This window comes from Stegastes partitus, unplaced genomic scaffold, assembly GCF_000690725.1.
Source record: "Stegastes partitus isolate 25-593 unplaced genomic scaffold, Stegastes_partitus-1.0.2 Scaffold1391, whole genome shotgun sequence".
Classification (NCBI taxonomy): domain Eukaryota; kingdom Metazoa; phylum Chordata; class Actinopteri; family Pomacentridae; genus Stegastes; species Stegastes partitus.
The window spans coordinates 68,262-193,850 of NW_007579122.1; the positions used below are offsets into that span (position 1 = coordinate 68,262).

The 125,589-nt window shown below is 43.3% G+C and overlaps 1 protein-coding gene across 1 annotated transcript; it reads right to left on the reverse strand.

The window, feature by feature from the left end:
• Positions 1-4,538: 4,538 nt before the first annotated feature.
• Positions 4,539-106,537, reverse strand: ncam2 (neural cell adhesion molecule 2). The gene is made up of 15 exons (XM_008299200.1): positions 106,399-106,537; positions 98,196-98,339; positions 95,262-95,399; positions 78,535-78,652; positions 69,742-69,911; positions 59,923-60,068; positions 51,193-51,343; positions 49,365-49,552; positions 44,907-45,003; positions 42,258-42,431; positions 37,800-37,919; positions 36,867-36,988; positions 33,027-33,201; positions 17,218-17,425; positions 4,539-5,272 (listed from the first exon to the last, which is right to left on the reverse strand). The coding sequence occupies exons 1-15, from the start codon at positions 106,535-106,537 to the stop codon at positions 5,158-5,160; spliced, it is 2,205 nt and encodes a 734-aa protein (XP_008297422.1). The 3' UTR covers positions 4,539-5,157.
• Between the last annotated feature and the right edge of the window lie 19,052 nt (positions 106,538-125,589).

Below are 125,589 nucleotides of genomic sequence, written 5' to 3' on the forward strand. Positions count from 1 at the left end.
CATTCCATCAATTGGGACATTATCTCCGATACCACTGGCAGAGCTCTCAAAGTGTTTCACACTTCTTGTACTTTGCTCCAACTGTTCTTCTCGATAATAGGACCTGAACATTTCAAACTTTGACTCATTGCTGGAAAAATGTCTTCCCTCTCTGAAAAAAAAAGTGTTTCCTCGTCTGCTACCCTTCCACAGAGGCCTGATCAAACTCCTCCGAAAAGTCAACCAGGTATCCACATGACATTCTTCGCTAGACTTCTCTCAGTCTCTCAAAGGAGAAACTTTGACAGTTGACAGTTTCCTTGGCCTTCAACTCCTTTTTAAATTTTTTTTATTTTTTTTATTTTTTAAGTCTTTCAAGTCTCCGGATTCTTCAGATTTCTTCATAACGGCTTGAATGCCATCCAGCGATGCCAACTTGTGGAATCTCTGGTATTTTGAAAGCAGTGATAGAGACTTGGACTTATACAATAATGAGCTTCCAATTAGTTAAATATGTAATGCTCACCACCAAAAAAATGTGATGGGACACACAAAAAAGAAGCTGCAAACATCATTAGGATAGTTTTAACGTGTTGATGCAAGCTGATGGAGTAGACCAGAAGATTACCCCAGACATGTTGTCCTCCCCAAAGAATCCAAGACAGTAAACATTTACCTCTTTAGTCTGTAGAAGGTGTTTGTCCTGATTATTTTTCCTGTATATTCCAGTTGTATCTTAATCTAGACGGAGAAATTGAAGCATATGGTAACTTTGATGATGCCAAAACAACGAACCAAATGACGACTGAAGACTTAAATATAAATAAAAGATCATTTCACACACAACACAGCTCCTTACTGACCTGAAACACCCTGTTCCGAGTCCAGCCTCGTCTTCCGTCACTTATCGATGTCACCATGTAACGCACTTGCATCACCCTGAAAACAAACTACGAGCAGATGCCGCCATTATTTCACTCAAGTCGCCATGGTTCCGGTGCATCATTACCTCGCTGTCGTCAGGCCAGCTGACCAATCAGAGCGGGCTTTTCTGGAAGGAGCTAAAACAACAATTTCAGACAAAGGATGAGCAGCAAACCACAAGAATGTGTTTTAAACATTGTACATATCTTCTAGTGGTCTCCAAAAATACTTGCATATTGTCAATATGTAATATCCATAAATGGCATAAATTGTTTTCCCCTCATTGAAATTGCTTACAAACATAAACATAAAATCATGTGGATAGTTAAAAATCAACATGTGGTCAGTCAGATGGTCGCTGCTGCTTTTGTTTTGTGCTAAGAAGTTGCAAAGCATAATTTCTACTCATATTAAAGTTTTCATTGGATATGTGATGCACAAGTGTCTGTGGTGATTCTCCATCTGATGCATTTCCATTTAAAATGCTCCCATGCTGCCCTACAGTGAGCATTCTAGGGGGTTGAAATTAAAACACATTAACTGGCTAATGTTGGCCCTTACAGACGTGTTGGTTTCCACATATACTTTTTTTTAAAGAAAAGGATAATCGAGGTCATTTATTCAGCATCTCCGACTCCATAGTTAACTCTCAGCACTACCTGCAACACATGTAGCAGAGTATTCATCACAGCTGAGCAGACGGTGGTGCGGAGTGAAGCGGTGTCTTTAATATGTATATATATATATATACGAAGACCATCTCTCAATATCAGCATTTTTTGCACAAAAGTTGGTTTGTGCAACAGCATCCAGCATCTAGTTGACATATAAGTAAATACATTCATAAACCTGTAAATGTGCACAATATGAGCTCATTAGTTCTTTCTTCAGAAAAATCATAGATTGTAAATAAAAGACGGGTTTAGAGAAGTGGCTTGTGGACACATTTTGAAAGCCTGAGTTCACCATCTTGGTCCTTTGAATTTAACAAGTAATGGCTGGATTTGGCTGAGAACTTGAGGACAATCAAGGTAAAACATCACTTCCTTTGTTGTCTATTTTCATCTAAATGGGACCATAATTTACAAAATCAACATCATGCTGTATTGAAGGAGGTGTAAAACTACCAATTGAGACCATAAACTCGCTTGGAAGATGTTTACCGAGGCAACAAATTAAGTAAGAAGTATTGCCATTTCCTTATGGACCATCTTCTTTACAACCAGAGGAGTCGCCCCCTGCTGGATGTAAGAAAGAATGCAGGTTAATGTCAAAACCACTTTTCACATCCATCTTTTACATTACTAAACTTTCAGTACACACCAGCCAGCGAAGACACAAGGACGAAATCAGGAATGACAACGCCTCACTCTCTTCTACCAGGACATGTTTATTTACAGCGGCAAATGATAGGAGTCACAAGTGTTCCACAGGTACGTACAGAGAGACATCAATAGTTCCCACCTCCTGCACAAAGCACACTCAGCGGGGGGACAGTCCAGGGGGGACACGGGGCGCATGGGGACAAAGAGGACATATACTGTACACTGAGCTCAAACACACCTGTTATACCCCCCGACGGAAAGAAAAGGGACCGAGGCACGGTGGAGGAAACGGCGGGAGACGAGAGTGGATGGGAGAGGAAGAGGGGGAAGGGGGGGGAGGGTTTAGACTCATATTCAAATACAAAAGAACATGTACAAATCGTATAGCCTCCAGGCACTGTGCTCCCGTATTTACAGTGATCGTAACAGGCAGCGGCACCAACTCCATGGCAGGACCATCCATTTGAGATATGCAGGTACAAGGGAGCCTTGCTGTGAGGAAACAAAGCCAGCCGCTACGAGGTCTGAGATAAAAACCAGTGGAGTCTGAGAGGCAGGGAACGGTGGCGGGCAGGCGGGCGGGTGGGAGCGCTGCAGCCTGGGGGAATTAATCACTGTCGAGAAGTACATAATCAGGTTTTACCTATCGGAGCGCTACCCCCGGAAAACTCGGCGTGAGAGCTCCCGCCGAGTCGCGCCGCTCTCAGAGAAACACTTGTGCACTCGCAGCACTTGGACATTCATACTTGGCATGTGGTCATCATCACTTATTTGCGAGAGCCGTCATGGAGATTCAATATAAATACAAATAAATTATAACAAAATAAATCCCAGGAGGGCAACGTGTCGAGTTCTTTTTAATTTATATGATTTGTAAGCGGGAGACTGAAAAATAATAAATGGGCGCACACGCTCAGATCGACTTACAGTACGTGCAGATACATTCAACAGACATACATGCAACCTGATTCATGTAGACAAGTGTATTCACCCACCCATGCATGTATGCACACACACACACACACGCTCACACACACACTGGTGATGATGCATTACATGCCATTAAAACCCGATTTCTGCAGCCCGTCACGCCGCTCTCTACTCAGCCTGACATCTAGGTAGCAATACACATCTGTTTCTGTCCAGTGGCGTCGACTACAACCCACCATCCTAAGACTACGTTTCCCAGAATTCACAGCACCACGATAAAATTCTTGACACATTCTGTGGCGGGGAAAAAAAAAAACAAAAAACCAGAAGCAGCGATCAAAAATCCATTTGACGGTCGACACTGCTGCGGCTGCGTCGAGCCACGAGAGGGGAAAGAAGGAAAAAAAAAAAAAAACAGAGAAAGAGAGAGAGAAGGCACATTAATGCCGTAATTACTGCCTCCATTGAAATGCCGTGAAATAGCCTTTGGGCATGGGTTTTCTTAAGGGAAAGCAAATGACTGGGAAAAGCAATATTACACCATCACTGAACTTTGGACCAAAACACAACGGAAGGAGAAGAAAGAAAAAAAAAAGAAAAGAAAAAAATTCATCTGAGGAGAGTTCACACAAGAAAAATAAAGGAAGAAAAAAAGCCAAGCTTTTTGCATTTTCGAAAAAAGACACATCCTTTAGGGTATATTTACATAAAAGCTTTGTAAAATACTCTTTTTTTCACCTATGTACAACACATGACAACATCAGAGAGAGGAGCGATCAGACCAGGAAACGCAATAGAAAAAAAAAAAAAAAAAAAAATGCATCTGAGGCAGATCTGAGATCAGAATGAAGAACAGTGTTTAAAAAAACCAAACAGACATGAACACACGTGTTGATTTGTTTCTCTTGAGCGTACCTCTACTCCTTTGTTCCCATGCCTTGAGTGGTTTCCACTCCCCGCGTTCACACCAAGCAAAGATCACCATTCAGGGCATTTGTGGGAACGCCTTTCAGCACATAATCATCGCTTTTTTTCATTACTCATTGTACACAAGAGCATAAATTGGCTTCCAGTGCACTTAACCTCTGGCTGCGGTTTGCTGTATATTGTACGCAGACTGGAAAGTAATGAATAAAACATCCTTTCCCCCCCACACACACGTCGTTAGACGATGATAACGAGTGTCAATAATATAAAAGGCTTCGCTAACAATGACATCAATGCACATGTATGGTATTACACTGTATAGACTGCAACACATTCTTTTTTTTTTTTCTTCCTCGAGACTTTTTTTTTTTTATCCCTCCCTGCAACATAAATTATGATTCACAAAAACAAATTCTTCACCCTTGAATTTTTTTATTTATTTTTTTTCCTGAAGAGATAAAGCCTGTTTTGTTTTGTTTTGTTTTTTTTTCTTTTAAAAGTTGTTTGCCTTTGTTTTTGGTGCTGAAGCCAGAACTAGCTCGAAACGCCTCTGATTAGCTAGACACCTACCTTGGCTGTGAAAGGCATTTAAAAAATAAAAAGAAGGTTGGTGTAACGCTCGGGGTTCGGCCCATGCATTCGCTGTGATGAAGGGGAACAAACAAAAGCAGCACCAGCGGGGTGAGCGGTTGCAACCCTCCACTTGTGATTGTTTGGGGGCTCGAGACGCCGTTTAACTGCATGTGGGGTGAACCGAAAAAAAACAAAAACCTGCATAATCAGAGACAACAGAAAGTGACAGAAACAATAATATACAATCATTGATCAACAGGAGCTTTCCACTGACGCCATGTTTTGAACATTAACCACTCAGGGTGTCGAAAAGGTTGACCCTCCCTTCCTGTCTATTTTTCTCTCTATTATTTGTATGTACACATGCCGTTCGCCGGGGCATCGTTATAAACAGATATGGTATTCGTCTCCACTATCTTCCAGTGTTGTAGTTTGTCTGGGTTTTGGTCTCGTGATCCGAATGTTTCTTTTGGTGGCGATGGAGGGGGACCGGCCCTTTTTACGCTTTGCTGTCGTCGGGCTTTGTGTGGAGGCTGTTGTCACTGTGCACTTTGATTTCAATCGTGTCCGGCTTGAGAGACTCTTTTCCATTTTCTTCCTTCAGCGGTAGCTTCCTGCAGCAGGAGGGGGAAGAGAAGAAGAGAAAAAAAAAACAAAGCAGAAAGTTCACAGAATCTGACGTGAGGTTTGCGGTGTGTATACATTTCACAGCCGGGTAATTACAGCAACTTCTATACAATTAACACGAACAGGAAGTGATGTGTTTTTATGAAGGGCAATTGCCAGGTAAAGTAGAACTGAGCACCATAAGCGAGTGTGGGCTTAATGGTTTTCTCTACAAAATGTGTACTTTCCTGCTTTAAAGCCCACCAGTAATCACCTCCTCAGACCTTTCGGTGCCTGAATGAGTTGCCTCCATCGAGACTAATAAAGCCGAATTAATTGAAGAGAAAAGGCAGCAGGGATATTAAATATAACAGCCACTACAGGGCTGCACAAAGGGTTATAAAAAGGAAAATTACTCATATTGTTTCCTCCCTTTGGTTTGGAGGGCTGATCAGTACTGGGGACTAAAAGTCGGAGTAAGATTTCGCAAATCCCGGCGATGCATTTAGCAATGTAGGCCCGTAAATAAGATACAAGATCTTATTCGAGGTATATTAATGAACTAATTAAACCAAAACATATAACAGCAAATCAAGATGGGAAGCTTTTCTGTTGTTGCTCTTTCCGTCGCCGTGCGGTGCTCTCATTTTTCTGACCCGAAAACATCACCTCAGAGGTGCCTCGTCTCCCGCTCGCTTTTGATTTGATTTATTTCGAGAAGAGGAAGAAAAAAAAAAAAACAGCGCACGTGTTGTTAAGCGCGGGCCGTTGGATTGGTCGCCTCAGACGCCGCTTTGTTCATCTCCGTCCTCTGCCGGGCTTGTTTTGACTAATTCAGCAGAAGGACATCACGGCTTTATCTTTATGTTAATGTGGCCACAAGATGAAAATCTAACCAGCCTGCGTTTCAAAGTAATATGATGTATGAGCGCTTTCGTTTGGCTGATGTGTGGTTGATGCGAGTGCAGTTAATGCAGGGACTGGGTTGGAGAAGAAAAAAACACAGTGCAGCGGCATAATGAGAGTTAAATAGTGGCAATTTCTAATTTCTTTTGTTGTAATGACCCACATTTATATTCTAATTTTGCAAACACTCATGCTGCATTTGGACGTTGGAAATGGCCCATAATTAGAGAGTCGCTATTAAAATAAAAAAAGGAACATAAATCTTCCTTTGGAGCCATTACAGGTGACTCATTGTTTGGTTTTTTTGGGCACTCGGTCTCTAGAATTTTATTCCTTTGATGCATTTGTATGCTGGCAAGGCAGCGATTTTAAAAATAATTTATCGACAGTGTCAAATTTATGTGCTGCAGTCGCTAAAAAAAAAAAAAGCAAAAGCCGCCTCGTGACAAACCAACAAGGACACATTCATGGTAAATATGACCCATGCGAGGACTCGTGTGGAATAAACAGCTCTCCGTCTTTTGTTGTGTCACTTTGTGAGTAAAGCCCTGAAATCTCAGCAAGAATCGCGCCTTTATGCACCAAACAACAAAAGTGGAAAGAGGACAAACATTGACTTGTCGCCCTTCTTGCACATCAAAGCTACAAAGCCCTTCCTTTTTACACTGCAGCTTTTGAAATTGATATAGATTTAATAAGTGAAATCAATAAAGAACTGCGGCTTTCACCAGGATTCTCATCATCAGTCACATTTTCTTCATTCACGTCTTTACGACTCCGTCAGGACAGAAACCTGATTCTGCTCATCGTTGCTTCAGATGATCCGTCTCAAACCCAGCAGCAGGTCAGCATTAACTCACTCCAGCTCCTCATCTCCTGAGTTCACGGCGTTGTTCTGGAGCTGCTTCCTATTTCAACTCCCGTTAATCATTCCAGACGCGTCCGTCACCTTGCCTCAGAAACATAAAGCATCCATGCATTGATGCTTTCCGCTGAAAGCCCCGCTCTGTCCTCGCTATAAAACTCAATAATTTGCATTTTCAAGGTTTCATGTGCTCTGGCTGGGACTTTAAATGTGAAAGCTAAATGTGTGAGATAAAAAGTTGGATTGCACAAGCAGAGGTTCCACATTTTGGCGCCTTTTAAGGGTCTAAACCATCCTTCTTTTACTGCACTTTATGTCCATTAAAATTTTCTTTCTGAGCGATAATTTAACAGGAAGGATATTTCCAGCCTAACTGTTGTTTTAACTCATCGGTGTGGTGGGTTTTCCAGACAAAGGTGCACTCATACAACCAGTATCATGAACAGCAGCTTGGAAATGGCTCTGAGGTAACTGCTGGTTAACACGTTGCATTAAATATCTGCGTTTCAGTCATTATTTCACACCAGTTCTGTCAACCGAAGCAGAAGAAATCCTAAAGAGCGCAAGAGAGAAGTAAACAGATGGAGTTCAAGTTGCACTGAAGCACAACGGGGAACAAGAAAACCCACCCAGTCTTGGTTGAAGGCTTTCAGATCAGTCTTTAAGGTTCCACCATCTTTGAATGTCCCTTAGTTGTTGTTTTGGGTACATTGGCATCAACAGTTGGGCAGAAATGTTCCTAATGCCAAAGTTCACTTTTACGCCGATGATGTAGTCATCTACCACCGTGGCTCCACCCTTGCTGGCAAGTCACAGTTCGCATTTAATCTCGTGGAACATCAACCCATTGAGCTAAAACTTGTTTTAAATGCTGCCAAATTGATAATATTCTCCAATGGCAGGATAGCACTCGAGTCCCCTCCCAGTATTTTAACACTACAAGCGTGCGAACTCGTGACCTGCTACAAGTGTCTCGACATCTGAATTGATGATCGGCTTTCTTTCAAATCTCACATAGAAAACCTGGTAGTAAGGTTAGAGTTGGGATTCTGTTATCGTTACAGGTCTTGTTTTTCGTTTGCTGCCAGGAAAAAGTTGGTTGCTGCCACCTTTGTCCCTGTGTTTGACTACGGCGACCTTTTATACACGAATGCCCTAAGAATCATCTGCGAAGTCTGGATTCTGCGTATCACGGTGCTCAACTTGAGTGGTCCTCTTTGGTGACACGCCGCTGGTATACTTTTATTTACGTCCTAGGTCTACTCACCCACTATCTATGTGATTTAATTTCTAAAACTCGCAGCAATTGCTGTTTATGTTCCAATGATTTGTATTATTAAATGTGCCAAAGGTTCGTTTTGAATTCGGGAAGCACTGCTTTAAGAACAAGTTGAGTCTAGAGGCTCTCATCACCCTTGGATATTTTAAAAACCAGATCACTTACATATCGCACTTGTTGTTATTTCAATGTAAATTCTTCATCTTGTTGCTTATATCTAGCATGTATTTTACTTTTGTTGTCCTGGCAAGGCTTCCCTTGGAAAAGACACCGTTGTATCTCGACCTGGTTAAATAACGGCTACATAAAAAATAATAAAAGCAATCCACTGGGTGTTTAGTTCCTCAGATGCTGGGGGTGCACGAGGACTCTTGCGTCCACTCTTACAGTCAACAGCATGTGAATTAGCAGAAGCAGAAAGTAAACAAAGACGCTACAGCTGGCTCAAACACTTCTGTTTTGCTGACGTGTAACGAAACCTTACAAATGAATCAGCCGTCGACTTAATCCCGTCCTCGTATCTGAATTAGTTCCTTATTTAAAGACCTCGGCAAAACTTTTCCACATTACCGGACGTTTTTATTACACAAACAGTCAATTTCTTCGAAGCGAATTGTCAATTTAAAAAGGCGCCTCTATATCAGCACAAAAAATCACCCGCAAATAGCCGCGTCGGACGTTATGGGAGGCTTCCAGTGAGCCACATCATAAATGTAAAACAGCTGCCCTGCGTGGTACTGTACCTAATAAGCCCAGATATTGCAATTGGCCAGAGGGGGGTTCCCTCTTTGGTTGATTGGTGGATGTTAAAGTTCCCGCACAGTGGAGCCAATTTCACGGCTCATTAGCTTCATGAAAACCCAGATTGGACTTTTCTCAACTTATGGGAAGGTGTCGCAGCTTGTGCTTTTTCTCTTTCCTTGAGTGACAATCTCAGAGAGCAGCTGAAGCAACGTATCTGCAGAATTTGTCATTAAAAAGTGGATGCAATGGAAGTCAGCGTTCAGGTATCGATATGTGATGCTCTGTTTGTTCTTTGGAATTTTTATCTCAGCTATTAATTGATGGAGCGACTTGCGTGTTCGCTGCAAGCACATCTGATGATTCCGAAACTATAAATTACATCCAGAGACATCTGAGAGTGCGGATAAAAAGGCAGGCAGACGCAGAAAACAACAATCAGCTGAAAGAAAAAGAAAAATAACAGCTCGAATCAAAGAAAACACGCTAAGCAGGCAAAAGTTGCATCTTTTGTGATAAAATTAGTCGAAGCAGAAGGTGGCTGACGGCACCGAGTGGCAACGACGTGAAGATCGTTCGTTTAGTGCTTTGATTAGCTCCAAGTGAGCAGCATGTGTCAGCTGCAGCTCTGGGACCCCATTTCTAGGACCCTTTTTATAAATCGCCAGAAAACGTGGCGACCGCTTGTTGACTCCAGAGGGGAGCTAGGTTTTCTGCGCTGATGAGAAACAAAAGGAAACAAAAAAAGAGAGAATTATGACCTTTAACGCTTAAAAGGGCGCTCATTGAAATACTTGGAAATTTAAAATTTCAACCCTGGAGGATATAAGAGGACATATTTATATTTTTTAAACGTCAAAACAGTCATCATATATGACTCGCCCACCTAGGGTATAAAAATAAATTTAAAAAAATTAAACTATATTCACATTATTTCCCCCATGTTCTTCTGATAAAGCCTATTGTTACATTTTTTTGTGCTTTTTTCTATTCATTATATGCGCCATATTTTCCCCACATGCTTCTCATAAAGCTTATTTTATTTGTTTATTTTTTAAAGCTATTTTTATATTATATACAACATATTTTCCCTTTAGGCGTCTCATAAAATCCATTTTAAAAATATTTTTTGCAAGATTTTATTTATTTTATACACAATACTTTTCCCACATGCTTCTCATAAAACCTATTTATTTGATTTTTTACTACTTTTTTTATTTATTATATACACAGTATTTTCCCTATAGGCTCCTCATAAAAAATATTTTTAAAATATTTTTTGCAAGATTTTATTTATTTTATATACAATACTTTCCCTTTGTGCTTCCCATAAAGGCTTTTAAAACATTTTTTGTAAGATTTGATTTATTATATACGCAATATTTTCTCCATATGCTTCTCATAAAACCTATTTCTTTTATTTTTTACTACTTTTTCTATTTATTATATACACAGTATTTTCCCTATAGGCTTCCCATAAAGGCTATGTATTTATTAATATTTTATTTATTACAGACACTATATTTTCCCTATAGGCTTCCCATAAAGCCTATGTATTATTTTTTTATTAATATTTTATTTATTATAGACACTATATTTTCCCTATAGGCTTCTAAGAAAGTTTTGTTCACTTAAATTCAAATTTTTTATCTGTCGTTCTCTTCAGCTGTGGCTCCAACAAACTCCTCAGGTAGCAAATAACCAAAAGCAGCAGATCAGTGGATGAAACTCCCTGACGATGAATTCACCGGACGGCCTCTCCCTGTACCACGAGAACCCTCCGACTCCTCACTTGTTCTGCTTTTGAACGTCTGACGGAGGAGACGGGGACGAAACAAAGCGACAAACTCATTCTAGTTCTATTTAAAACGACGCAAACAGAAATGCTTCGGAGTCTCGGCGAGCCTCTGATTACGCCGCGAGAGCTGCCGGGCTGATATGCAGATGTGTGTTTGTGATCACGACACCAAAGCTCAGCGGGGCCACTCGCTCTCTCCTCGGCTGACGTTAATTAAGCGGCCTGCACACTACAATGCTTGTGATAAATTAGGCGGCCCGGAGCTGCACCAACATCCCGTTTGTTTATCTAAACCTTTACATCCATATTTTTTTTTTATCAGAGCCGACGTCCAGGATCTCACAGAGGTGGAAGCATTCGTCTCGCCTGACTAGAAATCAAGCAGAAACTTTGCTCCAAAAACATTTTTTTATTTCCCCTCCACACACACGAGTCAGGTGAGCTCACTCCAAAGCCTTTTAGCTCCTCCAGACAAGCAGCGTTTTGTTTGCTTTGGCGTTAAGAGGGAATGCTGCAAACTCGCACTTAATTAAATGTCAGACATCTCAGTCTGCCGCTGCGGAATTTGAAATTCAAGTGCTCTCTACATGTCAATAACGCAAACTGTCTGCTCTCGGTAAAAAAAAAAAAGAGAAAAAGTTTGCATAATCGAGGGTGTCTGCATCCCCGTAATGATGTGTGTTTTGATTTTCCACCGGCGTGACAAAAACAAGAAAGATGCTCAAGGGTGCGTGTAATTCAAAAAACAATGCCACGGCGCTAATTAAAGCGGGGGCATCTACTGCGATCGCTGGAAAAAGTCGCAACCCATCAGTGGCTTTTTGTTCTCACATCGCTGTGCACGAGCTTTTTCCCATTTTCACAATCCGTCAGCTTTAATGAATTTACCTTTAACTTCATTTTCTGCAACATAACGCCTCCAAACTAAACTAAACGTACGTCCCGTCCCGGCGGCGGCGGCGGGATCCTCGTTTTGCTGCGATAACACAGTTCCGCTAGTTTTACTGTAACACGCCGCATGAGGGGAATTAAAAACAGGGACTCTCTGGAGGCGGCATTTAACAAACCAATGAGTGAATAATGATCGAAAGGAAAACACCAGCAAAGCAATAATACATGCAAATCATGATGATGTCGATGACTTCCTCATTTCTAAGCTGAATTATTTAATTAATGCCAATACTAGATGTGTTTCCATGGCAGCAGCTGATTGGCAGAGGGCCGGCGTTGCTAGGATACAGCTACAACTACGAAATCTTTCCTCCTTTTTTCCCCCAAAGAAGCTAATCGCGGTGGTTTAAAGTTCCTCTCTTGTTCAGGAACTCATCTCAAAGTTCCATTTTTTTGACATTTTCCTTATTAAAAATCACCTTTTCCTGCCTTTACGTGGCTTAGATTCAACTCTACGTGGTTGTTTCCTCAATAACGTGCAGGTCTGTGAAGTTACCACCTTTCTCTCTCCAAACCTCTACGACTCCCTGCAGCTCGAGCACACCAGCTCTCCTATAACTCAAGCACCTGTAAAGCTACTGTACGCTACACAAGTCGGAGTAAATCAGTTGTATCCAATGTTTGAACCATAAATTGCTTCTCAGAAAGAAAAAACAATACAGAAGTCAACAGGGTCGGCTGCTTGGATTTGGTCTGAAAACATAATTATCAGCCGATTATCGGACTCAGTGTTCCACGTTTCTAATTATTGGCATCATCACTACTATTACTCTTTCTTATATATATATATATATATACACATACCAATTTCCAATAATCTAAATCAATTTAGTTTCAATGTGCTTCTTTTGCTGATGCCACCAGTTCAACATCACAAGTAATAAAACTACTAATACTCGAGGTAAGTCTTGAAAAGTTCTGTTTTAATTGAAGATACGTGAAACACAAGCAGGGTTTTGTGTTGGAAAGTGTGCCAAGATTTGCATTTTTATTGCAACTGTAGATCGGTTCGAATTCCATTATTGATTTGGGGGATTTTTCAAAGGAAAAAAGCTTAAAATTTCTACTTAAATGTGAATATTTAGTGGCTGCTTTTCCTCCTCTGTGACAGTAAACTGAATATCTTTGAATTGTGAACAAAGCAGGACACACGAGGACGTCATGTTGGGTCTTTTTAAGCAAACAAGTCGTCAATTAACTAAGAAGATAATCAGGAGATCAGATGAAAATGGAAGTCAGGACCCCTTTGTGTAAAATATAAACACTGGGTACCATTTAGCGCCATTTTCCAACACAAAAGGTCGTCCGATAGATCTAGAAAATCCCTTAAATGTCAAAAACAGACACCTTGAGTCCTTTGCGGGTGTCGTCACCGTTGATCCTACCGTTGGTTCATGTTTAAACCATGATCAGGTGGTTTAGCTGCCTAAACTCAAAACTAGACTGAAGCCACCAAGCAGAGCAAAGTAAAGCTGATAAAACCACCTCTTCTGTCCCTGAAAACTCTTCACGAGGGACTTTTAAAGGGGACAAAGTCCTCCGTGTCCATGGGCGTCGGATATTGACGGCGATGCCAAAGGACACCTTGTGAGCATCTCTGAGCTGAAGCGGCTCCAGCAGCGTCCGACACCGTGGCAACGAGAGCGGCCGGCGTGGCTGTTGCACCCGAGGTGATACAACAAATTATTTTTAGTGCCTGCCTTCGAGGACATTGCACCAATCAATCTGGCACCGGCGCCGCAGAAAAAGCAAATAAAACTGACAAGTCGAGTCAAAACAAACACAAAGTACAGCAACATGCAAAAATGGATCTGGGTTCAGCTTGAAGTTCGGGTTTTCATCTATATTTCAAGGATCCACTTTAAGACCGGGACACTAATGGGGATGAAGGGTGTTCAGACGAAAGGCTGCAGCTTGTTGTTTTTTTATTGACTCCAGACAGTTCTGGTCAATCTTTCACGCTATTTGTCTCCTCACTGTTAGCGGGCGGAAAAAAAAGCTCCGAAAACTGACAAAAACTCAAATAAAATGATCTATGGCAACTCAAGGGATGGATTTTCCTTCTTCTCTTGACATTGCTGAAGGGTTGTTTTCTTCCTACGGCTGCAGGACGCCAGAGCTTTAACTGGAGTCGAGCTTTCTGTTTTGGATTTCCTGCCCGGAGCCATTAGACATGTATGAAGACGTCCAAAAGTCAGACTTACTGACGTCAACGCAAAGCAGCCGAACATTTGCGTCACGGTATCGGCCTCATCCAGCATGTGGGAAGAGGAATGAATACGGTTCTGTCATGAGGTTGTGACTGACCAGACAGGAGCAGAAATCTAATCCAGGATCTGTGGTTCGACAGGAAGTTAGTGGATCACGAACCAACGCTGAAGTAACGACGGGGTCATTCCAACTCCAATCATCCAATATTTTAGAACAATTTTGGTTCAATCATCGTTTATTTTAGCAGAAAATGTTGATATTTATGAAGATATTTGTACAATGGTAGCTTCATACATCAAATATTTTCCACAGCTAAAGAAAACAGAATTAGTTTTGGTGGTCCAACTTGTCAGATCTGCTCAATCGGTTCTAAAATCCAAAAATCAACAACTTTTGTCATCAAATATGTGACACGTGGTTCAGAAAATGTCCCTAATTGACTCAACTTTTTGCTAATTTGAGCTCAAAGTGGAACTTTTCGAGACAACTTCAAGTTTTTTTTTCGTATTTCAACCACAATCAGAGTTTATTTGATCTGCTCGTCCAATATTACAGATTCTGAATCGATGTCACGATGAGAAAACAACATCTCAGGCTTGTATCTTGAAGAGATGTTGGCGTTCGAAAAAGGCCTCAAATTTCTATCTGCAAACTCCCTCCTCCACAAGAAGCTTTTCTTTACATATCAAGCTAGAATTTCACAAATGAAACTTTAACTATCCGTAGTTTATGATAAAGTTTCCGGAAAACCAGAGACGGTCGAGCAGACGATGATTTGAGACGGTGATTCATTTCTATGTTCTTAAGGAGTCAAACAGCAGAGAGTCAGACGTGACTTCAGGCTTCCGATATTCTCCCATCTGTCGAGAACATCGAGGAACCGAACGCGAGGACAAACAATCTGGGAGGCCACTCGTTAAGCCTCCAGGAACCACACCGAGGTGAGAAAAGGACCGCCTTCCTCCTTAAAAACCCACCAGGAGTGGAACAACCGTCTGGAGTTTCCTCTTCCTCTCACAACGCCGTCTGCTTTAAAGTTCACCCTTCCTATTCATCACTGATGCGCTCTTATTGACGTCGTTATCGATAATGCTACTCCGGGTTTGCAACTTATTACCCTTCAGCACCTTCGGACTCGCGCTATTGACGTGTTGAAGACTCGGCGGGCGCTCTGGAGCCTCCGATTGTTTTGTGGAGCTGCTTTACTTCATTCTGTCCACAGCAGAAGCTCGTTTTTTTTTTTTTTACAGGTGTGGTCTTCGTTCCTGTCAGATCTGAAACCAACCCGTCTGCACTGACGGCACAACGATAATCTAAAGTGTTGACGCAACCGGAAGTCACTAGACTGACCAAATATTATGGTCTCACCTCCAAGGAAGATAAAGAGAGTCTTGACTTCATGGTAAGCTGCTATCAATGAATGTCCTGATAACAGAACGGGAAGCTGTGGTTTATCTTCAGTCGGCCTTGTTCACTGATTTTGCGACCAAATATAAACACGTTTTCTCCCTAACCTTTATCTTAATTAGATTTTATTAACTGCAGCGCACGACGAAATATTAAGAAACAAAAAATGAATGGACGACAATTTAAGTTTTGGTTTGAAATTGGGGAAAAAATAGTTTTTTTTTTGGAAGAATTACCAAAAACCAACAAACCGACTGCATTTAAATGTGTTTTCTGGAGATGCACGATATATCGGCGACCAGATCGGTATCAGTCGGATGAACAAATTTAGCCAATGGTTGTCTAACGTTAGCGCCTTCGTCTCTACGGTTGATGTTGCTGCTATTTCACTGATGTTTCTACTTAAACTGACTTAAATATGTTAAAATATGTCGCAACAAAGACGACTATGTGGTCTAATTTGGGCTTCTGTTGAGTAGTTTTGTCACGGTGCTTGAACTTATTTTTCACTGTGAACAAATATTGAATATCGACATCGATTATCGGCAATATCAGAAATCCTAACATCGGATATCGGTATCGGCCAGAAATTCTAATATCGTGCATCACTCGTTTTTACACTTTTTGACTTCGACACCTAAAACATATTTATGTTTTTGTATATTATAAATTCATTCCTGATTATCTGACTGTGAAAAAAAATCTTTAAAAGTTTTGTTTCTTCTTCTTCTTCTTCTTCGGTGTAGTTTTGCGTCTGACTTCTTCTCCTCCATTTATCACAGCGCCACCTTCTGACGACTCCACACTGTCTAGATTATTCTCTTCTATTTCATTTCTTTCCTTAACATTTCAAAAAGTTCACTTTGGGAGCCACAGCTCGTTGGATTCGTCTCTTTCACAACTTTATATATTCTATAGAAGTGCAGCATTAAACTGCTGGAGCGTCACTTTAAAACAACGTCCTGCTTCCTCCTCCTCCTCCTCTGGATGCTCCTCTGCACCTGCATGAAACCGTGATCATAAACAAAAAAAAAACCTGCAACAGAAACATCGAGCCGTGCTGCTGCTGCTGTAAATCTGTTTTGTATATTTGATGTGCAAAACGAAGCGAGCCGTGACGTGAGAGCGGCGGCGGCGCTGTTTAACGGACGAGTCGCTGCTGCTGCAGCTTAGTGACTCAGCAAACCCTGCTTCCTCCTGCGTGCCCTCGCTCTTGCATCCCAGACACTGAACTTGGCACGCTGACAGCTTTAACGCTAAATAAAAAGCAGGCCGGTGAATCAGCCTCTGTTGGTGCTACGTCCCTCCAGAACCGGCGTTAAAACCAGCGGCACTAAATCTGGAAAATCGCTGCTGCTCGCTGCTAAAGCGTCTGATGAGAGGAAAATGAAAAGCATGCGAGTGAGATGGGCTGCGAGGAGGTCAGGTGGACACCAGATCCAAATCACAAACACGGCGACGGGCGACGCATGCAGATGAGACCCCACAAAAGGCACTGATGGTGGCGAATAAGACGTAATCAGAGACATACTGTGGCTGAAAGGGGAGCTGGGCGGCTGGTGTAGGTGTACCTACAGCAAAGAGAAGTCTCCTTTTCTTATTCATAGCAATGCAAGGCGGGAGTTTCATTGTGCTGCTCGCTGAAACTTGAAATGATTTGGAATACGTTGGCCTAAAGTTTGTGTAATTGAGTTAAAAATTGAGCAGCACAGCGGCCTGAGCGTTCAGATACACCCACAGCAGATGTTGGAGCGTGAATGACTCGGCGACTGAAGGAAACGGAGGCTGTACTCACAGGTATGCGGCCTTGCCCTCCTCGATCTCTTTGCCCTTGCCGCTGGTGGCCGTCTTCTTGCTGCACAGCGAGCGCGTGATGCACATCAGCAGGCCGCAGTGACGCAGGAAGAAGCAGCTGACGTCCACCAGCACCAGCAGCAGCAGCAGCGCTCCCAGGCCCAGGCCCACCACCGCCCCCAGCCCCAGGCCGCTGAACAGGGATTCTGCTAAGGCAGTGAAGCGCGCACGCACACACACACACACACACACACACACACGCACACACACAGACACACACACACACACACACACAGAGACAAGGACAAAACACTGTTAGCAATTTGGGGTTGGTTCGACTCTTGAGGTGCAGACAGAAGGAAGGACGGCGGAAACTCTCCAAGAGCACCCAAAAAGAACTTTCCGAACCCCCCTCCAAGGTCGGCGATTTCCTCCGGAGCCAGTTGGAAACTCTCCAGCGCGGGAGATAAGTCCTAATCCACATCACCTCGCCTCCGTCCTCAGAGGAGGATCTCGACTATTAGCTCCTCCAAAACAAACCGTTTCTCTGCATAAAGTCGACGGGAAAGAGATGCAGCAATATGAGGCGGTTTGTAGCTTCTTATCCGTTTAACAACCTAAAAATACAAACTAAACACAACAGCCGGCGTTTCTTAGGCGGCAACAAAACACTTTCTGCTGTTTTCGCCCTCAGGCTTCTCGTGTACCTTCTGTACCGTGAGCTTTACCGTCTACCGATGCCTCCCTGTCCGCCTCTTATTCGTGTAGCTCGCAGCGCTAAAGCGGAGCCACGCAAATTAAGAATTTTCCAGGTAGAAGTTCTCCGGAACCCGTCGAGCTCTGGGCTCGGTCGGGGGAACAAGCGGCGGGGCCTGCTTTCAATTGCAAGTAATGAGAAAATGAAGGCGGCGCGGGTACAGAGAGGCTCCCGGCGGGCTCGGCTGAATGGAGTCGCGCCCTGAAGTGATCCTGCGGGTTGAGCAAACTGAACATCCACCGCGAGATCGGTGCTGACAGCTGGAGGTCAGACCTTGCCACGAATAATCAGCGGCAGAAGAGTGAGGGTGAATGAACTTTTCTACTTAGGGATGCCTCATATGCGTGTTCAGTAGTCTGTGAGTTAAAACGAAAAAAAAAAAAAGGAGATCCGACATTAATATGAAGGTGTGAGCACTCAGAGTGCCGGAGTCTGGCACCTCGGAGTTTTTAGAAGGAAATGGAGTGAGTGCATCTTTTTCTGCTTTCTCTGGACTCTCTGCCTCCTGCTGAAAACATAAATGTGACCTGAATGCAGCGGCGCCTTTAGGAGGATTTCCACGTGTATGAGAGAGAGCGGACCTGTCAGCAAACGAGTAGGTGGATCGCTATCTCACCGTCCAACTGAACCCTCGCTAAGCTGTGAGAAACGGCGTACTGTTCTACAGCACAAAGCCTCAGGGCAATCCGTGTGACCCGGTTCAAGGTCCAAACGTCACCTCCACAACAGGTTCTTATTATTAGAATGAAAAAGGTAAGAATTGGTTGCAGGAAAGGCCGAAGAATGAACGCAGCTCAATCCTGCCTTTCATTTCACCTCCAGTTTACTAATAAAACATCTCCACAAAGTCTGAAATACAACGTCTGGGCTCAACAGAACAGCTCAGCGCAACAGTTTGCATCAAACGCTTTGAGTTGTGACAACTTCTAATGAAATCAAGTTCAACCAACAAGCTATATTAAGTTAAGAGAATTCACTTTTCCTCTTAAAATCAAAATGATTTTTAATTAATAGTGTCAAGGCTGGTTAAGACAGAGGCAGGGACGTCATTCAGCCAACTTGGTTTAATTATCTCAACTTAAATGTAGCTTTAAATCAATGAGCAGACATTTGAGTTGAAATTACACCTGATATTAAGTTGAGGCAACTACAAGCACTGTTAGGTCAGTAAAACTCACTGAAATAACGTCTGAGCTCAATGAAATGGCAAACGTTTTGAGTTGTGACAACTTCTAATGAAATGAAGTTCAACCAACAAGCTACATTAAGTGAAGAGAATTCGTTTTTCTTCTAAAAAGCTACATTTTTTTGTTTATTTTTCTCAAATAAGCACCTAAAGTTGTACAGGTATGTTCAGATAGAGGCAGAGAGTAGAAATCTAGAATACAAGGTGAAGAAAAGTAAAGTTTGTAAGTCAGTTTGACTTAGCTATCTCAAATTTAGAGTTAAATAAATGAACATGGAAATTTAAGTTGAAATTACACACATTATTAAGTTGAGGCAACTACCAGCTAACGTTATGTCAATAGAACTCATTAAAATAATGTTTGGGCTCAACAAAACGATTCAGTGCAACAGTTTTTAATCAAACTTTCTGAGTTATGTCAACTTCAAATGAAACCAAGTTCAACCAACAAACTATATTAAGTTCAGAGAATTAGCTTTTACTTCTAAAGTGTAGAATGTCTTTTCTCTTTTTTAAAAAATTTAGCACGTAAAGTTGTCCAGGTATGTTCAGATAGAGGCAGAGAATTGAAATCCAGAACTCATGGTTGAGGATAATGAAGTTTGTAAGCTAATTTCATTTATCTATCTCAACTTAAATCTAGTTGTACATCATTGAAGGCAGAAATTTGAGTTGAAATTACACATTATATTAAGTTGAGGCAACTACCAACGAATGTTATGTCAATAAAACACATTAAAATGATGTTTGGGCTCAACAAAGCAGCTCAGTGCAACAGTTTGCATCAGGCTTTTGTTCTGTCAACAAAACTCATCAACATGATGTTTGCAACTCCAAAAGTTTCTCTAAATCTGCAAATGAGATTTCCCTTCTCGCCTTGCAGGCACACATTTAATGAAGTGAATTTACTTTCAGAGAGCAGGAGACATGTAATGAGCGTCTTCATGGGCCGACTGTCATGTGTAACATCAACACGGAGCCCCAGAGGCTCCAGTTTAGACGCTCTGATCCTGAAACAGCGATGACGAGGCTTCGGTGTGTGTTTTTGTAGGTGCAGGAGTCTTAACGCCTCCTTCCTGGCGCCGCGACAGAGGACAGCGACGAGCGCCGGCTTTAAACAGCCTCCAATTAGAGGCGACAGCCGACACTTAGACCTGGCTGGCGGCGGCTGTTTAGTTTCACATCCAGAGTGCTGGAGCCAAAAAGAAACACAAAAGAAAGACGAGCGAATTCCCAAACACTCCTGCACCACAGTGGAAGTCGTCACAGTGTGTCACAACCCAAACGCCTCTCCACTTTGTTCTCGACTTAGCGCTGAGACTCGCAGGCTGGCAGCGAGTCAGGAGGAAGGAGCTCATGGCAAAACCCCCCCCCAAAAAACACTCTAATTAAATCGCTTTCCCGCGAAACCGGGGGGACGTGCAGATTTGAAAACCGGGATCAATATTTTCCTCTGTGTTTTGTATCTCACCTCTTTTTGGAAAGTCTACCCGAGCTAATTTGGATTCATCTAAACAATGCCGACGAACCAGCCACACCTCGTCATGCTTTTTAGAAAACGAGCAACGACGCCGCTTTCGATGCACCAAAAATCAAAAACTATCCGACGCGTTCTTTGTTTGACGGACTGCCCAAAGTGTCGGGATAAAGATTTCATTAAAGTGTCACTTTTCGGGACGCCAGCGACAAACTCTTGAGCCTGAAAGAGTGAAATCCATAAACATCAGGCTTTCATCCGATAAGCAGTGTTACTCTAAAGTGCTTAGCAGCGGCTTGACAGTTTGAGGTTGGATTGATATGTTACACACTTGTTTACTCGCAGCCATTTTGCCGGCATTTTATTAGATTTATTCCCAGGTTTTGAAAAGGGCTTCAGATAAAAAAGAAGAGGAGGAGAGTCTGAAGTACACTGGATGAACAGAGTGCTTTGCTGGCACAAAGGAAGACTTTCAGCGATGACGTTTCAGCTGTTGTTGTTGTTGTTGTTGTTGTTGTTGGCGGTAATGAAAAGTCGAGGTACGGTGGCCTAGAGGTGCCAGATGCTACGAAGAGGAACATGCGACTGTTTCAGTGTTGTTTCTGCAGAAATATATGTTTGTTTTGGGGTTTTTTTCTGTGAAATGCTGCTTTTCCCCTAAAAAACTGCATTTTCTCACTTCTTGAACCTTAAATTTACAGTTTCCTTTATCTGTCTTTAAGTCGTTAAACTCGAAGCTGCTTTTGGACATTTTTTTCCTCCTTTTTTCCTCACTGTGGGCGATTTTTAAAATTTTTTTTAACCACAATATAAAGTCCTGCATATGTATGGAAACAGCACAATCATGACTAGAAGAGAGCTCAAAAATAGATGTTTGTGCTGTATGCTTAAGTCATAACTAGTTTTAAAAAAAAAGAAAAAAAAAAGAAGAAAAGTGCTCACCTGTGGTACCAAAACTAGAAAAAAAAAAATAAATAAAACTAAATAAAAATAAAATGAAAAAAATAAATACATTTAAATTTTAAAAAACCCCCAAAAAAACTGTGACAATATGCTCTAAAAAAAAAAATTGAATTACTATTTTATAGATTTTTCTTTTTTTTAGGGGGTTAAACTACAGATAATAACTTGTAAAACTGTAGGGAAAAAAGTATTAATTTACATTTTAACCCTAAAAAAACCCAAAACAAAACAGGCCACAGGCGTAAAAGACGTCCACCTCAAAGGAAATAAATCTTGAGTTTACTATGTATGGCCATAAAATTACATTTTTACTGGATTTAATCGGCTAAAAGCACAATTATTTTACAGTTTTTACACGTCACAGCGTTACATCTTCTGAAACATCTTTTCTTCCATTTATTCAAATATTTTACTTTCAAAATATTTCTTTTGTTTCCGTACTTTCTATCCACACTGTATAAAAACAGCCTGTAGGTCATGCCAGTTATTTATTTATTTTTAATCTCTTCAGAACATTTTTGTCAAACTTCTAAACGAGCTTTGCAAACTCATGCGATTTTGATGAAAGGTCCCAATTTTAAAGCTCAGATTGTTGAAACATTCCCGATCAAACAGCACGTCGCCGACGAGCAGTTCAAGGACTGCTGGAAAGAATTTTATTTAATTTGTGTTAAAGAAAAAAAGGGAATAAAGAGCGATTGTGTCTCTCTCACGGCAGCGCTGACGTCTTACGACCATCACGCAGCAGTCGTCAAGGATTCAGCAGCCGCTCTCTGATAATCGATTTCTGTGCAGAGAATTCTTTACAATCAGACAAAAGCAGGCAGCCTTTAACTAAAAGCCAACCTGTGTTTCTGACGCATAAGAACCCAAGGTCGCCTGGTGGCCGCCCTGCTGCCTTTGTGGCTGTGAACGGAGGTAAAAGCAGCACGAGCTGAAATATTTCTTTTTTTTTTTTCCAAGACAGATTAAGTCATGACAAACGGGTTAACTTTCAAACCGGTGTGTGGCCTTGAGTCGAACGGTTTCAAGTTGGATACAAGACAGCGTCCAACACCTGAACAAAAATGGATAATGATGCACGTGGTGTTGAAGCTACTGATGCCGGTGTTTACAGATGTCGTCTCCATCTAAGAGTAAAGAGAAGTAATGAGGGTATTTCTGGAGGATGGTCTTTGAGAGAAACAGGACGTGGATGATCACAAACGGATGGCGGCGGAAACCCTCCCTGTAATAAACCACGGGTCAAAGTGATCGACTGCCTGCAGGGCTTTGAGGGCGACGCATGCAAATACGTATTTATTTAAAGGATTAAATCAGCAAATCTACCAAAAGGCTCACAGGCTGGTGGTCACAGATCGTCTCCTGCGCCGACAACAGGTGTCCTCATTGTGATATGTTTTGACTTTCCACAGCAGCGGCGGCATCATTTCATGCTCCCCCGGCTGGAGGTCAGCGCGGCGGAAACATCCGCTGGCAGTCTGAACGCTCGGGCGCCTGGCGAGCATTTCGCCGCGTCTGTATTTTTGGACTGAGGACAGCAATAAATTGACTTTGTGCTGAAAATTACAATCTGGCGATGGGGCGGGGAGATACGACGGCGACGCTGCAGCTGGCTTCGGGATGTTTGTTGGTGGGGGGAGAAAAAAAAAACGACTGGCAAATTGTTGTCAGATTGTATTTGGCTGACGGTGTCGGCTCATGAGCTCTGGTAACGGCCACTTCATTTCACTTTAGTCATCCGTGATGTCCTCGTGAACTCATGTCAGAGTTTTGATAACACTGTGAGATACGGCGGAATGAGGCCATTCACATCCACGTACACCTGATAAATACAGTATCCTGCTCGGTTTGGGCGACATTCTTGGTCATTTATAAATCAATCTGACTGTGTGGCTGTTAAAATGAAACCACTTTGGCTTGAAGTGCAACTAAATGCCAACATCACAACTGGAACATCAGAGCAACAACAAAACAAGAAACGTACCGATTTTCATGAACCCATATCATCTATTTTCCAGGACGGAGGAGATTTTTCAGTTACAGATATCAGTCATTCACATCTGCAACTGAATTATGACGAGTTTTAGTTAAAGCTTTAGATATCCACTTCAAAGTATTGGCATTGTCGTTTTTAGATATCTCCCATTCTATTAGTCAGAATTAAGTGGTAAGTATCTCAAATATCTTTCAGTCTAGTCGAAATCTAACTACAGAGACCTTGGCTTCAGTTCTGATGAGGTGAACCAGCCTTACAAAACGTGACGTTACATCAGAAGCGATGATTTGCTTTTTAAACACGACACTGCAGCTGTAACTGTGTATGTTCTACCACCATATTCGAAAAAGACGAAGCTCAAAGTGCATTTCGACCTCAAGTCTCTAATTAACGAAGCCCTCGTTCGCCACAAACTCCTCGCTGATTTCATCCAACACAGCAGCTGCTGCTAACACTGTTTAAATGCTTTACTGGACCAAAACCCAATGAGAAGCCTCAAAGGAGAAGCATCGAGCACAACAACATCTGTAATTATTATTTCGATTGGTCCAACCTGAGGCCGACTAGTCACAGCGAAACTACGACCCGGCAGGATTCAAAATTTGAATTCCAGACAGTCAGACTATTGAATGTCAGCTGTGAGGTGGATTCCTGCTGAGGTTCTTTGACCTCAAGTGTAGAGAAGCTTTCCGTATGAACACAGCTTCCTTTTTGGGTAAAACTGAAACAACAGTACGAGCACCGGCTCTGCTACAGATGAGAGAGGACAAACTAAGGACTTGTGGCCAGTATCGCTTGGTTTGGGGCTGACAGAAGTTTGTTGGTATCTTCCCAAACCAGAGGCCCTCAGTTTATATCAATTGCCAGAAATAGTAGTCGGCAGCGGTTTTAGACACCAGATGTATACAAACCAACAACATTCTGGTTACTTTCTCCAAACCCCTCATCTGGTCTTGTATCCAGGTTTATGGTATCAGGGTGTGATGTCTACATGTGCAAACCAGGATCCTCAAGTCCTTGTATTCGCAGCCAATCTCTTAATTTCCCTCCATTATCGGTAATCATTATTTGTTTTGTACGATGTCTTCTACTATCCATCTACGTCGCATCCCTTTATCTCGTCTCCCATCAGAATTGCAGCCTGTTCCGTTATCTGGTTTATTTGAACATATTTAGTCTGATAGTTCATATTTCATCGTTGTGTTCTTAGTCAAACAGGGTTGGGGTAACGTTGAGGTTGGATTTCCATCCCTTTGTACTTCTGGTTAGCTCCTGACACGTGTAGACTCTATCGTGTTAAAGGGAGCGAAAGTTTTTATCTACCCGACAACGCCTCCCAACAACTAATTTGTTGTGCAAGACTTGAATTTCCCCCAAACTTTCTAATTCTGGACTCATTAATTCTGATTTCCCTGCTCTATTAACCCTTTTACTGACTTCTTCTGATTACTCGTTGATATATAGGCCCATTAGCGGCATTATTCAAGATCCACCTGAAGCATCTCTGACAATACCAAGTCATTAGGCGTGGCCGGTGATTGACTGTCTCCAGATCGGATCGGCGACGAAGGGACTCAATTGATGATGACCACACGGGCGTTCATTGATTGCGGAGGTAGGGGGATAAACATGATCATTTGTGACGAGGAGCGTCGAAGGGGAAAGCTGGTCTGAGGAAACTCAACATAATCACTGAACCCTCCCCGGATTGAAGCAAGAGGACGAGTTCCTTTCTTTCCGTCCATTTCCGAGGAGGAAGCCATTCAAGTGCACTCACTCTGGGAAATTGCTCTTAGCTTAAAAGAATATGGCTTCCTTAATATTCAGCCTCCAAGACTTCAAAGAAATCTGGTCCACTTTTCTCTAATTGCTGCTGTTCGGGGTTGGAACTCACTTATGGAGCAATTCAGGTGCTCGGCAGTTGAAATTCGAGTTTAAAAGAAAGGCAAAAGTTCCTATTCATGTAGAGCAACTTTACAACTAAAAGGGTCACGGCGCCACGTGACCAAAGATCGTTCAGGAAATCGAAGGAATAATTGAAGTGGGTATTCGAAGAACAATCAGATCTGAAGCTGAATCTCAGAGATGTAATACCAACCTGACAGAAACTGGATTATTCCTGCAAATACTTTTTTCTCCTCCAAAGACTTTTACCATCCTGAATCTTGCTATTGTCGTTTGTTTTTCCTCTGACTTTCCTGAGAAGGTGTTCTTTCAGGAGATGAGACACCTTCATACATCTTCAGGTTAGAAGTGACAGCACTTATCCTTGAGATTTTTTAGACTAAAAAATGATCTCGGGTGTGTTGCCAAGATGCTAATTTTTGCCTGGAAGCAGTGACGCTGACAATGTGGGCTGATGTAGAGTCCCATTTTGAGCGTAATATTTCCATAACTGGCTGAGAGACGGCTTGTTTTTGTTGCATTTTAAACATTTGTGAAAACCAAAATATTCCAAGATGCATGACAAACAGATTCACAGCTAGCATTAATCAAGTAAATCCAATTAACCAGGTATTATTATGGGTTCTCATTATCTTGACTTGGCCTGAAATTTAACCCAACCTTGCGACCACCTGTGGTTTTTGTCAGGTTTGCTCGAGTCGGGCATCAGAATACTGACTTGTGTTTACTTGCCTGAAATCCAACCACAATGGAGGCATTTCTACCCTTTTCCAGATATGTTGTCATTACGAAGATTGCATGAAAACACCACAGACTTGAACGATGACGCAAGTTTAATATACCAAAGGTGTCTATTTGTAATCACTAAAACAGCAACACCAAGCTGGTATCAACCCAGTGTATTGAATCTAGCTATAAGTGTGTTCCAACATAAGTGACATGATTGGTTCCAGATAGCCAGATACCATCACAGAAACTTCTAGAGATGCATTCTTGTAGATTAATCGTAGCAACTGGAGTGCTTGCTTGACTTCCTTCTTCATCCAGGAAGATCCTAAAGACCCTAACGAACCCCACTGTGGCAGGGAGAGCACTAACGACCAACATAACGATGGGGGGGGGAGCAACAAACCCCCGACTGAAACCGAAACTGAGGTGTTAATGGATCCTTAAGGATAGAAATATCTGGAACCCCCAACTAGTCAGTCAGAACTTGGATGAGGGGTTCTTTAAGGAACTCAAGCAGTTGCTACGATTAAGCTACAAGAACAACTATGACCTGGATGACTGCATATTTCTCACAGGAAGTAGTAGATCTGACAATAATCAGTTGGGTTCTTCGATGGATTTGCTGCTTTGATGCAGCCTTGGTGGTGTCAAACAGTCATGGAAGCAAGTAAAGCGCAAAGCAGGCCTGAAAAGGTCGACAATTACAAGGCTTTGAAGCTTTATCGGTCTGTTTTTGGATTATGTTGCTCCACCTACAGGATAATGAAACGGCTTTGAAGACTTCAGTTCCCTCCACTAAGATTCTGCGTCGTTCATATTTATGCATGAAAGGGTTTAGATGGTCTCAGACACCGTCTCATTAGAGGGGCACCGAACTCGACACAATCTTCTCTGAATGTCGGCGCGACTTTCCAAGAGAACTGACGATGGGGAGGTAGTTTCTTTACCCGTGTTGATCGGTTTCCTTGAACCTGCTCTGGAGCCGGCGTGCATCATAACAGTGACGTAAGAAGTGAGCCTGAAGCCCCAGTTAAACCCGACGCTACCTCGCTAAGCCTAAATCCTGCTGGCTAGCAAAGGCCTTTAGGTGTAAACGGGCCTCTTTTGTTGATTTATGCCGGATATATTCTGCTTCAGCGTGGCCAGGAGAGTACATCGAATGCGGCACAAGCTTTGTGTTTGTGCTTTCTTTCCCTCTCAGCTCTTGACATTGATTGTCTGGATGCGCTCCCTCCGAAAAAACACTATCTTTTGATCGCGGCGGGATTATCTTTGTTCGATGAAATGAAATGAGTGAGCAAACATGTAAACATCAGCACTGATCTTCCATCGCGTCGTTAAGCACGACTGCGTCGACGCTTCTTTTCACGAAGACAAACAAATGTAGGTCTCGGATTAAAGCCATGTTTACAGCTAAATCCTCGGCGCTTCTCGTATCTCTCCAGACGTCTGACAGCTCTGCCATCTTCAGTCCACGTTCTCGGCTTTAATCTGAGAATATTTCCAGTTGCGTCCTCTCACAGCGGGCGGATGCATTTTTGATTCCGGCGTGCCAGTTTCACAGCAGCCGGCGGTACTTCAGTTGATTACGCTGAACAAAGCAATCCCTTTGTCGTCGGGGATAAGAACCGATTCTTAAAAAGCAAACACTTCAGAGACTGTTTACTGGACTCAATAAATATAATTCCTTTGTTGCTTCATTGTGAGGCTCCTTCAAATCCCATGGCGTCTTCTTTTTTACCCCCCAACACCAACCTTACTGTCGTCTGAGGTTCCAGGTCATCAGAAAACTTCTCAGATTTATCCAGCGTCGTAAAAATAAAAGCAAAAAGTGTTGGCCTCAGGTAGCCTTAACTCCGAATGACTCACATTTTTATAAAGCCTACTGCTTTAAAAATAATGACTTTCATTTTGAAAATTGATGAGGGACTTGATTAATGTAATGGGCAGCTATAAAAGTATTCGTTTCCTATTATGATTTGCTGGCATCACTTCCAGGAAAAAGAAAAAAAAAAGTTTCTCTCGAGCTCACAGGAGAGGAGTCTAGATTACTTTTTCAAGTGCTTTGACGAGATTATTACAAACATCTATGTTTCCATCAAAGCTTGTTTTAATTTGAATTTTTTATGGCGCATAGTGGAAGCAAAGAGCCAAGAAAGAATCTCAACAAACTGCAACTTAGGCCTCATCACGTCTGATTGTCAGGATTTTTAGTTGGTGTTGAGAGATCGAATTGTTTACGAAAGCCGACGTTAACATGATCCGTTAAGGGTGATTCTAATGGTTCAGTCAGCGAGTACGCATCGGTTTTTATTTGTTGGTCGGACACATCTGAGGTCTTGAGAAGAACAGCTTCAAAGCTCTTTAGCATCGATCGTCTCTGAGCTCTTCTGAAGGGATAAAACTCCTCTGAAGGAGTTTTGATGATGCTAATGGAGAGCTGTCTAAGGCTCAAGGTTTGTACAGGTAATTTGTTTTCCGTTTAGATATTTGCTCGTTAAATCTGAGTCAGAAGCAATGAGATACATGCCAAAAAACTGACGAAATTTACAGAAAAGTTGATTCCAATCAGACATATTCAAGCAAGTTACTGGAGGCGAGCTCATTTATTATAAACAAGCATGAATGAACTTTGAAGCTCCACCAGAGGTATGGAGGAGGCTGGTTGTCATGCGGGCGGGTATTTAGCTTCTTGTGCTAAAGAAGCTAATTTGTTCACTCAGTTGAGGTGGCTGCACTGTTTTTACTTTAATTCGATGCTGCTTCAGAGTCGTCTTGCAAGGTAGCTGGATTCTCTTTAGACTGACAAGACCAACCAACGACCTATCAGATATTCTGGTAGATTAATCGTAGCAACTGCTTGAGTTCCCTGAAGATGTTCCATCTCTCATCCGAAACTCAGGTGTTAACGGTTCCTTAAGGATTTCAATACCTGGAACTCCCAACTAGTCAGTCAGAACTGATGAAGCCTCTTGGATGAGAGGTGGAACGTCTTCAAGGAACTCAGGTAGCTGCTACGATTAATCTACGAGAACAACCTGGATGACTGAGAATCTTCAGACAACCTATCAGATGCCTTCACCAAAAAAACTGGAAAAAGAAAACGGAACAAATTTACTGAAAAGTCAGTCCAAGCAACGCCGTCTGCCTCAAACAAGCAAAACACACGAGTGAATGAAGTTTGTAGCTCCACCAGTGGTACCTAGGAGGTTGGTGGTTGTCATGGCGGCAGGTGTTTAGCTTGGTTTTTCTCTTGCTAAATTCATTCGAGGTGTTAAGCCAGCTCAGGTGGCTGCGCTTTATCTTACCTTAATTTGACGCTACTTTCTAGTTACCGGCTTAATTCTGGTCAGATTTACTAACTCATGAACCATCTCATCAAGCTTCAAGCTCATAGACCGCATTCAAAGATGGAGGAAGCCTTCAAGAAGCTCAGTGTGGTCCTTTTAGTGCTTAACAAAGCTAATGAATGGTCCGTTGATAGCGTCCACAAGCCACACCAAGCAGCCACATTCTTAATCAAGCACAACTTTAAGCCTTAAAATAATTAAAACAGTTAAGTCGTATAAAATTCCAACCCCGGTACAGCTGACATGGACGTGGACATCAACTCCAGAGACCAAACCCATCAACAGCATCAGGCTGTAAACATGTTTAATTCTGCTGTAAAGTTGCTCATTTTAACATGGGAGTCTATGGGGATCGACTCAGCCCCGAGTGGCCAGTCGAGGAACTGCAGTTTCTGGCGTTTTGTTCCCCAGAAGTTTGTTGCTGGAGCAGAACTTTACAGGATATATAATATGACTGGAAACTGATGGTAAATAAATAAAGCTCGGCAACTCCAGGAAGCTGTCTGCATCGCTTGATGGTTAAATTCACTCCTAATATCACGACGGCAGAAAATCAATCAAGATGAAAAAAAAGAAAAAAAGAAAAAAATCTTTTCAACAACAAAGTGGCGAAGCAGAGAGATGCAAAATGGTTGACAAGGCAGGAAAAAAAGAAAACAGCGAGTGTGAGAGATGTTGTAATTGGGAAGGGCAGCGGAGAGACGGTGCAGTGATTTAGGAGGTGAAAAGAAATCTTTGATTTAAAAGAAGAAGAAAAAAAAAGAGAGAAGACTCGAAGGAAGAAGAGTAAATTGAAAAGGAACCAGGGGCAGTGTTGCAATCAATGGCGTTTTTCTTAAAGTCTTCTCTGTGAGCAGGAGGGGAGGAAGGTTATGCAGCCTGTTACAAACTAAAATAGGATGGAGGAGGAGGGAGAACAGTGGCAATTCAATACACTGCAAATGCATAATACATAGAGAGAGAATTGAAGAGAGGAATTGGCTGGTGAGAGATAGAAGGCTCATATACAGTCTGAACAGATTTTCTGTGTCGGAGGAAAGAAAAAGAAAAACAAGCGGATGTTTCTTTCATCAGGTGGTGTTTATATGAGAGTCCACCATCGGGAGTGGCAGATATTTCACATCTAACGCCGTCGATCCACTCGGACTGCGCTGGAGCAGAAAATGCGAGTTGTGTTCTCTTCTTTGGAGATTACTTAAATGAATTACGTTTGGAAATGCTGAGATTGATGCGTCTGCTTAATGAAAGTGGACCCCAGGTTTGAGTTATTACGCCGTAAACCGGTGCGACTGTACTTTAATGCCTCCTTAGCCCCTTTTTCAAACAAACACATTAAGAGCAGAAGCGTGTTTCGCCTCCTCTCTCCGTTTCCCACGATGCACCGCTAACGAGAGACGACAGACAATCGAAGCGACCCGCCGGAAGCTTCCCCCAATCTTGTTTTTCGGCAACGACGGAGGCAAACGCCGGCCCCTCGAAACGCCGCCTCGGCTGAATTTATTACCTTTTTTTTTTTTTCCACCGGATCACGTGTGAGGTCGGCACGCCGGCGCTGGCGTTTCCATTTCATGTGTCTCCTCTCGCGTTCATCAAAGTCGAACGCACTTCAAAGCCACACGTGTGAGCATTTGCATGAGCGGCGGCCCGGAGGACGTGCAGAAGCTTCCCGCAACATTCCCTCCTCGTTTTCTTTTCCGGAACATTAAGACCGAACAAAGACACACAGAGGAGGAGATAAACAGGAGGACCGGCGTCGTAACGCGTTTGTGCAGCGACTCGCGTGACCGAGTCGCTTCTTTCAGGTGAGGGAACGAGTCGACGGTGGGAGACGGGAGAAGAATGATGTTTAAGGAAGAAGGAAACGACGGCCGCGGGGTGTTTGCGCTCAGGTTTGCTTTGAAGTGAACCCCGGCGTGATCGCAACGTTTGTGCTGTTTGTGAGGAGACGAGTGATGAAGAGGCTCCGTCCACACGGAGGGGAAATAAACGTTCACGTGTCAACAGGCTGCCGGCAGTTTATGGATTTTTTTTCCCTGTTTAGATAAAAAAAAATAGTGAAACAACCGAAATAAGAATTGATTTACAAACTAAAAGAAATGTGGTCAAACTGAACAATGTTGCTCATCTGAATCTGTATTTTCACAAAAAATAATTATTTCTTTCTGTAAAATGACACTTTTTTTTCTTTTAATGTATTTAAATATTCAACAAAATCATGAATATATATATATTTCGTGTTATTTGACAGAAAAATTAGACATATGAATGATTGATCATGGTATACCATTTTTAACTCTTATTTCACACATTTTCTGTTTAAAAAAAAAATTACAGGTGATGTCTATTTTTTTTTCTTTTAAATGTATTAAGTGAAAAAAAAGAAAAAAAAAAAGAAAAAATAACAAAAACAGGTAAAAACAGAGTAATGTCACCATTAGAAATCTGTATTTTAAAAAAAATTTGATCTTAAAATTACTTTTATTTTTAGTTTAAAAAAAAGAAGAAGCTCCGTTTAAAACAGTGACACATTTTCACATGTTAAGCTAAATAATATTTGAATTATTGCTTTAGTAAATATATGTACAGACTCTTGAGACTTTGCTGCACTTTGAATAAACGCTCTGAAACCAGTGAAAGTAAATTAAATCATCGTTTTAGGCGTTTTATTGAGTTGGTGGATCTGAAATCTGGATCAGAAAGATTAAAGAAACTGATATTTATCACGTATTTCTGCAAATCAGAGACAATTTTAAAGAAGAAAACGTCATTTTCAGACCAGTACAGCAACATAATGCTGATTAAAGTGGCAGCACTGTAGAAATACGGCATGTTATTGGAAATAAAAAGATAAATCTGAGGTAATATAAAGTGATAATTAACCTACAGAGCCTCCTGTATTTATTTATTTACAGGAAAGTGTTGGATCTTTTGTCCTTGAGGCTGCAAAACAAACTCAAAACTCACAAATAAAAGCATCAAAATCAGAGAATCTAGCAATAAATTATGTCTGTGTGACCACATCAGAGCACGTTTAGATCCTATTTGAGCTGCAAATCTGATTAATCCAGCTAAAAGCAGGTTTAAACTAACCGGATAACGTCCTCCGTGTCTCCCGCAGAAGCTTTCAAAAGTTTGTCCGAACGTTAAAACCACTAAAAGCTTCTGGCTGAAGCCCGTCAGCGCCTGATATCAGTGATCCAGGTCCTGCTGCTCTGTTTGCTCGCTGCTTCCTCCCGATAAGTGGCCAAACGCAGTCGCTGTCAAATTGAGGTTTCGAGTTCGGCCACAAAGAAGTGGCAGAAAAATGAGCCGCTAAAAACTGTACTTCTGAGCAAAGTGCTTCTCGGCGGGACCCGAAACCCCACGAAGGCCCGCTGAGCTTCATCTGGACCGGAACAAAAGTAGAAGTGAGGACATGAGGAGGAGGAAGTTTCATGCCTTTACCTGTGATGTCGGGCTTCTGCGGCATGAAGAACTGGTAGAAGGTGGGCTCCGACAGGCCCTTGACGTTGCGCGCCGTGATCTCCACCTCGTACCTGGTGTTCCACTGCAGCGGCTGCAGCATGGCGAAGTCGTTGGCTCCCGGAACCAGCTTGGTCATCCACTGCTCCTCTTTATCCTGACAAGAAGAAGAAGGAGAAGAAGAAGAAGAAGCAGAAGAAGAAGAAGAAGAGGCTTTAATCAACACTACGTTTGACAAACAACACCTCAGACTTTGTGTTTTCTCTACAATCAGTCGCTCAGACTCTAATCCGGCGTCTTTCATCATCGTCCCACCACCTCTCCTTCCCGTCCTCTCTTTTCTTTCTTTCTTCTTCTTCCCTCCTTATTCGGCTTTACAAACAAAGGCTTGGAACAGCTGCACACTGAAAGCGAGCCAAACGGACCGAGTGCTCACTCTCCTGCCTCCTCGGCACCTCTTCCCTCCCAGAGTTAGTGAAAGGGACGGGTTTGATCTGGAAAGTCAACGTCCAGGCAGGAAGTGTGTTTAGTCTGAACCGCTGGACAAAAACAGCCCCATAGCTTAGTGACGTTTTACCATTTTGTCTGATAGAATTTGTTCTGTACATTTGAAACGCAGGAAGATGTCATTAAGAATATTTAAATGGTGTCCAAAAAATATTGAATTTTTAACTAGCATGTATATTTAACAGATGAAACTGTTCAACTGGAGTTTAAAAGTGTAAATATGTTAGTGACAGGAAGCCTGTAAAGACCTGAGCTCTTGTTTGATATGCGTTTTTATTAGTAAAAAAAATAATTAAAAAAATAAAAATATATTAAAACATAATATTAAGAAAAGAAAAATGTGTTTAAAAAAATACAAAGAAAATAAAAAATATATTAAAAATAAAAAATATAAAGAAAATAAAAATATATTAAAAATATACTAAAAAATAAAAATATATTAAAAAATAAAAAATATAAAGAAATTAAAATCTATTAAAAATAAAAAAACGTAAAGAAAATAAAATCTATTAAAAAAGTCCTCTCACACGACCTCTCAAAGGTGAATCCATGAATTCTAAAAGTGGAATTACAGTTTTCCGACGAAAGATTTAGCAGATTTCTACGTAAACCTGCACATAAAGTCAAATTATGCAAAATTAATCGTAGATTCTTGCAATTTCAAACCAAATTATCAGTTTTGCAGCAACATTTTGAAGATTTTTTCCTTAAATTATAATATCAAACTCAACAAAAATGCAATTTTTCTGCAGGATTACACCTGTTTTTTTGCATAATCATCTCTTTTAAGCACCTCTACAGCTCATTCCATTGTTTCTACACATGCATAGATCCTTTATCAGCATTTAAACGGACAAAAATAACTAATTCATGAAATCTCTACCACGACTTGCACATCCAACCCCGGGCGACTAAACAGCTGTTTATTGCTGACGTCAGCACAAGACGACGTTTTTCCTCCCAGCGCCTCTCAGACCCTCTTCTTCTTCTTCTTCCTCCAACAGCCGGCTCTCGTTTGCAGCAGCATTATTTCAAATCAACTTCTCCCAACGAGACGGACAAAACGCCTGCTCGGACACATTAGCGGCGGCGGCGAGATGGGAGGTTCAGAGCAGCTCACATCCACTTAGTCCTGTGGAGGGTGTGTTATTTTCTGCATCAGTTTAAGCTGCCACACACACAAAACAACACTTTCAATGGAATTCAGAGAGCTGCTGAGATTCCACCAACGTTCTTCTAACGGGCGGCGTTTCAGTGAAAAGCATGCGTCCTGCTGTGCGGCGATTGTGTCCAACACAAAGAGAAATCCATGATTCCGACGCTTGGCGGGAAATCGCGCCATCGCTGAGCTGCCGATGTTTTCTTAATTCCACACAAACGCTCACTTTTTAAAGGTAAATTATCATCATCAGCACAACTTGATGACAAAAAGAGACTCCTCAGAGACGCAATAAACAAATAAACCCTTTGGTGTTTTGGTTTTGATGATTTTATAGAAGTTTAGTTTTGAACTCGCCAAAAAGTGATGCTTGTGTCGACGTTTCATGGAGAAATATTGATGATCAACGATTTCATCTCGTTACTCAATCAGTTGGAACCACTTTAAATGTTAAGACTTCAGTTTCCTCTGTTCCTCCTCAAGAGTTCTTCTTCTTATTTTTTTTCTTTTTAACTTCATGTTTTAATTGATATTATTTCCCATTTTTTAAAACACATTTTTCTGACCTTCTTTAACCTTTAAATATGAGTCACGCATGTAGAGCTTCATCTTTAACGCCACAGAAACCAGTTTAAAAAAAATCTTTTGAAAAATTGCCGAAACTACACAATTACAAAAGTCACGAACTGTAAAAACGGAATGAATCGTCGGATTTCCAACGCTCCGGCAGTCCTTGAACTGCTCATCTGCTCCATCTGAAAACAACCGAATCAAAGCTTTAAACTGTCAGATTTAACAGGCTCAGTGCTCTTTGTTTTTTTTTTTTTTCTTTTCTAAAACCGTCACGACACCATTCATCAGAGCCAGAACCTGTAAAAACAGAAAAAACTCCTCGTGTTCGACTTTCGGTTTCATCTGGAAAATGAACCAAATCTAAGCTTAAGCTCATATTTTTAAAGAAATCACTTTATTTTCATTTAAAAACTTGCCAAAAACAAACTTTAACTAGGTTCTGTTAAAAATAAAAAAATTCTGCGCTCCTCTGCTCAGCCATGAAGCCATGAGCGACCCGGCTGGGACCAACAGTGACGAAGCTAAAATTCAGAGACTTTTCGTCTGAACTGAAACAAATTCATGCTTCAGATTAGACTCGATTTATGTTTATTCACGTTTTCACTCGCTGTTCGTTTTTCACTCCAACATAAAGTCGTGCACTAGAAACAGAACAATCAGGACCAGAAGTAGACAGAACTCAGGATTGTCTTCTGTGCTGTGTGACAAAGTTAGAACGGCACAAATCATTAAAAAAGAAAAAGTGGAATTCCTTTGATTCTGCATTTCACAAAAAAGAAAAAGAATCAGAAGGAATTGACACTTTCACATTTCTTCAAGCACAGACGTTCGTGACAAACACCAGAAAAACACAAACAACAACAAAAAAAACATTAACTTAACATGCTGCAGATATTTTACTATTTAAATTTTAATACGTTTCTATACTCGTCTCTTATCTTCTGAGTTTTGTCATGTGACTGTTGGTTGCCCAATTAGAGCAGAATCTTTTTTTAAAAATTATTTTTAATTTATTTATTTATTTTTTTACATAATGTTTTTCATGCACACGGTTTATTCTGATGAAATGTCACAATTTCAAGCTTAGATTTGATTAATTTTGAACCAAATCGAACGTCACACACGAGCAGTTCAAGGACCAACATGAAGTAGAAAATCTGATAATCCTTCCTGCTTGCTTGTTTCTGATAAATGGTGCAATTTTAGAAGTTTAAAAAAAGAAAAAAAACAGCATTTAATCTTTAAAAAGTCACGATTTTAAGCTTTGATTTGTTTTTCTGATGGAACGATGCGTCACAGGTGAGCAGTTCAGGGACCAACGGGACGTAGAAAATCTGATAATCCTTCCTGCTTGCTTGTTTCTGATAAATGGTGCAATTTGAGCAGTTTAAAAAACAATAACAACAAAAAATCCTGCATAAAATCTGTAGAAAGTCACGATTTTAAGCTTTGATTTGGTTTTCTGATGCGTCACAGGTGAGCAGTTCAGGGACCGTAGGAAAGCTGAAAATCCACATCAGGCTTTGATGAATGCACACCTTTCAAACACACGGCCAGGTTACAGAGCCCTGCGTTATACTCACAGTCTTGTACTTGACGATGTACTCCACGATGGGCATCCCGCCGTCGTCCTGCTTCACCAGCCCCAGCCGGTAGGCCTTGCCCATCCCTCTCTGCCCGTGGACCGCCGGCGGACTCGGCTCTCCTGAGGGGAGGAGGAGGAGGAGGAGGGAGGCTTCAGCACAGATGCAAAACAATATGCGCTGCTGTGTGTTTTTCTGCATTGCCGGGGAGGGGAGCAGGTGGCAACGTGAGATATGAGATAAGGATGCGGTACAAGGAGAGAGAGACGGTTTTAAGCTGAATTAAATTCATATTACAAGGTAACTCCCACCGCCTGGCTATAATTAATGTTGACTGGAGGTTTTTATTATTCGCTGTATTTTGCTAATTGGCTCTTCTTTCTAACATTCATCCTCAGTAGCTGCGTATAATATTAAAGACAGAAACACTTTTTTTTTTTTTTCTCTGTGGCCTTGCCCGGATTTACTGCAATCCTGCTGTGCCAGAGTGCTCGAATAAATAACATGCTTATCATAAAATCCTGCAGTACATAATTTTTAATGCGGCAGTTTTTACGTCAAGCCGCAAATTTGACAGCATCTACTCCGAGCTCCCATCGTTTGAATTACTGGAATGGGAGGAGGCCGATGTAAACACGCCGGGGTTGCGTAAGACGGCAAATGGGCCTCAATTTACTAAAAGATGCTGAAGCTGGAGGCACGTTTGCATTTCTATCACACATCTTTAGGAAATTTAAGGGAAAGGAAAACATCTTTACATCAATCCGAATACATTTCCGAGGCTGTTTAATCTCTATGCCATCCTATCATATTTGCACTTTAGGGTTTCAACATCATCAGTCGCTGCAGTAATTGATGGATTTGATTGGGTTTCCCATCGTATGTAAATGGAAGTTTAGATCCTCGGTGCAGGAATCGGCGAGGCCGACTTACGGATGGGTAAAGTCTGGAAGGTCTCCGTGTGGCTGAACTCGCCCTGACCCTTTCCGTTGACAGCTGCCACTCGGACTTCGTACGTCGTGTTGGGCTCCAGTCCCGTCAGCACCACCGTGGCTGCAGAGAGACACAGAAAATCATTTAAAAAGGAGTTTAAAGGCGACATAATCTGCACTTTTTGCATCTCAATGGATCAGTCTGACAGAGTTATTAAGCTAAACAACGCATTTTCTACTCATAAATCCGGGTTGCAGTCGCTTGTGGTGCGGCTCTGCTGTTATTGCCTTGTTGCCCGAGACGCTGAATTTTTCATTAGGAAGTCTTTAGCGGCGTGAAACGGGAACAAATCCCCGCAGACGGGATCCAAATTCATGAGGATGCAAAACAGCGGCGGAGCATGGTAGTCGTTGACGCCGACTTGTCGGTTGGGTGAAGAGACTCCCACCGTGGAGGTAGAAGCTGGTTAGATGGGGGCGTGTTTTCTCGAAGATGTTTGGAAGAAGAATCCGTCAAGTCTTCAAACCACAACTCAAGGCTGAAGGAAACTTTTTCCACTCAAACTTCTCCAACATTTCCTCCAGGATACTACCCGCTATTCTCTCCTCCATGTTGCTTCCCCAGTTAGTCCCTTTGCCCGACTCCCGTCCCACCGTCTTGGATCACAGCTCACGTTGCTTATCAGCTAAAGACCAATTCATGGGTCCGCTTGACTGCTGCAGACACATGCAGTTCTATTCATACTGAAGTAAGAATGCGCCGGTGTGCAGACGGTTGCATTGGCTCGCGGATCGAATACGGCAATAAATGGAGGCCTCCTGTGGGCGTTTCTGAAAGGCTGCCGCTTTGCACTTCTTGCAGGACATAGCAGGTGGTTTCCGGTTGGGCTGCGGCACTGTGTCAGTGCGATTATTGTAATTGCAACTCCTACGGAGTGCCGAGCAGTGGGACGGACATGGCAGTGGAGAACTTCAATGCTGTTGATGGAATACATGTAGAGACTAAAGGTCCTCCATGAATCATAAAGGTCTGGAAGTACTTGTTCTGAGCACCATTTGCAGTTAGTTTGGACAGCCACCCTCACAGACTCGGGTGGATGACGAGATTTACATCACGTGTTCCCTTATGGATCCTTGTGGACCTGTGGAATCGTCCTTATCTTGTCCCAGGAGGACTTGTTCTGCCGCCATAAGAACCGGTTCTCCACCTGCTGTGGGTTCGGAAAGTAGAACAAGAACCAGCAGCTGCAATCCAAGATGGTGGCGCAGGAGTCCAACTCCCTGGAGAGGCAGTTCTAGACCAGCACTACAGCGACCCAACCAGCCTGAAGGCGGGAAACTAAAAATGGGACTGACCTTTCAAAATAAAATACCCTTGCACCCTTGAAGGTCCAATAAGGTGAAAACCCAGTTTAATTGCGTCTTGTAGGTATCAAATACAACCTGTTAAGATGTGTCTTCCCCCACATCTAGTTAGCCTTCCAGCTTTATTAATGCGTAAGAATTCGACCCAGATGCTACCTGATCCATTTCTGTGAGATCATTTTGCAATCAGAGGAAAACTAAAATCTACAAACTGGAACAGAAGCTCAGTAACAGTTCAATAAATCAGCAGGGTATCATGATCAGGTTTACCTTTAGTCATGAGTTTAAGGAAACATACTTGTGATACGACATAGCAAAGTGTAAAGGAGCATTAGGGTTAAATTATAAGTCAGAATTTTGATTACAATGAGGTGAATTCCATCCAAAAAACACAATACAGTCAGAATCAAATCACTCGATTCTCGTTCGGAGCTAAAAAAAAAAAAAAAATACAGTGAACTGGTTCAAGTATCTCATTTAATAACACCAGAAAAGTTGAAAACGTTGTAAGAAGTGATTTTATCAATTTGGACATCAAAGAAGTTTCCATAGATATGAAATAAGTTGTGTAGAAGAGAAAAATCCACAGTGAAACACAGACGTGGGGAGTTTTCTTCCTGAAGGAGGCGGGGCCAGCAGCTGGTTTTCAAAGTAAAACAACCAATTAGAAGCAGCCCTATTACCAGGAGTTACACCGTCATGGTGGAAATGAATCTTTACAGAATTTTGAGCTGGAAAAACTGAAAGACACAGTTTGAGTATTTTTTAAGAAGGATGAAGTCCAAATGATCTGATTCTAGCTTCATAAATACAATTATTTGTTTGTTTATTGACTCCTCTATGACAGTAAAGTGAATTTCTTTGGGTTGGAGTAAAAACAACAATCACACTTGAGTCATTTCTAATGGGTGTCCACATACTTGTGACCATTTCTGGAGCACATACTCATGAGGTGAAAACAAATGAGGATACATGTCTGTAATGAAGGCAGTTTGACAGAGTAAAAGCTTGAGCTGTGCTCCTGAAATATAACTCAAACAGAGCAGCTGCAACAGCGCTGTAAAAAAAACAAACAACAACAACTCACTAATAATAAACAGTATAAGAAGATTTCCAAATTTATCTACAACAAACCCAGAGCAAACACCCAAAGACACACTTATTATGAAGGTTATTAATACCATCGGGACGGTGGAACCTGTGCGTGCGCTGCGCTCATATTGCAAAATTACATCGATTATTGGGGAAAACAAGGAAAGCTCATTATCAGAACACATTTCGGATCCCTATTTAAATTCCACAGTCACTCGAGCCCATTTGCATAACCTTCAGCATTCAGGGAAGCCAGCAGAGAGTCGCTGGTGTAATGAGCTTGAGTGAGAGTTGTTGTTTTTGTCAGTCTGCACAAATTAAATACTTGAATGGTAATAGGTGCTTTTGCAGTTCTTTAGTCCTGGAACTGAAAACAAATTCTGCAATTTGCAGCCGTGCTAGGTTCATTCCAAGCTATAAGCAGACATTTCAATTTGGGCAGAAGCATTCGAATGAAACCGGTCCAGGCGTCTCATTATATTGAAGAGTTTATTGTGGAGGGATCTTGTGCTGAGGATGTCTGAGCGGCTCCTATGATTACGGTGGCCTGTAATTAGTCCGGCTCACATTTATAATATTTTAGCCCTAATTTTCCATAAAGAGGCGCATTTATCTGGATTAAATTAACCTATTTACTCAGCTCCCGAGCTCCTTTGTTCTTCCCCCCTCTGCGTGTTGCTGTATATTTCCCTCCTGTTTAGCATTCACCTCAGCGGCATCTCCATACTGTAATTGACTCTGAAATGAGGGGATATTAGCGATAAGCCCTTCAGGTTTCGTCGGAACCTGCTTATCGCTCGACCATTCGTCCTCTGGCTTCCATTTTCCAGCCATCCATCCTTCACCTCCGCGGCGTGCTTTCCACCAACAGGCTCAGGAATCAATTTGGAGTCGTAAAGCATAAGAAGAGGAGGGCCGGCTTCTTTCAGCTCAGACAGGTTCCTGGCACTCTACCCCCCCACCACCACCCCTACGAGGTGTTTGAGTCCCGTCATGACCCAACAACATCTCAGGGCCAAGGCTTTGAAGGATCGCATGGCAGATCATGCGGCGAGGCCCGATCGGTGGACGGAAATGTTGGTGGAAGTCAGATAGGATGTTAATCCGCCGTGTTCAGGCACAATCTCCCTGCTCTAATAACCAGAGGATAGAAGCATGAAACCGGGCGGCAGGAGCGTAAATATTCCTATTTCTTAAAAGTGAAGTGGTCGTATCTTGCACTGATAACCACGTGCACACGCCGATGCGCTGGTTCTGACCACTGGAGGGCCGTGAGGTGTGGAACTTATCACGGAAGGAAGAAAGTAGGATGACATTTCATGCAGACGGAGTTAATTTAAGGACATTCAATGAGGAAAAACATTTAAGCGCCCAAACTACCGACGATTGTGACCATTTCCAAAGCTCTGGCACACGACTCGGTTTCCACTCCACCCCACACAACAGTCTCCAAATCAATTAGCAGAACCCATTACGGAAAAGCGCTAAAATAATTTCACGGGGGCCGTTTCCGCACAAGCGAGCAGCTTCCGAGGAAATCTATCGACGGCGAAGGATCGTTCCGAGTACGTTTCAGGTCCCATTAATGCTAAATGACAGCAGAGACCGGTTCGAGCAAGGGTCGGGATGTTGTTGTTTTTTTTTTTGCCCCACACAAAAGCAGCAGAAAACTCAGCAGCTCCCTCCCCGTGTCTTTGCAACGATAGCGAGCGACATTTTGTTCCACGGGTCATAAAGTGTGCAATCTGTCTTTGGATCGGTGGTAATGATCGCCCACATATGCTAACAAACCCTGTCCACGTGAACAGGTGAAAGCTTTTCTATCGATTCGAGATAGAAAAGCGTTCAAGTGGGCTTTTATCAGGACTTCACAATAAAAGCACGAGGATCCATTTCAGCGGCGAGCTAATGTTCCTCACATTCAGCACAATGGGATCGCGCCATAGTGGCTTTTAATGGAGGTAAATGGAGTGACAAATGCAGGAACACGCTGGACACTCACTCTGGACGCTGTGCGACTTGACGTCCCTCCAGTCCTGCGAGCCCACCTCCTTGTACTGGACCAGGTAGTAGCTGATGGGGACGCCGCCGTGAGAGTCCGGCTTCATGAACGTGACGGTCGCCAGGCGCTGGGAGACGGCCGAGAGGCGGACCGAGTAGGGATTCGATGGTACGTCTGGAAACACAAGTTAAACATACGTGTGGTGGTTTAAGTCCTGCATGAATCACTGATTGCACAGAACGCATGACCTTTAAACACATCGTTAGCCGCCGTGCAGCTTTGAAAGGCTATTTTCAGAAAATTGCACCATTTGTCGGAGGAAGTTGCAGGAAAAACACCAAGAATTGTTGGAATTTCACATGTATTTCTCAAATGTTTACTTCATAATTTCCTTCTTTGTATTTTGCAGCTGGGAACCATCACATCAGGTTTATCGTAGCTCCTGGAACTGTGACGTTCTGGGTTCTGATCTTTGTTCTGGCTTTGAGTTCATCCGTGGATGGAGGGATTGATGGACAGAGAAACCACCCCACAGGAAAAAGTCCTCATTACTGCAGTTACTAAAATCAAACAGTCGACTTCATTTATCTTGTAGTTCAGTGTTTTTATGCTTCATGCACCTCTTACTTTATATTCAACAACCAATTAAACCTAAACAATTATAACAACCTGTTGACCTGTTGGCGGGTTGTTTTCTTTCAGAATAATTCCCTAAATTACACCATTTAAATCAATTTTATCTGCCAAAAAAAACATCAGGGACCTTTAGCTGAACTGCAGGTTGTGTTTATGCAAATAAAATAAAAACGTAAGCAGTACGACATTCATTGTATGTAGAGTCAACACTGGTTTTCCTTTGGTGAAAGCACCTGTGGAGAAATGTTGTCAATTCCAGGTTTTATATTTTATTTTTTTAATATGATTTATAACATTATGGAGTAGTGAGAGTGCAAATTACAAAATTAAAATAGAAGAATAAAAAAAAACTTCAAAAACTTCCACTTTTTTCTGCACAGCTTTCCTTTGCTTTTAAATGTTGCTTTAAAGGCAAAAAAAAAAAAAAAAACGTAAAAAATAATTTAAAAAGTAAATAAATTTTAAAAATTAATGAAATAATAAATACATATTTTTTAAAATTATTAAATTAATTATTATTATATTCATTCTTTTTATTTCCACTTTTATTTTATTTTTTAAAAATTCTTTTATTGATTTATTTTTGTATTTTGGCCTCTCACTACTCCATAATTATGATTTGTTATCCTGTGTATAAGACATGTCTGAGTTCTCTCTCCTTCTGGTCGTGGTTGCTCTGCTTCCAAAGAGCTGCTGGACTTTATAATGCGCTGGGACTAAAGAAATGTCCAGAAACTGCTTTATGGCATCTAACAGAACTACTGCGACCGGGTTTGTCGTGAGAGTCCGACTAAATCTGGCTGGAGTAGCTCTAAAGTGGGTCATAAACCTAATTTTTATAACACAATTATCCTTGGACGATGTCATTTTCGATAGAATTCTCACAACATCTCAAATCATTTCACTCACATCAATATTTATTGTATGTTTTGTCTCGTTCTCAGCAGCTGAAATAAACTCAAAACAGAGTCCAAGAAATAAATGAACGGGTTGACAAGTTCATTTAACAGTAACACTTCCTGGTAATGTATCCCACATTTGTTGGGATATTTCAGTCTGGACCGAACTTAAGTGACAAGAAAGCGACTCCTCTCTTGTTCCAAAAGCAGACATATGCACAATAATAACCATAATCCCACTGAATGCAAGCTAACCGAAGCTGAACGCGCTTTAATGCTGCAGACAGAACCCCTGAGCCTTCCACCCGTTACATCACCTCCATAATCAAACTAAAGACAGACATTATTCCTGTAACAACTCCAGGCCGTGAAAACACTTCCCCGTACAGTAATTCGCTTCATTTTGAGGGAAGGCGGCGCATCTTTCACTCGCCCTTGGCCTTGTTGAAGTTGTGCAGATCAAAGTATTTGCTCTTTTAGTACATCTCACTCTGGTGCAACATTTACATACTCGCTGCCAAATCAAAACACTTTGATTTCGCTGCAAACTCGCGTGTTTCCGCTTGTTTTCGGTCAAGGTTGAGCTTTGAAGACGACATCGCCTCCCCCTTCTGAAGCCTCCGATGGTGAAACTAAACTTTTGTGTCTCTGTGCGCAGAATTCAAAGTGTCAGAGCAACTTCCCAAAAACACATTGTTTTCTGCAAGATTACATATTGGGTCAGCTTTTTGCTCACTACTTTTCTCCTTAGCCAGAGCAATTCAATCTGCACTAAAGATAATTGGACTGCACTATTGTGTATTAGCCCGCGCTACCGTAAATTAGGGGGTACTTCAGTAAATAGCGAGGGCTATGGTAAATCAGCCAGCACTATTTGAGATTAGGCTAGGCTGAATAGGGGCCGGGAGTTGTAGTGGAATTTATCTTCCTGAGAATTGCAAATAAGGCCATTACCATTAGTCGAGAGGTAGAGAGTAGTCGAGCGGTTTGGAGTTACTGCGAGGGCAGCGATTCAAAAGGTGTGAGGTCCCCGACTCCGCGGATATTGGAGCTGAAATTAAGTCGCCGGTCTCATTAGCTCAGGTAGGAGGTGGTGGCAGCTCTGCACACTCACCTGCCTGGGCCAGAATGAACTCCTGGTATCGAACGCCGATGTTGTTCCTCGCCGTGCAGTTGTAGCGGCCGAAGTCTCTGTCGGACATCGGAGTGACCTGGAGACGAAAACAATGAAGGGTTTCTTTTAGTTACAGACGTACATTTAGACTTTTGCAGTAAGTGTCGGTTTTCTATTTCTGCTCCAATGCAGAGGTGATTGATGGAACTCAACTCATTAAAAATACATTTAAAGCTTCACCAATCAATGAGCATTAACAATGGATCAAATAACCGTGTGTAACGCGAGCATCTAGTGGTTGCTTACAGAGAATCATCAGGTTTTAAATACCCACGACTCACTCTTACTGCTTTGTTTTCAACCATAGGTGGATGATTTTAGCAAAAGAAGCTATAAGGAATCCCTGCAGAGCATCAAACGGCACAAAAACTGACCAGATGTGGAACATAATGGAGCATTTAGCGGCTTTAAACGCAGATATGTTAATGCGGAGTTGGTGGAGACCAAACATGGAGCTAAAAGAGAAATAAGAAGTGAAATATTTTACTTTTATTCATAAATTTGGTTGAAAAAAATGAGGAGTAATGTTGATCTGTGGATGCTCTATGGGGAAATAAGCACGTTTTGCCACAACAACAAACTGACCAAATGCAGCTTTAAACACTTAAAAAGCAACATTACTGTCAAGAAGAGTATTTGCACTACTTATTTTTACATAGAGTTTTTGATTTAAAAGCTGCACTGATTCACACTGACTTCACTGTAGATGATATCGAGGATATCAGGTCAGGAGAATGACACTGTTTCCTCCAGCAGATATGTCAAAAAGAAAAAAAGTCAGTCCCTGAATAAGCTGATGGCATTAACACATCAACGTACAGCCGTGAAAAGCATATTTGAGCTGAAGTGCTGTTTCAAATTATTCTTTATCTTCCTGCTTTCATGAAGGTCATTTACGTTTCCTTCAGCATTCTGGATCCACACCATTTACTTCAAGTAGGATTACAGAAGAAAGAAAAGGAAAGCACGGTAATTCTAAAGACAAAATCATGCTTTACATTTCACATCCAGGTAAAACAAATATTTAAGTTTGAAAATTAGAAACTTCAAATTGGCTTTTCTTTAAATTAAATTAAATTGCTGCAATGCTTAATTCAAGGAAATCAAATGATTTAAGCACCAGCGCCGTTAATACGACTCGCTAATTGGACAAACTGAATTCAATCAGGCGTCGGCAACTGAAGCAAATTATGAAGTTTGTGCAAAATCGCCTTCGCAGTTTGACCGAAGTGACGTCTTATTTTGAAAAGTCTGCAGCTCATTTATATCAGTAACCCAGCTGGATTTGTTTTGTTCAAAAAAACGTTCTGAGAGAGTTCGACAAAGTTCTGGAAATGTTGTCGGTTCCCAGAATAATGTTCTTCTTCAAGGGAGAAAAACTAAAAACATGTTCTCAATAAAGAACGCTACACTTCTTTGATCATGTGACCTCGGCCCGGGCTCTGATTGGCAGACTTTCTCACCCGGACCCGCCCACTTTTGCTGTAAGCCAATTAACTTAGTCTTTACTTGCTTTTGTCTTCTGTGGTTGGATATCAGGACTGTCCTTGGATGTTCTTACGTGACCCGTCACGCGGCCTTTCCCCTCCTCTGCTACCGGATCACAGCTACTGACTGACGGCTAAACGCATCGGCCTGCTGCCAGTGGAGGCATAACCCTCAGGTTTGTCTGTTATTTAAAGCTGAACATAAAAAAAGTTTAAGTATCTCCACAGCAGTAAGCTGCTGCTTTACTGTCGGCTCATTCCACATGAAGTCAACACATTTCTGAGAATCTTCCGAGGTCGCTGAAAAACAATCACAGTTGCTGCTAGGCCACAACTATGGAGAAAGACTTTTGGCAAACGAGCCTCTCAGACCACCTTCACACATTAATACTCATACAGTACAGCATATGGAGCTTTGAAAGTGTTCATCCTGGGCTAACTTTTCCTGCCTGTAGAACCCAGAAATGTCATCAGATCTGGTGTTTTGTCTTAATTTGTCTTCCTACAAGACTCTAAAAATGGCCGAAAAAATTCAGTTTTATACAAAGACATCCTCTGTTACAGTCCCTCATTTGAAAAGTCTGACAGATGAAGCACTCAGAAGTGTTTTCTGATCATTTATGAGGTGCTGGATAACGTGAACATCAGCACGACGGCAGTTTAAGAACACCTTTTTGAAATGTGCTCGATTTTCAAATTTCATAAACTTTGCCCACTTCGTGCCCCTCATGTGGGCAGTTCATCATCATTTTCATATTTTTTACCACGTATTCTTATAAATATGAAGATGATCCGACCCAAATATGGTTCTGTTTATTCACGTGTATATCTAGTGTACACTGAAGACGGTAACAGCTTCAGATACAGTCGGACAAACTGCTGCAAGATACAGAAGGTTCATAATAAACTAGAAACACTGATTCTGTAGTTTGAATATTAGAATCAGGGGCGAGTCGTCTGCCCTTCAAATAGTGGTGAGCAGGCCAATAGTTCTTCATATTGAAACTGTATTTGTGAACATGTGGGCCGCTGTGCCAGTTTTACTGAACCTTATAGCTCCTGATACCGGCTCTGAGCTGGAACAGTTAAAGTGGGTGTCAGAATGACGCGGTCGCTGTCCGTGGTGCTGAACTGCTTTGAGTTTGTGTTGTTTTATGATCAGTGACCATGTAGCCCAGGGGTGTCCAATCCTGGTCCTCGAGAGCCCCTATCCAGCATGTTGTAGATGTTTCCCTCTTCCAACACATCTGAGTCACATGATCAGGATCGTTATCAGGCTTCTGTAGAGCTTGATGATGAGCTGACTAAGGAGCTTCTTCTTCTTCTCGCAAGTTTTGCAACTCTGTCTGCCTTCGTTTGGTTCTAATTGGTTCTTTTATTTATTTAGCAACACCCACCGACTTGTTGTCTTTGTCATATAATCACCTCTTCTTTTGTTAATTATGTCACTAAGCGATAAATCTCTTGAGTAAACCAAGAACACCTGGTTGTTGTCGCCCTAGACAGCTGGGTTCTAACACCGCGGAACGTTGGGGGAATGTTTTACAAATTCAACAGCATCCCCTAAACATCACGTCATAGATGTAATTAAAAAAACGTGTGGTGTCCGAGGCCTCGATCGCACCTTGAAACGTTCTCCAAATGTTGCACTGAGAACATCCTTCCTGAGAAGAACGTTCTATAATGTGTTCTCTCAACAAAAAGGCAAAACCTATTTATCACAGGAACGATATAAAACACATCATCTGAGGCCTCGATAACATCTGGAAAACATGTTTTTTATTATTGTTTGAGAACGTTTTTCCTTTGCTATCATGGAACGCTGTGAGAATGATTAATGGCTGAACGTTGTGCAACATGTTCCCTCAACATTATCTAAAAAAAACACCCACAGAACACTGCAGGCAGAATGTTCCACCTTTGGTAACATGTCACAGCACAAGAACATATTATTAAAACACTGTGAGGTCTCGATAACATCTGGAAAACATTTCTCGGAGGTTGCATTGAGAACCTCTTTTGTTATCGTGGAACATCATCTGTTTTTCAGACAACATCCTCTGAACGTTGGTTCACTTTAACCTCATAGGAACATTGTTGGAAATGATAAATATCCCTAAAATAGTCTTTGAACATGAGAATAAAACTTTACATGTATAACCCCTCATCCCCACTCTCACCCCAACCGGTTGAGGCAGATGGCCGTCTTCCCTGGTCCTGGTTCTGTCTGAGGCTTTTGGTTCCGTCCTACCTTTGCTAAACGTTTGCTCAGATGGAGTCCAAAGGCAACTTTGGATTGTTGGGTTCTCTGTTCGTACCATGTTAAGCGCTATGAGATGAGATATGCTGTGAATCATCCGATATAAATAAAGTTGGATTGGACTGAATATCATTAGAACTTGTAGGTAACGTTCACCAATGTTTCTGGAAAGTCTGTTTGGAACCAAAAATAATATTCAACCAATTCTCACCCTTGAAACATAGGAACCAGTGACTTTTTTGGTTGTTTTTGTTACATCCATCCATTATCTACACACCACTTAATCCTCACCAGGGTCATGGGGGGCTGGAGTCTATCCCAGCTGACTCAGGGTCAAGGCAGATTCATCTGGACAGGTCACCAGTCTATCACAGGGCTACACTTAGAGACAGACAACCAAGCACACTCACATTCACACCTACGGACAATTTAGAATCACCAATTAACCTCAACATGTTTCTGGACTGTGGGAGGAAGCCGGAGAACCCGGAGAGAACCCACGCTGCACGCAGAAAGATCCCGGGTGTCCTCACTGGGACGTGAACCAGCGACCTTCTAGCTGTGAGGCAACGATGCTAACCACCGAGCCACCTTGCAGCCCTGTTTTTGTTACACGATAATGATAAATTTCTTGCATTTTCTTGAACTCACCTCCAGCACAGACTTGCCCTCCAGGCTGTGAACCCGAGTGTTGGCGGTTCCCTCCGCCGAGATGGTGAAGCGCTCTCTCCTCCACAGCATGGTGGCGGGCGGGTTGGACATCACGTCGCAGCTGATGTTCACCGGATTGCCCTCCCACGAGTAATAAATGGTGTGGTTGGTCAGGAACTTTGGTATATCTGTCCAGAAAAACACAGCAACACCTTCCGTCACACCGGCCTCGTTTGTAACGAGACCAGAAAACGAGTGCGAGGAAATCTGTGGCGGCCAATTAAGCGCAAAAAAAAAAATCAGAGGTGGAGCCGCGCCCGATGATCAAAGACATAAAAGTGACTTGCTTAACCCACAGATTCCTTAAAGGGGAGAAGAAAAAGCATTGCGCTGCCTTCTCCTGCTCCCTGTGCAACGTTAAAAAGAAAAACTCACATTTAATTGAAGCCACTTCACGCTGGTTAGGAGGGTTGATCTGCGGGCCTCCGTTACAATCATCTCCCCCAAGAACGAGAATAAAGGATGCAAACAGAAGCTCATTTTGCCCCAGCAAATAGAAAGGGCAGTAATGGACGATCACAGCGGCGAGCTGTTGTGCGGATTTCTCCTGGCCCAGTCGGCCCAGCTCAGTCGGAGGGGCATTATGGTTGTTTTATGCTCGCTTGCAGGATTCCATTAAAGAGATTGATGCCTGGCTCTCTGTCACAGCCGAGGACGTGTTATCCCCCTGCAGCCTGAAGTGACTTAGTAAATGAGTTCATTAGTTCGGTGGCAGCAGCAGCAGCCTCGGCCCCGCCACACTCTCATGCCTGTGTCTGTTCTGCAGAGTGGGAGTCTAGTCGGAGAGCAAGTTGTCAGCTGAGGCGCCGGCAAAAAAATAAAAAGTTTACAGTAAAATGAAATCTTTGCTTCATGGCTCGAGAGCGGCTGCATGCATGTGAGATTTGTTGCTTTATTTTCCCCCTACATGAGGGTGCCATCAAACTTTTTTTTTTCTTCATGTCAACTTCTCCAGAAGTATGCAAAAACAAGTTTTGAAGGGAATCCATGAACCCGAAAGTCACCTCAGCCGGAAGAGGAGGAAATTGGGTTTCCACATGACAACAGAGATACAGTATTCATTTCTCCCTCGCCTGTCTCTCTGAATATATTTGTTTGTCTGAGCTTTGTTGTTCCTCTGGGCTTCAAGGTGGAATTGCTGCTACTAAAATTTAAAAAAGAAAAAAAAAAAACACTTTCCACTGGTCTAGCTTAGCCAACAGAGCCGCTCACATAATGAACCTAATCATTCTGAGGCCAAAATGGAGATCTTTGCTTCAGAGCTCATTAGGCAGGGTGGAGCCCGCCCCAAATAACCCCAAACAACAACCAGCGCTGAGGAATGTCGGCGCTCGTCGGGGGGGAAGCAAGGGGAGCTGTCAGCGGGGGAAGGCAATGCATGATATCCTCTGGCTAATTAACCCTTCTGGCGGCAGCGTGTGCGGCGGAGTGGGTGCTTCCGAGGGGTGGGCGAGTTGTTTGTAATAAAATAATGTTCTTCGGAAAGAAAAACAACCCGAGTATGAAAGCAGTTATTAGAACTAAGCGCGAGTGAACTTGTGAACCCTCTACAAGACTGCGAAGAAATTCCTCTGGCTGTGGAAACGTTTGTTCTGTTCGAGGGGTTGCGGCAGGTGACAACACGAGCAACACTCCTCTGCGTGTTGACGCCGTTGCACAACTTGTTGCTTGAGGAGCTCCAATTATCCTCAAGTCGCCTGGTTCGACCCCTTGTTGTTCCTGGTTAGCGGTCACACCAAACCGCTCGTCTGACGGTGTACATACTTACACTCGATATCCAGAAACATGCTCTTCTGGTGACCTCCGATCCTGCTGAGCGCCTCGCAGTCGAATCGGCCCAAGTCGGTGAGTCTCACGCCGCTGATGGTCAACACGGACTTGCCGTGACGACCGCGAACTTCGAACCTCCCATATTGGCCCTGCAGGCACAAACACCACCGATGGTTAGACGAAACAATCACCTCGAGACAAGTCACAGTTATTTAGACACACCATAATGGTCACATTAGCCACGCAGTGTACCAACACTTAGAATTTTCCAACTGCTGCGTTGATATTGCAATCAAAAAATAATAAAAGTGTTCCATTGGATCTTCAGTTTCTCAGATGCTGGGAGTGCATGAAGACTGTTGCGTTCACTCTTGCAGCCAACATTTGTTGAGCTGTAGAAAGCCATAGAAAATAAAAAAAACTGTATGAATGTGAGGCAACTGCTCATTCTGGAAGCAACGACTCAACGACCATCGGTTCCTCAGTTTCTACTTAGAAAATGAATAAAATCCTGACTGTCTCGTAAAGCTGAGCAGCCACATGGCTGACGGGGGAGTGGAATGGCAGCAGGAAGCATCTTTATATCGTCACAGCTTTTAATCATGTAACCCCTAATTACTAATTCCACATTGAGAACCAAGTAAATCCAAAGGTTCCCCAAGAACAAACACACTGGCAGCCGCGTTCCTGCAACAAAACCAGCTGTTTGTTGTTCTGTCATGGTGTCAGAACTTCTAGCTGTTGGGTTTCGTTTGTGACACAGACTTTAATTGTTATTTACATTCCAATAATTTCCACACGATTATCGCACAAAGCGGCTTCGCGTCGCAATGACCGGCGAGAGTTCAGAGCTGGAAACTAACAGAAGAGACCTGCAGATGAGTTATGGTGAGGATATAATGCGCTTGACAGTTTTATTTACGAGCCGGCGTTGAATGAAAGTCACATTCAGGAAGCTGCGGACACGACAGAGCGGAATCACTGAGGTATCCAGAGAGGCTCCGGCCAGCTCCCGTCGCCAAGTAATTTACAGAAAGTTGTTGGTCCAACTTTGTTCTGGCGACTGAGTGGCAGCCCCTTGATCCGTTCTGACCCCCCTCGCAGGCAAGCGTCACTTGTCACGCCGAGTCAGGGTTAATGCAATAAACTGTCGATTTATTACAAGGTCATTACATCTGTATGAAGACAGATGGTATCAATTTGAAGCAACGGGTCAATTACAGCAGACGAGGCTATCATTTCAGTAATCGACATTCCCTCGTAATGAGAAAAAACAGCCCAGGAGCATCCTTGTTGCCGACATGATACGGCTGTAGCCTTCACATTGTTAGCAGCAGATAACCTCCACGACCCCCAAGAAAGTACTTTTCGGGAGGATGATGCGACTGAGACGAACGTGACTGCAGCGGTAGATGTGAAGGTCACAGACGAAAGGCGAAACAACCCCAACCGGTGACACCTTATTATTTCACTTTCAAGGCAATTTGTTTCCTTTTCATGCCAGGAGTTGACGTAATTGCGTTATTTCAGATGATTTACGAACCCCGTGTTTGCTTCATTGTCTCATACGAATATGTCACAGGTTGACGTTCTTCACCCGCAGACGGAACGCCGCCATGAATAAGAAACACAGTTTTAGTTGAGTTCTTATTATTCATTGAGGCTGAGAGTGCTGTAGGCTGTTATTAACATAAGTACCCACCAAAAGGCACATGGCACATTATGGCAGCAATCTGTCCTGGGCTCTCGAAGCCTTCGCGAACACAAAGATGCGGCGGCGGCGGCAGCAGAAGCAGCATATCATGATGGCACTCTGGCTGGTAAGTAATGCTGAAATGGAGCGGATTACACAATGCTTGTGTGCATCAAGGAAATGAAGTCCCATTACGAGGAGATGCGTTTCTTGGACATGATCAGGGAGTTATTAGAGTGGCAAGGCCCCGTGCAAGCAAAGAGGCTCGGTGACAGTTAAAAAAATAGACCCTACGAAGCCACATAGGCAACTGTGATCTCGACTCTCGGAGCTGAAACATCCGAATCACACGTTGGCTTTCCCCACATTGCTGCTTTCTAATTAGTCAGTGAAGTCAACTTAAATAAACTGCTTTATTAGAGCAAAAACAGAAGTTATTTAGCTCAAGGCCTGAAAGTTAATGTGGGACTTCATTTAAATTAGTGTTCCTAATAAAGGAATGTAAAAGAAAAAAAAAAAGCTGAGGCTGAGAGTCAAATCCTATAAGCGTGTTTATTTAAGGGAGATCCAACAGCGCTGGAGGTTTCCTCTTTGTGGTTTGTGTTGCAATCTTTTGGAAAGAAAACAAACACAGATTTGTGTGTTGGCTCTGCGCTGAGATTACTTGACAATTACTGCTGAGCTCCAAAACCTATCAGCTGGTGTGAACTGAGACTGAAACTGTTCAAAGGAATTATCAGATTTTTGACTTTTCCAGTGGCCCTTAAAGGAATCGTGGGTGAAAACTTAATGAAATCAGAGCTCAGAATTGGTGAGATTTCATCAGTTTATTCTACACGTCTTATTAGAAAATGTCTCCAAAAACAAACCATTTGCACCAAACGCTGTAAAACATAAGATGTTGGTAACAACTGGGGAGCACCTGGACATATGTTAGACACACTAAGTCCAGATTTTTCCAAATTTCGTTCAACATTTCTGAGTTCTTGCTACATCTAATCATGGTTGTTCTGTTTCCATAGAGGTCCACGAGGCCACAGTGAGTACAAACACTAAGAAGCTGGTTGGAGGTTACAGGGTTGGACCATCTCGAGTGCAGTGATGTCAGTTTTTAACAAACTGTTAAAAAAAATAGCTGATTTGGGCTCCATTAACCGCCTCGAAGTTAATAAACCAGGTCATTAGAAGGTGGTGGTTTGGGTTAAGTCATGCATGAAGGAGAAATTTTTCACCATCTATGCAAATAATGGAAAGAAATCTTTGGGAATATTATGCTGTAATCATTCTTTGGTGGTGTTTCATGCTGAAAGGAAGCCAGTTTTAGTTTCAGTTTCTATAGCTATGGTGGCTATCGCTGCTCATGCTAACGTAGACGCGGTGTGAGTCAACAACCAAGCATCACTATAAATTTTACTTGTTGTGCAAAGGAAGGCATTTGAGAGGACTGATTCCACTCTAATGTTGGTTAGCTTAGCATAGCATAAAGCCTGGAACCAGCACCCTTCAACCACGTTGTTTATTGACTCCTGTTGTCATCACACGGTCGCTAGGCAACCAGCAGCGACTGTAAGAATCCTCGACTCCTGGCCAAGAAACGGTCCCTCACATAAGCCCTCGTAAAACTGCAGCTTGTTAACTTCTGAAGTGTTGGTTTCCCTCATTTCCAGTCTTTACGCTAAGCCTCCCTAACAGCCTCCCGTCTGCGGCTTCTCCTCTTTTTAACAAGTCTGCCAAAGTACAGAATTCCTTAACAACTTTGCCGTCGTTTAAGGTGAAGACTCCTTCCTGTCCGTCCCGTCTGATGGGCGCGCTGATTTATCTAACCAGTTACTGTGTGTTACAAATAGAGACTAATAGAGAGCCGCCACATCAATCAAACGATTCGTAAAACTGCTAACAAGCTCCACTCCTGCTTAATGACAACCTCTAGAAGTTTTGAGGTTTTAGCGCAGATTCTCGATGGGATTTCTGTTTCTTGACGACTCTTTCGGGTAATTATCCTGCAGGAAGATCTGGTTTTTCCAAGTTTTTCAGCCCGACGTTTTCCTCCACAGTCATCTTCTCTAATGATGCCGTTAACTTTGGACAAGGTCGACCGGGAGTCTCCGTCCAGGTAAGTCCTCTTTGGTCCTCTTCAACTGCACAACACGGATGTTTATTTATATGGTAATTCTCGTTCTCCGGAGCCCTTCTTCTGCTTCTTGACCTCGGGAGAATTCCGTCTACGCTGCCGATTTCCTGCAAGACGTCTGCATATTTACACGTTGCCCGCATGTGGCTTTCCACTCGTGTATTTGCATCTGTACGTCTGTGTTTTCGTGCACACCTCCTCTATAGATTTCCCCAGTAAATCAATGCACATCCAGCCCCTTCTAATGCCCTCCTGTCACCCCCCCCACCCCGCCTCTGCTAATGCTCATTATGTGTCTAAGCCTCATAAGCCTCGGCTGTGAAGCCCCCTCTTCTGAATCACAGTCTCTTTATGTTGTCGCTCGTACACCGCGCCGGCATTATCCTGTTTAGAATGGCTTATCTTTGCTCTTATCGGCGCACTACTATCAACCAATGAGGTGGAGCGGCGTTTTAAAAGGCTCCGTCCTGCTCTCTTTGTGCTGCCACTGCAGACTTTGCTTGTTTGCCTCGCCAGCTGAGGTCAATGGGATTGGGAGAGTGTGTGTTGAATAGGAATGCTGAGGATGGGGGAGGAGGAGGGAGGGAGGAGGAGGCGAATGAGAGGAAATCTTCCAGGAGAGAGCTTCTGAGTCAGGAAATTACTCGCTAACCCCCTCCGCCTCCCCCAACCTCTGCCAGGGTCTGCGTCTGGAGACGAACTCAGAACCCGAAAGTAGTTTGATATGCAGCTCAGCCCGCCGCCGACGACGACGAGGAGGCGTGAGCGCTGCTGCAGGTTTGCTGTAGATACTGTACGCAGCGGTAATCAACATGACGGAGATGAAAGGAGAATAAATAAGGCGAGGTGAAGAACATGGGGGAAGAAATATAGGAAATCTCATCTCTATCTGGTTCAGAAAATCCCCAAAACGAGTGTTCGACTCCAGCATCCCAAACCAGATCCTGCTGATGGGTTCCAGCGTCATTTCAGACACTTACAGATACTGTACGAGCAGCAATCAACATGAAGGAGATGAAAAGAGAATAAATAAGGCGAGGTGAAAAACATGGGGGAAGAAATATACAAAATCTCATCCCTGTCTGATTCTCTATGAGAGTCTGCGTCCCCGTCGAACGAGCTAAATCTCGACATCTCAAACCGGATCCTGCTAATGGTTCCAGCGCTGTTTCCGCCCAGCTGATGTAGAATTGTCTGATGTCTAAACACGTCAGCTGTAAATGTCAGCGAGCCTGGAAACAGCAGCTCGGCTAATTTCTGAAGTGTTCATACTTGCATCGCTGGAACGACCGCTGCGCCAATTTAAACCTCACGACGAGCACAAAACTCCACTTAATAACGGCTTCAGGTTTTAGGGGAATGGAAGCCAACAAGCGGCTTCGCAGCAAGTCCTTGGCTAAACAATGCTTTTATCTATTTTCGACGGCGTTTCACCATAAACCAGGTATCAAATGGTGAGCGAAACAATCATCTCAACGGGTGGCGGCGTGCTCTTTTCAAGGCTTGTTTGTGAAATGGACTCCCAAGACTTCCGCAGAAGGTTTGGGCGACAGTTTAAGTCTCACTGAGTCAGTCTCAGGAAAAGTACAGACTTTTAATGTCACCGGCTCTTTAGGGTGTTTTGCATGAATACAAGAGCAGGCGGCTAACCTTGCTCAGAAGCGAAACAATACCGGAGGAGCGGAAACAATCCCCCCCCGCCTCCCGACTCGAATCCTAGCTCGGTTCAAAATTAAATTCCAGGAACTGCATCCCATTATGTTCCCGCACCGAGGGTCACAGTGTTAGTTGACAAAGAACGAGAAGAACGGAAGCAACATTATGTAGCGAGCGAAACTCAGCCTTTTGAAGCTTAACAACGGGAGATGAGTGTGTGCCGACTGGATATGCAGATTGGAGAGCAAATTGAGAGAGGAACATCCTGCCTTAAACCCAAATGACTGCCGCCATCCATCACGCCTCGTGCCGCACAAGTCGTGTTTGTCTTTGCGTATGTTTAGGTGTGTTGGTTCGCGCTACACATTTCCATAATTGCATTTGCTGTGGGAAGAGAAGCACTTACTCTCATTTTCGGCTGTGATTTATCAACCCGAGCGATTCGAGCCAACGCACACATTCATTTATCTCTGCGGTGACCTTTTTTCCCCGGCAAAAAAAAAAAAGAAGAACGGCTGCCATCTTTTGGGGGGTTTTTTCCTCCCTCTTTTTCTGCTTCTGATGTTTTTGACACTGATGGCGTGTCGTTCAAGAATAATTACTTTTCCAAGAAAACGCCTGCACCTCATTCGATTCCTGATTTTAGAGGCTGTTATTTTGGACAAAGTGAATAATGGATGTGGAGAGAGAATATAAAAATAGCTGCTTTGTGTCTGTTAAGCCGGATTACGTAAAAAAATGTTAGTCAAAGGCAGGCGAGAAAAAAAAAAACAGAGTAAACTAAAAGTATTAGCCCTGAAAAGTTCAAGGTTCTTGCCGCTTTCTGTGTGCCGAGAGCGAATCGAACTAAAAGCGTGTGCTGATTTCCCCGGAGATAATAATCTCGGCGAAGTGCGAGCGCAAGGTGAACGCGCATATATTGTTTGAGGGCAGCCGTCTTTGAGGCTTCACGCATCGGCGCCGAGAAACACAGCGTTGTCAGAGCCAAAGACTGGAATCAATCACTCCTGAATGTAAATATTATTAGGCCCCCCCATGAACAGCTCTGTTAGCGCTAACCGAGTGTAATTGCAGCGTTTCATGTGTGGCAGATGGGAATGATTACCTCTGCTTTTATTTCTACCAGGACGTATACAAGTAATTACCTGCTAATGCTGCTTTTAGTAGTCGACCGGAATAAGCAGAACCTCTATATGAATATAAAAAAAGTGGCATTTTAATGGTGAGAACTTATATTGTTGCTGCTTAAAAAGCCACTTTTTTTTTCCAGCCGTAATTCCAGCTTGTGAGTTCAAGTAATTTGAGGACACCTTTGATTCATAAAAACCTTTCAAAAACTCATTAGCGAAACTCGGCGACGACGGCACGAAAACCGCATTACCGGGTTGGCATTTGGCGAATGCAGGGGGTTTTCGCTGGAGAGTAATTGCACTCGCGTCACATTCAAAGGCATATTTCAAACTCCGCGGAAAGAAAAACCCCCGCCGCAAATATAGATTTGTGTATGTAAATGGCAGCTCTTTCTTATTTCCTTGATCAATTGTGGGAGAACTCGTCGAGGCATTTTTTTTTTTTTGATTCGACGCCTCTGACTGGCTTTTTCTCCCATAGCAACCGAGGTGCCCGAGGCTCCCGGGCGCCCGAGCCATCTGCTGTGCCAAAACGACAGACAAAATGCGATTTCTCGGAAACAAAGCCGGAATAATTGGTGTTCATGACACGCAATAAAAATGAGAGGGGGAGAAAAAAAGAAGCAGATATAATACTTGTGAACCGGCAGCTCTTCACACCTCTGCACGGCACAATTAATCCACCCATTGTTCCTCTTCGTCTTTGACCTCTCGCACTTTGACGCTCGGTGTTGCTCCGGGACTCGCGATGAATGTCGCCGCTTTAAAGAGGCGTTTAATTCAAATCAACTCCAAAACCAGATGCATCTCGATGACATGTGCATCTTCTGTACACAAGAAGCAGTTTTCTGTCTAAAATGTTGATTTATAGTGAATTTTCATTGGATGAGTCGGTTTATTTTGGCTGGAAATGACACAAACAAGACAATAAGACATTGTGTTGGAGATGCTAATGATGAATTAGCTCTTTGCTAAACATGCCAAAACACTGAGTCATTCTCAGTCAATCAGCGGCAAAGCCTTTAGTCGAAGGCTTCTTTGCCAACACTCTGGTCTTCAGTTCCTTCTGATTCTGGATAAAATTCCAGTCTGGACTCCAAAATGTTAATATATATTGTCTCTTAACTATTCCTCGAGCAGTTCGGTTGTACGTCCCAAATCCTTGTCTTGTCGCCCAAACACTGCCTGATGTTTTCCTCCTGAATCTTGACGTAATCCTCTTTTCTCATGACGCTGTGAACTTTGGACGAGGCTGCCGGATCCACTTGGTTAAAAAACATCCCCACGAGCAACATCACCAAAACGCTTGACAGTGAGGACGGTGTTCTTTGGGTTGATGCTTCTCCGTTCGTTCTCCAAAAGAAAGCCACCAAACAGCTCCAGTCATGATCCAACACTTCCTTTTCCAGGTGAGTTTTTGTGTCTCCTTGTTTGGCGTCCATGAAAACCAAAGTGTTTCTTGAAGATGTTGGTAGAAGATTCATGAGGATAGTCTTGGTGGTAACCATTCCTACAAGCACAGGGGTCATATTCAGCTTCCTTCCAGCCCCTTTAGGTTTTTTTTCCAGAGTGTGGAACTCCTCTTTGCACTGTGGCACATTAAAAAAGAACACTTGGATATGACTTTATAGACTTTGGAGTGATGTGGAGGAGCCACAGTGTGCAGCTGTCTCTCAGCGACGGACCAGAACAGCAAGCTCAGGGAGTTCTTTGTTTTTTTTCGCCATGACTTGCAATTGACCTGCAACTAACCAGAGAACTCCTGCATCAGCTGTTCTCCGCTCACAGTGTGTTACGACGCTCTGGAACACAGTGGGCATTATTACCAGGAACATTCGGATTGAAACAGAAGCTGAAAAATTCAAGACAATTTCGAGGAATCATTTTGTCCTTTGTCGCTTGTTTGTGCCACTTCCTGCCAGAAGAAACCGTCAAACAAAAATCCAGAATTTAACCAAACTTTGGGTGCATCCTTCCTAAGTTGTGCCCTATTTGTCCAACACTCATACTGTAGGTGTTGCCCATGCTCTGCGATGATGATGATGATGATGATGATGATGATGCACACAAGCACACAAACACACACACCGGCCAGATGGACTTTCTGGCAGCTTCTACCTTGTCTCCGTCCACGAAGGTCTGGCCGTCGCTGGCTCTCCTCCAGGAAATGTCAGGCAGAGGCTCGCCCTCGGCCACGCAGGAGATCATGGCGGCGCTGCCCTCCACGGCTGTCACGTTTTTCAGCTGGGTGATGTGGGGCTGGACTGGAGGCCGAGAGGAGGTAAACACAAAGAACAAAATTAGATAAGTGAGCGAAGAAGATGTGAGGAGGGGAGAAGCTGTCAACCCATGAGGGAGGAGGAGATGAAGGCCAGACCATGGGGTTTAAACACAGGGCTGATGCATGACTTTGGCGCTGACAGTATAGGCCAAGATCATTTATACACCGCAGCCTACAGGTTTGATGTAGTGGAACAGCATGGCCTCCGGCTTAGTTCGACTAGATTCCTTGGCACAGGTGGCAACGCAAAAGTGACTTTGCTAAAGTTTTAAAGCACAAAAAAAGAAGAAAAAAAAAAAGCCCTCTTCCACCTATTTTGTTTTAAATAAATATAGATTTTTGTCTGGAAGGATGCCTCTCCAGCACCGTGTGAATTGCTCTGGGCGCGGAGCATCGCCGCGATAAGTGCCGGGAAGCCTTTGGGGGTTGGTCCCCGCTCGCCTCCTATCCCGATAAGATGCTCCGAGCAAGCCCTGAAACCTGATGCATGTCAAGGGCACTGAGCATGTCACATGAATCATGGATTACTGCTGTTCTTTCCCCCCACCACACACACACACACACACACACACACACACACACACACACACACACACACACACACTCTGCACTTAAGTCCTTAACAGCGCGCTTGCGAAGTAGCGCGGCATAAAATCCGAGAAGGAAAACGGGGAAGTGAATGGAAAGTGGCGACGACTGTACTGAAGGCTTTTAACAACGCCCGGGGGGAATCTCGCAAATGTTTGGCAATTTCACATGGCTGCAGCCTCGGGGTGAAGGACCGATCACGGGAGACTTTGGGAGTTTGTCAAAACACACACACACACATGCTACAAAACCTGCTCTCAGAAAAACAGATCAATGCTCCAAGAATAGGGCCAGACGAACCACAGGCCGTGCTGGTTAGGCTAAACTAAACCCAACCTCCACTCCGATCCAAAAGGAACATTTGGGCTTATTGAAACATGGTCTTATGATGGCATTGAAACCTGCTTTAAATGGGGAGTTGCTCTGCCTCAGCAATGATTACTGAGCACCTTGAATATTTGCTCATGTAAAACTGAAAAACAAACAGTTTCAATGCACTATAATAAAAATGCAGGCCGCAAAGTAGGAACTCGGTGCAACAATGAGTGACTCCACCTTTCATTAACATGCCCACCTTTTTGTTCTGATGACTTAATCCTCTCAAACACGGAGGAACCCGTGTGCTGCCAGCTCCTCTTTGCTGGAAGTGGTGTCGCTCTACTTTTCTCTTCCTAATGTCTCAAAAAGTCTGACATTGGATTCAACATTCAGGTGAAACACTTGGTCTGGTTTTCTTCCAGTGTGCTTTTGATCATATAGTCGTCTTCTGTCAAGCTTCTGCAGACCATCAATCATCTCGTCAGCCGGTGTTTCGATCAACCCCTTCACCACTAAGTAATGATCAGATGTGGCTCTGATTAATAAGCTCTTAAGTGGACTTCACCTCATTACACATCTGGTATCAATCAAGAGTCGACAAGTTGACGGTTAAATATATGTGGAAGAAAAGAAAAGGTAAACTTCATAATTACCAGGGATACATGCAATTAATTATCAGTTGTTATCCACCAAAGTCTTGTAATTAGTTAGTTAGCTTTGATTGCTTGGAAACATTTTGGAAACGAGGTGATTTTTAGGGTCAAACGACGTCATTTTACTTTGTTTGCATCATTTATTTCATGACCGAATCTCTTGTTCACACACCCACTGATAGCCAATCAAAATGAACGTAACAGAAAGTCGCCATGTATCAGAGCCTCTACACCGGTCTGGAGTGTTGGACGGGAGTCCTAATGCCAGCCCGGTATGGCGGGCTCCAGTAGCAGAAGGGTTAATCAACATGCATTCATGGTGCATCTTTTAGTTTCATACCCACATCACCTTGTTGCACTCATGCAGCCTCTTATCATGATGCTTCCACCTCCATGCTTCACTGTCAGGACCAGGTTCACACCAAACATCTGGACTCCACCTGAGCCCAACAACTTTATCTTCCGACCAAAGAACTTTTCTCCCAATATCCATCAGACTCGATAGCAAAGTTTGATCTTCCAGCTTTGAAGAGAAAGAACGCTGCCTATGTTACGGTCGGTTCAATACCTCCTGATTACTGCTGCCGCTCCATCTTTTCGGACCCTTTGTGAAGCTGCACAATCACGGCGATTGTTTTCCACATGGAGCCACGAAGCGGACATGCATATAGATCCGGTCCATAGGTACAGAACTGATACGGTTCTGATGCTCACAGCTTATTTTATGATCACGCTCATGGAGTCGGGCTGATTGGAAACCACAGCTGCGCTCAATTTACTTTAAGTCGTCGCAGGTGTTTTGAGTTCCTACATATTTTTAATGCAGTCTTCATGAGATATCAGCTTCTGGCGAAGAAGAGGAAATATTCTACTTGTCAACTTAAAAAAATAATGCAGTTATTGAGAAGTTATGCAAAATTAAATCATCTGATTTTAATGATATTACCCCGATGTCTCTTGGATGCTGGAAGTATTTAACCTAACAGATTATTATGTCGCAACAAAACAACAGTTTAATGTCAGATTTTCCTCATTTTACGCAGAAAAATAGAAAAAGCTGCAACCTGCAATTCAAGATTAATGTAGTAATAAGTCAAACTACGAAGCTGCGTTTGAATATTTGATGTAAAAACAAAAGAATCTCGTGTCAAATATCGACAAGCTTTAAGACTGCAGAGCCACTTCAGCGTTATTGAATGTGATTCCATGTTATTAGTGCAGCCGAGCAGCTGCAGATAAACCCTGAATTAAACACCTGACGCCAATCAGCTAATGCTAGCGCGACTTCGGGGCTCCGCATGAGGCGCCACGACGCTCCATTAGTCCCTCAGTGTACAGAAAAGCTGTGTGCAGAGTGTGATGGATAGACGGACGCTTACAGAACCAGATGTTTGATTAAAACCAGTCAGCCTGTGCAGCGAGTACAGCGCGCCGGCTTAACAGAGTAATGCAGAAATCAGTCACTCAGTTCATCCGAGTGAACGAGAGCATTTCAGAAACCCTCAGTTACATTGTTCCAGGACAAATGAAGTCACTCTTTCTGTTCGCAACTGAATGATGACGAGTTTTGATGTGACATTCCCAGTACCGTAGTTTCCCGACACCTGAATATAAGCCGCACCCGCTAACTTTAAAAAGAAAACTAGTTTTGTACATGTACAGGCTGCACTTGTCTGTAAGCTGCAGGTGTCCACGTTGTAACACGAGATATTTACATATAAATTTTTTATTAAATACGTACCGGTAACAAACACAAATGCTTTTATCCGAGCAGTGCCTGTAACACGGCTGGTTAGGAAAATAAAAACGACAGAAGCCTACCAGGAAAAGTCACTGATCGCTGTCTTCATCTTCCTCCTGCACTGAAATCCATAAATTAGCCGCATCGTTGTTTAGTGAAAAAAGTAGGGGCTTATAGTCCAGACATTACGGTAATCATAACTCTAGTTCAAGATGCAGCCGTTCTTATATATCTTACATTAAGTTTTTATTTATTTAGAGAGACATTGGAGATGGACTTTTGGATTTCTGCTAAAAGACGTGGCAGATATTTAGAAGCAACAGCAAGTTGGACGCTTTATTACGGATCATAATCGCATAAAACAAGGATTTTTCCTGCTGGGTCGCAGCAACATGAGGCTAAAACTAGAGTCAGTTCCATCACAAGTCTCTAAAAATTCTCTCCAATCTAACTGCTGATGCTTCTTTCAGCTGCCAGTACTTCCACCAACACAAATGCATAGTCAGGTCGATAACCAACGAGAAGCCTCGTAGGAGCAGCAGATGTTTCTCGCGGTTGTCTTCACTGGTCAAACGTGATTAGTTATCATTTAATTGTCCAAATCAGCTATTAAATGTTAAAAGTTCTCGCCATTGTCTGAGTGTTTGCTTTCTACGTCAAAAACACAAGAAAAGATCCTGCCGCGTGAACAGAGACCTCATTAAGCCGACTCCTGAAACCTTGTTTTTGCGAAAACAAGTCGAGCTGATTTCCCAGATATCTGCGGGTAATTTCGCTTGTTTCTAAAACAAACCGGCCCACTTCGGAAGTCGTTGAGAATAAAGGGCCCTCTCCTCGACGCCGCCGCCGCCTGATTCGGTTTTGTGCCGAGACAAAAGGCGAGCGGCGGCGGCGGCGGGGAAACAAGCGAGATGCTCTTCGGAGAGAAGTTTTCAGCCTCGTAATGAGACTGAACGACTTGTTAAGATGATTTCTGCGGAGAGCACGACGCCGGGAGCACTTCAGAGGCTCGTCCACGTCTATTAAACCGTCACGTATGTAGACGGAAACACATTAAAAACCACCGCACACACACACACACAGATAAAAACCCGTTAATAGCAGCCAGGCCGGTCTGAACCGGTTCTTCATCACCACCTTATCTGCAGCTGTTTTTGCCCCAGATGCCCTTCATCATGCAACTATTAAATGGAAAACGTCTCATTTATCAAGCGTGGTGCAAAAAAAAAGAAAAAAAAAAAAACCCCACTCTGCAGGGAACATTATTAATAACGCATTATCTAAAACATTTCAACTCCAAATGAGAAAGAACTGAGAAGCATTTGTGTGCTGGAAGATAAAAATCCAGAATTAATTTGACCTTCCAGGTTTGGGGGGTATAAATATATATTATTTTTCTCTTCTTCTTTCTCTACTGAGTGCATTTTCATTTGTGACTTTAAATGAACTTCATTAAGTTTCTCTTTAACCCCCTCATAATTAAAAACAGGGCTGCTTTACTCTAGCATTCGTTAATAACTATAATTACACTTTATTATATCAATTATACGTATTATAATAATTATACTTGTGAATGTTAGATGGAGCCGCCTCGCCGTGTCAGAAAAAACAATCTCAATCTGTTTTTTAAAAAAAAAAAAGAGCCATTAACGTGTCAGGAAGTTGACATAAATATACAGCTTGACTCATTGTCGCCAAGGAAGAGTGTTTACGTTGACATTTCTTAGCTGCTTGCATGCAGGTAATGCGGCAAAAAGCCCCCGTGATGCAGCTAAACAGTGTTTTCAGCCCGTCTATAGTAATATTAGGTATTACATAAAGCTCTTATCCCACCCACTGACAGGCATCAGAAAGCGAAACCACGGCGCCGGCTCTATCTGATAATGATAATGTTTGTTTTCTCTTTTTTTTTCCAGATCCACAAAGCAAATGTCAGCTCAGATTCTCTCCCGACGCCTCCTATAGCGACAAAGTTTAAAGGGTTTAACAGGAAAACAATCCGCCGTTGGGTTATATGACACAGTTTATCACCGGCCTGCGAGTTAAAAAAAGAAAAAAAAGATGAACTGTTCTCGTCTGCTTTCCCGCAAAGAGCGCAGAATCGCACCAAATGGACAAAAAGAGGAACGTTGGAAGTTGTTCGGCTAAGCTGTTCACATTACAAATGAAAAAGCCATTAAAGTCGACGCCGTATTTCACACGCTGCCGACAGTAGATCTTAAAAAATGCAAACTGCGGCCAGCTGCAGAGGAGTCGAAAGATTATTTCTGCAGCGATACCGCTTCTTCTTCTTCTTCCATGACGAATGTCTCGCTGTACGACTGCTGACTGCTGCTGGAAAACTGCAGCTCTTTAACCAAAACCTGACATTTAAAGCTGGAAAATATCAAACTGTTGTCCCCCCACCCAGAAATGTGATGCAGCTAAAGCCAGCGGCCCTCTGGGGCTGTTTGCAGGCTTTGGGATACCTGCTAATGCTAGCATGCTAACACGTATACAATAGAGGATGGATGCAGCCACCTTGGTAGTGGCTTAGAATGCTATGAAAACGCAGCTGAATTCATTAAACAAAATCGGCATCTTTAACTCGTGGGTTTGTTGGACGAGGTCTTGGTTATAAAATCTTGATTTTAGCGGGTCAAAGCACTGCCGCACCTCTGAGCCAAGTCTGACTTTGCCGCCATTACCATTATATCAAAGCCCTGACTGCAGCTGACCAATGACTGAAGACAAAAATGGCGCAAAAATACATAAATAAATGAATAAAAAGGATCAGTTACATACTCATGTTGATGCATTTGCAACATCCACATCATCAATCATACTGGACTAATTGCACCAATGCTATTTTGGACCATTCTGAACCTTTAAATTTGACATTTTAGCAGTTACTATCTTGTATTAGAAGGAGGAGGACATTAGATTTGGTTGCCCCGCTCTAAAGCAGGCCATGGTTTATCATCGATTTTACTCTAAGTTGGATGACAATTCACAACATAAACAGTATATGTATTGAAGGAGATTTGAAAGAAGCTGCTGAGGCCATAAACTCATGAGGAAAATGTTAACTGAGGTAGCAAATCAAGTAAGAAACAGGCTCATTTTCTCGTAGACTTTCACACCATCTGTCTTGTTTTTGCAACCAGAGGAGTCGCCCCCTGCTGGCTGTTAGAAGGAATGCAAGTTTAAATCACTCTCACATTGCTTTACTTTTAGAGGCCACACCCACCTGTTACATACAGTCTATGGATGCTTCAGGTAGCTGAAAATTTGTTGCCGACTTTTAAGTATGAAGAGAAAAAAGTGTGATGTAGCTACAGCTAGCAGCTCTGTGAAGCTATGCTAAATGCAGCGATGGTTTGAGCTAATAGCAATGTGAGCTAGTGGCAATGCTAATATGTTAACTGTCAGCAGGTATAATGTTGACCGTGTTCAACATCTTAGTTTGGGGCATGCTAACACTTGCTAATTAGCATTTAAGCGCAGTCATTAGCTTTGTAGGTATTTGTCACAGACAGCAGGAATTACGCAAAATAAAATTCTGATCTTAAAGCAGAATTTATCCATCAGAGAGGAATTTTTGTTGCCCCTGAAAGAGGAAAAGCAACATTACAAGAACTAGAAAATTATTTTTTGAATCATTTCTTGTAATTTGGTTTCACCTATTAGTCATTTTTGTTCATCAAATGGTCCAAAACAACAGAAAAATGTATTTTCTTCTGTCAAATAAGGTCACACTGTGCAGACTCATCCTGGTGGCCTTTGTTTGTATTCAATTTAGACCCATTCAAACCAGGAAAAACCTACAATAGCAGCACTAATCAATGTGTATTTTGCAAAATTACATGGCCAGTAATTGCAAGAATAAACGAAAACCAAGAGTAAAAGTTCAGAATAAATGGCTGCACAAAATTGCAACCAAACACTTGTCGAGATATTTCATCCTGGACCAAAGCGGCTGAGCGACCAGCCAAGCATCCCTGAAGCTACGCTGCTAGCACACGCTGAGCCGAGGAGCGTACGTACAGTAGCTCTTCCTTCACCCTGCAAATGGACTTCTTCTCTTTTTTTTTCCACCCCTACAGCAGCACATGGCCCAAAGCCTTAAAAGCGCTGGACTTAATCCCCGAAGACTGACAGACTTGTGGCGTTTACAGCTGCAGGGCGCGAGGGAGGCGACCCAATGTGGAAAGTGTTGAAGTGTGAAACAGGTATGAATAGATTTCAACAGTTTACTTTAACCTGTTTGTTGACTTGCATGTAGAAGTGAAAGCGGATGATGCAACGCCCGAACACACCTCGTCCAACTTAAACACCCCGTGTCCCTCCCCGCATGTGCTGTCAGGGGCAATAAAACTAACTTACTGCCCCCTTCCTCCGTCCTAACGTCTTCATTTAAATGTGCATTTTGAAGAACAAGCGCTTCTCACATCTTGGAGAGGATGTTGATGACTCGAGCACAAATCTCCATACATTTTCATGAGCGCTATCGGGCTGATCTGTGAGGAAATAGCCAGCAGGTTTATGAAAATATAAATAGATTTTTTTTTCTTTCTTTTTACGAGGGGGGTGCAGTAATTGAAATATGAAGCAATAAATGAAAGATTCCCGCTTTAGTGGCATCCCATTGGTGCACCTGAGGGGCCGCGGTCGGTGATTTGTGCTTCGGAAAAATATTTTTTTTACATGAATTTGAATTTCTTACAATCAGGTTTTATGGTTGGACATAAAACACCGGCTCGCTCGCTGTTGTGGACAATGCCATTCCATTTAACATCTCCGCTGGTGCACAAAATAACAGATAATGGGGAATGAAAACAAACTTTTTAAGCGATAGGAAGCTTTCTTAAAGTTGATAAAAGGACAGAAAACGGTGTGTTTTCCAGATAGTCTGGGTTTTATTTGTCTGGCTTTTGAGATATCCGTCTTTTGTGCCGCCACCTCGGTACAGTGGAGGTGAACGTAGCTCAGGTACTGAAGAAATATTCTCTGTGCTTAGCGGTGGCATTGAGAGAAACTGTGAACAGCCTGCAGCAGAAGTGAGTACACCCTCACGCATAGTTCCTCTGACGAACAAGCAAAAACTAATTCTTTAGAAAGGATTCATTGAACTACAAAAGAAGCTGAACGCAACAAAAAAAAAAAACAGACAATGAGGATGTTAGAAAAGATGTTCGTCGACTTTTGATTTTCAATCAGCCTCACTGCATGAACGTGGAGCTGTTTCTATCTGGATCATGGCTCCAGAATCACCAGAGGAACTGAAAAAACACACTTCAAGAAACGGATAAAAGAAGATCAGCAGTAATCAGGAGGTATAGAACAAGTCATGACACCACTAACCAGAGTCACAGTGGTCATCTTGCTAAAACAACGTCATTAACAGCGCACTACTTGCACAATCTACTGACGGCAAACTGCTTAAGACTTGGCTCAAGGGTTTTCAGTGGAAGCCAGAGCTGCTGCAGCTCAGGACAGTTCCTAATGTCAAGCTCCACGGATGGGGATCGAAGAAAAAACACCTTTGCTTCCTTGTTTGGTACCAAACTGGAACTTTGATGACGCACATGAAAGGACAGCGGATGTCCGATAATGTAATATCGGTTATTATCGTTATCGTTTTTTTGCCTATAATGGAAACCGATACAATAATGCCTCTATTTCACCGGCGCGCAATGATGATGTCATCAAACTGAACAACATGCTTGCCTTCCATGACTAACAACAGGACAGGAGACATGTGGTGTTACTGTTGAGTTTGTTTGCATTTCCTTTACTGTGTTAACAAATAAATAAATGAATAATATTCCATCATATTCGTTGTTGATTAGGCCCGAATATCCGGAGCCCAGATATTGTTATTCAGACCAGGCCTGGATGTAAAATCAGCTAAATAGCCCACATGTATCGGTATCGGTTGATATCGGACATTCAGAGTTGGACAATATTGGATATTGGTAGAACAGCTAATATCGGACATCTCTAGACAGGAAGCTTGATGAATAATGGGAGCACAGTCTTTGGTCTGGGATACGTTAGCTTTGCTCAGATGTTTGAACGCATGGTCCTGACGGTGAAGAACGGAGATGGGACGGCACCATGACCAAAACACTGGCTGATAGGATGACTTCCAGCTGGCAGGAGATTAAAACTCCAGCATGAGAAGCATCCAAAGAACAAAACCACACCAGGGTTACCGAAGAACTAAAACCTACAACCTGATTTACCTGATCTGATCGTCTCCCCACAGATTCGCCCCAGAATCCTCCACGACTACATCTAACCTGTCAATCCTTAATTACTGGGCTTCTCATGCTGGTTTTCGAGGCCTCGTGTCAATGACCAAACATCCTCACCGAACACTTTGAGGAAGAGCTCCCGTTCCTGAGATCCCGCCTTGTTGGTGGCCTTGCAGGAGTAGGTCCCTCCGTCGCCCTGCCGGATGTTGCGGATGGTTAACATGCTGCGTCCGCCCTCCATCCTGTTGAAAACGTGCTGCTCCGACGGCACCAGCTGCTGCCCTTTCCTGCGCAAAAATAAAAAAAGCCACACATGAGCGAAGGCGGGGGGGGAAAAAAATAAAATCACCTGACAGCGACCTCCGAAAACAACCGCCGCAGCTCACGTTTGAAGCTACAGATGTATAATCTCTGCACTTTGGGTGTCAACTGATCCCATAAAAGGGAGGCTAAGTGCAGACAGCTTGGGTTTGAAGCTATTTCTATCTATAGCGGCATAAACAGGTGAAAACATGACAGCACTTTTTATAGAAACCCTCTCGAGCGCGATGAAAGAATTGTTCTGGATAGACATGCTATAATTGAAATAGTTCAACGAATCATTTGTTGTGTGTCATCGAAATTCTCGACACGCCGCAACTTCTCAAACTCCGCCATGCAGAAAAACACCATCTTCCCATTCGCAGTCGGGTGTTTGAGTCCCGTCAGAGCTCACTCGCGGTGCTGTTGTTGTTGTGTACATTCTGTTCTGGACTGCAGCACACTAAATTACCCCGGCGTGGTGCGGAATACAGTGCTGACTTAATGTCTTTTCTTATTGGACTCTGCGGGGAAATTAGTCAGAAAAAAGCAACTGCTAAATTGATCCATGTCTATATTTAAGCTTCATAGCAGAAGCATAATGGTGTGAAGCAGGTCTGCCGCCTCCCACGCTTGTTTATTTGCAGCTGCTTAACCAGCCATGTAATCTATAAGGTTCAAGGGATTGCTTAGTTTGGGGGGGAAATTTGACTTTTTTTTTTTCTCCTCTCGTCTTGCTCACACAGATTTAGACAAACTCATGGGTGCTTTTTATGTCATCTGCATGCAGGTTTAAAAAAAAAAGAAAAAGGATTAGCTCAGTTACTGAATTTCAATGGGATTAAGCTGCACTCAAGACATGTGAAGTATGAACTCCTCACAAGTTACAAACACATTTCCAACATACAATGACATCCCAGTGAATCTGATCACGTTTGGTCATGTTGTTACTTCAAGGATTCGGCAACATGAAGGATTCACTTGTTTTATGACACCAACGGCGGACCATCCCGCTATTTATCACCACGCTGTCAGTGCGGAAAGGTAAAGTTTGGGATTAGGTGAATACGACGCAGCATTTAGCAGCTAAGCAACGCTGGTGGAGACCAAAAACAGAGCCACAAGTAAAGTGAATGAGTACTTTTACTCGTATCTAGACTCAAGTTGGCCAAAAGCTTCATGCTAATGGTGCTGTCCATTTGCCACATGCATGAATAGGTAGTTCTTTGCTAACACGTTAGCTATTGTGTTGTCACTGTTGTAATTATTGCTTGTTTTGTTGTCCCCAAGAGGGCAAAATATACTGAAATCTAACTCCTTAACAATCTGCATGATGTTGCTTTGATATAGCCCCTCTCTGCTCTGCAGGTTATTGTGATCATTGCATTTCACCGTCATGTCTGAGGAGCCACATCATTTAATAAGGTCTGAATTGCAAAGTTGAATCTTAACGACTCGATTTAGACGAAACAAGTCAATTAAGTTCAGCCCAGCGCCTGCACATGCACCAGTCACTGCAGCTTCTTCCTTAATTTATGATATTATTGAATACATTTGAACATTTTTTTAATGTGCATTTACTGCAGGCCTTGTATTCACTTCTCACTTTAAAACCAACACAGTCTGTATGTTGCACTGGGTTTTCTGTGGATGTGAAGCACAGATCGCTGAACACACACAAATCTGTTGTGATGTTTATGGGTTGCAGCTTTTGTCGCAGTATTATCCAATTTATTACTAATCCGCCCAGAATGCTATTTTAACCCTGAAATATTACACATTTCTATTTTTTACCCAATATGCATCGTGCCCTCTATTTTAAAGTGTCAGCCTGTTTTTTTGTTGTTGTTGTTTTAACCCAATAAGCTTTTGTTTAAATTGAATCCGAAGCAGATGAGAGCTCAGGAAAACGCACGTCCCTAAATATACAGCGCGAGTTCTGCTGTTTTATTCCCACCGTGTCGTCTGCTGCGTGAATGACAAGAATATGATTATTTTAGGGGTTTCAAATGAGGAGATTTCCAGGCTCAGACGGAAACAAACACAAATGCAGAAGCGCGGTGCGTCGAGGCCGGGCGCCGCCTCGCCGCCGTACTGTAGGAAAAGCGAGAGGGAGGATAATTGAAAGTCGACGGAGGAAACACCAAAGCCAAGTAATAATAACTCTGGCGAGCCAAAGAGGAAATGAAGAGAGGCCTCATCTTTGGAATGGACAGTGCAGGACGTGCGGCGGCGCTGAATGTCATTATGCTGACTGACTGCTGACAGGTAGTCCATTACCCAGCACGCACCGCGGACGAGGTGAAACGTCGCGCCGACAGGAAATGCAACCGGGATACGCTGGGAGGCGAGAGGGAGGGGAGGGGGGGACATCAAAAGAAAAGCTAAATTGGGTTGTGATTTGTTGTTTGTGCCTCGGCCGATTCCTTTGTTGCGTTTTAATTCGGGGCTCGGTGACCTGGGAAATGAAGGGAGAATGCGCCGCGGTGTTTGATGTGGACGCTGCAGAGCTGAAGATCGGTGCCGCCGTACGGCTGGAGGGGAGTCAGAGGCGGCCGTCTGCCCTTCACGAATGCTTTACTGTTTTATTAAGCCAGTATTAAAAGCAAGTAGGAGGACACAGGAGTGAACGGAGCCTCTAGTTAGATGGATGGTGTACAGGCAGTGTTCAGCTCTGATGGAGGTAAACTCAAGCGGTCAGCGGATTCACTGATTGAGCCGATTTATCAGTTATCAAGTGCAAGATTATTGGTCGTAATTAACTTTACTTGGCGGTGAAAGACGCCACTGAAGCCACGAGGGGTGATATGTTGCAAGAAGGCGTCGTCCTGTGATGCACAAACCCAACAACAGGCTGGTTTTTGATGTCAGAATATAACACAAATGGGCTTTTAGCATTTTTACAACTGAGAAAATGAGGCTCCATAAGTGCAGCGAGTATGTAGGTAGCGTCATTACCTGTGTGTGAGATATCAAGACGGCAGCGTCCAGTGTGCACGAGGCAACATTTGAAATTGAAGAAATATAAGAATCAGCCACCGATGACAAAGCAGATGTCCCTAAAATTGAGCTTTGCAACTTCACAGCAGAACACAATCTGCAGCACCTGACTGAGCGTACACATGTCGGTGTTGACATTTAGAAATAATCCACAACTTTTTATGTACATCAAGGTGCAATTTAACCCCCAAAACCTGCAGATCTGAAAGCATGTTGGTTTAAAAATAAATAAAAAAGCCCAAACTACACCATTTATCAGGGATTGAATCTGTAAAAACAGAAACATTAAGCAGATTTACAACTTTTAATTGGCATCTGAACAACTCGGGAAACTTAAAATCATCAAAATCACTTTAATCTGCGAGTCACTTTTACATTTTTGCCAAAAAAAAGTTGGGATTTTGTACAAATTCGGTGCTCCTTGGTGCAACCAGGAAGTCGTTAGCAACTCAGCCGTAATCAAGACAAGAAAATATCTGAAATAGTAAAACATATACAGTATGCATTCCAGTCCTGGTAACACATGTGGGCACTGGGAAAAATCTTGAGCACATTTTTGTGTTTTTTTTCTCTGATTGATGAAATTAGAAGTTAATTATGCTGCACAATCAAGACGTTTTCTCTCCACTTCTAGCTGCGGTTGCTTTCATAAGGTGCAGCGGGTAAAAATGTGACAGGAGCAAATAAACGAATGGAAGCTCTTTATCGTTGGGCTAAATGGTGGAAAATCCATACAGTCTACAGACATTTCCTATGAGGTGACACGTATGTGGAAAAACAACAATGCGGCGGCACTTTCATGGGAATAAATTGGGCCCCATCTTTGAACTCAGCGCTCGGTTCTCGGCGATTCTTTGAAGAGTCCAAAATGGAGGACGCTAGCTTATTAGCGGTGTTGCGCCATCACCCTTCCCCTGTCAGCGAATAAACCGCTAATGAGTTTGCAGACGAGAGAAGAATTGATGGCGTGACTCGGCCGTGTTTGTATTCCCGCCGAGCTGACAGTTAGCACGCTAGCTAGCTTGATGACGAGCCTAGCCTTTATCAAATTAAATTGCGAGAACAAAAATGAGAGGATGAACACCACAATGCAGGAAAAACGGGATAAAGAGATGCACTAGACGAGCTATTGTGACTTCTTCTTCCTTGCTAGCATGTGAACCGTTAGCATGCAAGCTAACGTGACAGTTAATGGTGCTGTTCCGCCTTCATAGTGTGAAAACAGACACCAGACACCAGACACTGCAAGAAGAGACTATTTTTGTGATAAAAATGTGATCACAGCTCCTCCGCGGGCCGGTTTTCAACCATCTTTGAACGTCAGACTGATCACAAGCGTCTTTCAGGAGCTGAGCCTCTTTTATTCCACGTCTCACCAGGTGGAGAACACAAGCAAACACTGTAGAGACGTCTTAAGATGAACAGGCTGCTGACTTCAGTTGCATTTTTTTTGTAAAATTCCAACGTCCAACACACAAAGACAGATGAACAAAGCCGTCAGAGGGATCGTCTCGATGTGACGGGAACGACAAATCAGCACATCAGCTCTTCCCCCCGTCATCACTGTGAAATCTGCTGCCTAATACTCGTCATGCTGTTGAATCATTAAAATCACATTTTCCTGTTTTGCTCTGTTGAAGACAAGGTGAGTAAATACGATTGCTGGAAACCAGCGAGCAAGACGAATGAGCTTTACAAAGTCGTTTCCAGCTGCGGCGTCTTTAAATGTTGTTTGCGAAGCGACGCCTCGTTTTTCCTGCTACGATCGACTTCAAGCTACGATTCCAACTTGTATTAGCTCTGAGCAGGGCCGGGGCTTCAGGGGGGCTGGAGGGGCGGCAGAGGCAACAAATAAAATATTGTCCTGCATGAATTGCTTTATTTTAGCTCACATTAAACTTTATTATGCGCAAATTCACAAGTTGATCGCCGATATTGTCTCCAAGTGTATTCTGGGTAAAACTCGTCACCAACCGTCCACCAACGTCTTCATCAGTCACTTGTCAACAGGTTGTGAACTCAGTCGAGCATTTTTACGGACTAAGTTAACATGAGTGGAGCTTCATATCAGCATAGAAGTGGAGCAGCAAAGAGAAAAGAAAGAGAACAGAAAGAGCAGGAAAAGCCAGATTACAGAAACTGGACACATGTTTTGTTCATCGTCCTGGACATGAACCGGACTTTTTTGTTATATAACTGCTATCCGTGGTGCTGAACTGCTCTGAGTTTGTGTTGTTTTATCATCAGTGACCATGTAGCCTCATGTTGTTGTTGTTCTCTTGGTTCTACTTCATGTCCGTCTGATGGACTTCAGAATGACATGGCCGCTCTCCGTGGTGCTGAAGCTTGTGTATGTTGTAAAATGATGTCATCGTGAGCTTTATTATTTGGGTTTAAAGGGCCCGGTCTTTTGCCCCGCCCCCGACCTGGCTCTGATTTGTTCCGCTAGTGGCTCTGAGTTAACCCCATGAACCACAAAACACACCGACGGGTTTGACAAGCTTCTTATCTTTAACAGAAATCACCAAAATGACACCGTTTATCGGAGCCAGAAACTGTTAAAACAGAAAGAATCAGCGAATTTTCAAACCTGTGCCAAATATAAGCTGTACAGACTCTGTAAAAATGGCTGAACTGGAGGTCGTGTTTACACAAAACAGACAGAAAACAAGTATGAAAACAAATGTATAATGTGAATCTATAGCATGCAGAGCCACCAGCACATGATGATCCATGCATTCATGCTTTGTAACCAAAGGAACTCAACCTTTTCTTTTCTTTTTGTACGATTTACGGCATTAAAATTGCGTAATATTGCACAAAATGTCTACTTTCTATGGTTGTTGTGTTTCCATAGAGGTGCAGGGCTTCATATAGCAGCAAAGAATGAGTAAACATGCAACAAGAGCAAAAAAAAAATCCACTGTGAAACAGCTTTAGAGGATAAATCTTAGAGAAAACATCACATAAAAGCATCTCCAACGTTTCTGTCGTCGCAATCTTTGTGAAAGTGAGGAATTACGAAGCATCTCCTTGTTGACAGGTTCTGGTTTCTGTGCTCCAAAACAAACCGCCGACTGAATTATATTAAACAATTATCGAGCAAGAAAAGAGTAATTAATGAACTCGGCGACAATTACGGATCGTTTAAGTGCGTTTAAATTTAATGGCATTTTTTAAAAAACAAATTAAATGAACCTCTGGCGGTAATCAACTCCCACACTTTTCGAAAACGCCGCACGAATCAAAGAACGAAAGGACGTTAAACGCGTCGTTATGTTCGCTTCAGAGCTGCAATCCCGCTCTTTCTTTATCCTCCCTTTTGTCGTCGGTTATAGAAAAGCTGACGAGTTCTCCAGAAAGAAGTTCAGAGTATTGATGTTTTCTTGACAATGCGTTTCCCTACGGCTGCTCGCAGGCGCCCATTGATTTTCATTCAATTCTATACGGTGTGAAAAACAACTCGAAGCAACCTGCCCGAGGTAGAAGCGCGTCTGCAACGGTGACGGCAAAGGGAAGCCGCGATGGATCGAGAAGGCTTTCGGGTGAAATTAATGGCTGCCACCATCGAACATGGGAAGCAGGAAGAGGAAATGTTGCACCAAATGAGCTAAAATATACATAAAAAAGAACAAATGAATTATCTGCAAAAATAAAGCATCAAAAGATAAAATAAACTTAATTCCAAGACAATCGATGCGAGGAGCTCGTCACCATCGCCCGCCGAGTGGGCGCGAGCTAAGTGCCCGGTGTCGAGACGCAAAGAGGACTTTGGGGTTCTCGAGCTCTTGGCTGTGAAGGAAAATCTGCTCGATCTGGAACGACGTTACGTTTTCTCAAGGTTGCATTAACATCTGTGGTTCCTGTGCGGTAGTGGAGAATGCTACACGCTCTGTCGTCTGGAAACAGGTGAAGTGATTCATCAACCACACAACGCTGGGTTTGTTGTTACTCTATGTGGCCGAGCAAGTGTTTGCTCAGAGGCCTGTTGGTTCCAATTAGTCTCAAAGTCCTTCACCGGTCATTGATTTAACTCATCTCTGGGCATCAAAGTCACACATTTAGAAGCTTTTTCTAGAAGAAATAATCCCTAAAATGGCTTGACTGTAACACTAAACTGATTCTTTATGTTTGGAACGCATGGATGGACGGAGAAGTTGTAGATGATGCAAATATTTTTCACTCCAAAGACAACTTAGAGTTCAAACAGGAGTAAGTTATCATTAAATTAAAAAAGGAGCATGTGAGAATAAATTAGAACAAAACCCGTTCTGAATTCAGCTTTTTCCTGACCTACTGTACAGAAGTGTGGGGTAGCTCGTCTAATACTCCCTCATATCCACTAAAAATATAACAAAAAAAAAAAGCTTTTAGGATAATGAGGGACACAACCAGCACACTCATATATTGTTTCTACAAAACAAAAACTTGGAAATTTATCGATTTAGTCCAATTTGTTCAAAGCAAACAACAAGTTACCCCCTGAGAACATGAAACACCTGTTGAGACGCAACACCTGGAAAAATTAAGAAGCACTTTTGATTTTGAAGCCGTTTGCTCGTAGCACCACGAGGAGTTTATGGGGGACGCTTAAAAAGCACTGCTGGAAAAATGTAGTAGTGTGGAGAGGTAAAGGGACTCCTGGTGTACAAGTTAAAGGTTTGACGCAAACAGGAAGGTACGAGATGTAGCTGGTAGAAGCTAATAAGCTAACTATGCGTTTTCAGATGTTATTTTAAGGTTTGGATTTGGTTGTTTTTTGGTTTCACATGTTTTATTTTCTCTTTTGCTTTCATGATACTGCGTCATGTCTGAAATAAATCAAATAAAAACTAATAAAATTCCCTCCAGTCATTGCAGCTCGAGCACACCAGCTAACCTAAACCTTTATTTAAACCCAACTCCTCTACGTATTTCAGTCATTCAAGAAGAATAACGGAACAGAAAGTCAAGTCCTCGGGTTTTCTACGTAGGAAACTCCAATCCATGAGACTTCCATCAGGTTACGACACTTCTAGGATATACAACTATGGTATTGACTGTTTATTCTCGATATATGATGAGGATTCTAGCGTCTAAAAAAACCCTCAATTGGGCTAAAAACAGTGTTCAGTATCTTAAACAAAGAGCATACTTCTAAATTTCAGCGTCCCCTTTCCTGTTTTAACACCACAATCCTTTCCCACAAAGCCACGTACATACAGAAGTGGTTTTCTCGGCCCGGTGTGAAAGAATTGGCCCGCACGGAGACCCGACATCAACCAATACTTACGGGATAAAGTGGGACGCCGACGCGAGCCAGGCCTTATCGCCCAACATCAGTGCTGAACCTCGCTAATGCTCTTTTGGCTGAATGGGAGCAAATCCCTGCAACCAGCCTCCAAGATCTTGCGGGAAGCCTTCCCAGACGAGCGGAGGCTGTTATAATAGCAGATTAATGCTCATGGTTTTGGAAAGGAATCACACACGGGATATCAGTTTTTATTTTTTGTTGGGTGTCCACTTGTGTACACAGCTATTCTCCTTCAGCCTCTCAAAGCCTCCTGTTTTCTCTCTCCCCGAGCTTGCGTGCCGGAGACAGATGTCGGGTATTAAGAATGTATAAGGTACCTGTGCCATGTGACCACGGGGTCGGGAGATCCAGAGGTGATGCAGGTAAAGGTGACCGACTCCTGGTAGTCGGCTGTGGCGTTGAAGGACTGCTGGGACACGGACAACACCGGAGGGACTGCAGACACAGAAACAGAACAAGAAATAGCACCTGCCGTTAATAAACCCTGAGAGGTAATGACGTGAATGTAGATTAAAGGCGACTATATTCTACAAGAAATCTCCGGCTCGATGGTGCAGGGTAGCATTTTCAAAAGTGCCCTTGTGAAAAAAAAAAAAAAAAAGCTACTTCTGTTGGTAATCCCACGGGGATTTCAAATAACATTTTGACCCAGCTTTGGTAAAAAAACACACACAAAGGAGCGGAACACAGTGATATGAAACCGTAATGCTATTGTCTGATTTCGGCTAAATCCACACAAACAATGGCAAGACAGGAGCCGTGCTTTCGACATCAAAACCAAGCGGCGCTTTTCTTTTGTGCATAAACTATTCAATTCCTGTCAAGTGCCGGAGCTCCAGCGATTGTTCATCTTAGTGAGGCCAATTTGCGCGGAGTCAAATCTAGAAGTGCTCGTCGCTGTGATTTTAAGGTCAGTGGCTTGAAGGACATGCAAATGCGAAGCCAGGAAGCTCCGCATTCATTTTAATCACCGAGTGTTATCTTTACAAATTAGTTCCCCCGCTTTTTACGAGGGAAAGTAGAACGCGACAAGGATGCCCTCAAACACCACTTCAATTTAGCGCCAGTGCTTGAGCCCGGATCACAGTGGGAACGTGTAATTATTTCAAAAATCAAATGTAAATGACATGAGTGGGTGATGCTTTCATGCAGAATCGGGAAAATATTTCACTTAAGGTTACTGATTACACACAACCCCACAGACTGGATGTAAAGACGGACTGAGCCACCCACTGGGTTGTGGAGTTTTGTTTTAAAGCGTTGAGTTTAGATTTAAAACCACATGTAAGAAATAAAGAGTGGATCTCACTGAGAACCACTCATGGAAGTGACTTCTTAAATCACGAGGTTGCGACGCCTATAAGCTCCATTTTTCTCTAAGTGGAACCAAAATATATAAAATTAACATCATGTTGCATTGAGGGACACTTGAAACTAAGGATTGAGACCATAAAACCATTAGAAACATGTTTACTGAGGTGACAAATCAAGTAAGAAGTTGGGTTATTTTCTAATAGACTCCCATACAATCGATAAGCGTCGCCCCCTGCTGGCTGTTAGAAAGAATGCAGGTTTAAGTCATTTCCATGTTGGCCTTTTTTTTTTCCCCAAACTGGCAGGTTTAGTCCATGATATATATACAGTCTATGAATGCTGCTAAATATAAAACGCACAGAAAAATGCTTAAATAAATCATATATTAAAACTTTTTTTTAACGATGGCCTTGATTTGTTGTGATCAGCCAAAGAGAGACAGTAAAAAGGGGAACAAAAGGGGGATAACATTCAATTCAACTTTATTTATATAGCGCGGTTCACAACTCTCACAACCCTCAAGATAAAAAAAGACGAATTTCAAACAGAAAACCCAACAATCCAGTTGGACTCCCTCTGAGCAACGGTGGGAAGGAACCAAAAAAAAAACCTCCGACAGAACCGGGCTCAGGAAAGGCGGCCAGCTGCCTCGACCGGTTGGGGTCAGAACATCAGCTCTCCACTCTCTGAGCCACCGGCCGCCATCTTTAAACCCTACATCTGTTCAGATATCAGGCTCTTGTCCGTTTTTATGTGGCTGTAAATGCGTTCCGTGGCCGACGTGTCCAGGCCGCATACGTCTCGCTAATCTTCCACCGGCAGAGGATAAGCGGCGGCAGAGGTGTGGATGACTTTATCGAGGGTATACGGCGAGCGCTGTCAGCAAGACGCAGCCTGTCTCTGTCATCCAATCAACCGACGACTGTCATCTTGTCGTTCGGTAAAGAAATGGAGAGCGGAGGGGGAGCGGGCTCGCTCTTTTTTCTTCCTTTCTCCTGACGGGGAATGACAGCTTCATGGCACGAGCATGTTTATCAGGCGTCTCCATCCATTTCTCCAGCCTGCACTTAGGCTGCACTTCGACTCCCACTGCAGCCGCCGCGGCCCACGTCCAATCTCGCGCGAGTGATTAAACGTGTTCGGAGCAGCTTATTGGAGCCGTTTTTTTTACGCCTCCGGTTTCCGTTGGGTATGTGACAACCGTGACGCGAGGCGAGAATGGAATGAGTGCGCCACTTGAACAGCCGAGATTGAACAAATAAGGCGGCTGCTCATGTGTGGGCAACGCAACGGACGAATCGGCATAAATAAGAGCTCGGTTATGTGCTTTCACGAAGGATGGATGGTACTGATAGGAGATGGTTTCTGCTACTTTATCTTGATGGTGCAATAACCACATAAAATCCAATATTTCCAGAACCTGCTCATTGTCCAGGATGCTCTGTGGTTCACAGGTTAAGTCCAGGACCCTCAGCTAGCTTGAGCCTCATTTTCCACATCTACTTTCAAAATCTTGGACAAAATGCGCCTAATGCCCTTCGAAAAACACTGTATGTGGATATCTATGTGAGGTAAAGCGCACGCTGCCGGCAGAACGCTCTCCAGCTGGATTGCTTTCACATCGACCTCGCCACATTTGGAGGTGGAGACCAAAGCAATCTGTGCTGTTTGGCCACATTCTTGATGAAAAAGTCTGCCCCCGCTTGCTGAAAGGTCACCAAACTTCTCCGCTTTTTCTTTTTCTTTTTTCTTTCTTTCACGGAAGCGCTGCTAAAAGGCTACAGAGGACCCTTTCCTCGATCCCGGGGAGAGGCGAGTAGCAGCATCGGGACGTGCCTTATTTGTCAATTAGTCCGCCAGCTCCACCTACCGCATTTGCATAATGAGATCTGATTACAGTGTGAGCAGGATCAGGGTAATGAGAATGCTTATTAATACCAGGTGTCAATGCACAGGCCTGTGATCAGATGTTATCCACCTAACGGATGTGAACACAAACCACACGATTCAGCACATCAGCCCAAATGAGGTCTGAAGCATGATTACGGTAAACAGCCGAAGTCAGCGGGCGCCTGGGTGATACCTCTTAAATGTCAAATGATTTCAAATTGCGTCACCTCCAGATAATTGACAAATAGAGCAGTTTTCTAACATGAACAATCAGCATGTAGCAATAGAGAGATTATATTTAAAATGCATTCAAGGTAGGAAGTCAATGCAACAAAGGTGAACACACACAAGTTAAATATGGTTATAACATGAGCTATGGACATGGGCTCTGTCTGTTTGCATCATGGCTCCTCTAAACAGAGGAACTAAACGAAATGCAACTTCACAAAGGTGGAAAAGATCTGTTGCAGTTGCAGCAGTAATCAGGAGGTACTAAATGAGCCACTAATCATGGCTGCAGTGGTCGTCCTCCCTAAGTGACGCCCCAGACGGTGCACTAATAACGCTATCTGGAACTGAAAACCAGCCGCCTCAGACTGGGCACGGCGGTTATCAATGAACATTTGGGTTTCTGTGGCAGCTCAGGTGGTGATATGGACATAGCATGACATCAAGACTCTACAGGACAATGTCTAAAGCCCGCTGCACACGGTCGCCCCAGATGAAAGATAACTGTGAGAGAATCGTGGCGATATCTTTGGTTTTGGTGCTTCGGTTTCTTCTTTTCAGACGATAGAAATTTTAGGAGATGGTTCTTTACCTGACATGTTTCAACTGGAACTTCAGTCTTCCTCAGAGGCGTCAGCTGATCGCCGTGACGTGTCATTTATTTGGTGGTCCTTATGGGCCTTATGAGGAAGACTAAAGTTCCAGTCAAAACATGTCAGGTAAAGAACCATCTCCTAAAATTTCTATTGTCTGAAAAGAAGAAACCTAAACACTAATTCAAGAGTAGACAAAATGAACCTTTGGTCTTGGCTCTAAATCGATGATCTACTGAGAGACCGGTTCAAGGACAGCTGTTGTCACAACAGACTAAAGACAACCTGCGATAAAACTCCAACAGAAATTTGTGTTGATCATCTCAGTGTGCTGCTGCTGCTGCGACCTACGCCAACTAACCAACCAATAGAAATGCAGAATGAAATAACGTACTGATCAGCGCAACACTGGCGCGAAACCAGTGGATTTCTCTGCAAACACATGAACACCACGAGGGCGAGGACTCTGTTCGTGCTTCGCTCGTTTCTTTTTCATGGATGGATGGCGCACGTTCATGACTTTTTACTGTTATTGCGTATTCACGTCGACACATCGTAGGCAGAGATTCAGCTTGCATCGTGCAATCGACACACATTAAACTTCATGTCGTACAGTGTAGCTCGCTGTGAACTTATAAGATTATTAAAATGGCACGGTTTGTTTATGCTTTGGTACAAATCTGCAAGATGTCAGTTGTACGAAAACAAGCCTGATGAATGTTGGCTACATATTCAGTCATCAGATGAAGATTGTTTGGCTAAAATGGTTCTAACATGTTTGACATAAACCTGCTCAGGACAACCACAGTGAATGCATCGTCCTGATAGTGAAGCACGGAGGTGGAAGTGTTATTACACGGGGCGGCAGGAGTGTAAAAGGAGATGACATTTAGTGGATAAACTAAAATACCGGCTGACAATCTCACACTTTGGTAGAAGAAGAATATTCCAGCATGATAATGATCCAAAGCACAAATTCATACAAGAGTTTCTAAAGAAGAAAAAAACAAATATGTCGCCTGAATCCAACAGAACACCTCTGGGGGTATTTTGAAGAGAACAGTAGGACAACACAACTCCCTCCAGCAAAGAGCAGCTTTTAATAAACGAGAGTGGCGGAACATCTCTCCAGAAGTTTGGATTGAATCTGTCACCAAATATAAAGTTGAACATAAGCAGGTCCTGCTGTGGAGGGAAAAATAATTTCACCTTGAGGTGCTTCTGTTGTCTAATCCAACTCAGCCCCTTTGTCCAACAGCACAATAAAACGAAGCATGTGTGGCGCATCTGAAGAGATCAAACGAGACTTGTTTGCAATTTAAAAAGAAAAAAACCCCACGAGCGCGCACGCATTCTGATTCAGCTTGATTCCAGCATCACTTCACTTCCAATCTAATCTGCCTAAGATGAAGACCAACAAAACCCAAGATCTTCCCACACAAAGAGCCGCAAAACCAAGAGAAAATCACTCAGAAACATGTCTTCTTTAATTACGTGACGAGCCGGCTATTCTAATCTCGCAAATAAAAGCCGACTTAACAGATGTTTGTACTCGCGACAAATATGTGCTGTTGGAAGTGGCAGCTGCGCGGTGCTGTTATTATTGCCCCTCTGATCAAATACAAAAAGGGTGGAAAGGCAATAAAGGTGACACTTGTTGGGGGAAAAACACAAAGCTGGAATTGTTTAATATTCCAAAACTGTAAACAGTCCCTTATTTGCCGTGGGAGTTCTGGAGAGTTAATGAATTGAATTTGTCCTCCAAGTGATGTCATCCGGAGGACACTTATTCCACCTAGATGTGGAGGAAAAGAAAAAAAACGGTAAAATTAAATATTAAACGTGACTTAAAGTCTCATTAAAATGCTGTTTCTGAGGCAGAACAGTGGTAAAGCCAGTAGGAAGAATACATTCCACGCGCCCGGGATAACGAATAGGGAATTCTAATCAAAACAAAGCATCATAGCGGATACCTAATGAACCGACGCCGCGGCGTACCGTAGTCTTTCATAAAAGATCAATTACACTAACGACTCCAGTGTGTATTATTACGAGGAGAAAAAAACTCTTCACGGTACATCTGAATTCCACAGCGTGTGATCTATGCGCTGCCTCGTGTTGTTTATGTGCCATTTATCCTTAAAAAACATAACCGATATTCCCGTTTATTTCGTGCAAATCGGAGGCCACACATACATATGAAGGAAGATAAAAACAGCCTAAGCAATAATCAAACACCATGAGTCCTTTCCAATAGCGGCGACTCGGCGAGCGAGAGGAGCGAGCATCTGCCCGACATGATAACCATTGATTTCCACGCCAATAGATCTCCATTCTCCAGCGTCCCCTCTCTCTTCCTGTGCACTCCCACATCAGCGAGCCTCGCTGAAGCAGCCCTGTTAATGAGACACGCTGCCAAGCAGAAAGACTTCAAAAGAGCAAATCAGCAACAGGGTTTTTAAGCATCCAAAGAGGAATCTGGCGAGCTTTATGAATTTCGCCGCGTATTAGTCACATCCTTGAAACTTTAGAGGCACGGTGGAGATAATGCGAGGTTTACAGACATCCCCGCAGAACATCGACTGTAAATACGTTTCAAGATGCGACTTGGACCGATTTAAATGAGGAGCCGGGTTTTATTTTTTAAATGCTAATGGGCTTCGATGGAGAGAGGATCGCCCGGTGTTTAGAAGTCGGGAAGTGTTCTCGGTAAATGTCATAAGCGTGTTACACCTACGAGAAATTCAGCAAGTCAGTGTTTTGAGACAAGACCTTTTGCCGCAGCGCTTATTAAGGATTTGTTTTGCCTTCTAGATTAGCGCGCGAGCTGGAATCAAACCAGGCCTGATTTACAACTGGGAATGCAATGAAACGGAGAGGTGATATTTATATTCTCCCAGCGCTCCTGATTGACGTCAAACAATTTGAGGAATCTTTACGGACGCTGACGGCTGAGACGAGGGAGGTGGAGGGGAAACTGCGGGTAAGTGAACCAGCAATTAAGCGCATCAAAAGAAGGATGCGAGCGAAAATCAGGAAGTGATTTGCATTTTGAATCATCATCATCAACGGTTGCCATGGAAACTAACCGCTGTGGCTAGCGGGTCATCAGAATGCGTGGAGATGTTTGATGGAAGAAAACATTAGGCTTTATTAAAGTTGGCAGATGCTACGCGCAGACAGGAGTTGTAATGCTGTTTAATAATCGATCCAAACCGCATTGGATTAAAGCTGCAATTGCCGAGAGGTGGATGAAGAGAGTACAGTCGGTACAGTAGGGATGCAGATGGAGGCAGCAGCTGCTTAGCTTAGCCTCGCTCACGGAGCAGCGTGAGAACTTTCTGCGATCACTTAAATGCTTTATGCTGAAAACACAGGCCTCAAAGTAGAAACTGACGCACAAGATAGGAAACCGTTAATCACCGCAACAAAACTGACTACACCTAATCAGTCTAATTACACAGTTAAACAATGATCGTTAGAACCGTTTGACCAAGGGGGTTGAGTCTATCTGCATGCATGCATCATGGAATCCATGGCTGGAAGAGAATTGCCAGAAGAATTTAGCAATCTCATGGTGCAATCCCACAAAGATGCAACTGAGAATGAGTGGAACCACAGTTGCAGCAGTGGTTAGAGGGTTTTAAATTAGCTACAGTGCCACTAATCAGAGCTGCAGGAGTCAAACTCCGAAAATGAAAACTAGGAAAGTGCGCTAATTTACCAATCGAGCTCTGGATATCGGGGGGGAGGTGTTTCGGGGTCATTGGTGAAGCAGAGTTTCTGTAACACCTTAAGTGACAAAAACGTGAATCTCTGAGTGGCGTCTTGCTCACTTTTCGGCACTAAACTGTAAGACTATCCATCCATCTGTCCATCCATCCGTCCGTCCGTCCGTCCGTCCGTCCGTCCGTCCGTCCGTCCGTCCATCCATCCATTTGTCCGTCCATCCATTTTCTTCTGCTTATCCGTGGTCGGGTCGCAGTCGGTGGCAAGACTAAACTTTCTAAAAAGAATCTTGATGAATACTTAGCGTACATCGTTTGGTTCGATGATGGTCCACACCTTTTCTTTGTCAGCTCAGATGGAGTGCGGCATGTTTGGATGTTTGGCGTGAACCTGGTCAGAACCACCACGATGAGTACAAAGATGGAAGTGTGATGACATGGAGCTGCAAGGGTGCAAAAGGTGTTGACGACATTTATAGATGCACCATGAATGCATGTGGATGAACCAAAACACTGGCTGACAAGATGACTCCCAGCCTGCAGAAAGTTTGCAGAAGAGGAATAGTCCAGCATCGCAATGATACAAGACACGCTGCCAAAAAACATACAAGAGTTTCTAAAGAAGAAAAGAGCGAAAAACCAAGTAGAACATCGATGGATCTTTGGGGTACTTGAAAGAGAGAGCAACACAACTCCCTCCAGCAAGGAGAAGAACTGAGTGTACTATCCAAAACACCGGTGGACTGTGAAAATAAAAGATTTGATTCTCCGTAGCGAGCTTTTGTTGCACCAAGCTCCTACTGTGGGGCCTGTTTAATTCCGCACAAAAGCAAATAGCCTACTGTTCGACTTAGAAGTAACGCAATTATCGAGATTGTGATACAATTTGGAGTTAGATTAGTTGAGATTAAGTGATGCCTAACAGGGGGTCTCGTTCTTAAAATGGGTTTTAGATTTTAAAAACACTTTTAAATGCAAATGTTCTAATCACGCCAACTTTCCACGTATCACGATAACCACAGATCACTTTGGTGAACGTCTTCGTTTGTGCTCCGCATTGTGTGAACAGACAGCAGATGACAGGCGTACATGACTCATCGGCGCTAACCTTTGAGATCACCTCCCGAAGTGTTCCGCATTCTTCAAGACGCCGAGCTGTTCTTGCCCGCAGGTTGATTAACTATTCAGCGGGTGGTCCCCCTTTACTCGATGCACCATCATCCTCATCTACAGTCCGCTTTGATGACACACTGGAGAGTGGGAGCTGCAGCGGGTCAGTGGAGCTTCATTCGCTGCATGCTTATGGGCAAGAAACCACCACTCTTTTATCAACTGACCGATGAATATTTATGACTTCGCTTGGGGAGATGGGAGGCGGGCGGGCGGTGAGGTGAGGTGGGGGGGATACAGTAAGCTGCTTCAGCCCTGCTTTCAGACAAAAATGTTGTTCTACATGACTGGTCAAAGCAGTGTGTGTTAACATGTTGCTGGAATGGCCAGTTTCTTCTTCTTCTGACACTTGGGATCAAAAGATCAGCAGGACGCAGCGGAGAACGGAGCCGCACGCCGCCCACCTCCAAGACGGCGATCAAGTTCAATTGTAGCTCGACAATAAAAAAAAAAAAAATAAATTAACCGTAAAGACGCCGCAGCACTCAATCAGCCAATCAATTCCGCTGATAGTCGGCCGAGCGGAGAGCAATTCAAGGAATACAATTTGCAATGTTAGGCAGGAAAAATACTAAGAGAGACACATGAAACGAATCAGGGGAATAATCAAAGCTATTGTAGGACACAATCCTCAAAATGTTCTCTGTTATTGTAATCAATAAGAGGTCGGATGCTCTGGGTTTTTGGTTTTTTCTTTTTCTTCGGCGGGTTTTGCATCGAGCTGGGACGCCTTGACGACTTCTTTGACTGAGACGCTTCTGCTGACTGATTTCTTAAACTAAAGTTGACGAAGAAAGCTAAAGGTTGACCTGAAGAGTTTTTAAATTCCTTTCAGACATGGAATATAGAGAGATCTGTGTCTGTTTTTTGGCTTTTAGGTGTTACATGATTGGACCTGTTGTTTATTTGCATGCATTATTAAATGCAACTGGTGTCTAAATGTATACACCCCACAACGGCCTTAAGGTGTCTAAATGTATACACCCCACAACTTCTCAAACTGGCGGTTCGGATGTTTCCAGTGATTCACAGGATGATTCTGAGGGTTTACAAGAAGCTAGACAAGGTTAATTAATCAGAAAATATATGTTTTACACAACTATATCCTGAGGAAAGTCTTGCTCTTGACGCCAAGTCCTGCGACAAAGGGTCAACAGTTTGCGTTGCATTATTCGAAGGAGTTCAAAGCCAAACAGGTTGGGAAGCACAATCAAGAAACTTCAGGATCCAATGTGGAAATCGTGCAAGATGCAACAAACAGAATGAAATAAGGAGCAAGCACGAGGCTTTAAATGATAGATTTCTGCAGCAGTCTGGCTCCTGCTCCCTCCCTGTTAGCAGTCACTGCTGCCGTATTGACAAGAATCGATGTCCAGTCTGGTTTTGGCACAAACGAGTGTGAACGAGAGCGCCATGTTAGAGCTCAATGGATGAGGTGAGGCCCGGAGATGCCCTGCAGCTGCATCGGTTTAATCTCCATCCTTTTCCTCTATCTTCTTCCTCCAGGGGTCTTCAGACAAAGAAAAAGTGTTCTTCTGGCTTTCTCCCCCACCCCTCTATCGTTTTGTTTGTCTTACCTTCCTGCCATATCCCCGGGCACCACAACAGTTCACTCGCCGCAGCTGATTGATAAAACATGTAGCGCGTTGCACTCATTGACATACCGGAGCCTCCCAGCAATGTCCATCTGCCTGTGTTCAGGGTCCGTGTTGTTCGATCATTCCAGGTTGTTGTCGATACGGTGTGTTCTCTGGAAGGCCCTGTGGCTTTCTTTGGAACTCCTCTGCCTGCCTCTACGACTGAAACCAAGTGAAAGGGGAAAGGAATCCAAGAGAAGCGACACGGACCATAAACGAAAGGCTCTGGATACGATTCAAACATTTGCCGGATCTACAGGAGTAGTTCTGCAGCGTGAGAAGAAGCGTAGCTTCAGGGCTAACTGCAACACGGCTTTCCACGAATGAACATCGCTGGAAACAACTTCTCTACACTCTCGATGTGATGCCGTTGTGTAACAAGCAAATACCCTGAAGGGAGATTTATTAGCGTGCGAGAAGAAGATGAGGCTACTCTGCAGGCTGCCTTGTTCTCCTTCGACAAAAATGCGTCGAAAAAGAAGAAGGAGGAGCTACAGTTGAGGTCTCTGAGTATTACCACCAGGAGCCGAGTGGATGACAAAACTAATTCCACTGACAGGCGGACAGCTCCTGATGCCAGCCCCATGACAGCAGGTGGCATTTAAGTAAATGTCCTTTCCATCTCTGTCACCTTCAGACCAACTCACTGTACTAAAAGTTTCTCTAAGCCACAGAACAAGAGACATAAATACCAGTTTAGTGCTACAGAAAGAACCCAATGAATGGACCATTTCCTTCATTTTTTGCTTAGCTTTGGTCTCCACCAACTAGCGAAGCTCTGATGTAGCTCTTTAGCAGCTTCATTCTTCACCATGTTTACGTCCTAGTTGCTAACTTTGTGTACGATAATCGTTTATAAGAATTTTTCTTTTGTTGCTAATAATACAAATGCTGGTGAGAGCCTTAAGAATGAACCAAAAGATGAAAGCTGCAGGCCGCAAAAGCTTAAATACTCCAGAACTGCAAAGTCAAGTTAGAATTGCGTCTGGTTTAATCATAGTTGCCCCTTTCACACGTGTACTTCTTTCTGTTAATCTGATCGAAACATGTTAGCTGTATTGTCCGAACCCTGATCACTTGGTCGCACTCAATAGTTAGCAATTATCTCACGTTAACCAAAAGGACCACACAAAAAACTGTCCTTTAACCACTTTTTTTTTTTTTACCACCAATATTGGTCTAAAGACATCAAAGAGAGCACAAAAGACAGTTTGAGTGTCGATAATCGTTTACTGCGACAAAACAGTTCAGATCCATGACACTCCTCAGCCATGAATGCGATCTCTTTTTAATGGGAGTTGAGGTTCAGTTTGTTGCTTCCAGCTGTTTGTAGGAGTTTAATAAACACCAGTCTGACTCACTGGATGTTGACGGTGGGTACAAACCCGCCAATGGCCGCTCCTTTCAGGTGGCTTTCTTCTTTTCTTTCGCAATCTGTGTTATCATGTTTTTAAAACCCACTTCAATACGGGAAACAACTTCCCAACAGCAACCTACCAGAGGCTTTGGATGCTGCTGTTGTTTACATGGTGGATTATCCAATTCTTTCATTATGCAAACGTTCCACCAAAACAATTCCACTCATCACTATTTTGAGGAAACACTGAAGCCGCATTGTGATTTTTACTACTGAGGTGCAGCTCAGTCACGGCTCCATCTAAGCATCCCCACAGCTGGAGAGTCGGACTCATTGGCCCACGAAGAACGTCCAAACGACAGAATGCTGCCACTTTAGCAGACTGATGAAGCAGCACTTTTACATATCCAGCGTCTGTAAAGAGCTCTGAGTGACCACTTTCACATCACACACAGTGATTTAAACCATTGTTAACGTATAAAAGAATGAAGAAAAAAAACCCGACTAGAGCAGCTTTAAGTGCAATTATTTAAATGAAAGATCCCATATTATACCACTTTTAAACTACATAATACAAGCCTCACACCTGCCCAGAACATTCAGCTCAAATGTACGGCACATATTGTCACGGTTCTGCACTACCGCGCTCATTTACCTTGAGTGTGATTCCTCGAGTTTTGTGGGCAACCCAGACTCGGACCTGCTCCTCCTCCGTTGTGCCTTGAACTCTCACTGATTGGACCAGAGCTGCTCTCCAATCAGCCAGTTGTCACAACGCCGGTTTAGCTTTAGAAGCACTGTTTTGTTAATTTGGAGTTAAAATGAAAGTGCTTGCTCAATGGGAATCCAAGGGAACGTCGGGTTTTCTTGATAATTTTGTCGTCTTACAATAAGTAGATGCATGTTGGGATTTGGCGTTATAGAGAGAAAACTCGACTGAATCGAACCTATACCAGGTTTAGATGTCCAACTCCCGTCTTCTGTTTGCTCTTCTGTACGTAAGGTAAGATTTTAAATTTGAGTTTTCTTAACTTGAGATGGAAAACTGAGTTTACAGCTTCTAGTTAGACGTCGACCGGTTATTTCTTGAGCAGCGTCCACCACCGTCCGACCAATTATTCATGAAATACTTCCAATTTTAGCACGCTTGAGATCATGTGGTTGCTTTTTCTCTTAGTGAGCTGAGTCATAATGTTATAATGCTTTTTTTTGCCCCAGGATCACAAGCTCAGCTCTCTGCTTCTGTTCAGTGAATGGTAGAGAGGTGGAGCCTAACAGGGGGCGGGGCTTGTCCTGTTGTGACATCACAACGGGCTCCAACAGCTCCTTCAGAGATGCATTTTCTGATTTATGGAGAAAAATAAACATGAAGGGATGGTGTTGTCTCATAGTTTGTGTATTTCTAGACACACTGGGCACTCAAATAAACAAAAACTATGAAAAACTTTTTTGGCACAATTTGGCCCTTTAAAAAAAAAATACAAGAAATACAAGCTTTAAGAGAATTTTTCGAGTGCTTTGAGTTCTCCTGTAGCAGATGTCTCCTCGTCTACCAAACCAAAACTCATTAAAAACAAACAAAAAAAGAAGTTTGCTTGAAGTACTTCTTTTTATTTTTCATGAGGACCAAATGGTGTTTCTCTAAATCAGATTTTTGTCTCCTCCAGGCAAAAAAAAAAAAAAATGCGAGGCACGACTCAGCCCGAGAGCCTTTGGGGATTGACAGAAAAGTCTCCTTGAGGCAAAGTGAACTTCACTTTAAAGTGTCTCCCTGCGGGCGTGGCTCCCTCGGAGAGCGAGCTCCTCTCAGGACGCTTAGCGAAGCGCTTTGCGAGGCCGTCCCGCCTTCGGCAGCACACGGCGAGCGTCGTGTCGCCGCAATAATAGGTCGTGCCTCATTGAGCAGGCTTATTGGATCTTCCTCAGAAGTGAGGTAAGTGGTGTGCTAAATTGAATGCAATTCATAGTTTTTGGGCAGAGGGCCACTCTGCTATTACATTAGGTGTGAGGGAATTACATAGGCAGAGACAATATTGCAGCTGTTCAACCGTTGCAAGACGTGAAATCACATTTCAATCACTTCAACAGTCTCAGGTGACTCACTGTAAATGAGGACAAATGAGAAAATTAAAATGACATCCTTCGATTTTTGGGCCACGGAGCCCAAAGCCATCGCTAATTGAAATTTTCAATCACACTAAAGCATAAAAAGAACTTAAAAGAAAAAACAGAAGTCACGCCAATAGCAGTTGAAAGAGCAGGCCGGCTAGTGATGATGAATTTATCTGAGTCAGTGGAGCCGAATCTGTCAAAGCTGACATCTCTGTTCGGATACAACAACCTTAAGTCTGTGCCTTCGACGTGAGTTTCCAGCTCGGCAGCCAGCGCTGCACGAGGTGCTGCTTCAGAACCACTGACTTGAATCTGCCGATGATCAAAACACTGTAAACAAGCTGTGAAACGTGTCAGCTTCATGCTATAGTAGTCGAGTAACAGGCTCGGCAACACTTAAGTGATCATCAGCGCACTGACAGCTTACAACGCGCCGCTATTAGACTCCGTGTCTTCGGATTTATCAACAGAGTCCCTGAAGAAAATAAAGGCTCCTTTCAAGGTGGCAAATTATCGCTAATTAATCAAAGCTGGAGGATTTCTCCTTTGCGCTCCTGAACCAGCCCCCTGCGCTCGTGCTCCTAACCTTGGGCGCCTCCTTGTAGGCGAACGATGTTCAATTTTGGAAACAACAACAACAACGGCAACAGCAAAACTTGTGTATGCAGAGGAAACCCGTTCCCTAATGCATGCTAATCTGTTGACACTGTGTGAAGAGGAGCATGTGTCTGCTCGGAATCTAAATGGATGCCGTTGTCGGTTTGTTTGTGCACCGCCTCGGCTTGCTAATGGTGGAAACGGGGGTATTTGCGGGGCCAATTTTTGGACTTTTTTTTTTGTTTTTTTGCAGCGTCAAACCTGCAAGTTTCCAGACGTTACAAGAAAAAGACAAGAGGGTTGAGGTGTGGTTGGACTTCGGGCTGTGGAGATCTGAGCTGTTAACATGTAAAGCTGTTCCTCGTGAAATAAATCCGTAAAGGAGAATCTAAGGACAGAAGCAGAAGTTTGATTTAAAGCATTCCTCCCATTCTTTTTGCACGACTACCTGATGAATCGATCTGATTTCCTCTGCAAGTTTTCTGTACGATGCCCTCTGTGTTCTGGAGAGGAAGCTACAAATCCATAACAGAAAGCCGACAATAAAAAATATGTGCAAAGTTTTAAGGCCAAGCGGAACATAAAGGCACCGTACCGCAGATACAGTACAACAGCGTGAAAGCAGGAGACGTCTTTGTTTAAGTTGCTTTTTGAGAATCTCTTTGGAACCCTTTGAACCCCCGAAGCCCGTCGGTGGATTCATAAAGGCACGCCGTCTTCATAAAAGCAAAATTATTCTCCACAATTAAGTCATTCATCGGAGTCAGAAAGCGTAAAAACAGAAAGACGGTCATCCTTGAGCTGCTTGTGTGTGGCGTCTGAATTGCGACATTCAACAAAAAAAATCAGGTTATTGTACGGATTTCATTGGAAAAAAATAAAGCTTTGACTCGAAACAGATTCTTGGTGCAAGCGTGAAGCCGTTAAGACGACAAATTTGGGGACTTTTGCCTAAATGCAAGCACAAAAATATGTTGTTTATATTGATTCCATGGCAGAAATTGAACTTTTATTACTTTATTTTTTAGGATTATGGCGCCAAAAACACCCCAAAACTACTTGGGGTTCAGAGGGTTAACAAAAAAGGAGGCTCTGTCCAGCATATCCAGCATTTTATTCACCAACAGATTTCCCTACAATCATGAAAACATCCTCATCATGTGAGATTTAAACCAAAGAAATTCTGATATTCTGTCAGCAGTAGCTCGAGGTTGTCAGCTTCCCTTTAACACCGTTTCCTAATAACCAAGGGAGGATTGTTTCCAACCGGAAAAAAAAAAAAAGACTTTCAGCCGCTCGTCGTGTAAATTCTCACCCTGTGGAAGGTCATGTAAAGGCCTCCCAGCAAAAGGTACGAATTACAAGCGAGCCAAAGGGGAGCTGGAGTCCTCTTAATAAGACATGAGCTCCGCCGGAAACACGAGCGGTGCAGTTTGACGGTGAAGACGATGTGACTTCTGCCGAACGTCTCTGCTTCATTCTGGATCATCGCCGGCGGAGATCGTGCGTAAAATGAGGATGCTGTTGACATGTAAGATGCCAGCGTGCATGCTGTCCTCGCTGTCAGTGGTGCAACCTCGCAAGCTTTGTCCGCTTTAGCGGAAAAATCAGGAGGAAGTAGTTTGTGTATGTCAACGAGGACACAAGAGAGGCTTCATGGTGGAGAGCAGGAAGCGACTTCTCATCTGTTTGCTTAACTTTTTTGGGGGGTTTTTTGCCTTTATTTGGCAGGACAGCAGAGAGTGAGACAGTAAAGTGGGGAGAAGGATGCAGCAAATGGCCATGGGCTGGATTCGAACCCATGACCGCTGCATCGGAGACTAAAGCCCCCATACATGGGTCGCCAGCTCAACCAGTTGAGCTGTAGCGGCGGCCCAACAATCGTATTTTTTTAAAATAGAAGTAACTCTAGCTGGGGCTGCCAGGTGGCTCTGTAGTTTGCGCCGTCATCTCGCAGCTAGAAGATCCCCGGTTTATGTCCTGGTTCAGACGCCTGGGATCTTTCTACATGGAGTTTGCATGTTCTCAATCTTCCTCCCACAAGGTCCAAAAACATGCTGAGGTTAATTGGTGATTCTAGATTGTCTGTAATGTGAGTGTGCTTGGTTGTCTGTCTCTAAGTGTAGCCCTGTGATAGACTGGTTACCTGTCCAGGTGAACCTGCCTTCACCCTGAGTCAGCTGGGATAGACTCCAGCCCCCCATGACCCTAGTGAGGATTAAGGTGTAGAGATGATGGATGGATGGGTGAGGCTTATACTCAGGTGCGCTCAATAGTCCGGAATTGAACAACCAGCAACACCTTCCGATGTCCTGCTTCAATCACATCTAGACCACCTGCAATCCAAACTCCAACTAAAGATTCCCCCTTGACTTCCTAGAACGCTCCAGCAGTGTTGCACCGGGCGGCTGCACTCACCGTTGACGACCACGGCGATGTCCACGAAGTCGATCTCCCCGCGGGCCTCGACGCTGGCCTCGCAGCGGTACACGCCCTCGTCGGCCTTGGTCACCTGGTGGATCTGCAGGTTGTTGTTGGGCAACAACTGGAACTTGCCTTCACAGCACAGGTGAAGAGGAGGACGGATGGAAAGTCAGGACGGACGGAGAGGGGAGGAGGAGGAGGAGGAGGAGGAGGAAGGGAGATGACAAAAGAACAACAGTGTATGATAGAGAGAGGAGCGAGATAAGGAAGTTAGGAAAACAGCGGGAGAAAATTGCCATCTCCAGTCTTCAATAGCCCGACTGTCAATCTCCTCTCCGGCACATTTACCTGATAAAGTCCACACAGATAAACACTCGCGCAATTACAGTTCCCGCGCAGTCCTCCTGCCGCGAGATGGGCCTGTCGAGGCCGCTATCTACCCGAGCGGAGATATTTATAACGGCGCGTCGTAATTAGAGCGAAACGATTAAAGACGGAAAACTTCTCCTCCATGTTTCATCCAAGATTTGAATTTCAATTAAAGAAACCAAAAAAAAAAGGCGACAGATTCAAAGGGGTCACTCGTTCTAATCGGGAGGAAGAAGATTCATCCTGGTGGTTCTACAGACTGCCTTCTATCAAGTCTGTCTGTCTTTTCTGTGCGATTAAAGTCGACCACCCTCCTGACGCTCGACAGCGTTAAAGCAGAACGCTGCAAAGAGCTCGAGAAACCATCAGCTTTTCCCTCCGAATGGGACGGATAAAATAATCGACAATGCGAGTTATTTGCGGAGCGAATTAGCCGCGTTTTCTCTAAAGATTTTTCCCGACGTCCAAAACCGCTCCGTAATCCGTCCTTGTTAACACGAGTCCGAGCTCGACGCCTCCTCCGGGGCTGATGGGGTTTCTATTCATAGGGTTTTATATCCTTGTCTTATTGTGAATCCGCACAAAGGAAGGAAACAGCATTTCCTAGAGAACAGTATTTCTGGCACGTTAGCGGCCTTTTCAGCGGGAGGGAGCCAGAGCTGAGGGACTCTCCAGCATTTTTCTCCTCTCAATAATCAAGTACATTTGGCATGTTTGCATCCAGAAATCCTTCTGAGATCGCTGCTCGCTCGCAACTTCTATTCATTCGCTGGAATAATCAACATCTGCCGCGCTGTTGGCGATACCGCTTCATCCTCTAATTGATACTTCCCGTGCAAAAAGCCACAATTTGAGGCACCTGAGAAGTTTTTTTTTCTTTCTATGATTTCACACGCCAGTATTGTTCGTCGTGGATTTTAAACCGCTCGCCGAATCTGCTTCGTCACGACCGCGCCGGAGAGGATTGACGAGATCCAGCAGACAAATCTGATGTTTCCACAAAAGCCTTCTTGGAAGAATCCGCATTGTTCTTCTTCTTCCTCCTTTTCTGGCGCGCCGCCGCGTTTCCTTGGCGTGAAAATGTCTGGCAGTCGTGAAGCGAATTAGAAGTTTTGAAATGTTGCAAAAAGGACAACGAGGAAATGGAAATGGAGCCTCTTTCCAGTAACTGTTTGTGCACAGAGTCGTCAGGAGGTGGCGCCCTACAGGCTACGCTACACGTGGCTGGAATAAACGGAGTAGAAGAAGAAAGCATGCACTGGAAACAAAATCAAAGAAGAAGAAACTTTGGCCAGAAACATGGGGAGAAATCTTCAGGAATTTCAACGAACCAAGCGAGTTTTAAATAATTCTTTCACGTTAGCTCACATGGTCCATGTTTTAGAGACACTCTAGAATTTGAAACAGCTGATTAGGTCTAAAAACAAAACTTGTTAGTGACTTTATAACTCTTTTTTAAGCATTTTTATTAACGTTTCCCAATAAAATACACCAAATAGTGCATTAAATACACACAGACACTGTTATCGCCGTTTAAAGTTGGCTAACGTGCTAGCAAACCGCAACATTAGCATGAAAACCACATGCCGTTTTAGCCGCTAAATGCTACACGATGTTCACCAGCTGGTGACGAACTTTGCAAAGTGGATTTTAAAAAAAAAATTTAAAGCAGTAACATGAAGGTAAACAAAAACTTTGAAGCTGCAAAAACAACAACAACGAGCGAAGAGATGCTTAAAAAAAAAAAAAAAAAAAAAGCTACGTTGAACTGCAGAGTTGGGCGAAAGTTATCTTTCTCGCTACAAACAAGACTTTTAAAATATCGTAGGAATTAAAAAATAGTCCTAAAGCAACTTTAATATCAAGAAATGCGAAAATAAACATTTTTTTCCCCACAAACCTCAATTAAAAAACATGTTTCCATCTCCCAGGAAGTGCAATAACCTTTCAAAATAAGGCACAAACCATCTCAAACAAGCATAAAAATAGATTTTTTTAAGACAGCTTCCATTTTTAATTCAATTTTTTTATCTTCCAGCTCAATCGTGATCAGAGACTGTTTGATTTACTTGTCTAATATTGCAGATTCTAAATTAATGGGAGTTTATTTAATTTATTTTAGCATTTCCATGAATGGTTTCTAATGCAAAATGTGTGAATTTAATCATAAATTCTGGAAACACGGCTGGTGTTCTGTGTTATTTATGTACATCAGACGTCAAGGTGTAACAACGACGACTCTTCAGCACTACTAGTGGCCAAAAACTTGTTAAGGTCGCTTTAATTTAGCTTTTTTCTGGATTGCATGATAATAAAAAAGGTTATTATTTGATAAAAACCACTTTATGTGATCTTTTAACTTCATTTTTTTCTTCCATTTAGGGTCATGTGGTTTCCAGTAACTAAAAAAGTGTAATTATGCAAATATGCAAATTATGGAGCAGAAGGATGAAAGCTGGATTTGATATGATTAAGCTCCCCCCCAAAACAAAAGGACAAAAACCCAGAAAAGACCTGGATACATGAGGCCACGTGTGAAAGCAGGCGGTGGGAACTTACTGTTGTGCTCCTCGGTGATCTCCCGGTCCTGGTAGTACCACACCACCACCGGCACCGGCGAGCTAATGACATCACACACCACCTCCGCCGTCTCACCGTGGCGGAACTCCTGCGGTGACTGAACATCGCGGAACGTCAGCCGCTCTGCGAGATCAAACAAGATGGAGATTGAGCAGCTTTTTTTTTCCTCTCAGAGCATTCAGAGCAGACAATTTACTGCAGGTCTGAACATCAAACGGAAAATAAGAAGGAACCGCTGCGCTTCTTACTCTCCCGTTAAGTACGACTGTTTTGACACAGAACTTAAGGTGGAGGAAGTTGCTTTAAAATTCAGCTTCCAGTTTCCTTCCTGGAGGAGAAGCGCTTCATCTTCACTTGTCTGTGGTTTGATTGGGATGTTGGAGACGCTGCTGTCATGCAAAACACATTAAACTGAGTTATTTTATCACCTGTGGACGAACTAAATGACTGGATTGTGTAGTTTGGTTGCACCTGGTTGCTGGTGAATCACCCGAACACAGTCTTAATGTTTGATTTTTATTATTTTGTCTTTATTAACTTTATTGTCAGAGTGTGGAGCCAACTTCTGTCGTCATGCTACCAGGTTAGTAAATGAGTTATTGTGACGATATGATGTAAATGTGAAATATTTTCCCATCAAGTATGATTCGCATCAGTCGGTCCATTTCTTCTTCCTTTATTTCACCCTAACCAGTCGAGGCGGATGTCAACCCGCCCTGAGCCCAGTTCTGCTGGAGGTCCATGTCACCAGTTTGCCTGCTCTGAGGGAACCTTTGGATTATTTTTGGTTTTTTAATTTTATATTCTTCTTCTTTGATGTCTTTATATTAAATACTCAGTGAGTTTTTGTATTACCCCTAATAGACAAATAAAGTTATTTGAATTAGATTGAGTTTGGATTTGTTGGAGCAGAATTTTGTCCAATCCTAATTTAAATTTTTTATTCTAAACAGTAATCAGTAGACATGACATTTCCATAAATAGTAATATCGGATTACTAATAATTTTCATCAGATAATTGTGTATTTTATACAATTTTGTCAGGTTTTAATTTTAATTTCTTTCTTTCAATTTTTTATTTTTTTTAATGAGTCAGGTAAATGTGTATATACATATGATATTTTAAGGTCTGAGCCATTTTTTTTTTTTTTTTCTGAATTCGTCAACCTTGATTGGTCCTAACCTTAATTTTCTAATTCGTTGTGTAATATACAATATTGTTGAGTCCTTACTCGACAAAATGAGTCATGTAAATTATTATTTTTTTTACAATTAGTAATATTGTCAGCCTTTAACTTCTGAAGACCACATCACATTTACAGTAGTTTGTTGTTTATTGTTGTTGTTTTTAATTATTTTTGTTTTTAAATATTTTGAAAATATTTTTGAAATATATTTTACATGTATTTTTATTTACTTTACTTTTAAAAAAAACTGATTTATTGTCTTGTTTTATAATAAAAAAAATCCATATCAAACAAGAGCTCGGGTTTTAAGAGGTTAAAAATATTATTTAAAATTTAAAAAAAAAATTTGTTTCAACCTTTTTTTTAAAAAAAACAAAAAACTTTGCTAAATAAAGTCTTAACCTTTATTATTTCAATGAGTCAGCTAAATCAGCATTGCATATGCTTGTGTCAGCTGAACCATCTTTTTTTTTTTTTTAATTTGGTCATGTAAATTCATATTATATATAACACTGTGCAGTCTTAACCTTAATTTTTAAACTAGTCACGTAGATTTCTACGACATATAATGTTGTGGAGCCCAACCTGAGATCTGCACTATATGTAATGTTGTGAGGTCTTAATTGTCGTATTAAAATTAATTATAAGTCGTCTTTGTTCTGCTGGAAATCACTTTGAAGGCACGACGTTACCAAGGTTCACCAGGCAGTGAAAACTGTTACACATTAATCAATTCATCAGCTCCTCATGAGGACAAGTTTTGAGATATTTACGAGCAGCACCAACCAACCAACCAACCACCACTGCAACCATCCTCCATTATTAAACAGAGCTGCCACGTGACACGACACAATCAGCTCCCATCCGACGTATCTGGAAACACCAGAACCAGCGCGGTCACTGGAAACGGGTTTAACTCCCAGAATCTAATCAAACTCAAGTTGAATGTGTTTCCTGTTTTGGCAGATGAGACAGAAGAGCGTCTGTTTTACTTCCTGCCAATCATAACCCTAAACCTCCCTCTACAACAATCAATGAGTCATTCTGCCGCCGTTCTGTTTGCAGGAAAACACCGGCGGCCTTTGATTTCCTGGTTTGAGGAACGTTTCAATAACCTCCCTCCTCGACAAGCGTTTGGTGTTCCGACAAAAGCCCTTTTCATGAGGCTCCTGGACCCCACTGCCTCGAACCCCCGATCTCGCCGGCTTTGATGCGACCACCTGCCGTCACCTGCGTCGCGAAGGTGCGAATAAATCAGCGGCGCCTCTCGTAGCGGCGCCGCTCCCCGTTAGCGAGGCTGCGGCATTAGCATTGTGATTTATGCCAGGCTGCTCCCTAAAATGAGCTTTCACTCCCCGGCTGCACCCTACGTGTCTGGCATCCCAGTGTCTTCATTAGCTCCGAGGATGCCTTTTGCCTGTTTTTGTCACTCACTCTGATGGTTTCTTATCACCCCTCCTCCTCCTCCTCCTCCTACGTTTGTGTTCTTTTTTTTTTATTCCCAAAGTCTGCTTTCACTCCCTCCGTCTCTCTCGCTCGGGTTTCTAGTGTCACTTGTTCCCTCGGTTCGGATCCATTTCCTGTCTCTTTTGTCGTCACGCTGCTCGACAACAGGAGCGCTGAGGGAAACATCCGCCGCAGACCAACACTCGGCTGCACACTTGACACCGGCGGATCGAGGAGACGCTCAGGAGTTCGTCCGCCACCGCCGCGAAGATAACGTTGACGAGCCAATTTCCCCGGACCCGTCTCGACTGGGACGCCAGTTTCTGCTGGTTTTTTTGGGGGGAAACGGGCTTATCTGTGATTACTGCTTCATGTGTTAATAAACTGGGAGGAAATGAAAGGAGCTGGAATATGAATCACCTGGTCTGGCTGCACAGTTCATTTGGAGGCGACTGTTGGCTTTTGCCACCAGCTCCACTGACGGGGGGGAAACTATTTAGATTCTTTTGTGTGCGGCAGCAAGAGGTTTAACCCTGAACAGTTGGCAGCTCTGTGATGCTCAGTCACAGCGGTGGTCGAGTTAAATGCCAACGCTAGCATGCTACATGCTCACAGTGACGATGTTGATCGGACAGTTGTGACTCGAAAATCCGACACTAAACCTTCTTTTATGTCGGATTGTCAAGACGGAGGTCGAGATACGAGGAGGGCAGGATGCTGGAAGGGTCAAGTGTTGTTAATGTTTATTGTTCATAGTTGTTAAATGTCTGTGAAGATCCTCAGTCCTCCAGGTCGTGGTTATTCTTGTAGTTTAGTCGTAGCGACTGCTTGAGTTCCAGCACAGCGAGGGAGCTGAGTTAGTTGTAAACTGTTGGTGGTTGTAAATTGTAGCAGCCCAGCCGCTTAGCTTCTAGAATAACCGCTATCCGTGGTGCTGAACTGCTCTGAGTTTGTGTTGTTTTATCATCAGTGACCATGTAGCCTCATGTTGTTGTTGTTCTCTTGGTTATACTTCATGTCTGTTTGATGGACTTCAGAATGACATGGCCGCTCTCCGTGGTGCTGAAGCTTGTGTATGTTGTAAAATGATGTCGTCATGAGCTTTATTATTTGGGTTTAAAGGGCCCGGTCTTTTGTTCCACTCGTGGTTATCCTGATTGGTGACATTAAACGTCATGTCGGAGTCAGAATCCAAGGCTGTCACTATGTTAAGGCTGTTTTTATGGGTTCTGTTGGTTTTACCTATAAACCTGTCGGATAGCAGGTTTAGGATCGTTAAGGGTCGGATCATTTTAAATTCACTCAGAAACAGATTCTCCCCTCAGCAGCGCTTCAGATTAATCAGCTCAGAGTTATTTTACGAGCTGTGAAAGTGTAAAATTAGTTCATTTAAAGTGGCTGAACGTCAAAAAAACAAGTTCGACAAACTTAGAATATTAAGTTGGACCAACTAGTCGCACACATAATGGATACAGATCGACTGTGGGACGCTGCGACCAGCTAGAGTGAGATGAATTACACGTGTATGGATTTAATCACGGTTAAAAAAAAACAGCAGCCATAAGTTAATCTAACAGAGATACACAACGAGTTTGTCTCCTTAAAGTACAAAAAATCCCAACAGTCTCTGGTGATGTAAGTCTGCTAACTAATAATGCTAATTATGAGCCGTACAAACTTAATTTATTGAGTTGAGTGAACTCCCAACTCATCATTTTAACTCATGTATGGGGCCGTTACTGTAGCAGAACTGTTTGTGAGTCTGTAGTGAGATTCGTCAACAAGTTTGCTGAGTTTGTGGGTCGCTGAGCAAAAACGTCCGCGATGACTTGCAGGCGGCAAAACTCCTGAAGAAAGGCAGAGTGGTCCACAGCCTGTGAGCCTGAGCTCAGGGCAAAGAAACCCTCAAGTTACAAATCTGTCAAGGCAGAAGTGAAGCAAAAGTCACGTGTAAAAAAAAAACGACAACAGTGAGGCCTGCTTGACTTGTAGCCGGTGATGTGTCTGCATTTCCAGCACTTGTAGCCAAACACTTTTCATCTGTTGACATCTTCAACAAATCTCCCCACACAGCTCTCCAGACACATTTACAAACAGTTTCGCTACAAAAACACCCCCATACTCATGTTGAGGCTCTAAAAGTGGATAATAATAAAAATAAATCTGTGCATTTTGTTCTTTAATTGCATAAACTAACATCAGGGGTCACACATGCAGCTAGTTTTGCAGCTTATGCCCTGAACACCAACCTGTGGCAGGTGGAAAGCTAATTGGCGACACTAGTTATTGAATTCAGAGAGGAAGAACCTCCCTGTTGATGAGCATAAACCTCCATCAGACCCTCGGTTAGGTTGAGGGTGAAATAAAGGAAGAAAAGAACAGCGACGACAACTACAGTCGTCCTCAGATGTATTCAGACCCTTCTATTAAAGAGAAGACAAAATCCACACTAGTCACTCAAATAAGTACAAACTGGAAAAAGTAATAATAAATAAAAAATTTAAAAACTATAATTGAGTGAAATAAGATGTTGTTATTGAATTGTGGTTGAAAAGAATAATTTAAAAAAATATAAAAAGTCAAATTAGAGTGACAGAAAACACTTGATTGCAGCGATTACCTCGACAAAACAAAATATTAGTTTACGGGCTTGTTTTTTTGTTTTAAAAAAAAATTATTTTAATATATTTCTGTTGAACCACAATTCAAAAGCAACGTCATGATTTTCATTAAATTTTTATTTATTATTACTTTTGTCAATTTCAACTTATTTTTGGAGTGACAGCTGTTTGTTTTTCCATCTTTAATGGGACGACGGTAGATAAGAGCACAAGTAACGAACAGACAGATTGATGCGACTTATACTTAACGAGATCATTAATATCGCTGCAGTAATTCATTTGCAAGCCCTGGTGGCAAGACTTAACCTTCAGGGGATAGTTTTGGGCGATAACTTGTGCTGTGTTACTCCGGATGAAATGAATTTTTTTGTAGGAAAGTTTTTTTTTTCATGAAAACTCTTAAAATTCAAATTTATTTATTTTTTCCCAGGGTGACGACACACCGGGGGTAAATGTACTACCCTGTGGGGATATTAAACTGCTCTAAAAACAGTTTTGTTCCACTTTTTTTTTTGCTCAGAGCTTTCAATCAACTTCTGCTCTAATCAAACACACCAAACATTCAATTATTTCTATAATTTTAACCCTTTAAAAGCCATTTTGATAACACGATGTCACTGTTTTGATTTTGATGCATTGTTTTTATTTTGTCGTGGCGGATTCTTAATTTACTCCCTTTGAGGATATTAGAGGACAGTCTTGTAGTAAATTAAAGCATCCCCTGAGGGTTAAACTGACCAAATGCACCACTGCTGGAGCTAACTGCTGCTGCTGCTGTGTTTCCCTTTAATCCATCAGCAGCTCCAGCTCTGGATATAAAGCTGATCACATGCAGCTCGACGTCGTGGAGACGTCAGCGGCTGCCGTCGACACTCCAGGTCACAGATTTCATGTCCGACACGTTGGAGCCCTGTGCAGAGCGTTTCTTCATCCCGCATGCCGCTCAGGCGAGCCGGCCCGAGCGAGCGACGCCCAGTTGCTATGGAAACAATGGGTCTTTCAGGGAGCTAGTTATGTGCCGAACGAGGCGAAGGCTGAGCGGTGGCAGGTGTGATTGAGGCTGTGATGTCTCCCCTAATGGTTCGCCGGGAGAGGATGAAACGGCGGCGACGCAGCAGGTGAGGCGCGCGAGTCCTGAAAATCAACATTCCTGCACCTTCCACCAATTAAAAGGCGGCGCGGGCTCCTGATCAAAGCCCCGGCGTATGTGGGTATCTGGGTTATTCCCATCTCAGAGTTCACTTGGTTCTTATGTAATCTTTGGTTGTTTTTTTTTGTTTTGTTGGCATTTTAATCCATTTCCTGTCACAGCGCTACCTGTGAACAGAAGGCGTTTGAAGTTTTTTATTTAGGATTTTTAGAAGTCGACTAATGAACGTAACGGAAAAGCCGCGACTTGTCTCGAATCATTGGGACTTTTTCTGCTTTAATCACGCGTATTTAGCCTTTTGCTGCTCCGTACGTTTCCTTCTGCGCTTTGGCTGGAAACAGATAAGTGACTGCGGCATAAAGACGGCGGTACGTGGAAGGTCTAGCCACCGGTGAATCAGCGCTCCTTCATATCACGAAGACAAAAGAACACTCAGCGAGAAGCTTATTAAAAAGAATAAGTCAGAGGACGGATGCGAGACGCGTTTGGAGCCTTGGAGTGCAGTTAAACCCGTCTTTAAGGAACAGAAGGAATGCGGCACATGTGTAGATCTGCCGAGAGTCTTTAAGAAACCGGAGAAAGAAAGAAGCTAGCGTGGGCGGCTACGAAGACACCTATGACTCTTCTGAAGGAGGATTGTTGTCTGTTCTTCTGGGATGTGTGGCGAAGAGAAAAGCCACTGTAGCTCAAACTGCATCTCTGCTTTGCCAGAAGGCATGTGGGAGACTCTGAAGGAGCTTCTTTGGCCCTGACGCGTCACAGATGCAGCCACAGTGAAGCACGGCGGCGGCAGCATCATGACGTCAGGCTGCTTCTCAGCAGAAGGGAGATTTCCCGCCGAAGGTAACAGTCCGGAGATGGTTCGAGGACGACAAGGTGCCTCAATCCAACTGGGAACTTACTCGAAATCCCGGTGTAGCCTGAAGAACGGAGTAAAACTGCAGTATCCAGATGTGCAACGCTGATTGATCCACTCAGGTCCAAAGGTGCATCTACTAAGTCCCGAAGAGGGCAGTCACTTGAATTATTTGACATTAATTCACAGAAATCTGTTTTAATTTCGACATAAATGAACGTTTTCCTCAAAACTATTGTCAGAAAAGCCAAATTTTATTGACTATGACTATAAAAAAGCGATTAAAGGGGGAAAAATACCTTTTATCGGCACTTAAACACTTTGTGATCGTTATGTTTTAAGCTGTGAAGCTAGTATTCTGGCTTTTCTCGATTTTTCTTTTATTCCATCAGAGCAACGAGCTGGCAGAGGTGAAGCCGGACGTCTCGCTCAAGGACGCTCTAAATGGGAAAACGCTGGTTAATTCACCGCTCGCCGCCAGGATGGATCTGCGATGGGACGGCCCCTGCGAGCACCGAGCCTCCATCCCCCCCAACCGCCGCCTGGTAACATTAAGTTTGGCCCAGGAAATAGTGATGGGTCAGCAAGGCGGGTTAGCCTCAGTGCCACATCCCTCATTATGCCTGGCAGGAGCCCGGTCCCACGGCGGTACGAGCTGTCATTATACTTTAATCACACGAAGCAGTGTAACGCGCACACACACAAAGTCAAAGGCACACACGGAGCCGAGATGCATGTGCACACAGACAGAGCTAACATTTCGAACAGCTTGTGGCTGCGGCGAGGGCTTGAATATGAATCAGCCGGCCATCCCTGTGATCAAACGCTTATGCAGGAGGTTTATTCTCTTCATGTCTCCACGTCTGAATCTCCCCGGGAGGCGAGCGCGGAGCATCTGCAGGTGAGTGCGTGGTGCGCTTACGGTAGATCTCCAGCACCACCGAGGCCTCCTCGGTGTGGCCGCCGGCGTCGGTGGCCTGGCAGCGGTAGATGCCCGCGTCCTCGATGATGGCGTTGTAGATGATGAGCCTGGACCGCGACGTCTCCGTGTGCAGCGCCATCCGCTTGGACGGCACGATGCGCTCGCCCTGGGGGTTGTACCACTCCAGCCTCACCGGCTCGCCGATAGCTAGAGGCAGGCAGAGAGAGAGAGAGAAGAAATTAGACTGATCGTTTTCTACCAGTCGTGATTCAGTTAATGCTGGTCGCTGTTTACTCCCACTCAGACCTACATTCAGACGTCTTTAAATAGCTTTCTGTGTTCAACAAATCGGTCGAACAAACTGAACCTTCAACCTTCAGGTCTCCAGATGACTTGATTAAACCGGATTACCCGCGAGTGCTTAAGATTCTCGGCCCGAAGCAGCGAGTCGCTCACGTTTCAGCCTGATAACAAACGGTCGGCTAACAGTCCCCCAACGTACCAGCCCTCGTGAAGCAAACCGTTACCCAGCCAGGGGTAATCCCAGCCATGTTAAACAGCTCAGAGTCTTGATAGGCGCTGAGCACAGAGAGATAAAACACCTGAGAAGGTTAAACAGGAAGTAGGAAGAGCCATAACATTAAAACCAGGTGACACTGATCGTCCTGTTAGCATACAATGGCTGCTTCAGCTCAATCAAATGTCACCACAGTTAAAAAATTGGGAAGGAACAGCTAGAGGAACATGACCAAGAGCCTCCAGCCTCCAAAGATCCCAATCTGATGGCGCTGATGCAGATCAATGGAACCAAAGCTCGATGGTTCAGAATAACTGACCTACACAACATTAATCAGCCACTTTTATTGCGAATTGTACACATTTAGGCAGGTCCCTGTCTGGTTATTGGTTAAAAACCCTAAAAACTAATCAGTCAGTCAATATTGAACCCAACGTTTTATTGGCGGCTCCCATTTCTCCAAATGGTAACCTTCATGTTGGGCGTGACTCGATGTGTTCTGCCCCAAAATGTACTGTACAGAAACTTTAGGATCTCGAAGCCCTTTCTGGGTCCACTTGGAGCACATTTGAAAAATTAGGAGAATATTGACTTTTCAGTTCTTGACATGTGGAACATGGGTTCCTTTCGAGAAGCTAGAACAGCATAAATCCGTCTAAGGCTTGAGTTTTAATAAGAAATAGTAATTTTTTAAAGCTGATCAGCTGGAAAACCCACGAAAAACTCATCCCTGTTCATCTCAAGTTACATATTTAGCTTGAAAATAACCCCTTCCTGCCTTAAAATGGCGACAGAAGCAACTGCTTCCACTAGAATGTGCAGTGAAATCCCTGCTTTTATCTCGCTGCAGCTCGAGCACACCAGCTCACCCACTCTACACTTCCATCCACACATGTTCGAAGCAGAATCCCTGTTTTTGCTCCGGTCATCGGACATGTTTGGTGTCGACCAGTTAAAGGCTTCCTTTAAAATAATCCACGCTGGCAGCTTTGTCTGGATTCACGCGCCGCCTCCTGAATCGTGTTTATTTCCACGCCAGCTTTAACCCGTCGGTACCTCGGTGCCGCCGCCGCCGCCGCCGCTCGCTTCGGTCTGCTGAGCCGAGGACCATCCGGCCTCGTCGCTGGAACTAGTCGAGGCGACAGACGGGCCTGGAACCATACGATTATGTCGTAATCTGGGATTTACATAGCTAATGAGCCTGTAAAGGAACGGGGACATATGTAGGACGTGAATTCCGCTCTCGCTCCTCAGATTATGCGCCGTCGTCTGTCTTCGCGTGGACGAGCAGAGACAAAGTGGCGGGCCTGATTAGGATCCGCCCGGGAGACGAGCGGGAGGCGGAAGCCGGTGCGGGTCCGGTGTTTGGTTCCAGAGAAGTCGGACGAAGAGAGAAAAGATGTTGGCGTAACGGCAGAAGGTGACCCCTGAAGGTGAGAGAGGAGGCAGGAAGCCGGCAGCTCAGTTGCTATTTTCGCTATCAGCTAGACGCCCTTGAGCGAAGCTTTCGACCTCCTCTTGACAACTTCGCTTCACGGAAGGAAAAAGAAACAAAACACTCGCACACATTAACGGCGATCAGCCTCCATCAGCGCCTGGCATGTGCGTCTCATTAGCTCCAACAGATCTGACGAGGTGATCAGCCTGGTTTGCGTCGGGGTGGAAGGAGGGGGCGGAAAGGTGTCGCTTCGAGGCGTCTTCTTTGAAACCTGTTAGAACGTTATCGCCTTCCGTATGTTGACAATGCGTTCACGGCGATGACGGGTCATTTTCAGGTGATCTGTCGCGACCGGTTCTCCTCCTCCTGTGTCGAAACCTTCAACATCTGCACAACCTCGAGGCGTTACGACCGATTCCTTGGCAGGAGAAGGGCGACGGACGTGGACGGGCGCTTGATTGATCGTCGGTTTGTTGGAAGTCAAAGCGGAACAAAGCCCTGCGTGGCGTTTATGCGCCTCCATAGCGGGTGAAACACTGATCTGGTCGCCGCCTGCACAAGGCAGATTATTGACCAGACGTGGCCCCTTGGAGCCAAAATTAGCCCAAACGCTCCCACGTCCCCGCGGCGGCTGGCACCGGGGCCTCGGTGGTAATTGATTTGGGTCTCTGGGGAGGCAGAGAGCAGGGGCAGGGGGGGTAGAAACAAGGCGGCTCACCGGTCAGCTTGTATAAGTGAGCAGCTTGACATGATGTCAGAATTAGCTGTTACATATTTATCTGTGGCTCTGCTTCCATCTCGGAGCCCGCTGGGAGAAGCTCTGGTTATCTAAAGAGAGCCACAATAGCTGCTCCAGCCGAGGAGCTCCGTCGCCTCCCGTCCTGGCCGCCGGCCACCCAAGTACCACAGCAGGTGAAACACACACCTCCTCGTCCACCTCCTTATCCGTCAGAGAAGAAGAAAAACTCAAGGTGCTGCTGTTGTTGTTTCCAAACAATCTCTAATTGCGAATAAAAAACAAAAAGCAGAGCGGCGCACTTGAAGGAAACTGCTTTTATAATTACGAGCTTGTTTTGGGTGATTGCTGTGAGGCGGCGGCTCCAGAGTGTTTGGACTTGAACGGTTCTGCTGTTCTGTGGAGTGGCATAAAGCCGGGCACTCAGACGGGGTCACCGGTGGCCTTCTGTCGTTTCAAATACCAATGAGACGATGAGACGGCAGCGAGGACGTCCAGTCGGCGCCACGGGTCCAACAGGAGGACTTTATAATATTTAATCCACCAGGAAGGCTGCCGTGGTTGATCAAGGTTTCACTAAAACAAACACGGAGCCGAGTTTAGAGCACGGTCTGTGGCTTTACATGAACGAGGAGGCGGCACGTTTAATGTGACGCTAATCAGCACCATTAAGGTTCTTCATGCAGAGTCCTTCAGTCCAGGTGAGGGTCAACGACCAGAAGGAGGAAATGTGGGGGAAAAAAATGGAAAACATTTTGAATTTAGTAAATTGTAGAAAATCTGAAAAAAAAATAATATTACAGATATTTTTTCTTGTATTTTTTAAATTAAATTAATTTTTTTGTATTTTTTTTTAAAAGCACAGAAATATTAGAAAAATTGAAAAAAAAAATAGACGATGGGATTTCTCATGTAAAACATTAAAACCTGTAATTTTAATACTTATATATTTTTTTTAACTAAATTGAATCTTTTAACATAAAACATTATTAAATTAAATATGCAAATTTAGTGTAATTTCACAGATATTGTTCTTTTTTTTAAATTAAAGGAAAATACATGCATATATTTAAAATAAATGAATAAAAAAATGTATTTCCAAATTAGATGCAATTAGTAACAACTAACAGAAAAAGTCTTAGCTTTATAAATGCATGCAGTTTTATGTATTTTTTTTGCAGATAATATATTTTATAATTACAGAATCTTTCATAAACATGAGTAATACATATTTTCAGCACCACAGCTACTGGAATTTTTTTTTTTTTTTCAAATTTATTTATTGCTTTTTATTATTCACTATTACTATAAATTGTTCGTATTATTAGAGTAATAATTATCATTTTAATTTTATTCATTTTAACAGTGTAACACAAAAGAAGGCAAGATTTCTTTCTAAAAAAAAAAGAAAAACAAAAGCTTAATTATAGTCTGTCGATGATGATTATAAAGCAGTACGCTCGTTTGTCCTTCTTGGTTTTCTTTCTCCAGATGATGCAACGTGCATCATCAGGACGTGAATCAAACCGAGCTGTGTGTTTCCACTCTGGCTTCCAGTTCATTTTAAACTTTCACTTCTCTGTTTTCAGGATTGCAGGAATAAAAAAGAAAAGAAAAAGGTGCAACAATGAGTCTCCGTCATCAACATGAAAACATAAAATACTAAAAACTAGCGGTGGCATCTACCTGTAGAGTTTCAGGTGTTCATCTGTGTGTGTGGATGAATCCTGTTTGTAAGGATGAGCTGCGTTCGGAGCTATTCCAGCTGTTATTAGATGCTCTCATTCATTGTAAGACGTCCCAGACGATGGAAACCAGGTGAAAAAGCACTCGAGCTACAAGGTGACACATGCACAGATGGATTTTTTCTCCCTTTCTTTCCTCTCCGACTCGCAGACGACTTAAAACCGACTATTTTCCGACGACAATCTCCGTCTACAGCCGTCTTCCTTTGTCTCCTCCTGACCTCCTTCGGCTACCTTCCTACCTTCGGCTCTTTCTGCGAGGCCTCAATTCAAACCCGCCGCTGCCGCAAAAAAATAAAAAAAGTCATCTTTTCTCGACTCGCTCCCTGTGAAGGCGTAAACAAAGCGATTCTGCAGCGAGAGGCGATGAATAAAAACTCTCAGGTTCGCTCATAATGGCGAGAAGCCCGTGAATAGACGCTCGCTCCCAGAACAAAAATGGAAAAAAAGATCTTTTGAAAACGGAACATTCTGAACATTTTAGAGGCTGTTTGATTAGAATGAGTCTTAATGTTAGTTCGTTTAATATTAGCAGCGCCCCACACACTTGACATCTCTGTAAGAAACACTTGTTTAGAGCCAGATCCACTCCTGACCTTGTAGAGATTCACACCAGAGACTCATCTCCAGCTTCATTTAAAGATGATATTTTTAGCTTGACCACAAGTCCTGGAGAAACTCTGTGGACTTCCAGCATGTTGGCTTCATCACGTCCTTTAACCTCGACTAAATATGGACATAAAGCAAAATGTGACAAACAAATACACGTTTTCTTTTCATGCACTGATGGATTTTAAGATTTTTGAGCTTCTTGCTTCCGTAATATATCAGACTAACGGACATAAAGCGTCCAAAATACTTTTTTAGGTGCAATTTTTAAACTATTTTTTAACCAAATTCTGTCTTTTTGCATCTGTAGATTGTAGCTACGCTATAAAAAATAAAACAAAATGTAAAAAAAAGTAATTTAATTAAAATTTGACCTGAAAATGTTAATATTCTAAATGCTGGGTTCCGTGCAAATACAGAAGTGAATTTAAGGCCTTACTTGTTGTCTTTAAGTCTCAAAACTTGTCAGAAATATGTTGATTGAAGCATTTTGAACAATAAACTAAAGATTTATTCTCAGCGCCACTTTCATAAATCTGCTAAATTCTGATTTAAATGTGTCTGAGCATTCATTTACTCACTTCAAATCTTGTTTTTCTGTCCTTAAAAGTTGAATTATTATGTGATTATCTTCCCTTTTCGCTTCTTTATTCACGACTGAGTCGCCTTTGTGCATAAAAATGTGCCGACTTTAATTGTTTCTGCTGCTTTTTTGTTGTTGTATTAATAAGCTTTAAAGTCTTTGTAGTCGAGAAAAAAAGGGTTTAAAGTATAAAGACAGATTTGGGAACCGACTTGGATGATGCAGGAAAAGAAGAAAGAAGCAACTTGGCTGGATATAATCCAAGCAGCGCTCTTGCTCCAGGCTGCCATGTTGACTTACACTTGACCTCGTTTTGACCCGAAAACGGCTCGTTTGAAGGTTTTTCAGAGGAAAAAGTGCTCTTTTGGAGAGAAATGCGTTCTTTTATTTTACCCTGCTGCCAACTCTACCTGGAAAACTTTGGAAACAGGTGAATTGATTTCACCCAGATGGCCTCGTATCAACAACACTTCTGCTTCTTACAAACATCCCCTGATCGACTTACGGTAAAGCTGCCTTTTTGGGAGACTTTATTGGTCTTATGCAGCCAGGACTATCGTTTTAGTGCTGCATCAGAGCTCCAGATTATTATTATTCTGCCACAGGAGGGAAAACAAACTGTTTTCTTGAAACCAATCGCAATCGTCTTGGGCGGAGCTAAGCCCAGGATGCAGCGCTGATGCCCCACAAAACAGCAATCGGGGAGTTAACCCATGAACCCTTTATCGGGAAAGGAACCATATATGGTGATTCTCGTAGATTAATGGTAGCAACTGGGCTTGCTTGAGTTGCTAACGAACCCCATCGTGGCAGTGGGAGCACTAACGACTCACATAACAAGGGGGAGGAGCAACAAACCCCCAACTGAAACTCAAGTATCAGGAACTCCCAACTAGTCAGTCAGAGCTGATGAAGCCTCTTGGATGAGAGGTGAAACGTCTTCAAGGAACTCAAGCAGTTGCTACGATTGATCTACTGAGAATCTTCACAGACATATATGGTATCTTTAAAAATGGCAGCGGGCAGAATCATGTGACTTAATCCGGCCAATCAGCGAGGGTCAGGCCACATCACAACACAGTTACTGCGGCCTCTGACCAGTCACAAGCGAGTGTCATGAGTTCTGTAAGTCTGACTGGTGACTTGGAAATAAATGTTCTTTCATCTTTATGTGTTTATTTTTTAGAGTAACTCATCCACATGATTTATTTTATTTTATTTTTACACTAGGTGGAAATCGGACATGATAGCTGCTTTGACTTTGATTTGCAGCCGAAATCTGAAAAGAAGAAATACCCTCTTATATCCACCAATAGGGTTCAGACTTTACATTTCCAAGTATTTCAAGAGTTAAAAAGGCTAATTTACCCAAAAGAACAATGAGGCCTGCTTTGTTGGGTAAATCCGAATCTTTACAGCTTGGAGATTGTTGTTACTGCTTCCCATCGCAACAGGGGTTCTGAGAAAGACGCGGAAAATACCTTCCTGTGAATACATCTGGTACTACTTTATTGTTTAGTTGTGGTATGCGTCTTAAGCAGTGGACGTTACCAGGGGGTTAATAATGGTTTCCGTCCTTAAAGGTGTCAAAAACTCCATCTAATAACTGTTGGGTACATTGTTCCCAAACACAGCAATGCTTTCTTGAGTTTTTGGAGCCCAACTAACAGAACAAACGATCCTCGTACCACCTGCTGTGGTTGCGAGACGAAAATCGGCCAAAAACCCTCATCAGATTGATGGCTCGCCGTGTGAAACCTGGACCATCCATCACAGGTGCGGTTGCCGTGTTCTACCTGCACTTGGCTACAACCGCCTCCCAGCAGGTGGTACGTGTGGATTCTGGCACGGCTTCCCCCACACACGGTACATTTACAGAGCCTGGCAGGCTGCTCGGGAACAAGGTCCGGAGGTTTCGAGGAAATCCGGCAGGATGTTTCGTCGTTGGGTGGAATGGACGGATTACCTCAGTAGGCTGCTTCGAGACGTTGCTAAAACCTCTGAGAAGGCTTCTTGAGAATATATATGTTTTTTTTTGACACCTTTACTCATTAATTAAGCATTTAGAACATTTTAAAGTGCCTTATAAAGTATTTAAGTCATCTAATGCTGCTCTGGGAAGTCTTGTAAACGTCTAATTATATTGGCTGTCGGATATTATTGGATGATATTGGCTTTCTGTAGATTTATCAGTGTATCCCCAAGCAGAAAAAGATGCCTGGTGTAATTTCCACTGTTTACAACGCTCTCAGAGCTGTCTACAGCGCATGTAGCAGAGTACGGTGCGGAGTAAAGGTTTGTGTTTGCGGTCAGTCGCTAACTAGTTTGTGAGTTAAGGAACAATGACGCCACCAAGTTCCGTATTTATCATAATTCTAACGTAAACAATATATTATCATCAGGATTTAAAAAATATGTATTTAATATAACACTCTCAGAGCTGTCTGCAGCGCATGTAGCAGAGTACGGTGCGGAGTAAAGGTTGGTGTTTACGGTCAGTTGCTAACTAGTTTATGAGTTAAGAACAATGGCGCCACCAAGTTCCCTATTTAATATAATTCTAACGTAAACAATATATTATTATCAGGATTTAAAAAATGTTTATCTTCCCCAAAAATCCAGTATGTAGAGTTTGGTCGTATTGATGCCTTTATTTCCTCTAATTCATATTTATACAGGCCTGGTTCACACCCTCCAAAGCCAAAAAGCCACTTTAAAAATTCATACTTTATTTATTTGTTTGCAGGCTCCCTTCAGTTTCACTGGGCTTTTGATTTTGATTTTATTTTTTATTTTTTTGCCTCCGACTGCTCTGCCCTGCTTTTCAACCCACTGCAGTTGGCAGAAACGCCTGTGAATATGATAAAAAAAATAAAATAAAATCAGGCTTAGTGCGAGTGCCTGTGGTGGAAAAGGGCAAAAGAGAAGCCACGTGCGACACAGACACTTCCTTCCTACGCATTCTGACAGTGGATGGTGGCTCCTTACCTCCCACCTCCAACTCTGGTTTGTTTTATTTTGCCTCAGAGCTGTTTCCATTCTTCTCAGTTCTGAGCTCTCCACACTGGAAGCTTCCGCCTTTCACTTCCTGCCAGTTTGGGCCCATTCATTTTTTTTTTTTTTTGCTAGACCTCCGCGCCGCCCCCCGGACGCTCCTCCCAGCGAGCCTTAGCTTCTCGGGGTTGGCAGGAGAGAAGAGGCAGCCAGCGGGGAGGCGGGTCGGGCCTGCCAGAGCTCGCTTCCACCCCCGCCGAGCCACCGGGCCCTCCGCCGCTCGGCGAGGACAATGAGGAGGAGGAGGAACCGGAGCGTCCAGTCACGGCGGGGTCAAAAAGCCCCTCGCCATATGGACGGCACGGATTGTGTCGCATTCACACCGACGTAAAACCCACACACATAAACAAACAAAAGTGTTCGGTACCTGTGCAAATGAAGAACTTGGACTCTCCGACACTTAACTCCACTTTGTTCAAGGATATGGACACCTGCAGGGCGGCTACAATGGAGAACAAAGAGGAAACAAAGAGAGAGAAAGGAGAATGGATTATAAGAACACGGAAATGCAAAGACTTTTAAGAGACAAAATAACACAAGATTGTTTGTCATTTTCTCCTTTGTGCCGGGTTTTTTTTTATATAATCCACACATAGCCTAAACAAGAAGCCTCACGGAAACGTTTGCAGATATCGCCGGCTGGAGGCTCATTGTACCGGCTGAAAATGCACTTTCATTCAGAGTTTTTAACCGGTTCCCGTTTCGGCAGAACAACGGCGCTGTTCCTCGGCACAAAGCTGGCAGACAGATTGGCTTGATACCTTCTATTAAGCAGCTGTTTGTGACGAGCTTGTCAGTCAGCGCCACGATGAATGGGATCCTTTCAGCCCGAGGTAATGCTATTTGCAGTTATCGCTCTCGACAATGGTATATGAATTGAACAACAGTCGGACGGGAGGGGCTGTCAGAAGCGGGAGAAAGGGAAGGATTCAGTAAATAACTCAATAATGCCAGTGTTTTCTTTGGCGGTGAAACTTGTTTTTTTTGTGCAGTATAGCAGGAAGACGTCCATTCACTTCAGTGTCCAGAAACCGGTGTCACAAAATCTGCAAACGACAACCCAAGGCCGCTCTATTATGAGCGCCGCACAATCGGGGGAAGTTTTTTTGTGTGAAGGCGGTTATCAGAATAACGCCGGACACGAGTTGTAGCTGAAAGACACAGCGGGCCGGCGTTGGTGTCTGACGTGATGAGTGATGATTGGCAACTCAGCGGGGAGAGGGTCATTCCTGGGCCAGAACCTCTCCACGCAGCGGTAGTCGCGGCACATCGCTGACTGAGGCGAGATATTTGATGAGCCTGTCACATCCCGGCGCCTCCTCGGAGCTACAAGTCTAGTTAGGATCAAAACGCAAACGCCGCACACACACATACGTACGCTGAACGACGCTCTAATGGATGTTAATTCTCTCTGTAACACTGGGAACTTTACAGTAGAGCTCAGGGCGCCTGTCAATAATTGAGGAAGTGATGAAATGATTATCTGCAGCTTCTCGGGGGGGAGGAGGGGGGAGGGCTGCAGAGGCATCGCTGCTCTCGAGGAGTTTTATCAGCCGCAGCCATCTGAAGTGAGCCGAGGCCGCCTATAGATGGCAGTAGAGGGGCGCCGTCACGTTTGCATGATGAGGAGCTGCTTCGTCGATGCACTCGATCGAGGCTGCTGCTAAACGGTCGGTGGGGGATTAGATGGAGGGACAGTGGATGCATTTATGCAAACAGCCTCACATGCAAAGGATGTGCAGTTTTATTTCTGGGTGTTTGTTTTTTTATCCTGCAATCTAAAATCCTGCACCGCTATGGACACAGCACCACTGTGGGTAGGAACAGTGGATGTGTTCTGTGCAAGATGATGCAATTATGGTGCCTTAAATGCTAACATATGTTTAAAAAGTGGAATTTCTGATTAAAAAAACGACCACAGGTGTCTCTAATACCACAATGGTGATTTACTTCCTACATTTGATGTAAACACCGGCTGCAGTCCAGGAAGTCCGTGAACTTCTGTCGCATGACTGTTGAATCACTAACAGCTTCATGGTTGCACAATAAAGTGCAGAATCTGGTTCATGCAAAAGCTATTTTTTCCAATTAAATAAAGTGATTTGGTGAAATATATCACAGGTTACCCGATGCAAGGGGAAAAAAGTGACTCTCCATGCTATAATCTACTACTTACATTTTTAATTAGTTTCCATTTTTGTCTTAATAGTCGCTCAAATAACTAGAAACTGACAAAAGTAATAATAAATAAAAATTTGCTAAATTATAATGTAGAGAAATAAGGCGTTGCTTTTGGATTGTGGTTGAAATAATAATTTTTTGAAAAATTTAAAAAATGTCAACAGGTGCAGAAGTCTGACAGAGTTACAGTGATTGGCTCAAAGGGTTGTTCAGCTAAATATTTACGGGTCCCATTATGCTTAATTTTTTTTTTTAGGTTTTTGTTTGTTTGTTTCATGATTTTCATTAATTATTTTTTTTAAAAATGTATTATTACTTTTGTCAATTTCAACCTATTTCAGTGATTTTTTTCCTTCTTTAATGGGAGGCTATGAACACATCTGCTGCTTGGACACAACGCCTGCAGTTTGCAGTTCAGCCACAAAGTCCCTGAACTTTTTGTCTCATGACTGTTCATCATAAACGAGTCACTGCTGGCTTCACAGCTACCCAGACGAGTGCACAATTAGTTAGCGCCAAGGGTTAATCTTTAGTAATTTTCCAAACAAAACCTGCAGAATAAAGTGATAAAACATCCCGAACACATGCAGAGATTTGAATGATTTCTCAGCAGAACTGCTCTGTCTCTGATAAATGGTGTCATTCTGGTGATTTATTTTTTTAAAAAGACATGATTTATAAATCCGGCTGCTGATTTTGGGTTCAGGGTGTTAATGTGCCTTTGGAGTGCTAATTCAGAGTAAAGTTTTTTTAAAGTGTGGACACTGTTCTGTCCTAAAGAGCTGCTTCACCGCCAGCTGTGATTTAAATATTTTGCAGTTAACAGCTCATCGTCCATCTTCATGCAGACGTGTCCACCGACGCCATCCTCCAGGATCACGTGGTGCCTGAACGCCCCACGCACTCAGAACCTGCTTATAATTAGTCTCAAGTAGGAACAAGCGCTACTGTCCACACGCGCCTCGTTGCAAATGAATGCAAATACTGTTCTCGAGCTGATTAATCATGTCTATTTAACCCCGCGCCCTTCCACGCCGCCCGGCTCTGACTTAAGGCAGATTCCAATCAGCGCTTCAAGTAGTTTAACGGTTTTCAATTATTAATTGATCCCCGGTCCGTTCGTGCTGTATGTGTGATTGATCACGTAATAAGTTGCTCACAAAACCCAGCGGGCGAAAGAAAAATGGGCCGCGCAGCCGGACTCATCGGTGTGAATCACATAATTAAGTTCAACTGGGAAAATGTAAGTGTTCAGCGAGAATTTTGAGGCCTAAAATGCACAAACACAATCGTGCCCCACAGTGAATATACATCGACGTTTTAATGAGAAAGCCGACTGGATTTGAAATATGACATGGGATGGGAGGATTTGTTTATTCAACACTGTCTGGCCTGCAGGCGACACAAAGAGACATGCTAATTATATCAATTTTCAGGCGGGGAATGTTTTCGGCCGCCTTCCACCGGCTTATTACAGAGCCTGGGTCAATATGTTATGAGCCTGGTAGCAATTATCAGCTCCAATTATTAGCCCCTTTGAGAAGCGTTGGAGACAAGCAAAATAAGACAACAAACAAAACCATTGATTGCCATTTGTAACGTGTCAGGGATGGTCAATGCTATACATGACTCGCCAGGTTTCCTAACAGCGACGAGGCATTAAACTCAAACAGAAAGGTTAGACAAGAAGGATGTTTGCCGCAGAGCTGTTAGTTCAAATCCCACAGCTGGTCGGGATTACTGAGCGTCATGAAATATGCAACCTCATCCTTCCAGTGGATTCAGTTTGAAGTCAATATTTTTAAGTATCAACAAACAAAACACGACCTTAAAATAAGAATGCTGTTTACATCATCTGTTATTTTTCACAAACAAGTGAACAATTCATCTTAAATTCAACACCTATTTAATTAAATTCAAAGTTTGTGGCTCTTGACTCTTCAACTCTTCTGCACCATTAGCTCGCCAGGGCTAACCAGCTAATGTTAGCAAACTTTAAACCGATATACAGTCACCGCTCTACTTTTCTTTACCAGTAGCTTATGCTGGCTAACTTTAGCTCATGCTACACCTACAAAAGACACGTTTAAGTGACATTACTGGGACAGCTAATGTACTTTATGGCGCTTCTATTAATGTAGCTCACGTTGGCTAACTTTAGCACACTTTAGACAAATGTTTCTGACGACACCGAGCCACAGATGCCGTGATAAACCCACTGTATACTGCTAGCTTAGCATCAAATTGGAGTCAGGTATGATGCATAGTGAACACCATCAGCTCAGTATGTCCTTCAGGTTTTGGAGGAGACCAGAAGTGAGCAAAAAGGAGAAGGAACATGAATGCAAATGAGTGTTTTTGTTGCTCTTTAGGCTGATAATCAACTAATGCTGTGTGTAAATTTGGTTTCCAATGCCCCAAATCTATTAGTTTCAAATAGAAACCAGCACTAATCACAAAAGACTACTATTCAGGATCAAATTGTGCAACCGCAAGACGTCGCCTCGAGCTCTTTTTTTACCCCATAAACCCAACAAATAGTCAAAAGGTCATTAAGGTTGGCGGCAGATCCGCGGCGCGATTCGGCGACATCTGGAACCAAAACTTGCCAGCAGCTAAGTTGGTGTGACGGAATCTGGAGCAGACCGAAGTGGCCCTAAACGCACCGTCGCATTCAGCGGCGTGGCCAAACCCCCGACGTTTGATTGACACGAGTGGAGAGCGTCCAATCAGCTTGCAGGGAGAGGGGGGACGCCATTCTGTAATCCTGTACTCCATAAAAAGGCCCCATTAAAGCCATGGCCAAATGAAATGCACCGCAGAGAACATGCCTTGTTTGCGCGCCGCTACGTGTCGAGAGTGCGGGTCGGCGGGAGGTTGTGTGTTTCTGTGCTGTGTGTAAATGTTTAAAGCACACAGAGGCAGCGAGGCCCCGAGGCAAGAAAATGCTCTGCTTTAATTGTGTGTGATTTCGTGGAGGAATTTGAAGGGAATTCTTCCCTTGAACCACAGAGACAGAGAGACGAGTAGAGGAGTGGAAGGAGGGAGATAAAATACTAATTACGATGCTTTGTATGCACCCGATCCTGTGTGTCTTAAGCAGTTCTTCAAAGGTGTTAGCAGAGGAAGCAGAAAGAAATGCGTTTGGAAATAAGCTTCAAAAACACGGAGCAGTCAGCGTTCTCAGAGGCTGTTTCAGGTGAAAGTGCAGAGGGACGGTCGCAGGTGATTCTTAGTTTTGGTCGTCTGTTAGTTACAGTAACGTTCTGACTCAAAACAAAAGAATAAAAAAGAAAAAACTTTGAGAAACCATAAAGAAACTTCAGAAAATGCAACATAAGAGGGATCTCTCTCCCAGAGTCAGCAGAGATAACAATAGCAACACTGCAATAAAGAGACACAGAACGGCAATATCTGATAAAATCCTGCACAAACATACACTATATGAAAATCAGAGGGAGGAAGGACCCGGCTGCTGGAGGAAGTTTGGTTTCAGTTTGTGACAAGATCTCAGGAAATAACTTAAGGGACACTTCGGAGGAAGACTTCACATGAATGTAGCTGCCGTTTATGCCTCTTTAGGTGCTTGTTAGAAGCTCAGAAACTTGTTAGAATGATCCACAAAGCTGATGAGCTACAACACAGTGCCCACTTTTCATGAGCCAAAACATTAAAACAAGTGAATAACATTGATCTTCTGGTTGTGGTGCAACGTTCTGTTGGGTAACGTTGGGTTCATTCACATGTTAGAGACCCTACGAAACTGCTAAGGAGCACTTTGAAGAACATGACGAGAAGCCCAAGGCATCCAAACTCTAATCTGTAGGATCTACTGGAACGAACCCAATCCACAAACACAACCAACCAGGACCCAATAAATTCACAGTTAAAGTCTCGGTGCTAAACGTCAGTCCGAGGTGGACCAACACAACATCACTCATGTGGTTCTAAGGTTGGTGTGTCACTGATTCATTGGTTGAGGGACTAATTTGTTAAAGTTGGTATCTCCTGTTATGTGAATATCCTCAAAAGTATTGTTTCATATTTATCATTCTTCAAGTCCTGCACCTCTATGGAAACAGAACACGCATGACTAGAAGGAGCATGAACTGAAATGTGTCCCATTTTTTGGCCATATAACACAATTATGACACCATAAATCGTGTAAAAAGAAGGAAAGTGCCCACAGTGCCCCTTGTCTCCTGTCTGTTTAAACACTGCCTGCAGTTCAGCCCAATTCAACTGAAAGGCACCAACAATTTTTGACTCTTGGTCACAGCCGAGTCACGTACGGCTTCACGTTTGTCCAAAGCAGGACAGGATTTCTTGCTTTTAACATAATCTTGTTGGTTTAAACTGTTTATTTTGGGTAAATAGTCGAATTAAAGACGTAAAATCGAGTGGTTAGGATTAAATATCATGATTTTAAGCTGAGATTTGGTTCAGTCGTTGGAATGGCTGTTGGAAAGTTTAAATTTGGTCGAGTTTTTACAATTTCTTCCTCTGATAAATGGTGAAATTTTGACCCACTGGTGAGTTTTGGGGTAAACCTGGAGCCCTGCAGCCAGTATAAGGTGACACACAATTAGAGGATTAACGCCAAAAACACACGTCCTTCTGAGCAGGCAGGAAGCTTTGTCAGCACGTCGTTGTTGTTGTTGTTGTTGCACAGCCTGGATGCTGTTTTGAAGCTCACCTGTATGAGTCCCCGGCCCTCCACACCTGTCCTCCCACATAACAAGCCGGCTTTCATGCTGCAGAGGAGACGGGAGACGAGCTCTACTCAGCCGACCGAATCCAATCGTGCCGACATACAGTATCGGGCCACTCGTACAGTCTCAGCCGCCTATTATCTTCGCTCTTTGCCGCACAACTTCTCCGTATCTCTGCTTTTTTTTTTTATTTATTCGCTCAGCCGACTGCGTTGCGATTGATGTAAAGCTTCTTACGCCTGCTGACGGACCTCTCCAGCCACGAACGCAGCGGCTGCTAATAAACACGTTTGCTAATTGCGACGAAGCGTTCACCTACAAAGTCTTTCGGTGTCCATATTGAAACCACACATTTGTCCGTATAGGTATGGATGAGCTGCTGCCTCCTTTATTCCTATTGCCGAGGCCAGTGGCGATACAGCAAACACAATATGCATATCGCCTGAAGCACTTCACAACTTTTTTTATTTTGGCATTTTGTGGCTCATCACTTTAGAGGGGAACAAAATACACAAGCAGCCCTTCAGCCACTCAGGAAAATAATAAAACCTCCTTTAGAGAAAGTCAAACTATAACCGAGAAAATTACAGTCGCTCCACTCCCGACTAAACATCACCTCTTACGCTGACATTTACATAAATTTTCTACTTCTTTTTTTTTTTTGCTCTCTCTGTGGTTATTAGACCAATAAATATTTTAGATCGAAGCCCCGGATATTAGTAAAGGTAGTCTTTGTGGTCGTAAAATGTAAGTTTTTACTGATGATAAAGCCCACGGCAAGGTCCCGTCCCAGGTCACGGGGCTCTCGTTGTCGAGTTCGTATCGCTCCCAACAGGGACGACGAGCCCTCGATTATCAGGTCGTATTTCTGCGACGGGAAATAAAACCTGTCAGGTCTTTGAACTTTATTGGAATTCGTCGGGAACTTCTTTAAATGTCACGTTCAAGAGGAGAGGAATGAAGGATTTTTTTAAAAAAAAGAAGCATGAATTGGTAGTGAGGTCAGGAAAACAAGAGCAGCGACGTTAGATCAAGGTTAATAATGACCCAGAAGGTTTTAAATTGGGGGTTTCTTGGTGTGTTTATATCAATCAATGTAGCAGATAATTCAGTACGGTGGCTGTTAGCTCATCCTGCTGATCTCACACTTAGTCCAATTCAGCCCCAAGATCTCTCCCCAGGAAGATGAAATCCACACCAGGCCACACAAGACCCTAACGAACCCCGCTGTGGCACATAACGAGGGGGAGGAGCAACAAACCACCAATTGAAACTCAGGTGTTAATGGCTCCTTTAGGATATCTAGTCGGTCAGAGCTGATGAAGCCTCTTGGATGAGAGGTCTTCAAGGAACTCAAGCAGCTGCTACGATGAATCCACCAGAACGACCACGACCTTCACAGACAGTCTCAAAGTGGCTTCGAAGTCCCGTCTGGAACTCTGCTGCATCTCCAGAAACACAACCCTCCTGTCAAAAGTGCACACAACCATGTTCCTGAATGTAGCAGTCAAAGAACAGTGTGGACTCGGTGTTCCGACACAATAAATCACGATGAAATAAAAACTAGCGATAAAGACCAGCTGACTCAGTCACAACCGCTCAGACTCATGTAGATGCATCATGCTTGAAATCTCTCCTGTTTCATTTGAATTACTGCGTTGATTTCCTGCAAAACAATCACAAAACATTAAGCTTCGTGGAAGATTCACCCTAAAAGTTTGGTTCCTGGATGGAGTAAAAAAATGAGGAATCCTGTGAGATCTAAAGAAAACCAGAAGTAAATCCCTTCAATAACCTCCTCACAAAGGGCCAGACACCTTCCCACTACAACTTCTTTTATTTTTTCCTGAAGCCCTCTTAGGTGCAGTTATCCAAAGAAAAATGTGAAACAACGGCGAGACAACCCCAAACCGAGGCAAGACATAAGGTGGTTTGATCTATTTTATCGAAACAACCGAAAAAAAAAACAAAAAAAAAAGTGAGACATCAGAAGGGATGAAGCTGCCATTATGTCAATTTGAGCCACTGTAAGACAATGACAGTCATATTCCCGGAGGACCGTTCGGTCCACAAATCAGCCCAGACAGACAATTGAGGCTGTGTCAGAGGGCAGATGAGTTACCAAGAGGAAAAGAGCCGAGCTCCAAGTGGCAATCTTCTGCCATTAGCCGTGATAGAAATAAGAGAAGTAAACGGACAGGACTCCCATTCAGGTTTTCAATTGCTACCTTGCAATCAGAGCTTCGTCGTGTCAAAAGGTGGCGAGGAGAGATTTGCCAAATGGCCGATCTTGGAACAGGTAGGCAGACAAATTCTCATGTTTAGAGGAACGGTATGTAAAAAAAAAAAATATTCATAGAAATCCAACAGCAGCTCTTGGACAAACATATACTTCGCCGTAACCCGGGTATTCTCTGTCTTATTCAACCGCCATCATGGAAATGATTTCTATTCCAGATTGCGCGGAAGCCTCAAACTGTGATAGAGTAAATCCCATTTTCTTGGATATTGTGCTTATATTTATGGAAACAGAAGGAGGAGAGGAAAAAAATAGGGCCTGTAAACATAAGTGTGAGATAATGCCTTATCCAAAACAGAACCGTAGCTTTGACCGTATGTGTTTTTCCATTCTTTCTCCATCTCGCTGCACTTCTGAGTCCTGTGTCTAATCTATTAGTCTTATTTTTCTTATCTCACTCACCTTACCATTCCTCGATTTCTCCCGTTTTTTTTTTTTATTATCCCTTCTCTTTCCTCTTCCTCAACCTGCTTCGGAACACGGGTTCGCTTTAAGGATCGGGGAGGAGGGGATAATATTCACACCTAAGTGAAAAATAAATCTTCCCGCGGCGATAAAAGTCGATTCTATCAGCTTGATTCCACTTTCATCTCCAGATAGTATCACAAAGAACATTTCTGACAATGTAGATCGAGACAACTTTTAATTAAAGCTACGCACGGGCGACCAAAAAAATCTCGGTGCCAATCCATCGCTCGACAGTTTGCGTGCCAGCTCGGATCGCTAATGATGCGCCCGTCAGGTGCAAACGTGGAAAACGGCGGAGAAAAAAAAAAAAAACAAGCGGAGCAGCCGTGACGGTGTTAATGAGTCGCCTGAGCGGCTCCTTTTCAAAGGATCGTGAAGCGGTTTCTTCGGTGTAATAATAAGGTCATCCATCAAGACAGAAAGGTTCCCGTCAAATGATTGGGTTAATAAAGCCAATTAAAATGACCCACCATTTTTTTTTCTGAATACAGACGAGCTAATTAAATATATATTAATGAGATGCCACCGCTGCCACTTTGGTGTCGCTCCGCAATGCCTCACATGTTGGTTTGGAAACAGCCTCCTGGAGGTCAACCGGGGGGAAAAAAAGGACGGTTTAAAGTCAAACCCTGGCTTGAAAGGCTAATTCCGACTGTCGGAGCCTCTCGGACAGACGCGTCGTTTCGGTTATTAGCGGGTGGATATTGTTCGGAGCAGCAGCTGAGAGGTGCTTTGAAGGCTGCCGCGGGTTGTCATGGGTACTGAGATGGTTTTACCGCCTGATCTGGATGTCATCAGCCCATTAAATGGCTGTTATCACTGCCTATTACTCACATACATATGGCCCAT

Excerpts from the sequence above, each read along its gene's own strand:
- ncam2 (XM_008299200.1), bottom strand. The coding sequence starts at position 106,537 with ATGGCGCTGCACACGGAGACGTCGCGGTCCAGGCTCATCATCTACAAC. Across the intron at positions 98,340-106,398 it reads GGTGGTGCTGGAGATCTACC|AGCGGCTGACGTTCCGCGAT; the intron begins GTAAGCGCACCA and ends TTGATCTCGCAG. Across the intron at positions 33,202-36,866 it reads ACATCGTCAAGTACAAGACT|GATAAAGAGGAGCAGTGGAT; the intron begins GTGAGTATAACG and ends TCTTCTTGTCAG.